A 144179-nucleotide genomic window follows, 5' to 3' on the forward strand; every position below is an offset into this window, starting at 1 on the left:
TAGTAATAAAACCATATTGCGGTTTCCAAGTAACTTCTTGGAGTAGATACAATAAATGAGTTGAGTCTCTAAGATGACTTTTTAATTCAAATACGTGCAGTAACATGATCCTATCGATGTAGTGGGCTAGATTAGAAGTTAAAGAGTTAATGCCCGCAATTATCTGTCTGCCAGGGGGATTGTAAAGACTTTTGTGCACTTTAGGTAAGTGATAAAAAAAAAGGAATGCTGGGGTTTTTGATACTTAAAAACTTTTTTTCTCTATTATTAAAAATATTCTGGGAGAGACCCTCGATGATTAAGGCATTACAGGCTGTGATAGATTTAGAATAGTCGCTACATGAGCTTTTAATGTAATAATCAGTATCAGATAAAATTCTATGAGCTTCATTAGTGTAATCACATCGATTTTGGATTACAATCCCACCACCTTTATCAGCCTGTCTGATCACAATCAAATTATTAAGAGAAAGGGATTTCAATGCTTGCTTCTCTTTGCAAGTTAAGATTAAGTTTATTTTTTTTCTAATGCTACTTTGTATTATTTTTTCAAATTCTTTTTGTACGATATCACTAAAGGCATTAATTTGATGACTTTTGTCCTCTAAGGGATAAAAACTAGATTTAGAAGGTACATCGAGATGAAAAAAATCATGAACATCTTCATCAGTTTCTGCAGGAGTATTTGTATTATTTTTAGCAAAATGTCTTTTTAAGGTTAATTTTCTGATAAAAATCTGTAGATCCAGAAAGAGGTCAAAATCCTTCGATTTATTATTAGGGCAAAAGGATAAACCTTTGGAGAGAAGGGCTGTCTCACTAGTAGTAAGGTCATAATCTGATAAATTAAAAATATTGGAACTATGACCCTCCTCATTACTTGTTATGGTAGTATTTTTCCTCTCTTTTTTCTCTCACCTCTTGTTCCTCTAGAGTATTTTTTCTTTTTCCGTTTTTTGGAAGAAAGAACTGATTTATTTGAGGTGTGCTCTTGAGGGCACAGGGTAAAAAAGGCATGGTACCATATTTGGAAACGTTAGAGTTGTCCAGTATAATGGTATTACTAGTTTGGGAGGAAGCAATAGCACTATTTAAGGGTATATTCACATTATCCAGCACATTGGTATTGGAAGGTTGAGAGGGTAAGAGCATACTTGGTGTAGTATCATGTATAGATAAATCTAGTAGTGAAATAGGGAAAGGGGGAGAAGAGACAGACAGGGAGACATTTCCTCCTTTCACGGGTGGACAAGAATTTTTGAATGTAGAGGACATTTTTACTTTTTCTGTTTCCTTATCAACATTATTTTTGTTAATCTGAATTTTAATTTTTTCAAGGTGCTCCCTGGCTTCAAGTAGGGTTTGCGAGTGATTAAGAAAACTCTTATTAAGAGTTTTATCGGAAGTTTTTGGAATACTCATGTTATCTGGAGGGATACTGGAAACCGAATTATTGTCAAGATTAGTGATATGAGTTTTGGCAGGGAGGGATCGTGGGCTGGATCCACCCACACCATTATTTGGTTTATTCATTTCTGTGTGAGATTCAGTCAAGAACTGTTTATTAATAGGCTGTAGTGAAGCAGAATCATTATTAGTAGAAGCAATTAAACAATTGTCCTTTAAATTTTTATTTTTGTTATTATTTTTTAGTTTATAATCTTCCCTATCCCGCTGTAATTTTTCCGATTTCTTCATTATAGTGTCATTTTCTAACTGCATAATAAATGTCGTAACGTTTGAGTTTATTTTCCTATATTCTGGGTGTGCTAAAAACGGTAACAAATCATTTTGAATTTGTTTAATCTTAATTGTTGCTATATCGCAAAGTTGAGACCTCTTTTTATAAAGGCAGGTTAACATCTCTGTCATGCAATTATTTAGAATATTATTCCAGTCATTTGTGAATTCACAGTCACCCGGAAAAATGTTAGTATAAAAGATTGTTGATTAAACTTACATTTCCTGAAAAGTCAGGTTTATGAACCTGTAAAAGAAGGGGATATTCCTGTTCATAGGTGGATGCCTTACAAATGGACCACCATGTGGAGTCAGCAGGTACATAAAAAAAATAATTTTATATTTATTAAAAATATAACAATCTTTTATACTACTCACATTTTTGTAATATATTTTATTTGAATTGTTAACTATGTGATGTCATTGAACTTTGACACTGCATCAACTGACTTGTTTGCGCTCATTTTTTTGAAATCCAGCGTCCTCTCAAAACTATTTATGATACCTGTATGTACTGTGTGGTATTTCCTGATGAAGGGGGCATGAGACCCCTGAAACGCATAGAATAAAACCACTGCAATCATACAGCATTCTCCTGGAAATTGTCTTTATAACTACGAATTCCCTTTGGATTTATCATCTTTGACAATCGCAATACCCAGAGTACCCCTATAACAATAATGCTTCTTAAGTGCCCACTGAAGATCTAATAATGTCCGCTTAGTACCCCATGTACAGCTCCCCTGTACACAGTATGAGGGACCCACAGCTCCACTATACACAGTAAATTGCTCCCACAGCTCCCCTATATACAATATGCAGGACCCACAGCTCTACTATACACAGTATATTTCCCCCACAGCTCCACTATATAGAGTATATTGCTTCCACAGCTCCACTATACACAGTGTATTGCCCCCACAGCTCCACTATATACAGTATATTGCTCCCACAGTTCCCCTAAACACAGTATGAAGGACGATCTGTAAACTGTAGGCTTAAAGTGACATGTGATCTATAAAATGGAGGTAAGTAGTGCAGGGAGATCATGTAGCCCTGTATTACTACAGAGCATAACTATATAGGCGTGTTGCGTAAGCATTACTGGTGCTCCTGTAAACAGTAATGCTTCTTAATAGTGATGAGCGAGTATACTTATTGCTCGAATTTTTCCGAGCATGCTCGGGTGTCCTCTGAGTATTTTGGCGTGCTCGGAGATTTAGTTTCTGTTGAAGCAGCAGCATGTTTTGCGGCTGCTGGACAGGCTGAATACATGTGAGGAATGCCTGTTTGTCAGGGAATACCCACTTGTATTCAGGCATCTATTAGCCATAAATCATGCAGATACTTCGACAAAAACTAATTCTCCGAGCACGCCAAAACACTCGGAGGTCACCCGAGCAACGAGTATACTCGCTCATCACTACTTCTTAAGTGTTCGCAGCCTGTATCAGACAGTGACTGTATGATCTCCACCGGGTATGTAAGTCTCCGTAAAGCTGCCATGTTTCAGAGAAAAACATACTTTTAATAGCTCCCGCGGATTGAGCCGCACTGTGCACTAGTCATATAGGCAGGTCCCCGGCAGCTTCTCCCCACCCACTGACCGTGACTGACAAGCAGGGCTGGCTCCAGGTTTTCGTGGTCCCAGGGTGAAAGAGTCTCAGTGGGCCCCTTTAACACATACCACAATTCATGATGCACAGATATGGCAGAGAAATATATTTGAAGTACAATGTCAAAGATTTCCCTTACTTCTTACATTGCGTGAGTGATATCAAAAAATCAGAAGCTGGACAGTATAGTCTTCCATACAGTATTATGGGCACCACATAGTGCTCCATATGGAATCATGAGCCCAATTTAATGCGGCATAGAGAATCATGAGCCCCCTGTATGTATTGTCACAAAGGCACTGGCAAAGTGCTGGAGGGTAGATATGTTTCACTGAGGCTATTAGCTTCAGTGATTTGAAATCCAGAAGTTCGCTCCAGCACACTGTGTTGAAAGGGGTTAATTGGCCATTTTATGGGCTGCATTTTTGTGGACAACCATAGGGGTGAGAGGTTTTCCACCTTATCTCCACTCCAGGGTGTGATCTGGGGTTTAAATAGACGGCCTTCTTAGGCATTCAGTGTTTCTGAGTGTTTGGAGAGGCTAACTCCAGAAAGTGCTTATGTTGGTGCTAAACTGAACGATGTGTTTATGCTAACCCTGAGCTGTAGGATCTCCTCAGATATATGGACTACGAGTTAACATTTTGTTTTCCTGTTTTGCCCAAAGGGCCATGTTTATTTTAACTTCACCAAGGTTTATGCTGCATGTACTTAATAAACCAGTGAAGGACTTACAGAGACTGTTTTCATGTCTACATCCATGTACTGCTGAGTGAGCTGATCTACCACAGGTGCTGTTTTGAATGCGGGCCACATTCCAGGAACATGGCTAGTGGCTGTGGACAAATTGCATATCCAGGGTTAAGGTAGCCGTAAGCCAGGAGATGACAGACAGCATAGTGGACCTCATGAAGCTTCTTGTGAAAGCACAGCAGCAGCAACAGCTGGCTGGAAAAGTAAGCTGCTTAAGCAACAGATGCAACAACAGCAGCAGCAACAAGACCAGTTGTGACAACAGCAGCAGCTGATTGGGTTGATCGCAGAGGGGGTTCATGGGAGGCCGGCAGCCCCTCCCCCCAAGTACAGGTGACAACACATACGTCCAGAAGGCGGTAAGATGAGCGATGCAAAAAATGACCCCAGGCGATGATGTAGATGCTTTTGTGACTGCGTTTGAAAGGGTGGCAGAGCGGGAGAAACTGCCACTGGGGAAGTTGGAGGAGGTGCTGGCCCCCTATGTAACTGATGAGCTTCGAAGGCTTACTATGACTTGGCCTTACAAGATGCTCGGGAATATGAAAATTTAAAAACTGAGATATTGACACACTCAGGGGTCACTATGTCTGTCCGAGCTCAAAGGGTCCACCACTTGGCCTATTGCAGTGATAAACCCCCTCGCTCCCAAATGTTCGATCTGCTGCATCTGATACAAAAGTGATTGTAGCCGGAGCCCTCCACCCAAGCCCAGATGGTAGAGCAGGTCGTAATGGACAGATTTATCCACTCCCTTCCTGGCCAGTGCAGACCTGGGTTGCCAGGGGGATTCCAGAAATGTAAATGATCTAGTTGGCCTGGTAGAATGGCACCAGGTGGTCGAGAGGTCCCTAAGGAAGCTGTGTGGTGTTGCATACCCATACTGAGGTATCTAAAGGGAGTCTGCGTCCCAAAAGAGAGGTAGCAGAGCCATCACTAGGGGAATTCAGAGGTCAAAAGAGGTGTTGTGAGCTCATCTGTTCATTCACCTTTTGTGTCCGAGGATCTCCCTCTTCTGGTGAAGGAAGGTAGTGAGGCTGATTTGGATGAAAGAAACCAAACACCTGATCAGGTGGATTGTGACTGGGTAACAGGAATTTCAGACTGGATATAATGCAGCCGACGCCCTTCTGAGTGGCTGGTGATTTCTCTGCTGGATTCTTGGAGACCAGTCTGATTCCTGCTTCCCAAAGATAGGTTTTTGCTCTGCTATTGAACTTATTAGTTTTGGTTTTGTTTACCTTGTTTTTTGAGGTCAGCCATCCCCGGCCGGGGGTGTGCTGGATTCTTATTCCTTGATCAGTGTTCTCTTTTGCTCTGCTTTCAGAATGTTCTGAGTGCTGATATAGGGTTTGAAGTCTAGTGGCTTCAGGGTCCTTTTTGCTTATCAGTTGTGTTGGTAATATTTTTGGCAGGGTTTTCTTGGATTGCAGACAGCAGCTTTTCTGTCCTGTCCTTTTTAGCTAGCTTGGGCCCCGTCGTTTGCTCAACCTATCTTTCTGTCTGTGTTGGTGTTTTCATCTTGTTTCACCGTCATTATATGTTGGGGGCTGCCTATTGCTTTGGGGTCTGCTCTGGGGCAGTCAGTTTTTCCCTTTTCTCTCTTTAGGCTTATTTAGATCTCCGGCTGTGACGAGGTGTCTAGGATCACCATAGGAACACTCCACGGCTACTGCTAGTTGTGTGATAGGATTAGGGGTCTGCAATCCGCTAGTTTCCAACCTCTCTGATTTTCTGGGCTGAGCTTGTGTTTTGTTTTTTCCTCCTCGGTGACTCAATCATAACAAGAGGTCACTGAAAGGTTACCAAAGGCTGCAGGTAAGGACTTCCTCTGCTGGATTTGTTATGGCCCTGGACACATAGCCACCCAGTGTCCTATTTCCTCTGAAGTGACAGACTGCAGCCTAGGGAGGCGCTGTTCATACTATGCCCATCTTGCCTGCAGAATGGACTTTCAGCTTGGTGAGGGGCAACAGGCATGCTCCATAATAATAAATGGGGTACTGGTGTCGGGACTATTGGACTCAGAGAGTTTGGTAACCCTCGTAAGAGCCACACTCCCCCACCAGTTGATACCCAGAAAACATGCACGTGTCCGCTGAAGTGACAGACTGCAGCCTAGGGAGGCGCTGTTCATACTATGCCCATCTTGCCTGCAGAATGGACTTTCAGCTTGGTGAGTGGAAAAAGGCATGCTCCATAATAATAAATGGGGTACTTGTGTCGGGACTATTGGACTCAGAGAGTTTGGTAACCCTCGTAAGAGCCACACTCCCCCACCAGTTGATACCCAGAAAACATGCAGGTGTCCGCTGTATTCATGGGGATGCGAAGGACTACCCTGTTGCCAGAGTGACTATAAACACGAACTGTAGGACCTGCTATATTGGGTGATAATAGGGAGGGATTTAGCTCATTTTGGGACTTATGGCAGAAGTGAGAATTACCAAGTGACTAAGACAGGAGTTGGTGAAAACATGGTGAACCGAGAAACATATATCAAGATTGAAACTTATAAGGTCAATAAATCAAGAATATTGTTATAAAAGAACCTTATATATCAGTGATAAAAATTAACTTTTATTATGCCTATTAAAAACACAAGATATTACTAAGCATCAAACAAGCAACCGTACTGGCTACTATAACCCTAAATAATCAACACCCAATGCTACAAGCCTGCCTACCAGCGGAGGTTGGCACCCTAAACACAAAGTGAGATTGATGCCCCGCTCCTCGGCGGCTGACCCTAATACTCCTAAATGTCCCTATATTGGTGCATCATGTGGTCACCCATTTAACCATAGAAAGGAGTATATAGGGGTTGCCAGGAAAAGATTGTTGTTAGGTAGGCAACAATAGAAAGTATGTGCAAAAAGAATGAAATGGCAACACAACAATGAAGTGACAAGTACAAACACGCTGTTCACTGTTACTGTATAGCCTTCCTGACAGAGGAGGTTAGCACCCTACTAGTCGGCGGAATGGCGCCCCCGCTCCACGACGACTGTCCCTTGGATTCCCTGATCTTACTCAAATATTGACATAACGGTAGCCATATAACAATTAATAAGGCATCTAGCATGCAAGAATGCCAGAGAGACAGATAAAAATCTAGTTTAGTGAACCCCTCACAGGCAGTCAGACTGTATATAATATAAAGCACCCCATAAAAAACAATAAATAAATCCAATAATCACCTTTCCTCCTCAGTCCTCTGCTGCTCTGAGTGCCCGCACATCTCCGGACAGCAGGCGCCGAGTAGTGACGTCATCGCAACCCCTGTCAGTGTCTGCATCAGTGACGTAACATTCCCACTTTCATCAATGCCGTCAGCTGTATTGGCATTTAGCCGATACAGTTGCACTCGCAATGACAGGTGGAGGGGTGGCCCACTGCTGGCACTGGGCCCCCTACTACTCGCGCCCCATAGCGGCCAGGTGGCAGTTCTGGTGAGATCATGTCTCCCTACTCTGCCACAGATTTTAACTGTATATGTGCGCTGTGCATGCCGATACAGTTACAGTAGCATAACTCTGGGTGGGCCCTCTCAGAGCACGGGGCCGGAAACGACTGCCCCCTCTGCCCCCCCGGTAGCTAAGGTACTGGTTCCGACTGATTTAGAAGGGTTAATGTTTTTCCTTCTTGTTCTAGAATTTGTTTTTATATTAGTGTTGTAGCCTTATAGCCTCATATTCAAGGATTTTATACTTCTTACCTTATATGCATTGTTTTTTAAGATTCTGCAAAAACATGTTTTGGGTACATGGTAAATAAAGTCATCATGACCTGGGTAACGGAAACAGGGGAGGCCACATGAGCTACATTGAGCTACATTGCTGTATATGGTATATGAGACATCATTCTTGTGTGAATAAGTGTTATCTGTATTATCTGTCAGTCTACTAACTGGTATTGTAGTGCAGAGCTGGGACACTCTCTGTGCAGTTTTATTGCTTTGGTCATCTTGGATTAGCAGTACATTGTATAAGGCTGTGTTTTATGTTTATGTAGTTGGCTTCGGCCATTCCCGGAGTGTCAGTGAGTACTGCAGTCCTCATAAGTTGTGCTAATTCCTAGGTACAGTAGGCAGGCTGTATGAAGCTTTGTATGTATGTTTATGAGAACCTCTGAATGACATGAGTGATGACTAAATAGTATAAGGAATAGATAAATAAGTTCCTTATTGATAAGCGGTTCCATTAGGTGTGGTGCTCGGTATGTGACAGAGGACATTAGTCATTATGCAACTTACTTTGTGTTGAATCAGGTGGAGTGAGTCAGATCGCTGGGAAATGATCTCCTGAATGAGCAGATATGAATGAATCGTCACAGACCATTCTGTGAAAAGTTCACAGGTATCCTGGGTGGAGTGTGCCAAGGGGTCCAGGGTTTCATGTGGAGTTTTTGGACTTTCTGTGACAAGCTGAATATAGAAACTGCCAAGAGCTGAGCATTCTTTCTATTCTATGTGAGAGATACCATAAGTTCTTCTTATCTCTGCTGGTGTGTCTTGGGAGGGGTGATGGAGCTGCATGCAAGTTCTCTGTACTCCTGTGTTGCTAGGTGTAGTGTGCACTGAGAGATGTGTGATTTTAAAGCATCAATACTATACTGAGGTGGAAAGTAATAATGTAAGTTGAAGTTGGAAGTTGAAAGTAAAATATTCTTCCTATTTTAGAGAAAAATGGGAAGTAATTGTTTAGTCATCAGTGTTGCTACATGCTTCTAGTTGTGTGGCTGATGTACAGCTAGTTGAGGATCAGCAGAAGGGGGTAGCCAATTGCACTTCCAGTTTAGTGGGTAAGAGGCCTATCACACCTGGGCCTCCTATTTTAGTCAGTGGTCTTTTATTGTGGGTGAGAGAGCCATGAGAGCCTTCCCGCTACACCTTGACAGCACATTCTGACTTGCTAGAGTGTGGCCTGTAGACAAGGTCCAGGCACACAGAGAGCATTTGCAGAAAGGTGAGCTGTCTGGAGAATAAGTTGAAGCCATGAGCAATTTGTTCTGTTTGCAGTCAGGGCACCCAATGGGATCCAAAATACTATACAGATCGTAAGAGAGAGAGAAGGAAAATAAGCAGTGAAGAATGTGGGACCAATACTGAAAATGGCAACCATGCCAGACTGTGGATGTCTGGATGTACAAAAATGGCACAGAAAGGGAAGAAAATAGCAAGTGAATAAATGGTGTTGTGTAGCTGAGAAAGTGCAGCAGTATGGGCGTAAGGTGTATTATGAATGTTTTGATGCACAAAAGTCTAAGACTATGACCGCCACATGACTGCTACCGCCATACCTCTGTACAACCAGAGACCCAGATAAGACAAATGAACTTGTAAACATTGTGGTCAGCCAAACCCAGACTGGAGAGATACTTGTGTGACCTGTGCTACCACCCAACCTAAGTTACACTGAATCCTGTCCAGACAAGATCACATGCAGTGACAGAAGAAGCTGACACAGAAGGAAGGAGTTTGACGTTTGGGGAGGAAGCTGACTAGCCCTGAGAGGGAGGAAGGTGTGGGACATCATGTCACCCTCACCGAACATGTGGTCACCTTCACTATCAAGCAACCATCCACATCCGGACCAAGGAGGGTGACTAGAGTAGGATTGACACAGGAGTATTATCCCTGGAGCCCCCCTGACCAGCTAGCTATGGTGAAACAGTTGCCTGAACCTGAGAACCAACCTTATCCCTTTTTAGAGGAAAAAAAAAGACAATATAACGGACGTATAAGTGCTTCGGTGTAGACCTAGAGAGTTTGGTGACTGCGAAGGCATGTGAAATACTAGGACACATAATTAAGACTCATACAGACCGGGCCCGAAAAGAGGCGATATGGAGGAGGATAGGTGTCCAGATGTTTCATGACTATGAGGACAGACCACGTGAGAGCCAGCAACAAATTACTAAGTTCTATCCTTTATTAACTAATATTAATGAGCAAACTAACACGCTTTACCATTAGACTATAAAATCATAATATGTGTTGGTATTTGAACATTCTGTGTAATATATCTGATGTTAAAATGATACCTTACCAGGCCACATGACACTGTAAAATATATGTGAAAGTGTTCGTAAATATTTGCAATGTCCTAAATAATTATTGTGTTACGTTGCAGTGAAATATGTCATGAGACCCTGGCGCAGCATCCGAGACCAATACCGGCGGGAACGTCAGCATCGGGCCAGAGTGAGGATGCAGCACCGACAAAGCGGAAATATATTTATTATGACCGCCTGTCTTTTCTGGCTCCCATTCTGGATCTCAGACCATAAGTACATACATCACACCACATTTCACATATGCTGTGAAGGGTCATATCCACATTTTTTTTGTCTCCCCAAAAAAACAGCACTCAGTCCAACCTCACTGAGAGCGAGACAGGCTCTGATTCCGAGGCCATTATTGACCCAGTCGGGGGAGGTGAAGAGGTGGCTAAGACCATCTTCTGAACCTTCCAACTGCATCCCACAACCACCACCACCAGAACCAGCATCAGCAGTGGCATCATGCATCCTGGAGGAACATCAACAGGAGGACCAGGGAAACAGCAGCAGCCCTACTGTGCCTTTTGAGACCTCACCCCAGCCTGCCGTCATACCCCGCCGTGGCTGACAAAGGAGAGACATCCCTGCCCCTAACACAAGGAGGCATGTAGATATAGGGGTGTTAATTTATTTGTCCAGGGCAGCCCACGATGATGGTGAGGAAGCCTATGCCCGCAGCCTGGCTCGGTACATCCGTCCACTACCCTGGGAGATCAGACTGTGTGTGTGAGGATCGATTCAAATACTGACTAATGCCTGCGCACCCCCCAATAACCCATATCAGGTTTTTGAGCATTTGGATCACTGGCAGCTGTCACCCAATAACCAGCTCAGAATGTCCACAGTACCAGAAGTGCAGGCACAGGATCTGAGCCACCTCCTCCACATCCCAATCCACCACCAACCCAACATTGGCCTACACAGGCACAATTGGCAGCCTACAATCCACCTGCCCAATATGGCCACCTGATCAGACCCATTGTTGGAGGTTGGTCCCACCCTGGGTTTGGTTGACATGGCCAAATTGGAGGTATGAAACACGTGGATACCCAAATCCAAAGGATCCTGGCAACATCACCCATCCTGGGCCAGAATATGTCCACACAGAGGATTAGGTACAAGTTGCACCTCAAACCCAGCAACCATCTCAAGCTTGACTCCCACCATCCCCAACACCAACCTACCAGAATTTATAATGTTTATTTTTTTGTATTTTGCTAACACAAAGATCTGTGTTTGTTATTAATTTTGTTTTGCAAAATGTGACACATATTTCTTGCCCAAATTTGTATGGGCACAAAAGCTATATGACAAAAATATGGTTTATTTTTTTCCAAATGTGATCGCGTTGTTCTGAGGGCCTCCTCCATGTGTAAAAATAATTTTAAAAAAATCCTAAATAAACAAAAAAAAATTCCCCAATAAGTTAATTTCTTTATGTAAATATTAAAAAAAAAAAAATACACACATTTAGTATCGCCGTGTCCATAATGACCCACCCTATAAAACTGTCCTACTAGTTAATCCCTTTAGTGAACCCCTTAAAAAAACCAAGGCAAAAAACAATGTTTTATCATACCGCCAAACAAAACGTGCAATAACATGCGATCAAAAAGACAGATGTAAATTAGCCTGGTACCGCTGAAAGCGTCATTTTTTCCCGCAAAAAATGAGCTGCTATACAGGGTCAAGAGCGAAATAATAAAAAAGTTATAGCTCGCAGAATAAAGCGATGCAAAAATAATTATTTTTTATATAAAATTGTTTTTCTTGTATAAAAGCGCCAAAGCATAAAAAAAGATATAAATAAGGTATCACTGTAATCGTACTAACCAGAAGAATAAAACCACTTTATCAATTTTACCACATGCGAAACAGAATAAACGCCCCCCAAAAGAAATTCATGAATTGCTGCTTTTTGTTCATTCTGCGCCCCAAAAATCGGAATAAAAAGCAATAAAAAAAGTAATTTGCCTGAAAATGGTACCAATAAAAGCGTCAACTCATCCCACAAAAAATAAGACCTCACATGACTGCGGCCCAAGATAGTGAAAAATTATAGCTCTCAAAATGTGGTGATGCAAAAAGTTTTTTTTGCAATAAAAAGAATTTGACAGCTGCCAAACATAAAAACCCGCTATAAATAGAAAATCAAGCCCCCCTTTTATCACCTGCTTAGTTAGGGAAAAATAATAAAATAAAAAATGTATTTGTTTCCATTTTCCCGTTAGGGTTGGGATTAGGGTTAGGTTTGTGGTTAGTGTTATGGTTAGGGTTGGGATTAGGGTTAGGGGGTGTGTTGGGGTTAGGGTTGGGTTTCCACTGTTTAGGTACATCAGGAGCTTTCCAAACGCGACATGGCTTCTGATCTCAATTCCAGGCAATTCTGCGTTGAAAAAGTCAAACGGTGCTCCTTCCCTTCCAAGCTCTGCCATGTGCCTAAACAGTGGTTTACCCCCACAAATGGGGTATCAGCCTACTGATGACAAATTACACAACAACTTTTGGGGTCCAATTTCTCCTGTTACCCTTGGGAAAATAAAAAATTGGGGGTGAAAATATCATTTTTGTGGAAAAAAATATGATTTTTTATTTTTATGGCTCCACGTTATAAACTTCTGTGAAGCACTTGGGGGTTCAAAGCACTCTCCACACATCTAGATAAGTTCCTTGGGGGTTTAGTTTCCAAAATGGGGTCATTTGTGGGGGTTTCCACTGTTTAGGCACATCAGGGGCTCTCCAAATGCGACATGGCATCCAATCTCAATTCCAGCCAATTTTGCATTGAAAAATTCAAACGGCGCTCTTTCCCTTCCGTGCTCTGCCATGCACCGAAACAGTGGTTCCCCCCACATATGGGGTATCAGCGTACTCAGGACAAATTGCACAATAACTTTTCGGGTCCAATTTCTCCTGTTACCATTGGTAAAATAAAAAAATTGGACCTGAAGTAATTTTTTTGTGAAAAAAAGTTAAATGTTCATTTTTTAAAACATTCCAAAAATTCTTGTGAAGCGCCTGAAGGATTAATAAACTTCTTGAATGTGGTTTTGAGAACCTTGAGGGGTGTGGTTTTTAGAATGGTGTCACTTTTGGGTATTTGCTATCACATAGACCCCTTAAAGTGACTTCAAATGTGATGTGGTCCCTAAAAAAAATGGTGTTGTAAGAATGAGAAACTGCTGGTCAAATTTTAACCCTTATAACTTCCTAACAAAAAATATTTAAAGTAAACATGTGGGAAATGTTACGTATTAAGTATTTTGTGTGCCATATCTCTGTGATTTAAGGGCATGCCAGCTCATAGAATCCCACGGTTTACAGTATCACCTCTATGCCGATGACACGCAGATCTATCTATCTGGACCCGACCTCGCCTCCTTACTGACTGAAATCCCACAATGTCTGTCTGCTATCTCAGCCTTCTTCTCTGCTCGCTTTCTCAAACTGAACATGGACAAAACAGAATTCATTATCTTTCCCCCATCTCACTCTACCCCTCCACCAGACCTATCCATCAATGTCAATGGCTGCTCTCTTTGCCCAGTCCCGCATGCCCGGTGCCTTGGGGTGATCCTCGACTCTGCGCTCTCTTTCAAACCACACATCCAAGCCCTCGCCTCCTCCTGCCGCCTCAAACTCAAAAATATTTCCCGGATCTGCTCATTCCTCAACCACAAAACCACAAAAACACTAGTGCACGCTCTTATCATCTCCCGCCTCGACTACTGCAACCTCCTACTCTCTGGCCTCCCCTCTAGCACTCTGGCACCGCTCCAGTCCATCCTACACTCTGCTGCCCGACTAATCCACCTGTCTCCCCGCTATTCCCCTGCCTCCCCCTTATGCCAGGCCCTTCACTGGCTTCCTATTGCCCAGAGGATCCAATTCAAAACCCTAACCATGACAAACGAAGCCATCCACAACCTGTCTCCTCCATACATCTGTGACATGGTCTCTAGGTACCTACCCGCATGCAACCTTCGATCATCCCAAGATCTTCTTCTCTACTCCCCCCTTATCTCTTCTTCCCACAACCGCATACAAGACTTCTCCTGTGCTTCCCCCATACTCTGGAACTCCCTGCCGCAAGACATCAGACTCTCACCATCAACGGAAACCTTCAAGAAGAACCTGAAGACCCACCTGTTCCGTCAAGCCTACAGCCTGCAATGATCCTTGGTCTACTGAACCACCACACGACCTGCTCTACCCTCTCCTACTGTATCCTCACCCATCCCTGTAGACTGTGAGCCTTCGCTGGCAGGGTCCCCTCTCCTTATGTACTATTCTTATATATATTACACTTGTCTATATTTCCCCTTTTCACATGTAAAGCGCCATGGAATAAATGGCGCTATATAAATGCATAATAATAATAATAATAATAATAATAATAATGAAAATTCAAAGTTGGAAAATTGTGAAATTTTCAAACTTTTCGCCAAATTTCCGTTTTTTTCACAAATAAACGCAAGTTATATCAAATAAATTTTACCACTAACCTGAAGTACAATATGTCACGAGAAAACAATGTCAGAATTACCAGGATCCATGGAAGCATTCCAGAGTTATTACCTCATAAAGGGACAGTGGTCAGAATTGTAAAAATTGGCCCGGCCATTAATGTGCAATCCACCATTGGGGGTTAAGGGGTTAATGTGTCATAGTTGAAAAAGGAACCAAGTATGAGTGTGGACTTATAGAGAAATACATGTTTCATAGAGTTTACGATATTAAATGAATGGGATAATGTCCAACTGGATTGGGAACCTGTAATGATGCAGAGGTATTAGTCTATTAGTAAGGTTATGTGCACACTCTGTGGAATTGCCGCGGAAATTTCCGCGGGAATTCCGGAATTCCATTTCGCGGGAAATATGCGAGAAAACCGCATTTTAAATTCCCGCCTATTTCCCGCAGAAAAACTAGCGATTTGCAGGCATAATTAGCTTGCAGAATGCTAGCGTTTTTCAAGCGATCTGTAGCATCGCTTAGAAAACTGATGACAGGTTGGTCACACTCGTCAAACATAGTGTTTGACAAGTGTGACCAACTTTTTCTTATTGAGGCTGCCTATGCAGCATCAGTAGTAAAAAGATCTAATGTTAAAAATAATAATAAAAAAAAAAAATCATGTTTTTCTCACCTTCCGGCATCCTACGCAGCATTCCCGTTCATCGCGATGCTGCCGGCAGGTCCCGTTCCCAGCGATGCCTTGCGACAATGTCCTTTGATGACATCGCGGTCTCGCGACCGCTACGGTATCGCGAGACTGCACGTCATCAAAGGTCATTGTCTCAAGGCATCACTGGGAACGGGAGTAGCTTGGAGCATCGCTGAGGCCTGGTGAAGCTGCGAGGGACATCAGAAGGTGAGAATATCACGATTATTTTTATTTTATTTCTATTTTTTACAGGGATATGGTACCCAGGGCCAGGAGGAGAATCTCCTCTCCTCTACCCCCTGGGTAACATCCGCAAATGTTCTGCTTACTTTTCGCATGGTGGACACAGCCATATGCGGAAAATAAGCAGAACAATGCATTCCTATGTATGCGGATTTTCCCGCGATTCCGCACAAAGAATGAACATGCTGCGTATTTTTCCATGATGCAATTCCGCCGTGGAAAAATCTGCAGTATTATCACAGCATGTGCGGAATGCCATAGGATTGTATGGGATGCTTTTTTTTGCATTTTCGCGGCAAAAACGCAAAAAAAAACCACTAAGTGTGAACAGAGCCTCAAAGAAAAGAGCACTATGTGCCTAAATCTAGTAGTATGTAATAGTAGAGTGGGGGAGAATCCCCATGGAGGCTGCTTGGGGCTGCATATATAGGAGCGACGCAGTAGAATAATCTCTTAGTAAACAGAGTGTGGTATTAGCACACAAAAACCATAAAGGGATGACCGACTTGCATAAGGCACTTCCAAAATACCATTAAACCTATAAATTACGAGAAGTATATGCCAAATAAATGTAAATTTCAGTCTTTATTAACATTATTAATAAACAATTGGTAAAAATTAATTCTTATAATACAGTGGGTGGACACACAAATGGACCTGAGAACACAGGATCAGTAATACCCAATTAATGAGCTAATGATCAAAGTAAATAAAAAAAGCAAAAAAAAATGAAAAAATAAATACTTATACTAAAGATGAGCGACTTTGCCCTTTTTAGGGTCAAGTCGGGTTTCATGAAACCCGACTTTCTCAAAAGTCGGAGGTCCGACTGAAACCCGAAACCTAATGCAAGTCAAAGGGGAAGCAAAGTCGGCAGGGAGTGGAGGACAGTAAACACACCTACAGTGCCCATTTCAATGCCAAAAACATCAATTCTGATTACTGAAGCTTGGCAACCTTAATTTACTTTATAAGAATAGTTACGCATTGAAAACTGGGGGTTATTTGGCTAAAGTTGTGGGGAGGTAGGGCTGGCTCCAGGTTTTCGTGTGCCCCGGGCCAAAGAGTGTCAGTGCGCCCCTTTAACACATACCACAACTCATGATGCTCCGATACGGCACAGAAATATAGGTATAGTACAATGAAAAATACTTCACCTCTTACATGACAAGACTGATATCTATTTTAAATTCTACAATAGCTCAAAAAACGGACAGTATATTACTCCATACAGAATTATAGCCACCACATGGTGCACCATACAGAACAATGAGCCCCATATATTGAATACTGTTTGACAAGCGGACAGCTCTATACGGTGTATGTATGGAAAAATGAAAATCTCTGTCTATCTTTTTACAGAGTCACACACAGATAGCATGTATTTGTCCATGATACCAGCCAGTACACGGTAGTGTGTGAGGAGCATACAACTGTATACGGTGTATGTATGGAAAATTTTAAATCTCTGTCTATTTGTTAACGGAGTCACACACACACACGCTGTCTCTGTATAGATTTGTCCGTAATCAAACAGCAGATGTAGGATACTGTTTGACATGTGGACAGCTCTATACGGTGTATGGAAAAATTGAAATTTCCGTATATGTATTTACGGAGTCTCACACACACTCTGTCTCTGTATAGACTTGACCGCAATAGAAACAGCAGTTATACAATACTGTTTGATAAGCGGACAGTTCTATACGGTGTATGTATGGAAAATTTAAAATCTCCGTCTATTTTTTACGGAGTCACACACAGATAGCATGTATATGTCCGTGATACCAGCCAGTACACGGTTGTGTGTGAGGAGCGAACACCTCTATACGGTGTGTGAAAAAATGAACGCTCTGTAACTGTGCAGAAAATCAGAATAAAAGTTTTTTTGCTTTGAAAAAGCAGTCTGCACAGCAGTGTGCACCCAGCAGTGCAACTATCAGGTAGCCTTATAAGGCAGCCTAATAACCACCAGCGCTGCTGCACACCCAAAAATCCTCCCCCGTCACTGCACACTAACTGTACAGTTGAAATCGCTATTAGAAGAGGCACAGATTTTTTTTTCCTTTGTTGCCTAACGCTCTCCCTATTGAGAATCAGCGGCAGCAACCTCTCCCTGTGCTAAGATCAGCAGAAGTAAGATGGCGGTCGGCGTTCAGGGCTTTTATAGCCACTGTGATGCCACACAAAGCCAGCCAATCACACGAATGCCCTTTTCTAAAATGGTGGTGGCCGCTGCCCATGTCATCGCGTTGCCCACAGTGTGCGTCCTTGATAATTGGCTGAGAAAAGGCGCTGGAAGCATTATGGGAAACGCGACTTTGGCGCACGGGTCAGTGACCTCATGGCCAACCTCACGCTATGGTCGGGTTTTGATCGGCAAAACTCGACTTTAGCGAAAGTCGGCGACTTATGAATTTGACCAACCCTTTTCGCTCAACCCTAACTTATGCAAAAAAGTACTTTCTGGTACAATTGGTGCTTATATGGTTCAATGTATATGAAAACAGTTATTTTCCAATCAATGTGTGGATAATAGATTAATCCTAACGTTCAAACTGAGCTAGAAAGCATCTATAAAATTTCAGGACATTACATCCATAATATATGAGCACTAATGCTAAATTACACTATAGATACTTAAATGAACCATAAGGATGATAAATTTATTTTCTCATAAAAAAGCTACAATTTTTGTTAAGCAGAGCTCATAGCAATGTAGAAAATAGAATAATGTATTTATGTATATCACTCCTCAAATAAATTACAGAAAAAATAACATAAACGGATTAATAAAATGCAATAGTGCTCAAAGTGTCTTAGTGTATTCCTGACACAAACAAAATATATATATATATATATATATATGCATCTGCTTGAAAGATACATATATATATATATATACTCTTTTCTTTTACTAACAGACTAATACATACCTCTGCCTCATTACAGGTCCCCAACCCAGTTGGACATTATCCCATTCATTTAATATTGTAAACTCTATGAAACTGGTATTTCCCTATAAGTCCACACTTATTCTGGGTTCCTTTTTCAAGTATGATACATTAATGCTTAATAATTTCTACAGCATTTTCATATCCCCTGGGGATCCCTCAATCTACATGCTATCTCTGTACTAAGAAAATCCCATACTTTCTCCTTCTCCTTACTGAATATTCTCCCTTAAAACTCCTTGACCTTCTCTTTTCATTACTACCTACCTTGACATGCGGTTGGTACTTTCTGTGTTCTATGCACTGGGTTTTATGCTTTGAGTGTTTTGCCAATCACTGGTGAATGGTTGGTGCTTTTTATGTTCTATGGTTGCTACTAACTACACCATAGTTAACATGCGGGTTCTTATGATTTATCATGCTTCTTATATTTACTGTAACCTGTATATAAAATGCACATATGTATATTTTGTAATGATGTTTATATTTATTTTTGTTTTGTCTTTTAGCGACTTTATGAGTAAGACTCGGGAGGGTCGAGACGTCATATTATTGGCTGACGCTTTCTACATATCTGTTTTTGCCAACACCAGAGGAAAAGGAGTACAAGGTGAAAGAAGGTTAAAAAATATTCATTTTATTCAAAGTACAAAATACATGATTTAAAGATATCAGAAAAAAGTAACCATAGTGCACCAAGGAACATACAGGCAAAAGGAGGGACAACTCCTCTGACATCCAAACCCGGTATTACAGATGGCCCTGGTAAAGTGACCCAAAGAAGTGAGGCATGCTGAACAACAAAATAGAAGATTATGCCAATATTAAGGCTATATGCACACGCTGCGGTTTTTGCTGCGGTTCCGCTGCGGTTTTGGCCCTGCGGAACCGCAGCAGTTCCGCAGACATGGCACTTTACCATGTTAGCCTATGGGTTTTCAAAACCGCAGTGCTCACGCTGCGTTTTTTTCCGCGTGGATTTGCTGCATTTTTTTTCCGCAGCATGTCAATTGTTTGTGCGGTTTCCACAGCAGTTTCACACCTTTAACATAGTAGAGGTGTGAAACCGCAGGGAAAAACCGCAGGCCAAAATACAGCAAAACTGCAGGTCACTTTACTTGTGGTTTTACCTGCGTTTCCGAGCGGAAAAAACCGCAGCGGAATCCGCAACGTGTGCACATAGCCTAATAGCTGGGCTTACCAGGGTGGTGAGGGTGCCAGAGAAAGTGCCCCACGACCAGACGTCCGCCCCCGACGCGCGTTTCGCAGGCACAGATGCCGCTTTCTCAAGGGGATGGTGAATAGTCAGGAATAGGACCTTAAAATAGCCCATGTGACATGTCACGTGGGGCTTGAGAACCAATAGGAGTGGATTTAGCGGCGCATGTGCGGTGTGTGCGCCAGGTCCTCCACACAGACCGGGTGTCATGTCATCACATGCACAGATGGGATAAAATTATCCTGGTGTGCACAGAGACATAGAGATGCCCTGCAGCCAGAGCACTCAGGCGCACACCCCTACGGACGTGCACATCCGCAATGATAAACCCAAAATGGCTTGCGAACCTTCGATATCCGCCAACGTATATCCTGTGGTAGTACCAATGTTGTTTATTATGCCACCTGTGGTTGTCCCAGGATATATGTTGGTTTGACTACTAGAGAACTTTACATACGGGTACGCGAGCATGTCCGTGACATTGGCGCTGCTAAGGCAGTTTTAGACCCCTTGGAGCTTAAAACAATCCCTCGTCATTTCAGAGCTTACCACAATTGTGATGCTGGATCACTCAAAATCCGTGGCAGTGACATCCTCCATCTTGACATTAGAGGGGGCAATAATAAGAAGATTTTGGCCCAGATGGAGACTCGTTGGATTGTTTTACTTGACACTATGGCCCCTAAAGGCCTAAACAAACACCTTAGTTTTACCCCTTTTTTGTGAGATGTAGTATGCAATATTTCATCGGCTTACTTATTGTTGATTCCATGACTACCAGATGTTCTTGTTTTTAAAAATTGTACCATTTTTTTCTTATTCTCTCACTTTTGCGTGGTTATAGGACCTTTTCCTTTGACGCAATAAGACCTCTATTTCTTTAAGTGGCCTTAGATTTATTGATAAATGTCTCCATCTTGGTTTTACTTTTATACATCATCCTTCTACATTATATTCTGATTAACAAGGTCTGAATTTATTTTTATACTTCTTCGCGTCATGTGCCCTTTGTAATAATTTGTGATCTGTATACCTTTTTCTGTATATTACAACATTGTCACTGTATAGGCTATTTTTATTGTGTTTGTCTATCATATATTTTGGGGCTATTTGCGCTTATTATAATTATGCCACTATATGTTTTTTGTGTGACATTTTGCAATTCATTATTATTGTGTCTTTTTCCCCTATTTACATATTTAAATATTGTTGCTGTGCGGGATATTTTAAGTCACATTGTGAATTTGCACTATGCAATATAGGGCCATTTGCGCTCATTATTATGCCCCTTTGTGTTATTTTGGGTTACCATTGCGGATGTGCGCGTCCGTAGTGGTGTGCGCCTGAGTGCTCTGGCTGCAGGGCATCTCTATGTCTCTGTGCACACCGGGATAATTTTATCCCATCTGTGCGTATGATCACATGACGCCCGGACTGTGTGGAGGACCTGGCACGCACACTGCGCATGCGCCGCTAAATCAGCTCCTATTGGTTCTCGAGCCCCACGTGACATGTCACATGGGCTATTTTAAGGTCCTATTCCTCACTATTCACCATCCCCTTGAGAAAGCGGCATCAGTGCCTGCGAAAAGCGCGTTGGGGGCGGACGTCTGGTCGTGGGGCACTTTCTCTGGCACCCTCATCACCCTGGTAAGCCCAGCTATTAATATTGGCATAATCTTCTATTTTGTTGTTCAGCATGCCTCACTTCTTTAGGTCACTTGACCAGGGCCACCTGTAATACCGGGTTTGGATGACAGAGGAGTTGTCCCTCCTTTGGCCTGTATGTTCCTTGGTGCACTATGGTTACTTTTTTCTGATACCTTTAAATCATGTATTTTGTACTTTGAATAAAATTAATATTTTTTAACCTTCTTTCCCCTTGTACTCCTTTTCCTCTGGTGTTGTCATTACGATTGGAGTTGGTGTAGTCTTTTTGCTGGGAGACTCACCATGTGGTGATGTTCTCCCGTGCATCATTATGCAACTGGTTTTGTTTCTAATATCTGTTTTTGCTCCTATTGATGTCTCGTAAATAAAAATTCAATTTTTGCATGTATATATAATCACTAGAGTGTGCGGTGTATTTAAAATTGCTGATTCTAGAAACATACATAGTCCATTACACCAGCACCTCGTTTTTTTCAGACTGAGTGGACAACAATTTGCCTCATACATAGATATTAAAAGTGGAACATGATTTGAGATTAACCTGCATAATATAAAAAAATAAATAAATATGCGATTTGAAACCAGAAAAGCTAGACTCTACAGACAGCAGTCAGCATACCTACCATTGTACCACAAAAGATACCTAGCATAGATTTTCTTTAGCTCAAATGGCAGAGAAGGATCCTGTAGCTCAGCTTTATTAGATGAAAGCCATTTAAAGAGGTTGCCCACTACTTTATAGTAACCCCCAATGTATCCCCCAGGGGCCCCTAATGAATATTATAATTACCTTGCGCTGCCAATACTGCCTGTGAGCGGCGCTATGCTGGTGGCTGAGTCCGGGTCACGTGACCCCAGTCTGCAGCCGCCGCTATCATCCGCTGATGTCAAGTCAATTTCCTGACTCTGGAAATTGACAAGACATCATCAGCAGGTGTGACCCAGCCTCCCCAGCCTGCTGTCACTCATCAAGAGTGACTGGGCTGTGGACGGTGCTGCACCACACAGCTCCATCGCTCTGCAGCGTGTCTCCTCTCCCATCAAGAGTGACGATGGGAGAGGAGACAGACGCTGCAGAATGACGGGGCTATGCCTGCTGTCTGTGGGTCTGTGTGCGGGGGACTGTTGGCTGTGTGGGCTGTCTGCGAGTCTGTCAGGGGGGCTGCTAGCTGTGTGGGCTGTCTGCGGGTCTGTGTGGGGGGGGTTGCCGACTGTGAGGGCTGTCTGCGGGGCCATGTGTGTGTGTTTGCATGTATCTGTATGCAGGTATCGTCTGATGGGACTACAAGTCCCATCGGGCTATGCCTGCTACAGTTAGTGAGTCACACATTAGCCAATGATGGGACAGTAGTAGTCCCATCATCCGGCTAATGCATTGAATGTAAAAAAAGCAAACATACAACATATAACATACGACATAGAGCATACAGAACATACGACATATAGCATACAGAACATATGACATATAACATACAGAACATACAACATATAACATACAGAACATATAACATACAGAGCATATGGGTCGCCCACCCAGGGCTGTGGGGTACTCGGTACCGGGCCGGTATCAGCGGGATGTGTCACAGCAGTGGGGGCCCGGTCTGTGGCCCAGGGCACCCAAGTAAAGGGGGAATGTAATGGTTTTAATGAATAGTTCGTGACGCCACCTGTGGTGTTCGGCAAGTGAGATGTTAGGCCGACGCTGCATGCAGATCCTCTGGGACTTATGGTGTGTTGCAGCCAAGATGGTGAAGCTCCCCACAGGTGGAGCTGTAGCCCCAGGGCAGTGTAGATGTAGGGGAAAAGGAGAGGCGCAGGCGGTGTAGTTGCCGGTACCCAGGTGTAGCGGTGCTGGGTGTGTTGGCGCAAGAATGAATGAAGGACACCAGGGCCTGTAGTTCCAAAGCTTTACTCACAGTCTGTAGTACACATAGGTGCCTGCCTCCGTGCCGTGTCCTCCAGGTCAGGGACTCAGTCAACCTCCAGGCAAGATGGAATGCTCCCTTCCAACACTCCGCCAACATGTACCTTTCTGAACGTCTCCTCTTATAGCGCCTTTAAGGGTGAAGATCTCCTAGTACTGAGTTACACTGGAGTTCCTCCTGACAGATGTTCCCAAGAACTCCACTTGTACAGCAGACAGCTGTAGCCTGCTTCGGGGACTCCTTACTCCTGAGTCTCGGCTCACTATCAATGTTGCTGTTGTGCCCCCAAGTCTTAGATGGGAGTAGTGCATTTACAGCCCACTACTCCACCGGTGTCTGCTGCAGGACCATTAGTGTCCATACATCCTCGGGGACTGGGCCCCGGCCTTGCGCTTAGAACTTCTAGGCAGGGTTCTTCCTCTAACCCACGTCCTCTCTGTTCCCTTTTATGCCTTCGTTCCGTACTAATCTCTCTTTCCTATAGAAGATCAGGTTTCAGTTCAATGTCTTTCTCCTTCTTTCCTTTCCCGTGCCAGCTGGCTCAGATCACTGAGGCAGCTGCAGCACACCTTCCTCCATTCCTCTTCCAGGGATCCCCACTCCTCTCCGAGTGGCTTCCTTCCTCAGACTCCCCATCTGACTGACTGACCTGTAATCCTAAACCTTCCCGCTCTTTTATGTATTCTAAACTCCACCCACCTCCCAGCACGTTTAGTGTTCCAAGCAGGGAGCCACCAAAGGTGCTCTGTTACACTCTAAGCAAGGAGCCGCAATGTGGCTTTGCTGAACTACTCTGTTGTGTGGGGTGCGAGTGTTGGAGCATGGTCAGGAGTTCCCACCTTACCTGGATGGTGGGGTACCACACCTCAGGAGGAGGTGTAGTACCTCTGTGGCAACTGAGCCTCGGGGGCGCCACACATACAACATACAGAGCTTACAACATACAGAGCATACAACATACAGAGCTGCTTTATCCAGGTACTCGTATATAGTGATAATGCTGCTATGCCTCTTTGGCTGCTGATCAGATGTTCTATGCAATATCCAGCCCCATGGAACACTCTTTTGAATTTTCTCTCATTATTTTCTCATTTAGTCACATTAATCCAACTTCAACCAGATAGACTCGTGCTCCAGCCTCTATATAATACCAGGTATCCATCTCAATAATTCACTACTCCACACACTTATGCCAATGATTCAACCTCTGGTTTTCGGTGTACCATTCATCTGCATAATTTTCTCTTATTTTCAGCAGCATAGACTTTGCTACCACCTTAGGATATCTATTACCCTATCTGTATCTTTTGCAGGTATATCTCTTTCAGATATTCATTTATGTCACTATAGGCATCTCTCTCGTACTGATGAACACTGCGGGAGCACATAGATATCCTTTTATATGTATAATTGTATTGATTTCAATTTTCACTGTAGTCTTGGGCTTTGCTCCAAGTTTTTTTCCCAGTATTGAGACCTGCTTTCCTTAACAATGTTTTCACCTTCAAATATGACACAGATCAACTCTGAGAGCTTCTTCTACACTGATGGAATGAATTTCTGCGGTCACCATCATTCACTATAGATTATTCTTTTGACATTTGACTTTTTTAATGCAATTGTATTAGAAGCATATGTCCGTTGCAGCTTCTGACAAAATTTTTTGTTTTGTTCCCGTTTGTTTACTCTTTCTGTAAATTATAGTTTTCTACCAAAAGAAGCAAAAAAAAAAACCTTTCTGCTGAAGGTCCGTTGTTGGACCGAAAATGTTCATACGATATGAGTCTATTTTTGTCTGAATGCTACATAAAGAATACACTGCTTCTTCATTTTTGAGTGCCAAGTATTTTTGTACATAATGCGGTTGTCCAACGCAAAAATATAAATGGAAAAAAATCAGGCAGCACTCCAGTTCAAGGAAAAATTGTGGACTTTAATCCAGCGCCAAGTGGTGCAACATTTCGACCTCACAACACGGTCTTTGTCAATTATCTATCTATCTATCTATCTATCTATCTATCTATCTATCTATCTATCTATCTATCCCATATCTATCTATCTATCTATCTATCTATCCCATATCTATCTATCTATCTATCTATCTATCCCATATCTATCTATCTATCTATCTATCTATCTATCTATCTATCTTCAAAAAGAACGAAGGCAGCACTCCGATAGAAAAAATAAGTGTGATTTATTGGCCCATGTGCAACGTTTTGGTCCAAGATGTGGACCTTTCTCAAGCAGCTATTTTTTCTATTGGAGTGCTGCCTTCGTTCTTTTGGACTATAGCATGAGGTTTGGTACAAAGCTGGAAGGATTAAAGACTAAACTTCAGACAGAAAGGCCCACAAACAAACAGCAACTGAAAACCACCGCAGTGAAGGCCTGGCAGAGCATCAAAAAGGAGGAAACACAGCGTCTGGTGATGTCCATGAGTTCAGGACTTCAGGCAGTCATTGCCAACAAAGGGTTTTCAACCAAGTACTAGAAATGAACATTTTATTTACAATTATTTAATCTGTCCAATTACTTTTGGTCCCTTTAAAAACAGGGTGGCACATGTTAAGGAGCTAAAACTCCTAAACCCTTCATCCAATTGTAATGTGGATACCCTCAAATGAAAGCTGAAAGTCTGAACTTCAACTGCATCTGAATTGTTTTGTTTAAAATTCATTGTGGTAATGTCTAGAACCAAAATTAGAAAAATGTTGTCTCTGTCCAAATATATATGGACCTAACTGTATCTATCTATCTATCTATCTATCTATCTATCTATCTATCTATCTATGTGTGTAGTGGAGTGTGGGTTGGACAAATATAAAAGAGGAGGTTGGACAGAAATGACATCACAAATCTTTCTTTTGGTTTGTTAAATAACATATCTTTATTTAGCTTACAAAAACGCATACAAATCCGCATGTAAAAAACGCATGAAAAACCGCATCAAAATCGCACCTGTGTTTTCTGCCAAGAGATGCAGATTCTGTGCAGAAAAATCCGCACTGGAATCCACAACGTGTGCACACACCCTTAAAGCTTTTGGCACTATAGGTATGTGCACACGTTGCGGATTCTGCTGCGGATCCTCAGCAGACCTGCAAGTGATGTACAGTACCATTTTAGCCATATAAGAAAAAGGACGCTGTGCACATGCTGTGGATTTTTCCGTGCAGATTTGCTTCGGATTCAAAACTGCAGCATGTCACTTCTTTTGTGCAGATCCGCAGCATTTTGACACCTCTTCCATTATAGAAATCCGCAGGTGACAAAACGCAGGGGAAATCAGCACAAAAACTGCAGAAATGTGAAGTAAATCTGCACTAAATCCGCAGGTAAAATGCAGGTCATTTTACCTGTGGATTTAGCAAAATCTGCGAGGAAAATTCCACATCAGAATCCGCAACGTGAGCACACACCCTAAAGGTATGTACATGGGTACATATTCATTATTTTTTAAAAAAGAATGTCTGTGTTTGTGCATGTGTGTGCTCTAGGTGCTTGCAATGTGTTAGGCCATGTGCAGACGGAGTTTTTGGCCCTGCGGATTTTTCCACGCAGAATGGAAGAAATCCGCAGGTCAAATGACCTGCATTTTTCCTGCGGATTCCTTCCATTTTTCCTGCGGTTTTCTTGCGGTTTTTTTGCGGTTTTCCATCGCGGTTTCCCCCCTGCGGATTTGGTGACAGGGGAGATAGAAAACCGCACAAAACAAGTGACATGCTGCGGATTTTGTACCGCAGGAAAACCATGCGGAAAAATCCGCAGCGTCTGCACAGCGTTTTTTTTTTTACATTGCTTTTAATGGTACTGTACATCACAATGCGGATATGCAACGTTTCTGCGCGGTAAAATCCGCTGCGGATCCGCTGCAAATCTGCATCATGTGCACAAGGCCTTACAATAAGATAGAGGAGGGAGGGGTTTGGGTGTGTTTGGAGTGGGTGTTCTGGCTTACAGGCCAGTGCAATGCATCATGGAACTTGTAGTATTAGAGCACAGTATGTCAGGAGAAAGGAAGTTATCGATTAACCCCATGAGAGCTGGAGCCAGCACTGAAAATGTGATGTTATAGAATGAAAAAAGGTAATATTGCTAAAATAAACACAGTAGATGTTTTGAGTGGCACATAATAGCAAGATTTATGAAAAAAAGTTATAGTACTGGACAACTTCTCTAAGCACTGTATTGAGGGTATCTGAAAAACATTCTGATTTTGATGTTTGACAGTCGTCAAGTATCAAGTATCAGACTCATTCATCCAAATCACAAGGCAAACGTTCAGCAACATCTTTACGTTGACAGTCACATAAGCAAATAGCAGAGAGTTAACCCTTGGCTGGAAGTATAGCACAGTGGTAACGTGTGTAACCTTGTAAACAGAGAGCTTTGAGTTTGAGAAATGGAATTCTTCTTTGTTATTATTATTTGAAACCAAAACTATGTGTGATGCAGATGCTTCACCCTTAGGCTATAGGTTATTTTATTAGAAGTCAGGAGGATAATAAGAATGTCAGATATTAAAAGTGGAATATAATTGGAGCTTAACCTGCATAATTAAAAAAAATAAAAATTCAAATATGGAATTTGAACCCAGAAAAATCTGGACTGCAGAGACAGCAGACTTACCATTGTACTACTAGCTCAAATGATACCAATAGTTGATTCTCTTTGTCTATGAAATCTGCTGTGCAAATTCTCAGTGAGTGGAAAAATCATTTTCATTCTGATATACGATATGTGACTTTCTTCACTCATCAAAGTGAAGCATCTCTGGTGTTTGTGTACCAGGCAAGCATAAGTTAAAAAACAAAACTTTCTTTCACTGGGCTTGAACATCAAGGTTTCTACTCCATAAGCCAGGAGCTCAACCACTCAGCCATTGGCTAAAATGCCAGCAATAGGATTCTTTATCTTTACTTATGAGATGAATTGTTGAAGAACTGTATTGAGGATATCTGAAAAACTTTCTTATTCTGATGGTTGAATGTATCAGGTATCAGAGAATTTCTGATGTTTGACTTTGACATATGATCATGTCCTAAAATGGACACTGTAGCTTTAGGCACAAAGAAAAAGTCCTAATACAGCTCCATGTCTCGTAAAATCTATATTATAATGCTAGGAGCATCACTCTGTCCAACGCCTTTATAGACTGGGAAAGTGCAATGCGCCTGTGCAGTCTGGATCCCAGAGAGTTACGCATCTGGGGATGAGGATTGTGGCCCAGGAGATCGTGGTATGCGTAAGCACTGAACACGTACCGTGATCTCTGACACAGCAACTTACCTATTTGGTATTGCTGCAGGGTCTCTTCAGGCCAGAGGCTGGGACATGAATCCTCCATCGAAAATGGTGCATGCGTACAGGCAGGATGGGGATGCAGGATGAGAGCACCACATGACAGAATGGGGACGTAGGATGGGAGCAGCACATGACAGAATGGGGGCGCAGAATGGGCGCAGCACATTACAGAATGGGGGTGCAGGATGGGAGCAGCACATGACAATGGGGCACAGGATGGGAGCAGCATATGACAGAATGGGGGTGCAGAATGGGTGCAGCACATTACAGAATGGGGGCACAGGATGGGAGCAGCACATGACAGGATGGGGACGCAGAATGAGAGCACCACATGACAGGATGGGGACGCAGGATGAGAGCACCACATGACAGGATGGGGACGCATGATGAGAGCACCACATGACAGGATGGGAACGCAGGATGAGAGCACCGCATGACAGGATGGGGACGCAGGATGAGAGCACCACATGACAGGATGGGGACGCAGGATGAGACCACCACATGACAGGATGGGGACGCAGGATGAGAGCACCACATGACAGGATGGGGACGCATGATGAGAGCACCACATGACAGGATGGGGACGCAGGATGAGAGCACCACATGACAGGATGGGGATGCAGGATGAGACCACCACATGACAGGATGGGAATGCAGGATGAGAGCACCACATGACAGGATGGGGATGCAGGATGGGACCACCACATGACAGGATGGGAATGCAGGATGAGAGCACCACATGATAGGATGGGGACGCAGGATGGGAGCACCATATGACAGGATGGGGATGCAGGATGGGAGCACCACATGACAGGTTTGGGGTGCAGGATAGGAGCACATGACAGGATGTGGGCACAGGAAGAGAGTAGCACATAACAAGATGGAGGCGCACAAAACAGGATGAGGGTGCAGGATGGGGGCTGCACATGACAGAAAGGGGGCACAGGATGGGAGCAGCATATGACAGGATGGGGGCGCAGGATGGAAGCAGCACAAACCAGGATGGAGACCATATACCAATATAAATACTCACCACCCGGGCGTAGAAGGGGTTCAATAGCTAGTGTAGATATAAGCCCCACAGCCACCTACACACAGTATGATACTGGTAGTGATACCCACACAGTTGATAGTGATCATCGCAGTCCCTCCATACAATATTATTATAGCCCCTAAATCTGCCCCTCACGCAATATGTTACCCACAGCATGAGGGTTGCCCCACACATTATGATGGTGTTCCCCACATCCCCACAACACAGTATGATGAACTCAATAGTCCCTTCACATTATGATGGGCACACACTGCTGCCATCCCCCCACAGACGCAAATTGTATGAGACTCCCACAATTTTTCTTTCAATAAATTCTGATTTGCATTATTTCTCATGAAGGCCCTGAAAGGTTAACAAACATTCTGACAGCTGTGCTGTATGCTTTGAGGGTATCCCTTTAGGAGAATCTCCAATATATAGACACATCAAATTCAATTCAAAACTGAATAGGTCCTCTACAATAGTAAGTTTTGTACATTGCACTAAAATAATGAAAAACTGCTGCTAAACTTTTAACAAAATAAAAGAAAGTTTGAAAATTTATGCTGACTGAAAAGACATAAGGTAAATATTATTTATTAACCTTTATATATAGTATAGGTACAGTATATAGTTTATAGGTTTAAACATTCAAAGTTCGAAGATTGCTAATTTTTATTTATTAAGCTCATTACTAGCAAAGTAAATATGTCCGAAAAAAGCATTCTCAGAATAACTGGAATATGTGACATTCCATCGTTATCACCACAAAGTGACACATGTCAGATTTAAAAATTGGGCTTGATCACTAAAGGGTTAAAATGTGAGTTCTCTGATGTCTAACAAGTCGCGTTTTAATTGAAAAATACTTCCCACATTCTGAACATGAAAATGGCTTCTCTCCTGTGTGAATTCTCTCATGTCTAACAAGAGATGATTTATTTGTAAAACATTTTCCACATTCTGAACATGAAAATGGCTTCTCTCCTGTGTGAATTGTCTCATGTCTAATAAGATGTGATTTCACTATAAAACATTTTCCACATTCTGAACATGAAAATGGCTTCTCCCCTGTGTGAATTCTCTCATGTATAACAAGATATGATTTATCTGTAAAACATTTCCCACATTCTGAACATGAAAATTGCTTCTCTCCTGTGTGAATTCTTTCATGTGTAACAAGAGATGATTTCCGTGTAAAACATTTCCCACATTCTGAACATGAAAATGGCTTCTCTCCTGTGTGAATTCCCTCATGGTTAACAAGAGATAATTTATTTGTAAAACATTTCCCACATTCTGAGCATGAAAATGGCTTCTCTCCTGTGTGAATTCCCTCATGGGTAACAAGAGATGATTTATTTGTAAAACATTTCCCACATTCTGAACATGAAAATGGCTTCTCTCCTGTGTGAATTCTCTCATGTATATCAAGAGATGATTTATTTGTAAAACATTTCTCACATTCTGAACATGAATATGGCTTCTTTCCTGTGTGAATTCTTTCATGTATAACAAGAGATGATTTACTTGTAAAACATTTCTCACATTCTGAACATGAAAATGGCTTCTCTCCTGTGTGAATTCTCTCATGTATAACAAGAGATGATTTATTTGTAAAACATTTCTCACATTCTGAGCATGAAAATTGCTTCTCTCCTGTGTGAATTCTTTCATGTATAACAAGAGATGACTTATTTGTAAAACATTTTCCACATTCTGAACATGAAAATTGCATTTCTCCTGTGTGACTTCTCTGATGTATAACAAGATGTGATTTATCTTTATAACATTTTCCACATTCTGAACATGAAAATGGCTTCTCTCCTGTGTGAATTCTCTCATGTATAACAAGATGACATTTCTCTGTAAAACATTTTCCACATTCTGAACATGAAAATGGCTTCTCTCCTGTGTGAATTCTCTCATGTGTAACAAGATGTGATTTCCGTGTAAAGCATTTCTCACATTCTGAACATGAAAATGGCTTCTCTCCTGTGTGAATTCTCTCATGTCTAACAAGAGATGATTTACTTGTAAAACATTTCTCACATTCTGAACATGAATATGGCTTCTTTCCTGTGTGAATTCTTTCATGTTTAACAAGAGATGATTTAGTTGTAAAACATTTCTCACATTCTGAGCATGAAAATTGCTTCTCTCCTGTGTGAATTCTCTCATGTATAACAAGAGTTGATTTATTTGTAAAACATTTCTCACATTCTGAGCATGAAAATTGCTTCTCTCCTGTGTGAATTCTTTCATGTATAACAAGAGATGACTTATTTGTAAAACATTTTCCACATTCTGAACATGAAAATTGCATCTCTCCTGTGTGACTTCTCTGATGTATAACAAGATGTGATTTATCTTTATAACATTTTCCACATTCTGAACATGAAAATGGCTTCTCTCCTGTGTGAATTCTCTCATGAATAACAAGATGACATTTCTCTGTAAAACATTTTCCACATTCTGAACATGAAAATGGCTTCTCTCCTGTGTGAATTCTCTCATGTGTAACAAGATGTGATTTCCGTGTAAAGCACTTCTCACATTCTGAACATGAAAATGGCTTCTTCCTTGTGGTAGTTTTTTTATTTTCCACACTTCTTCTGTGAATTCTATTTTGCTTAGCAGTCTGTGATGAAATAGGACATTGTACTTTAAAAAGATTCATGTCTGAGATGTTGGCATGCTCTTCATATGGGTCTTGTACAATGCTACAATCATCTGCTTTAAAATTTGAAGATATGAGATATCTTTCGGAGCTCCTGGTACAGCCATCTGCCAAGAATAAATTGGATTTGATTTGTATACAAAATAACCTAATTTTTTATATTTAGACAAATATAAGGAAAAATAGGGAAAATTAAAAACTACATACAGATTACAAAGTGTATTAAAACAAAAATTCCCACAGTACAAAAGGTAATAAGCTCAAAGATAATTAAAAAAGCAAGAAAAAGAGCATAAATACCAAAGTAGACAATAGATTTTATTTTTCAAATATCATAAATATATTATATAATAAAAACAATTTATAGCCAAAAAAAATTTAGGCAATGAAAAAAACAATATCGGGAGATCTTAAGGTATATGTTGGCTCTCAAAAAATGCACAAATTTAAAATTTTTACAATTAATGACATAGGCTCCATAAATAAATAAAAAACTGGAGTCTGAACTGAGAAAGTAAATTAACCCCTTCACTACCAAGGGTGGTTTGCACGTTAACTCCCGGGCCAATTTTTACAATTCTGACCTCTGTCCCTTTATGAGGTAATAACTCTGAAACGCTTCCATGGATCCCAGTGATTCTGACAATCTTTTCTCGTGACATATTGTACTTCATGTTAGTGGTAAAATTTCATTCAAATAACTTGTGTTTATTTGTGAAAAAAACATAAATTTGGCAAAAATTTCGCAATTTTCCAACTTTGAATTTTTATGCCCTTAAATCACAGAGATACGGCATACAAAAAACTTAATAAGTAACATTTCCCACATGTTTACTTTACATCAGCACAATTTTGGAACCCACATTTTTTTTGTTAGGAAGTTATAAGGGTTAAAAGTTGACCAGCGATTTCTCATTTTTGCAACATCATTAAATTTTTACGGACCACATCACATTTGAAGCCACTTTGAGGGGTCTATATGATAAGAAACACCCAAAAGTGACACCATTCTAAAAACTGCACCCCTTAAAGTGCTCAAAACCACATTCAAGAAGTTTATTAACCCTTCAGGTGCTTCACAGGAATTTTTTGAATATTTAAAAAAAAAATGAACATTTGACTTTTTTTCACAAAAAAAATACTTCAGGTTCAAATATTTTTATTTTACCAAGGGTAACAGGAGAAGTTGGACTGCAAAAGTTATTGTGCAGTTTGTCCTGAGTACGCTGATACTTGATATGTGGGGGATCACTGTTTCGGCGCATGGCAGAGCTCAGAAGGGAAGGAGCGCCGTTTGACTTTTTCAATGCAAAATTGACTAGAATTCAGATCGGATGCCATGTCACGTTTGGAGAGCCCCTGATGTACCTAAACAGTGGAAACCTCCCACAAGTAACCCCATTTTGGAAACTAGACCCCCCAAGGAACTTATCTAGATATGTGGTGAGAACTTTGAACCCACAAGGGCTTCACAGAAGTTTAGAACATACAGCTGTACAATTAAAAAATCATATTTTTTCCAAAAAAATGATCTTTTCACCCCCAATTTTTATTTTCCTAAGGGTAACAGGACCCTAAAAGTTATTGTGCAATTTGTCCTGAGTACGCTGATACCCCATATGTGGGTGTAAACGACTATTTTGGCGCATGGCAGAGCTCAGAAGGGAAGCAGCGCCATTTGACTTTTTTGGCTGGAATTGAGATCGGACACCATGTCGCGATTGGAAAACCCCTGATGTACCGAAACAGTGGAAACCCCCCACAAATGACACCATTTTGGAAACTAGACCCCCCAAGGAACTTATCTAGATGAGTGGTGAGAACTTTGAACCCCCCAGTGCTTCACAGAAGTTTATAACGACCGGCGTGAAAATAAAAAAATCGTATTTTTTCAACAAACATGATCTTTAAGTCCCCATTTTTTTATTTTCCCAAGGGTACCAGGAGAAATTGGACCCCAAAAGTTGTTGTCCAATTTGTCCTGAGTACGCTGATACCCCATATGTGGGAGAAAACTACTGTATGGGCACACGTCAGGGCTCGGAAGGGAAGTAGTGACGTTTTGGAATGCAGACTTTGATGGAATGGTCTGCAGATGTCATTTTGCTTTTGGAGAGCCCCTGATGTACCTAAACAGTGGAAACCCCCCCCACAAGTGATCCCATTTTGGAAACTAGACCCCTAAGGAACTTATCTAGATGTGTGGTGAGCACTTTGAACCCCCCAGTGCTTCACAGAAGTTTATAACGACCGGGCGTGAAAATAAAAAAATCGTATTTTTTCCACAAACATGATTTTTTAGTCCCCATTTTTTTATTTCCCCAAGGGTACCAGGAGAAATTGGACCCCAAAAGTTGTTGTCCAATTTGTCATAAGTACGCTGATACATCATATGTGGGAGAAAACTACAGTATGGGCACACGTCAGGGCTTGGAAGCGAAGTAGTGACGTTTTGGAATGCAGACTTTGATGGAATGGTCTGCGGGTGTCATGTGCGTTTGGAGAGCCCCTGATGTATCTAAACTATTGAAACTCCCCACAAGTGACCCCATTTTGGAAACTAGACCCCCCCACAGAACTTATCTAGCTGTGTGGTGAGCACTTTGAACCAAGTGCTTCACAGAAGTTTATAACGCCCGGGCGTGAAAATAAAAAAATCATTTTTTTTCCACAAAAATTATATTTTTGCCCCCAATTTTTTATTTTCCTAAGGGTAACAGGAGAAATCTGGATGATGGATCTGACAGGAGCATCTAAGAGTGAAGAAGGGATGGTGCGTACATGTATGTCCCCAATGTAAAGTACGGTGTGCGTGAAGCGGCCCTGGATATGGATGGCCGCGAAGGAGATATTGTGGTGTACTGTGAGGGCCATCAGTCGGACGGTGAGAGAATAAACTTGGACCTGTTGAACCCGAAACCTGCCTCATCTTGTGTCTATACGTTGCTGCGCGGTACCCAGAGAGACCACCCCCCAGCCCGGCCCAGTAACCCTACACTTGGCATAGTCGGCAGGATCGCCGCCGCTAATACGCCATCTTCTGCGGCAGGCCTGCCCCAAGGGATGGAAAAAGACTCAGACTGCTCTGTGCGGATTATAAGCGCCTGTGGAATACAAATCACTCACCTGGGGATTACAAATCGGGAACGCTGTGGAGGACCCGCGCTGCTGGCAGAGGATCCGGGGCGGTGTTGCTCCAATGCAGAAGCGAGGTCCAGGTGTTTACAGTTGTCCAGAATGGACTGGGACCCCCTCCAGCGTACCCCATGGGGAAGCGGTATGTACCCGGAGGCCGACGCTCCCATACACTGGATCCTGGCAGATGGATGGAGAGGCCTGCCAACGCCCCACCCAGCAGAGGGAGTGGCACTGAGGGAAAGCTTGGCTGCGGTTGCTTGGCGCCATTCGACTGCTGCCCAACAGACGGTATGAGACGCTGCGGGGGTCGAGGCATCGGGCGCCTGGTGTGGCGATGGCGGCAAGAGGTCGAGCTTCGCCAGAAAACGTCCCCCTTAGAGCCACGGGCAGGCAGCTGGATGTTGAGTGAAGAAGTGGAGCCAGTGTGGAATCAGCGGGAGAGGCCACTGAAGTTACCAGCAGAGAGCCTCCCTGCGGAGCTCCTGAGCCTGGAGGCTAGCCCAGCCCGATGGCAGGGTGAAGAGCGGAGACTGCGGGAAGAGCCGCATGATGACATGACAGAGGCCACGGCGCCGGGGAAGGTGAGAGTTCCCCGACCCCACAGTGACTCCGCAAGCGGCCCCTACCATTCAGCCACAGCACGCGGCATCCTGTGTTTCCAGGAGCCCGGCTAAGGAGGGCCCTACCATCTATGCAGAATTGAGCAGGGCCTCCGCTCCTGGTCCTGAACCGCCGCGCCCGGTGTCGCTAGTGTGGAGTCTGACCATAGAAGGCGCCGTTGTGTTGTGAGTTCATTTTCCCCTTCACTGTTGATGTCTGCTGAACTCCCTCTGCTGGTGAAGAGAGGTAGTGAAATTGATTGGGATGGGAAGAACCTGTCATCTGAACAGGCGGAGTGTGATTGGACACCCGGAATCTCTGAGTGGATATAAGGCAGCCGACGCCCAGCAGGGTTGCTGGTGATCCTTTCTGCTCTGAGCTCTGGCATCCAGTTTAGTTCTTGTCTACTAAAAGCTAACTTTTGGCTCTGCTATTTTTCCATGAGATTTTGTCTGTTGACTTAGTGTTTGTGTTCAGCCTGCCCTGGTTGGGACGGGTTGAACTCCATTTTTGTCTCTGATCAGTTGATCTCTTTGCTCTGTCTTCAGAATATACCTGAGTGCTGATAAAGTGATTTTGAAGTCTAGTGACTTCAGAGCCTTTTCTATCAGACATGTTGGACGTTATTTTTGGCAGGATTTTTGCGGATTGCAGCCAGCATCTTTTCTGTCCTTTCCTATTTAGTTAGTTGGGCCCCATCATTTTCTCAGCCTGTCTTTCCGTTTGTGTTTGTGTTTTCATCTGTTTTTCACCGACAATACATGTTGGGGGCTGTCTATTGCTTTGGGGTCTGCTCTGGGGCAGTTTAGATTTCCCCTTTCTTTCTTTAGGCTTATTTAGTTCTTCGGCTGTGAACGAGGGGTCTAGGGCACCGTAGGAACCCCCCACGGCTACTGTTAGTTGTGGTGGATAGGATCAGGGGTCTGCAATCCGATAGCTACCAACCTCTCCGGTATTCTGGACTTAGCTTGAATTTTTGTTTTTTCCTCCTTCGGTGACTCATTCATAACAGAATCACCAGCCATACCGCAGATTTTAGGGTACTCAATAGCAGGAAAGAATTGTAAAAAAAAAAAAAAGTCAGAATTTTTTTTTGTGTATATTTTTTCCTCTATGTCTCTGAGGCCGTAGGGGGAATTTTTTTTTTCAATGGAGATGAAACAATTGTCTGATCGTGTGGAGCAGCTCACTGCTGAAGTGCGGGGAATTTCCGCCTATCTTGCTCATTCACATGCTGCTGAACCAAAGATTCCTACTCCTGATGTGTTTTTTGGGGATCGGTCTAAATTTTTGAATTTTAAGAATAATTGTAAATTATTTTTTGCCTTGTAGTCTAACTCATCGGGGAGCTCCGCGCAGCAGGTTAAAATTGTCATCTCTTTGCTGTGCGGCGATCCCCAGGATTGGGCGTTTTCTTTGAAACCTGATGATCCTATTCTAACTAATGTGAACGCATTTTTTCAAGCCTTGGGGTTGTTGTATGATGAACCTAATGCTATTGATCAGGCTGAAAAGGCCCTGTTGGCATTGAGCCAGGGTCAGGATTCTGCAGAGCTGTACTGTCAAAAATTCTGAAAGTGGGTGGTCCTTACTACCTGGAATGATGGTGCCTTGGCAGCTCTCTTTCGGAAGGGTTTGTCAGAAACCGTAAAAGATACTATGGTGGGATTTCCTGTTCCCTCTGGTCTTGACGATTCTATGTCATTAGCCATTCAGGTTGATCGGCGTTTGCGTGAACGCAAAACTGCACGAGAGGTGTTGCCACCTGTTGAACAAATGTCTGAACCTATGCAATGTGATATAGTTTCGTCAGGAGTTCAGAAGGTGTAATAAGCTGTGTTTTTTCTGTGTAGATGCCTCGCATATTATTTCTGTCTGCCCTAAACGAGAGAAACGTTTTGCACACACATTTGCTGTGGGTGGTGTTCAACCTAAGTTTCTTCTGGCAATTACTCTGACCTGCTCCCTGTCCACATATTCCGCTAAGGCTTTTGTGGATTCGGGAGCAGCTCTGAACCTGATGGACTTGGATTTTGCTAAACGTTGTGGATTTCCTATGACACCTCTGTGGACGCCTATCCCTTTGAGGGGTATTGATGCTACTTCTTTGGCGAAGAATAAACCTCAGTTTTGGACCCAGGTGGTAATGCGGGTCGCCCCAGACCATCAAGAAAATTGCAGATTTTTGGTGTTGCATAATTTGCATGATACCATTGTTCTGGGGTTTCCCTGGTTGCAAATCCATAATCCAGTTTTAGAATGGAAATCTGTGTCGGTGGTGAGTTGGGGTTGTCGGTGTGCCCTTAGTGACGCTCCTGTTTTCTCCACCTCTCCCCAGTCGCATGATGTTCCTGACTATTTGGCTGATTTTTATGATGTATTTAGTGAGAATGAGTCTGCGTCTTTGCCTCCTCATAGGAGTTATGACTGTGCAATTGAGCTGAGCCCTGGGTGTAAATTTCCCAAGGGACAACTTTTCAATTTATCTGTACCCGAGCACGAGGCTATGCGATCCTATATTAAGGAGTCGTTGGAGAAGGGTCATATTAGACCGTCCTCTTCACCCTTAGGTGCTGGGTTTTTTTTCGTGGCCAAGAAAGATGGTTCATTAAGGCCTTGAATTGACTATCGTTCCCTCAACAAAATTACTGTTAAATATCAGTATCCGTTACCCCTGATTTCCGATCTATTCTCCAGAGTTAAAGGTGCTTGCTGGTTTACCAAGCTTGACCTCAGGGGGACGTATAATCTTATTTGCATTAAGCATGGGGATGAATGGAAGATGGCGTTTAATGCTCCGGAGGGACATTTTGAGTACCTGGTGATGCCTTTTGGGCTCACTAATGCCCCTTCTGTCTTCCAGTGCTTCATGAATGATATTTTCTGAGACTTTGTGGATAAATTTTTGATCATCTATCTGGATGATATTTTGATCCTTTCCAAGGATTGGGACTCTCATGTGGAACATGTTCGGACTGTGTTCCGGATTTTGAGGGAGAATTCCCTGTATGTCAAGGGATCAAAATGCCTTTTTGGTGTACAGAGGATTTCATTTTTGGGATTTATTTTGTCTCCGTCAACTATTGAAATGGACCCGGCCAAGGTACAGGTCATTTATGATTGGGTTCAGCCCACTTCTTTGAAGGCCCTCCAGAAGTTTTTGGGTTTTGCTAATTTTTATCGTAAATTTATAGCTAATTATTCTGGTATTGCCAAACCATTGACTGATTTGACTAAGAAGGGTGCTGATGTGCTGAATTGGTCTCCGGAGGCTGTTTCTTCCTTTCAGGAGCTGAAGCGAAGGTTCACTTCTGCTCCGGTTTTGCGGCAACCTGATGTCTCACTCCCGTTTCAGGTAGAGGTGGACGCTTCTGAGATTGGTGCAGGAGCTGTTTTGTCCCATAAATATCCTGTAACATCTAAAATGAATCCCTGTGCTTTCTTTTCCCGAAAGTTCTCCCCATCCGAACGTAACAATGATGTGGGGAATCGGGAACTGTTAGCCATAAAATGGGCATTTGAGGAGCGGAGACATTGGTTGGAGGGAGCTAAACATCAAGTCGTGGTCCTTACTGACCACAAGAATTTGATTTACCTGGAGTCGGCCAAACGCTTGAATCCTAGACAGGCTAGGTGGGCCTTGCTTTTCACACGTTTTGATTTTGTGGTCTCTTTTCTTCTGGGCACTAAGAATGTCAAGGCAGACGCCCTCTATAGGAGTTTCTTTGCTGATTCTCCTGTTGTGACCAAGCCTGCTACCATCTTAGGTGAGGGGGTAGTTCTTTCTGCCATCTTGCCCGATTTGAGACGTGCTCTGGAAGAGTTTCAGGAGGACAAACCTGAGCGTTGTCCCAATGGAAAATTGTATGTTCCTGACCAGTGGCGGAAGAGAGTGATGTCTGAAGTTCATTGCTCTACATTGGCTGGTCATCCAGGTATTTTTGGTACTAGAGATTTGGTGAGTCGGTCTTTTTGTTGGCCCGCCTTGTCTCGTGATGTCAGGAATTTGTGCAGTCATGTGGGACTTGCTCCCGGTCTAAACCTTGTTCTCGCTCTAGTGGGTTGTTGATGCCTTTGCTGGTGCCCAGGAGGCCATGGACCCATATTTCAATGGATTTTATCTCTGATATGCCTGTCTCTCAGAGAATGACTGTTATTTGGGTGATTTGTGATAGATTCTCTAAGATGGTCCATCTTGTACCACTCCCTAAGTTGCCATCTTCCTCAGAGTTGGTGCCCCTGTTTTTGCAACAGGTGGTTCGCTTGCCCGGGATTCCTGAGAACATTGTATCTGACAGAGGAGTTCAGTTTGTTTCTAGATTTTGGAGGACTTTCTGTTCCAAGCTGGGAATTCAGTTGTCCTTCTCCTCTGCTTTTCACCCTCAGACTAATGGGCAGATGGAGAGAACAAACCAGACTTTGGAGTCGTATTTGAGATGTTTTATTTCTGCTGATCAGGATGATTGGGTTTCATTTTTGCCCTTGGCCGAATTTGCCTTAAATAATAGTGCTAGTTCTGCCACTTTGATGTCACCTTTTTTTGTAACTTTGGGTTTCATCCTCGATTCTCTTCAGGGCAGGTGGAGTCTTCTGCCTGCCCAGGTGTTGACACTGTGGTGGAGAGAATGCACCAGATCTGGGACCAAGTGGTGGATAAATTGTCTCTCTCCCAGGAAAAGGCCCAGCGGTTTTCCAACCGGCATAGGACCATTGGTCCCCAGTTTAAGGTGGGTGATATGGTTTGGTTGTCATCAAAGAATATCTCTATGAAGGTGGCTTCTCCAAAGTTTAAACCTAGATTTATTGGACCTTACAAGATTTTGGAGATTCTTAATCCGGTCTCTTTTCGATTGGCTCTTCCTGCTACATTTAAGATCCATAACGTGTTTCATAAGTCTCTGTTAAAGAGGTTTGTTGAGCCAGTAGTTCCTGTGGTGGCACCTCCTGACCCTGTATTGGTTGAAGGTAATGTGGAATATGAGGTTGAGAAGATACTGGATTCTCGCCTGGCTAGACGGAGACTCCAGTATTTGGTTAAATGGAAGGGTTATGGCCAGGAGGATAATTCTTGGGTTCCTGCATCCGATATTCATGCCGAAAGATTGGTTCGTGCTTTTCATCGGGCCCATCCTGATCGCCCTGGTGGCGTGGATGAGGGTTCGGTGACCCCTCCTCAATGGGGAGGTACTGTTGTGAGTTCATTTTCCCCTTCACCGCTGATGTCTGATGAACTCCCTCTGCTGGTGAAGAGAGGTAGTGAAATTGATTGGGATGGGAAGAACCTGTCATCTGAACAGGCGGAGTGTGATTGGACACCCAGAATCTCTGAGTGGATATAAGGCAGCCGACGCCCTGCAGGGTTGCTGGTGATCATTTCTGCTCTGAGCTCTGGCATCCAGTTTAGTTCCTGTCTACTAAAAGCTAAGTTTTTGCTGTGCTATTTTTCCATGAGTCTTTTTTCTGTTGAATATACCTGAGTGCTGATATAGTGATTTTGAAGTCTAGTGACTTCAGGGCCTTTTCTATCAGATGTGTTGGACCTTATTTTTGGCAGGATTTTTGCGGATTGCAGCCAGCATCTTTTCTGTCCTTTCCTATTTAGTTAGTTGGGCCCCATCATTTGCTCAGCCTGTCTTTCTGTCTGTGTTTGTGTTTTCATCTGTTTTTGACCGACAATACATGTTGGGGGCTGTCTATTGCTTTGGGGTCTGCTCTGGGGCAGTTTAGATTTCCCCTTTCTTTCTTTAGGCTTATTTAGTTCTCCGGCTGTGAACGAGGGGTCTAGGGCACCGTAGGAACCCCCCACGGCTACTGTTAGTTGTGGTGAATAGGATCAGGGGTCTGCAATCCGATAGCTACTTACCTCTCCGGTTTTCTGGACTTAGCTTGTATTTTTGTTTTTTCCTCCTTCGGTGACTCAATCATAACACCGTTGTGTCCCCTCTGTCACTAGTGACCTCATCTTCAAAGTCGGCCGCTACCCCGGTTCTGGCTGAAGTTTTAGGTGCGGCCTACCCTGCGGCCGCGGTTATGCCGGCACTGGATTCGATTGCGGCCTGTTTGACAGGCCCCATGGCCCAATCCTCTCAGAACACGGCTGCTCCTACCTGCCACCCGGCCTCAGCGGCTGCTGGGCCGCTGACATCATCGGCCGCCTCTGTCCCGCTCCCTTCTTCGGCGGAGCCCCGCCCACAGACTCCAGAGCCTGCATTGTACCCTCCGTTTGGGTTGCGGAGGTTTTTAAGAAGAAGAAGGCCCGGGAGCAGGAGATATGGATCCTGCTCCATGCAAAGGATACGGGATCTTGCGACTGGCCAGAAGATTTATATAAATGTAACCTGTATTCGTCATGGCCGGGCTTTGCAAGAGGGGGATCTGGTGTCTTATTATAAAGAATACTGCCCCCGCGGTTACTATGCGGTAGTCGTGCTCGCAGAGCCTGAAGAACACGAGCCCCCGTAAAGAGAACTGTTGCGGACACTCTCGGTATCCCGGGAAATCCACGGCTGTGGATCCCCTTACTACTGACCACCAGATGGTGGATTGAACTGTCAGGAGTTCGTTGCACCGTTGTGCAGGTTATAAGGACAGTTGCGTTTTGAATGAAGATTTTTCTTATCACAGAATCATAGAATTGTAGGGTTGGAAGGGACCTCCTAGGCCATCTGGTCCAACCCCCTACTCAAAGCAGGATTCGCTAAATCATCCCAGTCAGATGTCTGTCCAGCCTCTGTTTGAAGATTTCCATTGAAGGAGAACTCACCACTTCTCGTGGCAGCCTGTTCCACTCATTGATCACTCTAACTGTCAAAAAGTTTTTTCTAATATCTAATCTGTGTCTCCTCCCATTCAGTTTCATCCCATTACTTCTAGTCTTTCCTTGTGCAAATGAGAATAAAGTTGATCCTTCTACAATGTGACAGCCCTTGAGATATTTGTAGACAGCTATTAAGTCTCCTCTCAGTCTTCTCTTTTGCAAACTAAACATTCCCAAATCCTGCAACCTTTCCTCATAAGACAGGGTTTGCAGACCGGTCACCATTCTGGTCGCTCTTCTCTGAACTTGCTCCAGTTTGATGATGTCTTTTTTAAAATGTGGTGCCCAAAACAGGACACAATATTCCAGAAGAGGTCTGACCAAAGAGGAGTAGAGGGAAATAATGACTTCACGTGATCTAGACTGTATGCTTCTGTTAATACATCCTAGAATTGCATTTGCCTTTTTTTGCTGCTGCATCACACTGTTGACTCATATTCAGTCTGTGATCTATTAGTATACCCAAGTCTTTTTCACATGTGCTGTTGCTTAGCCCTACTCCTCCCATTCTGTATATGCTTTTTTCATTTTTATTGCCCAGCTGTAGTACTTTGCATTTTTCCCTGTTAAAAACCATTCTGTTAGTTGCTGCCCACTTCTCCAGTTTATTTATATCTTTTTGAATCCTCTCTCTCCTCTAGTATTAGCTATCCCTCCTAGCTTTGTGTCATCAGCAAATTTAATCAGTTTACCCTCAATTCCTTCATCTAAATAATTGATAAAGATGTTGAACAATACAGGGCCCAGGACAGAGCCCTGTGGTACCCCACTTGAGACCTTCTTCCAAGTGGATGTGCAGCCATTTACGACCACTCTTTGGGTCCGATCACTAAGCCAGTTATGAATCCACCTAACAGTTGCCTTGTCCATTCCATACTTAGTCATTTTTTCAACAAGGATTGTTTGAGATACTTTGTCAAATGCTTTGCTGAAGTCAAGATATACTATATCTACAGCATTTCCTTGATCCACCCAATCAGTGATTCCATCATAGAAGGAAATTAAGTTAGTCTGACATGACTTATTAGTTACAAACCCATGCTGACTCTGTTTAATCACTTCATTCTTATCCAGGTACTGACATACATGTTGTTTAATAATTTGTTCAAAGATCTTTCCTGGTATAGAAGTCAGACTCACCGGCCTATAGTTGCCTGGGTCCACCTTCTTCCCCTTTTTGAAGATAGGAACAACATTTGCTCTTCTCCAGTCTTCTGGGACTTCTCCTGTTCTCCAAGAATTTTCAAAGATTATGGAGAGGGGTTCAAAAATTTCTTCTGCTATCTCCTTCAGTACTCTGGGGTGTAATTCATCTGGACCTGGAGACTTGAATTCATTTAGGTTAGCTAAGTGTTTCCTCACTATCTTTCTGTTAGTGAGGTCTCAAGTGGGGTACCACAGGGCTCTGTCCTGGGCCCTGTATTGTTCAACATCTTTATCAACGATTTAGATGAAGGAATTGAGGGTAAACTGATTAAATTTGCTGATGACACAAAGCTAGGAGGGATAGCTAATACTAGAGAAGAGAGAGAGGATTCAAAAAGATATAAATAAGCTGGAGAAGTGGGCAGCAACTAACAGAATGGTTTTTAACAGGGAAAAATGCAAAGTACTACATCTCAGCAATAAAAATGAAAAAAGCATATACAGAATGGGAGGAGTAGGGCTAAGCAACAGCACATGTGAAAAAGACTTGGGTATACTAATAGATCACAGACTGAATATGAGTCAACAGTGTGATGCAGCAGCAAAAAAAGGCAAATGCAATTCTAGGATGTATTAACAGAAGCATACAGTCTACAGTAGATCACGTGAAGTCATTATTTCCCTCTACTCCTCTTTGGTCAGACCTCTTCTGGAATATTGTGTCCAGTTTTGGGCACCACATTTTAAAAAAGACATCATCAAACTGGAGCAAGTTCAGAGAAGAGCGACCAGAATGGTGACCGGTCTGCAAACCCTGTCTTATGAGGAAAGGTTGCAGGATTTGGGAATGTTTAGTTTGCAAAAGAGAAGACTGAGAGGAGACTTAATAGCTGTCTACAAATATCTCAAGGGCTGTCACATTGTAGAAGGATCAACTTTATTCTCATTTGCACAAGGAAAGACTAGAAGTAATGGGATGAAACTGAATGGGAGGAGACACAGATTAGATATTAGAAAAATCTTTTTGACAGTTAGAGTGATCAATGAGTGGAACAGGCTGCCACGAGTAGTGGTGAGTTCTCCTTCAATGGAAATCTTCAAACAGAGGCTGGACAGACATCTGACTGGGATGATTTAGCGAATCCTGCTTTGAGCAGGGGGTTGGACCAGATGGCCCAGAAGGTCCCTTCCAACTCTACAATTCTATGATTCTAAGTCTAGTGCCACATTGCTTCCAAGTCACAGCACCTTTCTAAGCGCCATATTATGCCATTCAGCACAATGCACCTGAGTGACTGCATCTGCCTGTGTGTCGCCGTGCGCAGTCTAACGCTTTCCTTACCCTAGTCAGGTTGGTTAGTCAGGCAAGAAAGTGAAAGAACTGGGAGCGCAGGTGGTCTTCTCTTCCATCCTCCCAGTGGATGGCCATGGAACAAGGAGGTGGAATAAGATTCTGCAGGTGAACAACTGGCTACGTCAATGGTGCCGTCAGCAGCGATTTGGATTTCTGGATCACGGAGTGAATTACCTATACGATGGACTACTTGCTAGAGATGGCGTGCACCTTACGAAGACTGGAAAACATGTATTTGGAAGTCGCCTTGCTACACTTGTAAGGAGAGCTTTAAACTAGAACAACATGGGAAGGGAAGCAAAAGACCAGAAAAAGCCATACACCTGACAAATGCTATTGAGAACTCTGCTATTAGAAGTGGAAAGGAAGAACAAAGACAAAAGAATCTAATTAATAAAAATATTGGAGAAAGAGAAACCAATCACAAACTAAAATGTTTCTATACTAATGCACAAAGCATGGGCAACAAACAAGGAGAATTGGAACTACTAACACAGGAAAAGAAATATGATGTCAATGGAATCACTGAAACTTGGTGGGACAATACACATGATTGGAATACAAGACTAGAAGGATACAACTTATTTGCAAGAAACAGACTTGATAAACGAGGAGGAGGTGTCGCATTGTATGCTAGAAACGTTGTATTTTTGCATTCTGTGCAAACTGGGGTGTGGCCTCCCTCTCCTGAGCTGGGAATTTGGGAATTGTATTTAAAGGCTTCCCCTAACTGGTGTCCACTGGTAGGGACCTGGTCCTTGTCTGCCTTTATTCACACAGACGTCAACTTTGACACATGATACGGTTATTAATACTAGACAGTGTAGGACCGCCCTGACCACAGAGTCACCTTGTCGATGGTGGGACGGCTTTTATGCTATGTTTGATCAAATACAGCATTACTAAGAACTCTGCATGATTTAAATGCACTTTTGCTTTTTACTTATTTAATTATAGCAGGGTTTTTTTCATTTTGTCTTTTGTAGGTTTTGTCTTTTTTAAGGTGGGATTTATTATTTCCCTCTTGTCAGGCAGGGCATTGGAGTGGGTCACACCACTGTGGGAGCGTGGTGATCATGTGGTGCAGAGTGCCTCGCAGTTCTTGGGCACTTTGAAGCAGGTCTTCATGGGACCACAAGTCACCCACGACACCGCGCTCCAGCTGCTGGCATTGGCACAGGGCTCATCCATGGTCAGCCACTTTGCCATCCAGTTCCGGACGCTGGCCTCGAAGTTAGCTTGGCCAGAGAAGGTCCTCATTCTGGCATTCTGGAGAGGTTTGGCTGACCATGTGAAGGATGCTCTGGCCACCAGGGAGATTCCTGCTACACTGGAGGAGCTTATCACCGTCTCCACAGCTATAGACCTTCGCTTTGCCGAGCGAAGGTTTTAGCAGTCCCAGTGTAGGCAGAGGTTTAGGTTGGCACCCAGTTTTGCTAAACCTCTGGAACCTCCCGATCGGGCATCCGAGCGTCAGGGGGCTTCCCGTGAGACATCCTGGCCACGGTCCGATCGAGCCCCATTGATCTGTCATGGTTGACGGCAGTCCGGTCACCTTGCCAACCGGTGCCCACAGCAGCTGGGAAAAACGCTCACGCCTAGTGGCCGTAGGAGGCGGCTCACTGGAATCCGCGGCGTTTTCCTCCAAGTTCTCCTTTAAGGGTGTGTGCACACGCTGCGGATTCTGCTGCAGATCCGCAGCAGTTTCTGTTGCATTGTACAGTACCTTTATAGCCTATGGAAAATGAAAACCGCAGTGCAGACGCTGCGGAATTTTCCACGCGGATTTGCTGCGGTTTGCAATCCGCAGAAAGAAATGACATGTCAATTCTTTCTGCGGATTCCACTGCAGTTTGCCATCTGCTCCATTGGAGAGATGATAAACCGCAGGGCAAACCCGCATGCTAATCCGCAGATAAACTGCAGGTCTTCTGACCTGCGGATTTTACAAAATCCTCGCCAACAAATCTGCAGAGCATTCCGCAGTGTGTGCACATACCCTAAGGGGACACTTGAGTTTGGTTATTCCACTTTGGCGGTAGAGGTTTGCGTGGATTCCGGAGCGGAGGGCAATTTTATGTCTTCTGCCTTCGCTCAATGGCACGTAATACCACTGGTTATGATATCGAAGCCATTCACCGTCAGAGTAGTGAACTGCGCGACTCTGCCCTCACAGATTACCCACCAAACTGCTCCACTGTTACTCTCGGTGTCTCCATCTCATCAGGGGACGATATCCCTCCTTGTCATGCCCGAGGGTATCGACCAGGTCCATCTAGGGGTCCCCTGGTTGCGGTATCACTCTCTCCATATAGAGTGGTCCTCGGGGAGAATTCTTGGTTGGAGTAAGTCATGTGAGGGTAGATGTCTGAGGGAGTGTGTGGCGCCCCTGAGGCTCAGTCGCCACAGAGGTACTGCACCTTCTCCTAAGGTGTGGTGCCCCACCATCTAGGTAAGTTGGAGACTCCTGACAACGCTCCAACACTCGCACCCCACACAATAGAGTAGTTCAGCATAACCACATTGCAGCTCCTTGCTTAGAGAGAAGCAGAGCACCTTTGGTGGTTCCCTGCTTGGAACACTAGACGTGCTGGGAGGTGGGTGGAGTTTAGGATACATAAAAGAGCGGGATGGTTTAGGATTAGAGGTTCAGTCTGACAGGAGGTCAGTAGGAGAGAGGAGGCCACTCGGAGAGGAGTGGGGATCCCTGGAAGAAGGGATAGAGGAAGGAGTGCTGCAGCTGCCTCAGTGACCTGAGCCAGCTGGCACAGGAAAGGAAAGGAAAGAAGGAGAAAGACATAGAACTGAAGCCTGAGCTTCCATACAAGGGAAAGACAATTATGGAACGTATGAGCAAAAGGTAACACAGAGGACGTGGGTTAGACGAAGAACCCTGCCTAGAAGTTCTAAGCGCAAGGCCAGGTCCTGGTCCCCGAGGTTGTATGGACACTAATGGTTCTGCAGCAGATACCGGTGGAGTAGTGGGCTGTGAATGCACTACTCCCATCTAAGACTTGAGGGCACAACAGCAATACGGATAGAGAGCCGGGACTCAGGAGTAGAGAGTCCCCGAATCAGGCTACAGCTGTCTGCCGTGCACGTAGAGTTCTTGGGAACATCTGTCAGGAGGAACTCCAGTGTAACTCAGTACTAGGAGATCTTCACACTTAAAGGCTCTATAGAGGAGACGTTCAGAAAAAGCACATAAGTTGGCGGAGTGTGGAAAGGAGCTTTCCATCTTGCCTGGAGGTTGACTGAGTCCCTGACCCGGAGGACACGGCACAGAAGCGGGCACTACAGACTGTGAGTAAAGCTTTGGAACTACATGCCCTGGTGTCCTCCATTCCTTCCTGTGTCCGTCCACCTGGCACTGCTACATTCACTACACCATCTAAGTGTCCCCACATCTACACTGCCCTGGGACAACAGCCCTGCCTGTGGAGGGCTATACCATCCCTGCTGCACCGCACCATCTGTCCCAGAGCATCTGTCTGCAGCGTCGGCTTAAAACCTCCCTTGCCGAACACCACAGGTGGCGTCACGAACTATTCACCATTCACACATATCGCCATTACTTGGGCGCCCAGGGCCACAGTCCGGGTCACCGCTGCTGTGACACATCCCGCTGACACCGGCCCGGTACCGAGTACCCCCGCAGCCCTGGGAGGGCGATCCAACTTGGCGTCACGAACAGGATGACGAGACCCGATGCCATTGGGTTCTGTGTGCCTAAGATTTGTTGGACTTAAAACTTTGAGAATGTGTAGAAGACCCAATTTATTAGACTGTGAAATGAACATTAAAAATGGCCGTTGGCGTGGAGAAGAAGGGCGTGAAGAGATGGGAGGTCCTTGGAAAAGACCGCGAAGAGTCTTGGGCCTCCCCTGCCTGAATTACTATGTGTCAGCAACATGGCCCACCCCCCGAGGGGTTTGTATACTGGCTTGGTATGGAGGCGCTGGAAGAAGACGCCACCCCCGGAAGGAGGGGCAGAAGCCAGTGGCGAGAAAGGGGCTGAGAGAGGAGGGAGAAGAACGCCAGAATGCCATCTTGGAGAGAGAGGGAAGGAGGCCTGCGGAACGCGGGGAAGCGGATCTCCCCAGCGCCATGGCTGAAGGCACCAACCATGTAGCAGAAATGAACCGTCAGTAGCTGGAGGACGAAATTGCCCAGCTGACGCGCCGCCTGCAACTGAAGCAGGAAGCGCTATGGACATTGAACCTGCAGCGCGCCCAGGAGCGGCCTACACCTGCGGTACCCGCGACACCGGTACCCACCACTGCTGCACCGGACCTCTTTCAGGCAGACCCGGTGGAGCCTGGAGCCGCTGCCATACCACCGGCAGCGTACTTTGTTCCCTCCCTGCCGCTACTACCGGAGGAGTTGTACACAGCACAGGGAGCTGAAGCAGTGGAAGAGAAGCCCCGTCCGGACCTGACGCGGCGGCGCAGGTCCCTACAGAAACCCCCGTGGACCCAAATCCGCCGTTAGCTCCACTGCCATCCCCGGTGTCCCACCGAGCAGCGTCCACTGCCTCTATGCCTGCACCGGAGCAGAGACCGCACCGCCGGGAGGCACCAGGTACATACCCCAGCACTTCTATTGGGTTGACCCCCGAATTCACGTTGTCAGAGGCAGGCTTGCGGGAACTAGAAATGGGGCAGTTGGAAGAGTCAGCTGGGGGCACTAGACTGTCAGAAATGGGGAGGTGGAGGAGATCCCTGCTGAGAAGAGTACGGCTGGAACAGGCGCGCACGATTCGGCATCTTTGGGGATTGGATGAGTCTCAGTCGCTTTGGGATAGTGACCTCAGGATCCCTTGGCTGCCGAGTCCCCATGTAGTCGCCTATCAGTGCCGAAAAGCTGCGGCATCCCTCAGTGCTAGGCCACGCACCAGCACCAGCGCACTGGGACTAGCAAGTAACCAGCAAGATGAAGACACCCAAAGTATTTCATCTGGTAGCAGTACCCCATCAGCAACTTCCAGAACCCCAGGAGGGGATCAGCACTAAAAATTTGCACTAACTCTCGTTGCCCAGGAGGGTTTATTTGCACCGTTGTGCTTTTTTCTTCCATTTTTGACCATCATGGTTAGTTTTTGTTTTCCCACTGTTGCCCTGTGTTGTTGGCAGCCTCCCTAGTGATCTAGCGATCATGAACTCGGAGTGATCCAAAAACTTTTACTTGTAAATAGTTGCACCTCTTTAGGTGCCCTCTCTTGGTTTTACATATGCACACTTTGCGAAGATTACATCTACCTCAAAGGACACCGCAAGAGATCCCGGCTGGGATCGGTGTCCAACCCTTACAAGAATTATTGTTGAAAGTTTTAATGTGAAGTATTTGATAATGTGTCTTATGATAGCTTTTATATAGAATGAGAAATGTTTTGATACAGAGATGAGAGATTTGAATAAAGAGTTGAAAATGTATATGGTGAACCAGGTATCACGGTTGTCACTTGAAAGAAAGTAGAAAATGTGCACTAGAGAGAGAAAAGAAATGTGTACTAGAGATGGAAAGATGAAGAATACTGAAGTGATAGTGAGTAACAGATAATAGCACTTGGAATTGAAAAATTGCACTTTTTGACTTAGAATTTTAGATAGTTAATTATTAACTGTTTGCAACGTTCAAGAATGAGTGCCTCTCATATTGGGAAGTATAGTATAAGAAATGTTTATTCAGCATTATAAAAATTTTGTATGTTCCTGTACTGTCAACTTTGTTTGCCTTGCAGCCCGCGGACGTGCTGTGTTTAACGGGGGAGTATGTGGCGCCCCTGAGGCTCAGTCGCCACAGAGGTACTGCACCTTCTCCTAAGGAGTGGTGCCCCACCATCCAGGCAAGTTGGAGGCTCCTGACCACGCTCCAACACTCGCACCATAAACATGCCGGCGTATTTTATATACCATTTTGGCTAGAATCTTCTGAGTGCACTTGGTGATATGTACTATCTCCCTATGCCTGTCATTTCCTGATATTGATGTCTCTTTGCCATTCACAATTTTGCTATTTATATTTACTGTTTGTGCTCGCATTTAATAAAGATTGTATTAACTTTTATATACAGTACCCGGATTCCATTGCTTTTTTTTCTCCTTTCTTTTTATATTTATGTATTTATCTATCATCTATTTATCTATCATCTATCGATTTATCTATTATCTATTTATCTATTTATCTATCATCTATCTAGATATCTATGTATTTATCTAAGTATCTATCTATCGATCGGGAGGCAGTTAGCATCCAGCAACTAAATAGAGGGAAAAAAACGACCAGAACCTCCTAGTGTGAACACGTGCAAGCTGCAAAAACTGCACAATATAGAGAAACAGAATACAGCAGCACATGTACATATAGGCCATGTGAAAACACAGAAAACATTAAACCCATTCAATTTAGATAATAATCCTCAAAAATATATTTTTTTTTCAAAAACTTTTTTTACTTACAGTAAGATGAAAAATGAAGTCTTCATTTAAACTCTCACAGTGATCAAAATAGAATGAAAAGTAAATACCCCCCCCCTTTATCACCCCCATAGGCAGGAACAAGTAATAAAATAAAGAAATTATTTTTATTTTTATTTTTCCATAAGGGTTAGGGTTGGAAAGTGAGTTAGGGTTGGAAAGAGGGTTAGGGTTGGAAAGAGGGTTAGGGTTGGAAAGAGGGTTAGAATTAGGGTTAGGGTTAGAATTAGGGTTAGGGTTGGAATTATGGTTAAGATTAGGGTTAGGGATGTGTTGGGTTTAGGGTTGAGATTAGGGTTAGGCTTGTGGTTAGGGTTATGGTTAGGGTTGGGATTAGGGATGTGTTGGGGTTAGGGCTGTGGTTAGGGGTGTATTGAGGGTAGGGTTGGAGTTAGAATTGAGGGGTTTCCACTGTTGAGGCACACCAGGGGGTCTCCAAACACGACATGGTGCAACCATTGATTCCAGCCAATTTTGCGTTCAAAAAGTCAAACGGTGCTCCCTCCTTTCCAAGCCCCGACGTGTGCCCAAACAGTGGTTTACCCCAACATATGGGGTATCAGCGTACTCAGGAAAAATTGCACAACAACATTGGGGGCCTAATTTCTCCTGTTATCCTTGGGAAAATAAAAAATTGGGGGCTAAAAAATTATTTTTGTGGAAAAAAAATTATTTTTTTATTTTCACGTCTCTGCGTTATAAACTTCTGTGAAGCACTTGGGGGTTAAAAGTGCTCACCAGACATCTAGATAAGTTCCTTGGGGGGCTTAGTTTCCAAAATGGGCTCACTTGTGGGGGGTTTCTATTGTTTAGGCACATCAGGGGCTCTGCAAACGTAACGACGACCGCAGACCATTCCATCAAAGTCTGCATTTCAAAACGTCACTACTTCCATTCTGAGCCCTTACGTGTGCCCAAACAATGGTTCCCCCCAAATATGGGGTACCAGCATACTCAGGACAAACTGGACAACAACTTTTGAGGTCCAATTTCTCCTGTTATATTTGTGAAAATAAAAATTTGTGCGCTAAAAAAAATCATTTTTTGAGGAAAGAAATGATTTTTTATTTTCACGGCTCTGCGTTATAAACTTCTGTGAAGAGCTTGGGGGTTCAAGGTGCTCACCACACATCTAGATAAGTTCCTTGGGGGGGTCTAGTTTCCAAAATGGGGTCAATTGTGGGGGGTTCCACAGTTTAGGTAAATCAGGGGCTCTGCAAATGTAACATGATGCCCGCAGACCATTCCATCAAAGTCAGCATTTCATAATGTCACTACTTCCCTTCCGAGGCCCGACATGTACCCAAACAGTGGTCCTGACCCACATATGGGGTACCAACATACTCAGGACAAACTGGACAACAACTTTAGGGGTCCAATTTATCCTGTTACCCTTGTGAAAAAAAAATGGTTGCTAAAAATCTCTTTTTTTGAGAAAAAAAAATTATTTTTTATTTTCATGGCTCTGCGGTATAAACTTCTGTGAAGCGCTTGGGGGGTTCAAGGTGCACAGCACACATCTAGATAAGTTCCTTGGGGGGTCTAGTTTCCAAAATGGGGTCACTTGTTGGGGGATTCCACAGTTTAGGTACATCAGGGGCTCTGCAAATAATGTAACATGATGCCCGCAGACCATTCCATCAAAGTCAGCATTTCAAAATGTCACTACTTCCCTTCCGAGCCCCGAAGTGTGCCCAAACAGTGGTTCCCCCCACATATAGGGTACCAGCGTACTCAGGACAAACTGGGCAACAACTTTTGGGGTCCAATTTATCCTGGTAGCCTTGTGAAAATAAAAAATTGTGCACTAAAAAATAATTTTTGAGGAAAAATTTTTTTTTTAATTTTCATGGCTCTGCGTTATAAACTTTTGTGAAGCACTTGGGGGTTCAAAGTGCTTACTATGCATCTAGATAAGTTCCTTAGGGTGTCTAGTTTCCAAAATGGGGTCATTTGTGGGGGAGCTCCAATGTCTAGGCACACAGGGGCTCTCCAAACATGACATGGTGTCCGCTAACGATTAGAAGTAATTTTAATTTCAAAAAGTCAAATGGCACTCCTTCCCTTCTGAGCCCTTCTGAGCCCTGCCGTGCGCCCAAACAGTGGTTCCCCCCCACATATGGGGTACCAGCGTACTCAGGACAAACTGGACAACAACTTTTGTGGTCCAATTCCTCCTGTTAGTCATGTGAAAATAAAAAATAGCGTGCTAAAAAATCATTTTTGAGGAAAAAAAATTATTTTCACTGCTCTGTGTTTTAAACTTTTGTGAAGCGGGGGTTCAAAGTGCTCACTACACATCTAGATAAGTTCCATAAGGGGTCTAGTTTCCAAAATGGGGTCACTTGTGGGGGAGCTCCAGTGTTTAGGTGCACAGGGGCTCTCCAAACGCGACATGTAGAGTTGAGCGAAACGGGTCGAAAAAATTCAAAAGTCGCCAACTTTTGGCAAAGTTGGGTTTCATGAAACGAAACCCGACCCTAGGATGAGGTCGGCCACGAGGTCGGCGACTTACGCGCCAAAGTCGCGTTTCAAAAGTTTGTTTTGCGCTCTTTTTCAGCCAGTCAGGATCCACGGACACTATGGGCAACGTGATGACATAGGCACGGGTCACCACCATCTTTCAGAAGGGCATGCAAGTGATTGCAGGGGAGTATAAAAGGGCGTGCACGCCGACCGCCATATTACTTCTGCCGATCTTAGCATAGGGAGAGGTTGCTGCTGATTCTGTAGGGAGAGCGTTAGGCAGGGAAGAAGACAAAAAAACTGCTTCTGCTGCTAGCGATTTGGCCTGCACAACACACCAGTCACTGTGTGTGCAGTGCAAGGGGAGGCTATATAGTGGTGTATCAGTGGTGTTGGTTGTTGGGCTGCCTTCTAAGGCTTCCTGACAGGCTGGCATTGCTGTTTACCCACTGCTCCGCAAGCTGCTTTTTTAAAAGCAATCCAATCTCCCTTATCCTCTAGTCACTTTGGTCACAGCTGCGCCATCGAGCCTGTCACATAGCGCTCAGATATTCATTGGGCCTCAAACTGCTTTTTTAAAAGCAATCCCAATTTTTTCTTTTTGTCCTGCTGAGAAGAAAAAAAAACTGCTTCTGCTGCTGATAGCAATTTGGCCTGCACAACACACCAGTCACTGTGTGTGCAGTGCAAGGGGAGGCTATATTGTGGTGTATCAGTGGTGTTGGTTGTTGGGCTGCCTTTTAAGGCTTCCTGACAGGCTGGCATTGCTGTTTACCCACTGCTCCGCAAACTGCTTTTTTAAAAGCAATCCAATCTCCCTTATCCTCTAGTCACTTTGGTCACAGCTGTGCCATCGAGCCTGTCACATAGCGCTCAGATATTCATTGGGCCTCACACAATCCAAAAGTGTCCAGTGTCCAAAAGTGTGTGCAGACATTCAAAATATCACTTATCCTCTAGTCACTTAGGTCACAGCTGTGCCATCGAGCCTGTCACATAGCGCTCAGATATTCATTGGGCCTCACACAATCCAAAAGTGTCCAGTGTCCAAAAGTGTGTGCAGACATTCAAAATCTCACTTATCCTCTAGTCACTTAGGTCACAGCTGTGCCATCGAGCCTGTCACATAGTGCTCAGATATTCATTGGGCCTCCCACAATCCATAAGTGTCCAGTGTCCAAAAGTGTGTGCAGAGATTCAAAATCTCACTTATCCTCTAGTCACTTAGGTCACAGCTGTGCCATCGAGCCTGTCACATAGCGCTCAGATATTCATTGGGCCTCACACAATCCAAAAGTGTCCAGTGTCCAAAAGTGTGTGCAGAGATTCAAAATCTCACTTATCCTCTAGTCACTTAGGTCACAGCTGTGCCATCGAGCCTGTCACATAGCGCTCAGATATTCATTGGGCCTCCCACAATCCATAAGTGTCCAGTGTCCAAAAGTGTGTGCAGAGATTCAAAATCTCACTTATCCTCTAGTCACTTAGGTCACAGCTGTGCCATCAAGCCTGTCACATAGCGCTCAGATATTCATTGGGCCTCACACAATCCAAAAGTGTCCAGTGTCCAAAAGTGTGTGCAGAAATTCAAAATCTCCCCTGTCCTATAGACACCTTGTACCTTGTTTTACATACTATATAGTTTGTTGAATTTTGTCTACATTTCTACCAAAAATGAGGAAGGCTGGTGGAAGAGGCCGTGGAATTGGGCGGGGGTTGGCAGCTGGTAATGATGGTGTTGGTGGTGGATCTGATGGTAGTGGCAAGAGCAAAATAGGACCGAATGCAGGAGGTGTTGAGCCTGCGTCATCGTCTGGCTACATAAGGCCTCGAACGCTTAGTTTTCTAGGAGTTGGCAAACCGCTTTTAAAGCCAGAGCATCAGGAAAAAGTTTTGTCTTACATTGCTGACTCAGCCTCCAGCTCTATCGCCTCCTCTTCTTCAGTTGTAAAAAGTAAAAGCACTGAGTCGTCATTGGAGGCTCATGTTCATGAACCACACCTTTCCTTGTGTCCTTCACCCCAACCAAGATTGAAGGATGACGCAGGCCATACTACTGATTACTCCATGGAGCTGTTTTCACATACCATGCCTGGATTATCAAGTCAAATGGTGAATTACCCAGGCCAAGATGAATCTGACATGGAGTGCACTGATGCACAGCCGCTGATGGATGATTCTGCTGGTACATTCACTCAGAGCACTACATTGTCCTCGCAGTGTACAGAGCCAGATTCTCACCCTGATGAGACTCAGGTGCCCCTTCCCGCACACTATACCACCATACACGGTGACACAGAGGAAGGTGCACATGACATAGAGGAGGAGGTGATGGATGACCCAGTTGTTGACCCAGATTGGCATCCATTGGGGGAAGAGGGTGCTGCTTCCAATAGCTCAGATGAGGATCATCCACAGCAGACATCGACATCGCAACAGCTGTTATCTGGCAGGCCCGGAGCACTCCAAAGACAGGTTCCAAACATCAAAAGAGTTGCTGGACAGCTTGTCCAGAGGGTCAAAAGATCACAGCGTGCTAGGCCGCAAAATGTCTGCCAAAGTAGGAAGAGTGCAGTGTGGCACTTTTTTTAACAAAATCCTCATGATCAGGCCAAGGTTATCTGTAAGAAGTGCGCAAAGACCTTTAGCCGAGGGAAAAATCTGAAAAATTTGAATACCAGTTGCATGCTTAGACATTTAACCAGCATGCACTTGCAAGCGTGGACACAACACCAAACCTCAAGTGCCACATGTGCAACTGAACACAACGAAGGTAGTCATCAACGCTACATTGTTTCCCCCACTGTAAGCCCACCGGTTAGCACAGCAGCAAATGTTGAGGTGTCGTTGCAAGGCCACAGCAGTCAGGGAATCCCACTGTTATATCAACGAAAGACTGATTCTAGGCCATCAGAAAGAACACCAACTCCATCACCATCATCAACCCTCTCTCAGTCCGCCCTGTCCACCGCTACTTCCACCATATGCAGCTCTCAAGTCCAGCTCACCCTCCCAGACACTATGAGTAGGTCAAGAAAGTACTCAGTCTCTCATCCGCGTACACTGGGTTTGAACGCCCACATTGCCAAACTAATCTCGTTTGAGATGATGCCCTTTCGGTTGGTGGAAAGCACAGCTTTCCGCGAACTCATGGCCTATGCAGTACCACGCTATGACCTACCCAGTCGCCACTTCTTCTCTCGCAAAGCCATCCCAGCCCTCCACCATCATGTGAAAGACCGCATTGTCCATGCACTCAAGCAGTCAGTGAGCGGAAAGGTGCACCTCACAACTGATGCATGGTCCAGTCGGCATGGCCAGGGCCGTTACGTGTCCATCACTGCGCACTGGGTTAATGTGGTGGATGCAGGGTCCACAGGGGACAGCGGTGGTGGGACAGTGCTGCCTAGCCCACGGTATAGGAAACAGTTGGCTGTAGGCGTTCCACCCTCCTCCTCCTCCTCCTCCAGAAGCGAAAGCTCGTCCACAGAGCGCAGTCGTATGAGCACTCCATCTGCAGCTGCCACTGTTGCACACGATGTGTCCCCCTATCGAGCAGCTAGTGGAAAGCGTCAGCAGGCTGTGTTGCAGATGTGTTTGGGCGACAGACATACCGCCGAGGTGCTGGCCGAGTACTTGAAGCGACAAACTGAGTCATGGCTGGGCAGTGTACATCTTGAGGCAGGCAAGGTAGTTAGTGATAACGGCCGTAATTTTGTGGCAGCCATAGCCCTTTCAAAACTCAGCCCCATACCTTGCTTGGCTCACACCTTGAACCTGGTGGTGCAGTGCTTCCTCAAAAATTATCCGGAGTTAACAGCCCTGCTCCAGAAGGTGCGAAGACTGTGCGCGCACATCCGCCAGTCGCCTGTACACTCTGTTCGTATGCAGAATCTGCAGCGATTGCTCCACCTTCCCAACCACCGCCTCATTATCGACATTGCAACAAGGTGGAACTCCACCCTGCACATGGTGGAGCGGCTGTGCGAGCAGAGGCAGGCCATAATGCATTTGTGGGAGGATACACGGCCAGGCACTTTGAGAGCAGACATGGAGTTGACAGGTGTGCAGTGGTCGAAGCTGAAAGACCTCTGTAAAGTCCTTCAGTGTTTTGAGGAATGCACACGGCTGGTAAGCGCAGACGACACCATCCTAAGCATGAGCATCCCACTTATGCGTCTGCTCATGCAAACTTTGACGCACCTTAAGGAGCAGGCGTCTGCAGCCAATGTTGATGAGGAGGAGGGAATCCTTGATGACATTCAGCCATTGTCTGCTCAGGGACCTCTCCTGGACGAGGTGGAGGAAGAAGAGGAGGAGGAGGATGATGATGGGGATGATTACTTAGGGGAGGAGGATGCATCTCGTGGGGCAAGTGAAAATGTTGGCGTGGCAAGGTCTGGTACAGGGTTTGTACGTGACTAGAGGGATGTGGATTTGCCAGAAAGTGCTCCTCCAACCAGCACTCGCAGTGCATCATTGACACCGGGAACATTGGCCCACATGTCAGATTATGCCTTGCGGATCCTAAAAAGGGACCCCCGCATTGCCAAAATGATGAACGATGACGACTACTGGTTGGCCAGCATCCTGGATCCACGCTATAAAGGCAAATTACAAAACATCATGCCACAGGAGAACCTTGACCTAATATTGGCTAATAAACAAGCAACTCTGGTAAATCGGTTGCTTGAGGCATTCCCAGCACACAGCAGCGGTGATGGTTCTCACACGAGCCGTACGGGCCGGGGGCAGCTTGGCAGAGGTGTTCGTGGTGCACACAGCAGAAGTGGCGTTGGAGACAGGGGTTTCATGACAATGTTGTGGACTGATTTTTCAAATACCGCTCACACAACTGGTAATACTGCATCGATGGAAAGTGACAGGAGACAGCAGTTGTCAACCATGGTTACAAACTACTTGTCCTCCCATATCGATGTTCTCCCACACAGGTCATTCCCCTTTGACTATTGGGCCGCTAAACTGGACACCTGGCCTGAATTGGCCCAATATGCCTTACAGGAGCTCGCTTGCCCAGCTGCAAGTGTGCTATCGGAAAGAGTCTTCAGTGCAGCTGGATCAATCCTGACAGAAAAAAGGACCCGTCTGTCAACCCAAAATGTGGATGATCTAACCTTCATTAAAATGAACCATGCATGGGTTTCCAAGGATTTTGTCCCACCTTCCCCTGGTGACACATAGGGTGACAGAAAAATGGCTTGCTTTGGTCCACCTCTTCCTGGGACTTGACCTATTTCGCCTTTTGCATCAGCTGAATGTCCAACATCAACATATGCCACTTTCTAAAACTCCCTAACTGTGCTGCCTCCCCCCCTATGGCCGGGGTCACCACCTAGCGCACGACACAGTGCGAGTGCCGTTGCCCTGGACAGGTGGGTAGGCCGACTCTTGGGCGCGGGCACTGGCACAGGGTCCCTCATAGTGCAATCAAGTGTCTCTGACGGTGGTGGTGCACACCCGCCGTCAAACACACCGCTGTACTATGAGGGGCCCAGTGCCAGTACCGACGCCCACGAGTGGGCCCCCCTTGCTTGGGCAGGGCCCCAGCATTTGCAATCTTTACCTCTCCCTGCTCCTTCCGCTGTGTAATCTGGGCCGTCAAATCCATACTGTGCTTGACACCGTCTGAGCCTGCCTCCTGAGACATATATTTTGAATGTGTACGCTATCCATACATGTTATCTGGGGATACGGTACCCTTTCTAACCTTTGTGCAATCACGTGCAATCCATACTGGGCCTAACACCGTCTGAGCCTGCCTCCTGAGACACATATTTTGAATGTGTACGCTATCCATACATGTTATCCGGGGATACGGTACCCTTTCTAACTTTTGTGCAATCACGTGCAATCCATACTGGGCCTAACACCGTCTGAGCCTGCCTCCTGAGACATATATTTTGAATGTGTACGCTATCCATACATGTTATCCGGGGATAAGGTACCCTTTCTAACCTTTGTGCAATCACGTGCAATCCATACTGGGCCTAACACCGTCTGAGCCTGCCTCCTGAGACATATATTTTGAATGTGTACGCTATCCATACATATTATCCGGGGATACGGTACCCTTTCTAACCTTTGTGCAATCACGTGCAATCCATACTGGGCCTAACACCGTCTGAGCCTGCCTCCTGAGACACATATTTTGAATGTGTACGCTATCCATACATGTTATCCGGGGATACGGTACCCTTTCTAACCTTTGTGCAATCACGTGCAATCCATACTGGGCCTAACACCGTCTGAGCCTGCCTCCTGAGACATATATTTTGAATGTGTACGCTATCCATACATATTATCCGGGGATACGGTGCCCTTTCTAACCTTTGTGCAATCACGTGCAATCCATACTGGGCCTAACACCGTCTGAGCCTGCCTCCTGAGACACATATTTTGAATGTGTACGCTATCCATACATGTTATCCGGGGATACGGTACCCTTTCTAACCTTTGTGCAATCACGTGCAATCCATACTGGGCCTAACACCGTCTGAGCCTGCCTCCTGAGACACATATTTTGAATGTGTACGCTATCCATACATGTTATCCGGGGATACGGTACCCTTTCTAACCTTTGTGCAATCACGTGCAATCCTTACTGGGCCTAACACCGTCTGAGCCTGCCTCCTGAGACACATATTTTGAATGTGTACGCTATCCATACATGTTATCCGGGGATACGGTACCCTTTCTAACCTTTGTGCAATCACGTGCAATCCATACTGGTCCTAACACCGTCTGAGCCTGCCTCCTGAGACACATATTTTGAATGTGTACGCTATCCATACATGTTATCCGGGGATACGGTACCCTTTCTAACCTTTGTGCAATCACGTGCAATCCATACTGGGCCTAACACCGTCTGAGCCTGCCTCCTGAGACACATATTTTGAATGTGTACGCTATCCATACATGTTATCCGGGGATACGGTACCCTTTCTAACCTTTGTGCAATCACGTGCAATCCATACTGGGCCTAACACTGTCTGAGCCTGCCTCCTGAGACACATATTTTGAATGTGTACGCTATCCATACATGTTATCCGGGGATACGGTACCCTTTCTAACCTTTGTGCAATCACGTGCAATCCATACTGGGCCTAACACCGTCTGAGCCTGCCTCCTGAGACATATATTTTGAATGTGTACGCTATCCATACATGTTATCCGGGGATACGGTACCCTTTCTAACCTTTGTGCAATCACGTGCAATCCATACTGGGCCTAACACCGTCTGAGCCTGCCTCCTGAGACATATATTTTGAATGTGTACGCTATCCATACATGTTATCTGGGGATACGGTACCCTTTCTAACCTTTGTGCAATCACGTGTAATCCATACTGGGCCTAACACCGTCTGAGCCTGCCTCCTGAGACATATATTTTGAATGTGTACGCTATCCATACATGTTATCCGGGGATACGGTACCCTTTCTAACCTTTGTGCAATCACGTGAAATCCATACTGGGCCTAACACCGTCTGAGCCTGCCTCCTGAGACACATATTTTGAATGTGTACGCTATCCATACATGTTATCCGGGGATACGGTACCCTTTCTAACCTTTGTGCAATCACGTGCAATCCATACTGGGCCTAACACCGTCTGAGCCTGCCTCCTGAGACATATATTTTGAATGTGTACGCTATCCATACATGTTATCCGGGGATACGGTACCCTTTCTAACCTTTGTGCAATCACGTGCAATCCATACTGGGCCTAACACTGTCTGAGCCTGCCTCCTGAGACATATATTTTGAATGTGTACGCTATCCATACATGTTATCTGGGGATACGGTACCCTTTCTAACCTTTGTGCAATCACGTGTAATCCATACTGGGCGTGAGAACGGCTGGCGAGCTGTTAAGCAAGCTACAGCACCTGTGGTTTGCACACGTAAGTTTTTCATTTTTTCAGGAATGACGGTTAGGCCTAATTCCGGAACTGCAGTTGACCTGCACTTACTGGGAAATCATTGTTCGCGGGTAATAATTGTAATCAGTGATCCCCATCACTAACGTTGTTCAGCGGGTTATCTGCACCTGTAAGCGACAAACGCTGGCCTTTTCAGTGTAGCGCACATGCAGCCACGGACATGTAAGGGCATGACACACCAGTTATTGGCCAATCTCATGTTCCAGAGCCTCACGTGTCCCTCTAGTAAGCCGGACTCAGACCGCAGGGCATGACGGAGTCTCGTTCGTTAACGGAATTAAGCTTGCAATGTGTGCATCTGTTCTGTAGCTGGCATGGTTGAGGTTTCCCAGGTGGAGTCGAATTTAACCGTAGGCTCCACTCCTGGTGGTGCCCTTCTGGACATTCCTTTAAGGTTCAGCTTTGCAACCATACTGCCCACGTAAAACAAACACTTTGCCTTCATGAACGCTGTTTGGAGGGTCATGACTCGTGGGAATAACGCCGCCCAATCAGTTAACCTGCTAGAGAGATCCTTCGTTGCTCCCAAGCATGACATCACACTCCCTAGGAGGAAGGTAATGCCACTGTGGCGATAGTACTCCTGGGGGTGACACAAGTGCACTGATGCCCAGCCACTGCTCGATGAATCTGCTGGTACATTGACCCAGACCACTACATTCCCCTCGCACGCTACACGGCCTGAATCTGACCCTGATGAAACTCAGGTTACCCTTCCCATATACAGTTTCATCTTACACGGTGACAAAGAGGAAGCTGCAGATGAAAGTGCAGGTTCGGCCCACCCGCCATCAGACACACCACCGTACTATCAGGGGCCCTGTGCCAGTGCCGTCGCCAACGAGTGGGCCCCCCCCTGCTTGCTCAGGATCACAGCACTTGCAAGGTTGAAATACTGTGCAGCGAGATGGAAGATGGGGACGACGAGGAGTCCAGACAAGTACAGGGATTCCCTAGCGAGGAGACTTATTTGTTTGTTTTCAATGTTGGGACAGCAATTTTTGGGGAGCACTATACTCTGGATATTGATAGATGGGGCCCACCATACACTGGAACATTCCAAAGGTGGACATCAGACACTGGAGCAGCATTTACAGGGCCCATTATACACTAGAGCATTAGAAATGGGGGCCCATTATGTTTGGAGCATTATTTGGGCCCATAAGACAGTGGAGCTTCATCCATGGGGACCAACATATACTGTAACATTATGTGGAGCTCATCATATACTGTTTCAAACATTATATGGGACCAATGATTCTGTATGGAGAAATAGATGGGCCTCGTCATGAGATGTAAAAAGTGAGGTATTTTTCATTGTACTATACCGCTATTTCTCTGCCGTATCGGAGCATGATCATTGATGAGTTGTGGTATGTGTTAAAGGGGCGCTCTTTCGCCCAGGGCACATGAAAACCTGCAGCCAGCCCTCCCCCCCCCACAACTTTAGCCAAATAACCCCCATTTTTCAGTGCGTAACTTGTATTATGAAGTTAATTAAGGTTGACAAGCTTAAGTAAGAAGAATTGATGCTTTTGGCATTCAAATGGGCACTGTAGGTGTGTTTCCTGTCCTCCTCTCACTGCCGACTTTTATTCCCCATTGACTTACATTGGGTTTCGTGTTTCGGGACGACCCCGACTTTTCCCTATAATCGGACGATCTTGCTCGACCCGACTTTTGGAAAAGTCGGGTTTCACGAAACGAAACGCGACCCTAAAAAACCAAAAGTCGCTCAACTCTAGCGACATGGTGTCCGATATCGATTGGAGCTAATTTTCCATTCAAAAAGTCAAATGATGCTCTTTCCCTTCCGGACACTGCCGTGCGCCCAAACAGTGGTTTATGAGCACATATGAGGTATCGGTGTACTCAGGAGAAATTACCCAACAAATTTTAGGATCGATTTTATCCTGTTGACCATGTGAAAATGAAAAAACTGAGGCTAAAAGAAAATTTTTGTGAAAAAAAAGGACTTTTTTTTACGGATCAATTTATGAAGCACCTGGGGGTTCAAAGTGATCATTATGCATCTAGATAAGTTCCTTGGGGGGTCTAGTTTCCAAAATGGGGTCACTTGTGGAGGAGGTCCAATGTTTATGCACACAGGGGCTCTCCAAATGTGACATGGCAACCGCTAAATATTCCAGCATATTTTCCATTCAAAAAAGTCAAATGGCGCTCCTTCCCTTCTGAGCCCTGCCGTGCGCCCAAACAGTGGCTTATGACCACATATGAGGTATCGGTGTACTCAGGAGAAATTGCCCAACAAATTTTAGGATCGATTTTATCCTGTTGCCCATGTGAAAATGAAAAAATTGATGCTAAAAGAAAATTTTTGTTGGAAAAATTAAAATGTCCATTTTTTCTTTCCATGCTTTAGTTCCTGTGAAACACCTGAAGGGTTAATGATCTTCTTGAATGTAGTTTTGAGTAGATTGAGGGGTGCAGTTTTTAGAATGGTGTCACTTTTGGGTATTTTATGCCATATAAACCCCTCAAAGTGACTTCAAATGTGAGGTGGTCCCTAAAAAAATTGGTTTTGTAAATTTTGTTGTAAAAATGAGAAATTGCTGTTCAACTTTTAACCCTTATAACTTCCTAACAAAAAAAAAATTTGTTTCCAAAATTGTGCTGATGTAAAGTAGACATGTGGGAAATGTTATTAATTAGCTATTTTTTGTCACAAAACTCTCTGGTTTAACAGAATAAAAATTCAAAATTTGAAAATTGCAAAATTTTCAAAATTTTCTCCAAATTTCTTTTTTTCACAAATAAGCACAAAAATTATCGACCTAAATTTACCACTAACATGAAGCCCAATATGTCACGAAAAAAACAAACTCAGAATCGCTAGGATGCATTGAAGCGTTCCTGAGTTATTACCTCATAAAGGGACACTGGTCAGGATTGCAAAAAATGGCCAGGTCATGAAGGGGTTAAATAATAAGGAAGTGCATGGAATTAAATACTTTGAATAAATGAATAAATATATAAGACATTTATAATAAGATAATAATGATAATTAAATAAAAATGATAAATTTAATATATATTCGATAAAACTATATTCCAAAAAATTCATCATAAAATAAAATGTTGTAAATATATATATTCAATGAAAAAAACATATATATATATACAGTGATAATTACAGAATAGAGTGTATATTTAATTATAAGTAATGCTGCAGCTGTGTTCTTCAAAATTTATCATGAAGTAGGAAAATGCGTCTCAATTCATCGTACATAGGGTCCACAGGATTAGCAATAGATACAAGACTAAAATAATAAAAATGAAAATTAATGAATGAATAAAAAGACTAATAACTAAGAATGAATAAAAAAAAAAACCCATCCCCACTCAAATTGTTTGCCAATAATGTATATCCAAAATACACCAGGAATATATTATATACAAATATAAATAAAAAGCTATAAATATTATAAAAAAGCTCCAAAACCAAACCCCTCGTTGAGAGCAGATGGAGCCACAGTATGCAATCTATAGATCCATCTGCTCTCTAGTTTTGATAATTTTTTAAATAAACCACCTCCCCTCTGTCCTAATGAAAATTGGTCAATGGCTCTAAAGATAAGTTTGATAGCGTCAAAACAATGGTATTGCTGAAAATGTCTAGGCAAAGATTATAATCGTTCATCTTCTTTAGCAAATTGAGCCTTTGCAATATTTCTTATGTGTTCTCTGACTCGAACTCTTAACTCTCTAGTGGTCATACCCACATATAATTTTCTGCAAGGGCATTCTGCCACATAAACCACGCCCTCTGATGAACAGGTAAGATGATGTAAAATTTTATAGGTACGACTACCATCAAAATTCTGAAAATTCTTGGTTTTTATCATATTTTTGCAGTCCTTACAGGACGTGCAGGGAAAAAATCCCTGAACATCGGATCGGCCACCAACAGAAGAATAACCACCAGGTGAGTAATGACTATGGACTAACCTGTCACCCAAGTTTTGTGATCTTTTCGCAGTAATTGATGGATGATTAGGGAGAATTCTTTTAAAAATAGGATCAGTATGTAACACGTCCCAGTGCTTCTTTATGATAGTAGTAAATTGATCCCATTGTTTATGAAAGGTTGTTATTAGTCTAATCGGTTGAGTTGGAAGATCTTCAAATTCTTTCAATTTTTTTATAAACTAATTGATCACAATTAGACAGTAATGCCCTATTATAGCCTCTTCTGATTTGGCGATGACTATATCCTCTTTCACGGAAGCGTTGGTATAAGAGACGAGATTGTTTATTGAATAATGTTTTGAGTTGAGCAGATTCTCTTTAAACGAGACTTTTAAAGGTGGCCAGCAATAAGTCCAGACCTGAATCCCATAGAACACCTGTGGAGAGATCTAAAAATGGCAGTTTGGAGAAGGCACCCTTCTAATATCAGGGACCTGGAGCAGTTTGCCAAAGAAGAGTGGTCTAAAATTCCAGCAGAGCCTTGTAAGAAACTCATTGATGGTTACCGGAAGCGGTTGGTCGCAGTTATTTTGGCTAAAGGTTGTGCAACCAAGTATTAGGCTGAGGGTGCAAATACTTTTGTCTGGCCCATTTTTGGAGTTTTGTGTGAAATGATCAATGTTTTGTTTTTTGCTTCATTCTCTCTTGTGTTTTTTCATTTAAGACAAATTAAACGGAGATAATACCAAAGAATTTGTGTTTGCAATCATTTTCAGGAAGAAACTGAGTATTATCTGACAGAATTGCAGGGGTGTCAATACTTTTGGCCACAACTGTATGGGAGCAGAACAGAGCTTACTACAAACATATGGGAGCAGAACTCAGTTTAATCCAGAGATATGGATCAGAACGGAGAATAATCCAGAGATACGGGAGCAGAACAGAGCCTACTACAGAGATATGGGCACAAAATCGAGATTACTACAGAGATATGGGAGCAGAACCGAGCTTACTACAAAGATTTGGAGCAGAACTGAGATTAATCCAGAGATATTGGAGCAGAACCAATCTTACTATAGAGATATGGGATATATATAGTGCGATGGCCCCAGTTCCCACCATAAATATAGTGCGATGGCCCCAGTTGCATATATCTAATATATAAAGCTCAAAGTGTGTATGTATGTATGTGTGTGTATGTGTGTATGTCCGGGATAGGCATCCGCACCGTTGCAGCTACAGCCACAAAATTTGGCACAGTCACACGTCTGGACCCCGAGAGCGTCCTAAGCTATGTTGTGAGGCGAAATTTTAACCCCGCACGTTCCAATTCACCAAACAATTTTGCCCCTATCTACATACTGGGGGGAAAAGTGTGTGCGCGTCAAACCCCACCCCTCATTATGATGTCACAATGCCCCTATTTGCATACTGGGGAAGCAGTGTGTGTGTGTCAAGCCCCGCCCTTCATTATGATGTCACAATGGTTGCCATGGCGACGCTGATGTCATCAAAGGTTGAAAGCCCCGCCGCCGCTCATTATGATGTCATAATGGTTGACTATGGATTGGAGGATGTGTGATGAGTATATGGGCACCGGACTATGGGATGGAGGATATGTATGACAGGTATATGGGCACGGGACTATGGGATGGAGGATATGTATATGGGCACGGGACTATGGGATGGAGGATATGTATGATGGGTATATGGGAACGGGACTATGGGATGGCGGATATGTATATGGGCACGGGACTATGGGATGGAGGATGTGTGATGGGTATATGGGCACTGGACTATGGGATGGAGGATATGTATGATGGGTATATGGGCACGGGACTATGGGATGGCGGATATGTATATGGGCACGGGACTATGGGATGGAGGATGTGTGATGGGTATATGGGCACTGGACTATGAGATGGAGGATAGGTATGATGGGTATATGGGCACGGGACTATGAGATGGCGGATATGTATGATGGGCATATGGGCATGGGACTATGGGATGGAGAATATGTATGATTGGTATATGGGCATGGGACTATGGGATGGAGGATGTGTGATGGATGGGTATATGGGCACGGGCCTATGGGATCGTGGATATGTATGATGGGTATATGGGCATGGGACGGAGGATAATTATAATTTTCTATAACTAACCACAGTTAGTTACTATGCCCGGGCAGCGCCGGGCTCTTCAGCTAGTCTAATATATAAAGCTCAAACTGTGTATGTATGTGTGTATGTATGTATGTATGTATGTATGTATGTATGTATGTATGTGTGTGTATGTGTGTATGTCCGGGATAAGCATCCGCACCGTCGCAGCTACAGCCACAAAATTTGGCACAGTCACACGTCTGGACCCCGAGAGCGTCCTAAGCTATGTTGTGAGGCAAAATTTTAACCCCGCACGTTCCAATTCACCAAACAATTTTGCCCCTATCTACATACTGGGGGAAAAAGTGTGTGCGCGTCAAGCCCCGCCCCTCATTATGATGTCACAATGCCCCTATTTGCATACTGGGGAAGCAGTGTGTGCGTATCAAGCCCTGCCCCTAATTATAATGTCACAATGGTTGCCATGGCGACGCTGATGTCATCAAAGGTTGCAAGCCCTGCCGCCGCTCATTATGATGTCATAATGGTTGACTATGGAATGGAGGATGTGTGATGGGTATATGGGCACCAGACTATGGGATGGAGGATATGTATGACGGGTATATGGGCATGGGACTATGGGATGGCGGATATGTATATGGGCACGGGACTATGGGATGGAGGATGTGTGACGGGTATATGGGCACTGGACTATGAGATGGCGGATATGTATGATGGGTATATGGGCACTGGACTATGGGATGGAGGATATGTATGATGGGTATATGGGAACGGGACTATGGGATGGCGGATATGTATATGGGCACGGGACTATGGGATGGAGGATGTGTGATGGGTATATGGGCACTGGACTATGGGATGGAGGATATGTATGATGGGTATATGGGCACGGGACTATGGGATGGCGGATATGTATATGGGCACGGGACTATGGGATGGAGGATGTGTGATGGGTATATGGGCACTGGACTATGAGATGGAGGATAGGTATGATGGGTATATGGGCACGGGACTATGAGATGGCGGATATGTATGATGGGCATATGGGCATGGGACTATGGGATGGAGAATATGTATGATTGGTATATGGGCATGGGACTATGGGATGGAGGATGTGTGATGGATGGGTATATGGGCACGGGCCTATGGGATCGTGGATATGTATGATGGGTATATGGGCATGGGACGGAGGATAATTATAATTTTCTATAACTAACCACAGTTAGTTACTATGCCCGGGGAGCGCCGGGCTCTTCAGCTAGTCTAATATATAAAGCTCAAACTGTGTATGTATGTGTGTATGTATGTATGTATGTATGTATGTATGTGTGTGTATGTGTGTATGTCCGGGATAGGCATCCGCACCGTCGCAGCTACAGCCACAAAATTTGGCACAGTCACACGTCTGGACCCCGAGAGCGTCCTAAGCTATGTTGTGAGGCAAAATTTTAACCCCGCACGTTCCAATTCACCAAACAATTTTGCCCCTATCTACATACTGGGGGAAAAAGTGTGTGCGCGTCAAGCCCCGCCCCTCATTATGATGTCACAATGCCCCTATTTGCATACTGGGGAAGCAGTGTGTGCGTATCAAGCCCTGCCCCTAATTATAATGTCACAATGGTTGCCATGGCGACGCTGATGTCATCAAAGGTTGCAAGCCCTGCCGCCGCTCATTATGATGTCATAATGGTTGACTATGGAATGGAGGATGTGTGATGGGTATATGGGCACCAGACTATGGGATGGAGGATATGTATGACGGGTATATGGGCATGGGACTATGGGATGGCGGATATGTATATGGGCACGGGACTATGGGATGGAGGATGTGTGACGGGTATATGGGCACTGGACTATGAGATGGCGGATATGTATGATGGGTATATGGGCACTGGACTATGGGATGGAGGATATGTATGATGGGTATATGGGCACGGGACTATGAGATGGCGGATATGTATGATGGGTATATGGGCACGGGACTATGGGACGGAGGATATGTATGATGGGTATATGGGCACTGGACTATGGGATGGAGGATATGTATGATGGGTATATGGGCACGGGACTATGGGATGGCGGATATGTATGATGGGTATATGGGCATGGGACTATGGGATGAAGGATGTGTGATGGGTATATGGGCACTCGACTATGGGATGGCGAATATGTATGTTGGGTATATGGGCATGGGACTATGAGATGGAGAATATGTATGATGGGTATATGGGCATGGGACTATGGGATGGAGGATGTGTGATGGGTATATGGGCACGGGCATAGTAACTAACTGTGGTTAGTTATAGCAAATTATAATTATAATCCCTTCATTACCAGAAACTATAGGTCATCCGGGAGGGTCATTATCATTCTTGTGAACCTTTGTTAACAAATAAAAGGTAGCCAGCCGTGGCTTTTGATTCACAAATGTATCATAAAGTTTCTTTGGAATTATGCCATTTTCAAAAGCTCAACCCAAAATATCAAACAGTTCTTGTTGAAATGCTTGTAAAGCAGTAATCATTAATTTTGTATAACAGGTTTTTTCATTAAGCAATTTCATTGCTTGTTTCTCATAAAGAGAATTAGGCCATATAACTAGATTACCGCCTTTATCAGCCGGTTTAAAAGTGACATCATTCCAAGAACGCATATCCTCAATTGCCTGCATCTCCAATGGATCATTACTAGAGTTGAGTGAAACAGGTCGGTCAGATTCAAAAATCGCCGACTTTCGCCAAAGTCTGGTTTCCCCGAGTAAAACCCGACCATAGCGTGAATTCGGCCATGCAGTCGTCGACCCGAGCGCCAAAGTCGGGTTTCCCATAATGCTTGCAGGCGCCTTTTCTCAGCCAATGAGCAAGGACGCACACTATGGGCAACGAGATGACATGGGCAGCGGCCACCACCATCTTAGAGAAAGACATTGGCTTGCTTTGTGTGGCGACACAGTGGCTGTAAAAACCCTGACCGCCGACCGCCATTTTACTTCTGCCGATATTAGCATAGGGAGAGGTTGCTGCCGCTGTTTCTCAGTAGGGAGAGAGTTAGGCAGGAAAGAAAAGTGATTCTGTGCTTGTGCTGATAGCAGTTGTGCTGTACAGTTAGTGTGTAGTGACAGGAGAGGATTTTCTTGTGTGCAACAGCGTTGGTTATTAGGCTGCTTGACAGCTACATTGCTGTGTGTACACTGCTGTGCAGACTGCTTTTTACACAGCACTAATACTTTTATTCTTTTTTTTGCACAGTTACCGACCGTTCATTTTTTCCCACACCGTACAGAACTGTACGCGCCTCACACACTACCATGTACCGGCTGGTATCACGGACAAATACATGATGACTATCTGTGTGTGACTCCGGATATAAATACGGAGATTTAAATTTTCCCCTACACTGTATACAGCTGTACGCTTCTGATACAGTACTATATATCTGCTATTTGTATTACGGTGAAATCCATACTGGGAGAGCGTCTGTGTGTGATTCAGGAAATAAATAGAGATTTAAATTTTCCCCTACACCGTATACAGCTGTACGCTTCTGATACAGTACCGTATATCTGCTGTTTGTATTACGGTGAAATTCATACTGGGAGAGCGTCTGTGTGTGACTCAGGAAATAAATATGGAGATTTAAATTTTCCCCTACACCGTATACAGCTGTACGCTCCTCATACAGTACCAAATATCTGCTGGTATTTTTGGTACATTTTCCCAGTATGGTGGAAGACGCCGGGGACATGGGCGGGGGGGGCAGCTGGTACTGATGGTGGTGGTGGTGGTGCATCTGCTGGTTATACCAAAGGCAGAATAACACCTAAGGCAGGAGGTGTTGAGCCTGCATCATCGTCTGGCTCAAGAAGGCCTGGAAGGTTCCCTTTTTTGGGAGTAGGTAAACCTCTTTTAAAGCCGGAGCATCAGGAACAAGTTTTAGCTTACATTGCCGAAACAGCCTCCAGCTCTATTGCCTCCTCTTCTGAAGTTTCAAAAACTGCAAGCACTGAGTTTTCAGTGCAGGCTCTTGGTCAAGAACAACACCTTTCCTTGTGTCTTTCACGACGACCAAAAGTGAAGGATGCGGCAGACCACACTTCCGATTACTCTATGGAGCTCTTTTCACATACCATACCTGAGTTATTAAGTGAAATCCTGAATTCCCCAGTCCAAGATGAATATGACATGGAGTGCACTGGTGCACAGCCACTGCTAGATGATTCTGCTGGTACATTCACCCAGAGCACTGCATTGCCCTCGCAGTCTACTGAGCCCGATTATGACCCTGATGAAACTCAGGTGCCCCTTCCCATATACTATACCACCTTACACGGTGACACAGAGGAAGGTGCAGATGAAATTGAAGAGGAGGTGATGGATAACCCAGTTGTTGACCCGGATTGGCATCCATTGGGGGAAGAGGGTGCCGCTGGCAATATCTCAGAAGAGGAGGAGGATCCTCAGCAGGCATCAACATCACAGCTGCGGTTATCTGGCAGGCCCGTAGCAGTCCAAAAACGTGTTAAATAAACAAGAGTTGCAGGACAGCTTGGCCAGAAGGTCAAATTAGCACAGTGTGCAAGGCCTCAAAATTTTTCCCATAGTAGGAAGAGTGCAGTGTGGCACTTTTTTGACCAAAATCCTATTGATGAGGCAAAGGTTATCTGTAAGAAGTGCGGAAGGACCTTTAGCCGAGTGAAAAATCTCCGAAATATGAATACCAGTCGCATGCTTAGACATGTAAACACAATGCACTTGCAAGCGTGGACGGACTACAAAACCTCAGGTAGCACACGTGCACCTGCTCCGACTGAAGGTAGCCAACAACGCTCCATCGCTTCCCCCACTGTAAGACCACCGGTAAGCACACCAGCAAGGAATGTTGAGGTGTCGTCGCAAGGCCAAAGCAGTCAGGGAATCACAATGTTTTTGCAATGAAAGACTGAATCTAGGCCATCACCACCACCACCACCAACCCCCTCTCAGTTCGTCATGTCCACCGCTAGTTCCCCCATATGCAGCTCTCAAGTCCAGCTCACCCTAGCAGACACTCTGAGTAGGACAAGAATGTACTCATCCTCTCATCCGCGTACACTGGTTTTGAACGCCTACACTTCCAAACTGATCTCATTAGAGGTGATGCCCTTCCGTTTGGTTGAAAGCAAAGTGTTCAGAGAGCTCATGGCCTATGCTGTCCCATGTTATGACCTACCAAGTCGGCACTTCTTTTCTAGAAAAGCCATCCCTGCCCTCCACCTGCATGTGAAAGACCGCATTGTCCATGCATTCAAACAATCAGTGAGTGGAAAGGTGCACCTCACAACAGATGCATGGTCCAGTAGGCATGGCCAGGGCCGTTACGGGTCCATCACTGTGCACTGGGTTAATATGGTGGATGCAGGCTCCACAGGGGACAGCGGCGGTGGAACAGTGCTGCTTAGCCTATAGTAGAGGAAACAGTTGGCTGTAGGCGTTCGACCCTCCTCCTCCTCCAGAAGCGAAAGCTCGTCGACAGAGCAGAGCAGTCGCACGAGCACTCCTTCTGCAGCTGCCAGTGTTGTACACGAGGTTTCCCACTATCGAACAGCTAGTGGTAAGCGTCAGCAGGCTGTTTTAAAGATAATGTCTTTGGGTGACAACAGACACACAGCGGAGGTACTGGCCGAGTACTTGCAGCAAGAAACTGAGTCATGGCTGGGCAGTCTACATCGAGCCAGGCAAGGTAGTCAGTAATAACGGCCGTAATTTTATGGCGGCCATAGCCCTTGCAAAACTCAAGACACATACCTTGCCTGGCTCACACCTTGAACCTGGTGGTTTAGTGCTTCCTAAATAATTATCCGGAATTAACAGCCCTGCTCCATAAGGTGCGAAGACTGTGCTCGCACATCCGTCGCTCGCCCGTAGACTCCTGTTATGATTGAGTCACCGTAGGAGGCAAAAACAGAAATGCTAGCTAAGTCCAGAAAACCAGAGAAGTTGGCAACTATCAGATTGCAGACCCCTGAACCTATCAACACAACTAGCAGTAGCCGTGGGGGGTTCCTACGATGACCTAGACCCCTCGATCACAGCCGGAGAGATACATAGGCCTAAAGAAGGAAAAGGGAAATCTAACTGCCCCAGAGAAGACCCCAAAGCAATAGGCAGCCCCCCACATATAATGACGGTGAAGCAAGATGAAAACACTTACACAGACAGAAAGACAGGCTGAGAAAAGACGGGGCCCAAAAACTACCTAGATAGGAACGGATAGGAAGGCTGCTGTCTGCAATCTGCCAAAACCCTATCAGAGACAAAAGCCAACAAGCTGATATAAAAATGGCCCTGAAGCAACTAAGCTTCAAAAACTAAATCAGCACTCAGATACTTTCAGAAGACAGAGCTCACGGAACACTGCACACTCCAGCAGGGAGTGGCAGAATCCAAAAAGCAAGAAAAACAAAAACAAATCTTAGATGCAAAAAGGCAAAACAGAAAACTTAACTTTAGGAGAGCAGGAATCAGACTGGTGTCCAAGAGTCCACAGAGAAATCACCCGCAGGGCAGAAAGGGCGTAGGCTGCCTTAAATCCAGTCAGTGACTCCACTCAGCCAATCGTCTTCATTAGTCCCAGGTGCCTGATAATCAGGCTCACTACCTTCCTTCACTAGAATAGGGAGTTCACCAGGCCTCAGTGACGGAGGGGAAAATGAACTCACAACAGACTCCAGTCGTATGCAGAGGCTGCAGCGATCGCTCCACCTTCCCAAGCACCACCTAATCATAGACGTTGCAACAAGGTGGAATTCCACCATGGACATGGTTGAGAGGCTGTGCGAACAGAGGCAGGCTGTAATGCATTTGTAGGAGGATACACGGGCAGGCAGTTTGAGGGCAGACATGAAGTTTTCGGGTGTGCAGTGGTCAAAGCTGAAAGACCTCTGTAAAATCCTTCAGTGTTTTGAGGAATGCACACGGCTGGTAAGCGCAGACGACGCCATCATAAGCATGAGCATCCCACTTATGCATCTGCTCATGCAAACTTTGATGCACATTTAGGATCAGGCGTCTGCAGCGGAGGAGGAAGAGGAGGAGGGAAGCCTTGATGACAGTCAGCCATTGTCTGCTCAGGGAAACTGTCCTGGATGAGGTGGAGGAAGAAGAGGAAGAGGAGGAGGATGAGGGGGATGATTATTTTGGGGAGGAGGATGCTTCTTGGGGGGCAAGAGAAAATGTTGGCTTGCCAAGGTCAGGTACAGGGCTTGTGCGTGACTGGAGGGATGTGGATTTGGCAGAAAGTGCTCCTCCACCCACCACTATCAGTGCATCATTGACACCTGGAACATTGGCCCACATGTGTGATTATGTATTGCGGATCCTAAAAAGGGACCCCGCATTGCCAAAATTATAAGGATGACGACTACTGGTTGGCAGCATCCTCAATCCACGCTACAAAGGCAAATTACAGAACATCATGCCACAGGAGAACCTAGAGATAATATTGGCGAACAAACAAGCAACTCTGGTAAACCGTTTGTTAGAGGCATTCCCAGCACACATGAGCGACGCAGGTTCTACCACCAGCCGTACTGGGCCAAATGGAAGAGGTGTTCGTGGTGCGCAAAGCCGAACTGGCGTTGGAGACAGGGGTTTCATGACCATGTTGTGGACTGATTTCTCGAGGACCGCTCACACGACTGTTAATACTGAATCGATTGCAACAGACAGGAGACAGCAGTTGTCAACTATGATTCAAAATTACCTCTCCTCCCCTATCGATGTTCTCCCTCACAGTTCATTCCCCTTTGACTACTGGGCCTGTAAACTGGACACCTGGCCTGAATTGGCACAATATGCCTTACAGGAGCTCGCTTGCCCTGCTGGTAGTGTGCTATCAGAAAGAGTCTTCAGTGCTGCTGGATCAATCCTGACAGAAAGGAGGACCCGGCTGTCGACCCAAACTGTTGGTGATCTCACCTTCATTAAAATGAACCATGCATGGGTTTCAAAGGATTTTGTCCCACCTTCCCCTGATGACACATAGGTTGCCAGTAAAATGACTCGCTTTGTCCTCCTCTTCCTCCGACTTCTCCAATTCCTCCATTTGCAGCTGCTGAACGTCCAGCCTACACCTCAACATGTGCCAGTTTTTCCACCTCCCTAACTGGGCTGTACCCCCCCAGGGCCGGCGTCAGCACCTGGCGCACCCTGGCAAGTGGCGGTGTCCTGAGCAGGTGGGGGGCCCATTCATGGGCGACGGCACTGGCACAGGGCCCCTCACAGTACGCCGGTGTCTCTGACGGCGTGGGGGCCCACTTGCCATCACAGACACTGACGTGCTATGAGGAGCCCTGTGCCAGTGCCATCGCCCATGAGTGGGCCCCCCCTGCTTGCTCAGGGCACCAGCATTTGCAATACTTACCTCTCCCTGCTCCACCGCTGTGACCTCTTCCGCGTTTCCTGACAGTGTCATTCAGGTCAGAGAGCAAGATGACATCACGTCTGTATGCCCTCTGTCTGAACGGTCTAAGTGCAGAGAACTGGAAGATAGCGACGCTGAGGAGTCAAGAGTAGAGCAGTGCCCAGCGAGGAGAGGAATTTCATTTTTTTAATGTTTGGAGCAATATATGTGGAGCATTATACACTGGAGAATTATATATGGGGCCCATCATACACATGAGCATCATAGGTAGGGCCCATTATACACTGGAGCATCATATTGGGCCCAGTATATATGGAGCATTATATGGGCCCATCATACACTGGAGCATCATCCATGGGGCCCATCATACACCTGTGCATTATAAATGGGGCCCATCATACACTGGAGCATTATAAATGGGGCCCATCATACACTGGAGCATCATATACGGAGCTCATTATACACTGGAGCATTATACACTGTTTGCATAATTATTATTAGGCAAGTTGTATTTGAGAGGATTCTTTTTATTATTGAACAACAACTGTTCTCAATCAACTGAAAAGACTCAAATATAAAAGCTTAATATTTTTGGAAGTTGGAGTGGGTTTTTTTTTTAGATTTGGCTATCTTAGGAGGATATCTGTTTGTGCAGCTAACTATTACTGTGCAGAATTATTAGGCAACTTAATAAAAACCAAATATATACCCATCTCACTTGTTTATTTTCACCAGGTAAACCAATATAACACAAAATTTAGAAATAAACATTTCTGACATTCAAAACCCTCTCAAAAAAGGGACCAACATAGCCACCTTTCTTTACGATGACACTCAAAAGCCTTCCATCCATAGATTCTGTCAGTTGCTTGATCTGTTTACGATCAACATTGCGTGCAGCAGCCACCACAGCCTCCCTGACACTGTTCCGAGAGGTGTAATGTTGTCACTCCCTGTAGATCTCACATTTTATGAGGGACCACAGGTTCTCTATGGGGTTCAGATCAGGTGAACAAGTGGGCCATGTCATTATTTTTTCTTCTTTTAGACCTTTACTGGGCAGCCACTCTGTGGAGTATTTGGATGCATGTGATGGAGCATTGTCCTGCATGAAAATCATGTTTTTCTTGAACGATACCGACTTCTTCCTGTACCACTGCCTGAAGAAGGTATCTTCCAGAAACTGGCAGTAGGTCTGGGAGTTGAGCTTCACTCAATCCTCAACCTGAAAAGGTCCCACAAGTTCATCTTTGATGATACCAGTCCATACCAGTACCCCACCTCCACCTTGCTGGCATTTGAGTCAGAGTGGAGCTCTCTGGCCTTTACTGATCCAGCCTCGGGCCCTTCCATCTGGCCCATCAAGAGTCACTCTCATTTCATCAGTCCATAAAAACTTACAAAAATCTGTCTTAACATATTTCTTGGCCCAGTCTTGATGTTTTATCTTATGTTTCTTGTTCAAAGGTGGTTGTTTTCCAGCCTTCGTTATCTTGGCCATGTCCCTGAGTATGGCACACCTTGTGTTTTTTGATACTGCAGTAACATTGCAGCTCTGAAATATGGCAAAACTGGTGTCAAATGGCATCTTGGCAGCTTCACGCTTGATTTTCCTCAATTCATGGGCAGTAATTTTGAGCCTTTTTTATCAACACGCTTCTTGCGACCCTGTTGGCTATTTGCCATGAAACCCTTGATTGTTCAGTGATCACGCTTCAAAAGTTTGGCAATTTCAAGACTGCTGCATCCCTCTGCAATTTTTGACTTTTCAGAGTCCGTCATATCTCTCTTCTGACCCATTTTGCCAAAGGAAAGGAAGTTACCTAATAATTAAGCACACCTTATATAGGGTGTTGATGTCATTAGACCACAGCCCTCCTCATTATAGAGATACAAATCACCTGATTTACATAATTGGCAGTTGGCTTTCAAGCCTATACAGCTTTGAGTAGGACAACATGTATAAAAAGGATGATGTGATCAAAATGCTCATTTGCCTTATAATTCTGCACGCAGTATATAGGCCCATCATACACTGGAGCATCATCCATGGAGCCAATCATATACTGCAGCATTATATGGGGCCCATTATATATGGAGCATTATATAGGCCCATCATACAATGGAGCATAATCCTTGGGGCCCATAATATACTGGAGCATCATATGGGGCCCATCATATACTAGAGCATCATATGGGGCTCATTATATATGGAGCATTATATAGTTCCATCATATAATGGAGCATCATCCATGGGGCCCATCATATACTGGAGCATCATATGGGGTTCATTATTTATGGGGCATCATATAGGGTAAGGAGCATTATATGGAGCACATATGGGACCTATTCTGTATGGAGCATTATATGGAGCCTATTCTGTATGGAGCAATATATGGGGCCCATCATATACTGTATGGAGCTTTATATGCGACTCATTATACTGTATGGAGCAATATGTGGGGCTCATTCTACTCTATGGGGACCATCCTATACTGTATGGCACATTATATGGGGACCATCATATACTGTATGGAACATTATATGGGACCAATTATTCTGTATGGAGCAATATACGGGGCTCATTATTCTGTATGGTGCACTATGTGGTGGCCATAATACTGTATGGAGGAATATACTGTCCGTTTTTTTATATTTCTCTGCCGTATTGGAGCATCATGAATTGTGGTATGTGTTAAAGGGGCCCACTGACACTCTTTCGCCCGGGGCACAAGAAAACCTGGAGCCAGCCCTACCCCCCCACAACTTTAGCCAAATAAGTCCCAGTTTTCAATGCGTAACTATTCTTATAAACTAAATTAAAGTTGACAAGCTTAAGTAATAAGAATTGATGTTGTTGGCATTGAAATGTGCACTGTAGGTGTGTTTACTGTCCTTCATTCCCTGCCGACTTTGCTTCTCCATTGACTTGCATTGGGTTTCGTGTTTCAGTCGGACCTTCGACTTTTCCCGATAGTCGGCCGATTTCGTTCGACTCGACTTTTGAGAAAGTTGGGTTTCATGAAACCCGACTCGACCCTAAAAAAGGCAAAGTCACTCATCTCTAATCATTACCAGTAGTGTCCAAAGATAATCGTTCAATATAATCAGTAACTAATTTAACAAAAATTTCCACGGCTGCGCAAGAATTCAAACTGGGAAATTTTTTTGATTTATTGAACAGATGTGTAGGTAGATTACTTACCATATCAGTATTGTTTTCTTCAGCCAGAGATTCTAAAATCTGTAATGCCTGACATTTCTCCTTGCTCATAGGACCAAGTTTTCATGAAAACGTTTCAACATCATCATACGGGCAAAAACATGGACATCCTTTATCGCTGTAAATTTATCAATAGGTTTTTTGAAAGAAAAAGTTAACCCCTTTTCAAGAACAGACAAATGTGCTGTAGTTAATACATGGTTAGATAAATTTAATACCTTAGGTTTATCATTCCTATTCTCCCGTCCATGATTGCCATTAGATTTGTTTCCATGATTACCAAAACAAGTTCTTCTGGTAAAAAAATTATTTTTAAATTTATTTGAATTCTGAGAGTGAGTACTTGAAATTGACGAAAAAGATGTTTCAGAAGTCGTCCTAAACATTATTCTCTCTGTTTTCTTAATCTTCTATTGCCATTCATATACTCTTTTGGATTCGTAATCACACACATCCCTTTGATACTTTTTGGATTTTCCATCACTGATATCATTTTCCCATTTCTCCATATCATTTTTTTTTATTAACCAAATTACAGTATTTTCTGGTTATATCCTTAAATTCATTGTTAACATTACTGGAAGAATTTGTAGCACTCTGTTTAAATAAATTAGTAGCTTTATGAAGCCAGTTAGTCTCCCTGGCTTTAAAATCCATAGTGGATATTCAAGAGAAAAAGATCTGTTCAATAAACAGAAGAGGCGGCTAATAAATGCTCACTCTCCTTTATGGAGATTATAAATGAGAAAAACTCATGTTCCTTGGGGTCTGGGAGAAGGTTATTTTTCAGGACAATCCGATTCCCCAAATTTAAAAAGTTCATCATTGGGTTCGTTACATAGACAATGTTCTATTCATTTGGGAAGGAACAGATGAATGTCTTCAAGATTTTAATGATCAAAACATTAAACTAACTTTTTCTTATGGTCGTCAACAGAATTTTTTAGATATTGACATTCAAGTTTCCTCTGAAGGCTTCATAACGACTGATGTCTATCGCAAAACAACCACTACTAATACGCTTCTTCATGAGGAATCTTCACATCCCAAATCAACAATTAACTCAATCCCTATTGGTCAGCATTTACGTTTAAAGAGAATCTGCTCAACTCAAAACACTATTCAATAAACAATCACATCTCTTATACCAACGCTTCCGTGAAAGAGGATATAGTCATCGCCAAATCAGAAGAGGCTATAATAGGGCATTACTGTCTAATTGTGATCAGTTAGTTTATAAAAAAATTGAAAGAATTTGAAGATCTTTCAACTCAACCGATTAGACTAATAACAACCTCTCATAAACAATGGGATCAATTTACTACTATCATAAAGTAGCACTGGGACGTGTTACATACTGATCCTATTTTAAAAAGAATTCTCCCTAATCATCCAGCAAATACTGTGAGAAGATCACAAAACTTGGGTGACAGGTTAGTCCATAGTCATTACTCACCTTGTGGTTGTTCTTCTGTTGGTGGCCAATCCAATGTTCAGGGATTTTTTCCCTGCACGTCCTGTAAGGACTGCAAAAATATGATAAAAACCAAGAATTTTCAGAATTTTGATGGTAGTCGTACCTAGAAAATTTTACATCATCTTACCTGTTCATCAGAGGGAGTGGTTTATGTGGCAGAATGCCCTTGTCGAAAATTATATGTGGGTATGACCACTAGAGAGTTTAGAGTTCGAGTCAGAGAACACATAAGAAATATTGCAAAGGCTCAATTTGCTAAAGAAGATGAACCAGTAAAAACATTGCCGAGACATTTTCAGCAATACCATTGTTTTGACGCTAGCAAACTTATCTTTAGAGCCATTGACCAATTTTCATTAGGACAGAGGGGAGGTGTTTTATTTAAAAATGTATCAAAACTAGAGAGCAGATGGATCAATATGTTGCATACTGTGGCTCCATCTGGTCTCAACGAGACCAACAGAGCTTTTTTATAATATTTATAGCTTTTTAGTAACATTTGTATATAATATATTCCTGGTGTATTTTGGTATACATTATTGGCAAACAATTTGAGTGGGGATGTTTTTTTTTTTTATTCATTCTTATTTATTAGTCTTTTTATTCATTCATTAATTTTCATTTGTATTATTTTAGTCTTGTATCTATTGCTAATCCTGTGGACCCTATGTACGATGATTTGAGAGGCATTTTCCTACTTCATGAAAATTTTTGAAGAACACAGTTGCAGCATTACTTATAACTAAATATACACTCTATTCTTTAATTATCACTGTATGTATGTTTTTTCATTGAATATACTGTATATATTTACATTTTATGATGAATTTTTTAGAATATAGTTGTATCAAATATATATTAAATTTATAATTTTTATTTAATTATCATTATTATCTTATATATAAATTTCTTATATATTTATTCATTTATTCACAGTATTTCATTCCATGCACTTCCTTATTATTTAATATAACATATTGATTAATTGATGAGCACTTCTGCACTTTTATGATCCAAGTACGCCTGTGCTGTATTCCTCATGTGGACGCTTCTGTGAGCAGACCATTCGAATGTCTGCACATGCGCTGTCACTCAGTGACTCGCCTGTGTTTGCATTCCACTTGGACCGCAAGCGGAAGATATCATTTTAGACACATGGGGTCATGCTGTGTATGAGTCGACTAACTGGGTTGTTTTGTTCACTTTTTTATTAAACAGCGTCCTCGTAATTATTTGCACTTGCAATTGTCTGATTCAATTGGTCCATTGGCATTATAAAACTGGCGTCCCCCCTCCCCAACGTGCGGACCGCAGAGGACATGGCTTGAGATTCCCCCCTGTGCAGTGGGGGAAATTTGGCGCCTATCAACTGGCATTTTAAAACTGGTGTCCCCCTCAATCTGCGCCTCCAGATGAAGTGAAGCCACGAAACGTACGATGGGGCGAAGGGAAAATCACTATAAGAGCTCTAGCCAGTAAGTTGTTTTTCATATGTTTGACATTGCTCCATGTTAATTAATGTGTACTACTATTTCATATAACTTTATCTGGCTCCGTGTGGGGGCATTCTGCTATTAAATTTTAATACAGGGGTTGCACTTTTTTGCAGGATTTTGCACAACTTATATTTATTTTTCAGCCTCATTGTTTTTTGTGTTTATATTAATTGCATCTGTTTGGCATTTTTAGCACTGTAGCTACATTTTTGTGCAATCTTTTGCATAGTCTATGATCATATCCACCTTGATATTTTTCAGCTTCAGTCTCTTTAATGTTTAATTAAATCAATTACACCTGTTTTGATATTTTAACACTGCGGTTGTATTCTCTTGCAAGACTTTGCACAGTCCATGATTATATATTCACTTTTAGATTTTTTCAGTTTTTGCATTTTTTATTGATTTTTTATTACATCAAATACACCTTTTAGGCATTTTTCGATTATTTTGGATACATGACACCTTTTTGCACTTTATTGAACGGCCAATGTAGATTAACCCCTTCCTGACATGAGACGTACTATCCCGTCCATGGGACCCGGGCCCCTATGCCCATGGACGGGATAGTACGTCTACCGCGATCAGCGGCGCCCACGTGGTGAGCGCCGCTGATCGCGGCCGGGTGTCAGCTGATTATCACAGCTGACACCCGCCACAATGTGTCAGGGGCGGTCACGGAACGCCCCCGACACGTTAACCCCTTGCACACCGCGATCAAACATGATCGCGGTGTACCGGGAGTTAAAGGGAAGCATCGGCAGGGAGGGGGCTCCCTCCGTGCTTCCCTGAGCCCCCCACGGCAGCGCAATGTGCAGCGCTGCTGCGGGGGACTCCTTTCCTCCAGGCCCCCCGAATCCAAGATGGCGACGGGGGCCTTCAGGGGCCTGCAGGAAGCTGGCTTCCTCAGTGCCTGCAAAGCGCAGGCAAGAGGAAGTCTTCTTCAATGCCTGTGACAGATTGCTGATCTGTCACAGTGATCTGTGATGTGACAGATCAGCGATCTGTCACAGGACAGTGATGTCCCACCTGGGACTATGTAATAAAGTTAAAAAAAAAATTAAAAAAAAGTGTACAAATAATTTTAAAAAAATCGCCAAATAAATTAGTAAAAAAAAAAAAAAAAAAAATATTCCCCAATAAATTCATTTTTTGAAAATAAAAAAACCCCAAAACAATAAAAGTACACATATTAGGTATCGCCGCGTCCGTAACGACCCGCCCTATAAAACTGTCCCATTAGTTAACCCCTTTAGCGAACCCCTTAAAAAATAAAAATAAAAAACCAAGCAAAAAATAATGATTTATTATCATACCGCCAAACAAAAAGTGTAATAACGCGCGATCAAAAAGACGCATATAAATATCCATGGTACCGCTGAAAACGTCATCTTGTCCCGCAAAAAACGAGCCACCACACAGCAACATCAGCGAAAAAATAAAAAAGTTACAGCTCGCAGAATAAAGCGATGCAAAAATAATTATTTTTTATATAAAATAGTTTTCATTGCATAAAACCGACAAAACATAAAAAAACGACCTAAATGAGGTATCGCTGTAACCGTACTGACCCGAAGAATAAAACCGCTTTATCAATTTTACCGCACGTGGAACGGTGTAAACGCACCCCCCCAAAAGAAATTCATGAAACGCTAGTTTTTGTTCATTCTGCGTCCCAAAAATCGGAATAAAAAGCGATCAAAAAATGTCACGTGCCCGAAAATGGTACCGATAAAAACATCAACTTGTCCTGCAAAAAATAAGACCTCACATGACTCGGTGGGTCAAAATACGGAAAAATTATAGCTCTCAATATGTGGTGATGCAAAAACTATTTTTACAATAGAAAGCGTCTTTCAGCGTGCGACAGCTGCCAAAAATAAAAACCGCCATAAATAGTAAATCAACCCCCCCGTTATCACCCCCTTAGTTAGGGAAAAATAATAAAATTAAAAAAATGTATTTATTTCCATTTTTCCATTAGGGTTAGGGTTAGGGCTAGGGTTAGGGCTGAGATTAGGGTTAGGGGTGTGTTGGGGTTCGGGTTGGAGTTAGAATTGGGGGTTTCCACTGTTTGGGCACATCAGGGGCTCTCCAAATGCAACATTGCGTCTGATCTCAATTCCAGCCAATTCTGAGTTGAAAAAGTCATATGGTGCTCCTTCCCTTCCAAGCTCTGCCATGCGCCCAAACAGTGTTTTACCCCCACATGTAGGGTATCAGCCTACTCAGGACAAATTGCAAAACAATTTTTGGGGTCCAATTTCTCCTGTTACCCTTGGGAAAATAAAAAATTGGGGGCAAAAATATCATTTTTGTGGAAAAAAATGATTTTTTTATTTTCACGTCCGAGCGTTATAAACTTCTGTGAAGCACTTGGGGGTTCAAAGTGCTCACCACACATCTAGATAAGTTCCGTGGAGGGTCTAGTGTCCAAAATGGGGTCACTTGTGGGGAGTTTCAATAGTTTAGGTACATCAGGGGCTCTCCAAACGCACATGACACCCGCAGACCATTCCATCAAAGTCTGCATTCCAAAATGGCACTGCTTTACTTCCAAGCCCCGACGTGTGTCCATACAGTAGTTTTCTCCCACATATGGGGTGTCAGCATACTCAGGACAAATTGGACAACAACTTTTGGGGTTCAATTTCTCCTGTTACCCTTGGGAAAATGAAAAAATTGGGGACTAATTGATCATGTTTGTGGAAAAAATAAGATTTTTTTATTTTCATGCCCGGGCATTATAAACTTCTGTGAAGCCCTTGGGGGTTTAAAGTGTTCACCTCACATCTAAATAAGTTCCTTAGCGGGTCTAGTTTTCAAAATGGGGTCATTTGTGGGGGGTTTCCACTGTTTAGGTACATTAGGGGCTCTCCAAAGGCAACATGATACTCGCAGACCATTCCATCAATGTCTGCATTCCAAAACGTCACTACTTCCCTTCCGAGCCCTGACGTGTGTCCATACAGTAGTTTTCTCCCACATATGGGGTATCAGCATACTCAGGACAAATTGGACAACAACTTTTGGGGTCTAATTTCTCCTGTTACCCTTGGGAAAAAAAAAAATGGTGACTAAAAGATCATGTTTGTGGAAAAAATACAAATTTTTTGTTTTTACGGCTCTGCGTTATAAACTTCTGTGAAGCACTTGGGGGTTCAAAGTTCTCACCACACATCTAGATAAGTTCCTTAGGGGGTCTAGTTTCCAAAATGGTGTCATTTGTGGGGGGTTTCCACTGTTTTGGTACATCAGGGGTTTTCCAATCGCGACATGATGTCCGATCTCAATTCCAGCCAAAAACGTCAAATGGCGCTGCTTCCCTTCCGAGCTCTGCCATGCGCCCAAATAGTGGTTTACCCCCACATGTGGGGTATCAGCATACTCAGGACAAATTGCACAATAACTTTTAGGGTCCTGTTACCCCTGGGAAAATAAAAATTGGGGTGAAAAGATCATTTTTGTGGAAAAAATATGATTTTTTAATTGTACCGCTGTACGTTATAAACTTCTGTAAAGCCCTTGTGGGTTGAAATTTCTCACCACATATCTAGATAAGTTCCTTGGGGGGTCTAGTTTCCAAAATGGGGTCACTTGTAGGTGGTTTAAACTGTTTAGGTACATCAGGGACTCGCCAAACGTGACATGGCATCCGATCTGAATTCCAGCCAATTTTGCATTGAAAAAGTCAAATAGCGCTCCTTCCATTCTGAGCTCTGCCATGCGCCGAAACAGTCGTTCCCCCCCACAAATCAGGTATCAGCGTACTCAGGACAAATTGCACAATAACTTTTGCAGTCCAATTTCTCCTGTTACCCTTGGTAAAATAAAAAAAATTGAACCTGAAGTACTTTTTTTGTGAAAAAAAGTTAGATGTTCATTTTTTTTTAAATATTCAAAAAAATTCCTGTGACGCACCTAAAGGGTTAATAAACTTCTTGTATGTGGTTTTGAGCACCTTAAGGGGTGCAGTTTTTAGAATGGTGTCACTTTTGGGTATTTTCTATCCTATAGACCCCTCAAAGTGGCTTCAAATGTGATGTGGTCCTAAAAATAAAATGGTGTTGTAAAAATGAGAAATCGCTGGTCAACTTTTAACCCTTATAACTTCCTAACAAAAAAAAATGTTGGTTCCAAAATTGTGCTGATGTAAAGTAAACATGTGGGAAATGTTAGTTATCAAGTTTTTTGTGTGCCGTATCTCTGTGATTTAAGGGCATAAAAATTCAAAGTTGGAAAATTGCGAAATTTTCAAAATTTTTGCCAAATTTCCATTTTTTTCACAAATAAACGCAAGTTATTTGAATGAAATTTTACCATTAACATGAAGTACAATATGTCACGAGAAAACAATGTCAGAATCACCGGGATCCATGGAAGCGTTCCAGAGTTATGACCTCATAAAGGGACAGTGGTCAGAATTGTAAAAATTGGCCCGGTCATGAACGTGCAAACCACCCTTGGGGGTGAAGGGGTTAAGTTTCATGTGACTATGTTCGTTCATTAAATTTTTGATATAGCCTTTGCACTTTTTTGCATTCTTTTGCACAGTCCTACTGATTGTGTCTTTGCATATTTTTTGTCACTTGGCACTTTAAATGTTTATTTTGTGAGTGAATGTATCATGTACTTTGAAGAGAGCAAGTCAGATATGACCTTGGTCAGATGTGACATCATTTGAAGTGACATATTTAAAGTGATAGATGATAAATATTACCAGACTGATACACCATGGTAAATTCTCCTTCATGCTGCCATGTCCTGATCCATCTGCTTTCATCCACAGGTATGTCTGCTGAACCCGCTTCAGAATACTCACTGCACCCCTAACCCTCATGCATTGTACACCCTCTGTTTTTATTTGGTATGTCTGCTGAACCCGCTTCAAAATACTCACTGCACCCTGAACCTTCATGCATTGTTCACCCTCTGTTTTTATTTGGTATGTCTGCTGAACCCGCTTCAGAATACTCACTGCACCCCTGAACCTTCATGCATTGTTCACCCTCTGTTTTTATTTGGTATGTCTGCTGAACCCGCTTCAGAATACTCACTGCACCGCTGAACCCTCATGCATTGTTCACCCTCTGTTTTTATTTGGTATATCTGCTTAACCCGCTTCAGAATACTCACTGCACCCCTGAACCCTCATGCATTGTTTACCCTCTGTTTTTATTTAGTATGTCTGCTGAACCCGCTTCAGAATATTCACTGCACCCCTGAACCCTCATGCATTGTTCACCCTCTGTTTTTATTTGGTATGTCTGCTGAACCCGCTTCAGAATACTCACTGCACCCCTGAACCCTCATGCATTGTTCACCCTCTGTTTTTATTTGGTATGTCTGCTGAACCCCCTTCAGAATACTCAAGGCACCCCTGAACCCTCAAGCATTGTTCACCCTCTGTTTTTATTTGGTATGTCTGCTGAACCCGCTTCAGAATACTCACTGCACTCCTGAACCCTCATGCATTGTTCACCCTCTGTTTTTATTTGCTTTATCTGCAGACATACTCCTTAACCTCACACCTCTCCTACTAACATACAATACAAGACGAACACTCTCCTTCACCCACCTGCTTTCCCTTTCTCTGCTTCTTCTCACTGCTGGTGACATATCTCCCAATCCTGCCCCCCCTGCCTCATACATCCCACTAATCCTCACCCCTATCTTTCTCACACTAAGAGAAACTACCACAATCCCTCACACTTAAAACCTGTGCCACTGACCCCCTCCCTCCCGCACCCTCTTTCAGGAGAACTTTGGAATGCTCGCTCCATCTGCAACAAGCTCCACGTGATCCATGACCTCTTTACCTCCCACAACCTTTCCTTCCTGGCCCTCACTGAAACCTGGCTGACACCCCCTGACACGGCCTCCCCGGCCACACTGAGTTCTGGCGGCCTCCACTTTACCCACACTCCTCGCCGTGGCAACAGACATGGTGGAGGAGTGGGTTTCCTCCTCTCTAAAAACTGCTCCTTCAACCCTATCCAACCCCCACCCTCCCTTCTCCTCCCTTGCTTCGAGGTTTACTCCGTCCGTATCTACTCTCCCTCTAATCTCCAAATGGCTGTCATATGCCGACCACCGGGCTCAGCCACTACCTTCATTGACCAATTTTCCACCTGGCTCCTCCACTTTCTCTTTGCTGACATCCCCACCATCATCATGGGGGACTTCAACATCCCCATTGACACCTACCAGCCAGCAGCCTCCAAACTCCTGTCACTTACCTCATCCTTTGGACTTAATCAGTGGTCCTCCACAGCCACCCACACAGATGGACATACATTAGACCTCATCTTCACCCACCTCTGTTCCCTATCTAATCTCACAATCTCTCCCTTCCCCCTATCTGACCACCATCTACTCACCTTCTCATCCTTGTCCTTTTCACCTGCCCCCCCATGTCCAGCCACTAGCACATCCTCGCAGAAACCTTGCACACCTAGACATTCACAGACTCTCAGACTCTTTTCTACCTCTGTCCTCCATATCTTCACTCCACAACACAGACAGTGCCACTGCTTTCTACAACGTCACCCTCACATCAGCCATAGACTCAGTCGCCCCTCTCATGCATGGCAAAGTGCGACAAACCAATAGGCAACCCTGGCACAACAACCTCACCAAAAAACTTCCACAAGCATCCAGGGTCGCAGAGCGGCGTTGGAAGAAAACACATCTGCCAGATGACTTCACTGCTTTCAAACAAGCTACACTTGCCTTTAAATCAGCCCTCACCTCTGCTAAACAGACCTATTTCACAAACCTTGTCTCTTCACTATCCCACAACCCAAAACAACTGTTCAGCACATTCAACTCTCTCCTCCCCCCACCACTGCCACCTCCAACTCCCCTCATCTCTGCTGAGGACTTTGTCACCTACTTCAAAAACAAGATTGACCAAACAAGGCAAACCTTTACAGTTCCTCCACCCCTACCGCTCCACATACCAGACCTCTGCCCTTCCCTAATAACCTTCCTCTCCAACATCACTGAAGGAGAGCTTACTCATCTCCTTTCCAAATCACGCCTCACCACCTGTGCACTTGACCCCATCCCTTCCCACCTGCTCTCCAACCTCACTAACATGATCATTCCAGCCCTAACCCACCTCTTCAACCTGTCCCTAACTTCTGGTACCTTCCCCTTCAAACATGCCACCATAACACCCATCCTCAAAAAATCAATCCTTGACCCAACTGCTCTGCCCAGCTATCGCACCATATCACCGCTCCCGTTTGCTTCCAAACTCCTTGAACAGCATGTCCATGCTCAACTTTCCTCCCACCTCTCATCTAACTCCTTCCTTCATAAGTTGAGGATCCAAGAAAAGCACTTCTGAGCATCCGCGCTGCTTTAGTGATAAGAATTCTTCAGAAATCCATATAAATCTTTCAAGTTCTTTATTATATGTACTACAGAAACTACGCGTTTCGAGGTGACAAACCGCACCTCTTCTTCAGGTTACAGTACAGAGTTGTGATCGGTCTATACAAATGACAGCTTTATATGCTGTGTGGGCGTAACCCCCCGTTGTGAGAAAAGGGCGTCAACCTGCACATGCTGCACATAAAGATATTTGAAAAAGACAAGCAAAATGACATATATATATAGAAAAACATATATTCCGGATAGTGATAGTATTGTGTATCCTATTCAGACAATCAATACAATAACATGGACTTTTATAATTAAATAAAAAGAAATATATGAAATATGTAGAACACAAAAAAAAGGGAACAAGAGAGGATAAGAACCAGTTTCATTGTGGTGAGTTTGAGACAAATGTCTGGCGGTTTCACCACTGAGCTATCATGAGTGATGAGCTACCAGTGCGGTTTGTCACCTCGAAACGCGTAGTTTCTGTAGTACATATAATAAAGAACTTGAAAGATTTATATGGATTTCTGAAGAATTCTTATCACTAAAGCAGCGCGGATGCTCAGAAGTGCTTTTCTTGGATCCTCAACTTATGATACCTAGTGGACGCTGTCCACCTGCACAAGCTCTACTGCAGCTATATGACTGCAACAAACGTTGAGAGTGGATGTGTCTGAACACGACCCATAAAGGGTGAGTACTCCAGAGTACTTTTATATTTTAATTGATTTATACCAGGTGAAGCCCTATGTCTGCGCCCCCGCCCTTGTTTTCTCTAACTCCTTCCTTGACATCCTGCAATCTGGCTTCCGCCCCCACCACTCCACTGAAACTGCCCTGACCAAAATTACTAATGACTTACTCACAGCCAAAGTTAACAGACAGTTTTCCATCCTCCTCATTCTTGACCTGTCCTCTAACTTTGACACAGTTGACCACTGCCTACTGCTACAGATTCTTTCTTCCCTTGGCATCAAAGACCTTGCCCTGTCCTGGATTTCCTCATACCTTTTTGACCGCACATTCAGCGTTTCCCACTCTCATACAACCTTCTCATCCCGCCCCCTCCTTGTTGGAGTCCCCCAAGGCTCTGTCCTGGGGCCCCTACTTTTTTCCATCTATACTCTTGGCCTAGGAAAACTCATAAAGTCCAATGGCTTCCAGTACCACCTGTATGCAGATGACACTCAGATCTACCTCTCTGGTCCAGATGTCACCTCTCTGCTGTCCAGAATCCCGGAGTGTCAGCCATATCCTCCTTTTTCACCTCTCGCTTCCTAAAACTCAATGTAGACAAAACTGAACTCATTATCTTTCCTCCATCTCACATATCTTCCCTACCCGATCTATCTATTATGGTAAATGGCATCATGCTCTCTCCTGCACCTGAAATCCGCTGCCTTGGAGTAACTCTCGACTCTGCCCTGTCCTCAAACCACACGTCCAATCTCTTGCCACTTCCTGTCGCCTCCAACTCAAAAATATTTCCAGAATCCGTCCCTTCCTCAGTCCTTAATCTACTAAAACTCTTGTACATGCCCTCATCATCTCCCGCCTTGACTACTGCAACACCCTCCTCTGTGGCCTCCCTGCTAACTCTCTTGCACCACTCCAGCCTGTCCTCAATTCTGCTGCCCGACTAATCCCCCTCTCTCCTCGCTACTCCCCTGTCTCTCCCCTCTGCAAATCCCTCCATTGGCTCCCAATTCCCCAACGAATCCAGTTCAAACTACTAACACTGACCTACAAAGCCATCCACAACCTTTCCCTTCCCTATATCTCTGAACTAATCTCCCAATATCTTCCCTCACGTACTCTTCAATCCTCCCAAGACCTCCTACTCTCCTCCACACTTATTCGTTCCTCACACAACCGCCTCCAAGATTTCTCCCAAATATCCCCTATCCTCTGGAATGCCCTGCCCCAACACGTCCGATTATCCACCACCCTCGGATCCTTCAAATGGAACCTGAAAACCCATCTTTTCAGGAAAGCTTACAGCCTGCAATGACCATTCTGCTGCCTGACCACCGCCTGAGCTGCCCCTCATCACCACCAGAGCTGCTGCACCCCCGACCTTCTGTCTCTTCCCCACTATGCCGTAGAATGTAAGTCCGCAAGGACAGGGTCCTCTCCCCTCTGTACCAGTCTGTCATTGTAAATTTGTTTACTGTTAACGATATCTAGAACTTTGTATGTAACCCCCCTTCCATTGTACAGCACCATGGAATTAATGTCGCTATATAAATAAATAATAATAATAAATAAAAATGTACTTATGTATTACAATTTTTTGGACAGCCGTGATTGATTAAGGATTATGATGTTCTAGTACTATATTTATTTATGGAGCCTACGTCATTAATTGTAAAAATTTTAAATTTGTGCATTTTTTGAGAGCCAACATATACCTTAAGATCTCCCGATATTGTTTCTTTCATTGCCTCTGTGTTTTTGGCTATAAATTGTTTTTAATATATAATATATTTATGATTTTTGAAAAGTAAAATCTATTGTCTATTTTGGTATTTATGCCCTTTTTCTTGCTTTTTTAGATTACAAATTGTGTAGCAAAGTTCTATTATTAACTGACTAAAGTGTAATTTATATGATGTGATGATTTCACAAAGAATCAATTGTACTAATTAATGCTCATTCTGATCATTGGCCAATGCAAGCATCAAATGACAGAGTATAAAACATTTGTCATTGGTTGCATATTTTATATGAGCAAAAAGTGATCGTTCTTGACAGCGCATCACATGTGTAAATTGTTCTGCAATAATAAAACAGGCACGAGACAAGGAAACAAATCATCATTGCTACATCTCAGTATAAGCTAATAAATCCCAATCACCTTCCTATACCATCAATCACTGCTCATTGATGAAATTATATTCTCTTTGTAGATGCTCGATTTCATTCTTCAGGGAAACTAGAGGGCTGTAGCAGTCACCTCTCTGTGTTAGTGCTCCATGCACCACCTCAATGACTGGAAGCGAGCGGCTGAAGGGAAAATATAACTTTAATTTTTCCCAGTAGCCGCTCTCCCAGTAAAACAGTCTAACATGCTTTAAATATTATTTACCTACAGATTACCACTATATTTGCAGTCAAAAGGTTATCTTTAGGGGTTCATTTACACAGGCCTGTAACAAGCACAGATTCGTGATATGGGAGCAGCTTTCTTCTCTCTCCCCATAGAGAACAGATGAATGCTTGGCCGAATCTTCATCTCTGTGTCGGATTTCGAAGAGACAGCGGTCAGCAGACTCAGGTATAACAACATCCCCACAAATGAATGTGAATATAGAGGCATAAACACAGTATAGATTAAAACATGTGATTGTGGATTTATGGCTATATATGTGTCTGGCCATTTGTAAGATGTTTTTTGTTCTTGTAATCTTTAAGATTAAATTTAGGGGAATGCTATACATTTTATTAATGTTTTTGCTTGTAGTAGGGATATATCATGATGGGAATAAAGCTAGTCATTATGTGCCTTTTGTGGTTTTCACTAATGTGTAGTTTAATAGAGAATTATTGTTGCACATTATTAGGTCCATATATATATATATATATATATATGTATAATTATTATCATTATGTATTGAAATGTCACTTATTGTATATTATAAGTATTATATTTACTTTATTGTATTATATGTATTGTAATGTCATTTATTGTATATTGTTAGTATCATATGCATTTTTGCACCTATGTATTATTATAATTTGGTACTTGTGTTATTAATTTATAAGTAACAATTATGTAATTTTTGTTAGGTCATTATATTCACATGCCACTTTTCCATTAGTGATTTAGTGGATTCCGTTGCTTAGGAAAATCCACACTTTTCGGACTCGGTTTTCTGGCAGCGCATGCGTGGTCTGAAACAATCCTCTGACTTACAGCGGTGCCTAGATGGGTCTGCAGTGCTTTACACGCCTGTGTCTCAGGTGCGCTGAGCTGTAAGTCTTACTTTCAACAGCGGGGAGAGTTGGTGAGACTGCGCATGCGCAAAACACGGCGGATTAAACCGACGTCGAACTCAGCCGTGGTGATTATATTTAAGAGGCACCTTTTGTGCACACTTGCATATGCCCCTATTTGAGGAAGCCGGTCAGGCGAAACAGTGCTGTCGGGGTACGCCCGGGTGATTTGGAGCCAGGAACACTTCATTGTAAGTAGTAGCCATGAGACGCTATTGTTTTCCTTTTGGATTAGATTACTTTGAATAGGATCAGTTTGCTACACGTTCTGATTTACAGCCACTATCAGAAGTGCATGTTGCACTATCTTGTTAGCCAGTTTGTTATGCTATATACAGGATAATCATCATCTTGATATGCACATATAACTTAAGGTGCACGGTGCATTGGTTACTTTTCGGTACATGTGTGTTTATCAGGATTGTTAAACTTCAGATATATTTTGGATAAACTATCTTTGTATAGGATTATTCTGCTGCACCTTCTGGCTTATAGCTTTTAGGAGCACTGCATGTTGCATTATATTCTACAGCTGGTCAGTCTTATTTTTCATGATTTTTCATGCATATTTTTGGCCTACATTTTTTATAATGGGGCACGGTGTACTTCATTACATTAGTTGGCCATTTACTGTGTATCTGCCATTCATTTGTGGGGATGTTGTTGTTCAAATTGCCTGTTTGGAGGTGGTTGAATTATTGTAAGTGGACTGTGTTTGAAGACTCAGATATAAGTAATGTCTATAATAGCATCTGTAATGTCTGTGGTCTGCACTGTTTTCGAATAATAAAATAATAAATGTATTCTATATTGAACTCTCAGTGTGTGCTGTGAAAATTATGTATTTTCTTCAGTGAACACTATAAATCAACCACTGGCGCCCCATTTTACATGTGACAGAGTGCAGGACTTGCTCATATTCTGTCACTCATGTCTGGAGAAACGCTCAGGTATCAGTACTACTAGGTGGTGTTCGTCGTTGAGGTGTGTGTCAGCTCACCAGGGTGGTATAAATGTGTATACCTGTGTCCGCATCAGTATAATACTGTACCTGTTGTAAAGAAATTTGATCATCTGTAGTAATGTTCCTATTTGGTCACAAAATGCATTGCTGAAAGACTGTGAGATGTCTGAGTGATATGAAACACTGGAAGAGGAAGCGCGACCATCTTTAGGGCAGTCTGCAGTTATTCAGAACATAAAAAGGATGTGCCGGAGGGGAGTCCAATGACATCCTCTCATAGAAGCATTCCACCAAGGCAAGAGCAGCGGAAGATTGAAGCTGATAGTGTCCGTGACCAGAACCTGTACTGAGGTCATTAGAGAAATGCTGCTGAGAGCATTTCAATTGCATTTACATGCGCTGAGTTCAGGCCGCTAAATGAGTGTGATCGACAATATTGAAATCGTTCAACACTTGATTCCCGGCCTCTTTCCATGGTCTGAGAAAGAATGATGGGGACAGAACAATCACTGTTAGATCAATCTGACCCCATACCGTATCATGTTATCTGCAGCACATCTACAGTTTACACCCCATAGTCCTCCATATAATATAATGTGCCCCATAGTCCTCCATATAGTATAATATACTCCCTATAGTCCTCCATATAATATAATGTGCCCCATAGTCCTCCATATAGTATAATACACTCCCTATAGTCTTCCACATAACATAATGTGCCCCATAGTCCTCCATATAGTATAATACACTCCTCAGTCCTCCATATAGTATAATACACTCCTCATAGTCCTCCATATAGTATAATGCACTCCTCATAGCCCTCCATATAGTAAAATACACTCAGTCCTCCATATAGTATAATACACTACTCAGTCCTCCATATAATACACTCCTCATAGTGCTCCATATATTATAATACACCGCCAGTCATCCATATAGTACAATTCACTTCCCATAGTATAATGCACCCCATAGTTCTTCATACAGTATAATGTATTCCCCATAGTCCTCGATACAGTATAATGCAGCCCACATTTAGTATAATGCAGCTACCCCATAAAGCATAATGCAGCCATCCCACAGAGTATAATGCAGCCTCGCCATACAATATAATGTAACCCCTATAGAATATAATGCAGCCCCCTTTTTACAGTATAATGCAGCCACCCCTTAGAGCATAATGCAGCCACCCCACAGAATATAATGTAACCCCCCATAGAATATAATGCAGCCCCTTTCATATAGTATAATGCAGCCACTCCATAGAATATATGGCAGCCCCCTCAGAGTATAATGCAGCCCCCTTAGAATATAATGCAGCCCCTTATAATAGTATAATGTAGCCCCTCCATAGAATACAATGTATCCCTCCTCATATAGTATAATGCAGCACCAATTGAATATAATGTAGCCTCCTCATAAAGTATGACGCCCCCATACAATATAATCTAGCCCCCCCATAGAATACAATGCAGCCTCCTCATATAGTATAATGTAGCCCCCTCATAGAGTATGATTCAATCACCCCCCATAGAATATAATAAATATAATACAGCCCCCATAGAATATAATGTAGCCCCGAATAGAATATAATACAGCCCACCTCCCCATAGAATATAATGTAACCCCCCATATTACATAACACAGCCTCCCCCATAGAATATAAAGTATAATGTACCCCCCATGGTATATAACACATCCACATAGTATATAGCACAGCCCACATGGTATATAGCACAGCACCACATGGTATACAGCACATCACCACATGGTATATAGCACAGCACCACATGGTATACAGCACAGCACCATGGCAAGCCTCCCAACCATCCCAGATCTAGCGGACAGTCCCGATTTTGACTGCCTGCCCCGCTGTCCTGGGTGGGAGCTTACTTTTCCTACACTGCACTGAGCCGCCACGCCCAACCATGCACCAACCCCATCCATTCCTCACCCTCCCAGAGACCCACCACAGCCCCTCACTGCTAAATCCCAGCAATGACGTCGCTGGGCTGCTCTGTGTGCATAGGACCTGTGATGAGGTTACAGAAGGGGAGAAGTCAGGGGTGACATAATCTGGGGCCTCAGTGTATGCAGGACCCTGTAGTGCTGGTTGTCATGGTCTTGGATGAGGGTAAGTTTATGTGTGGGGTCAGGAGAGGTGTACAGGGTTGATGTAGCAGAGCTGTGTGTGTACGAGGTGTATGGAGCGAAGCCATGTGTGTATGGGGTGTGCGCAGCGGAGCTGCGTGTGTACAAGGTGTATAGAACAGAGTAGGGTGTGTACAAGGTGTATGGAGCAAAGCCAAGTGTGTATGAGGCATACAAAGCGGAACCATGTGTGTATGAGGTGTGCGGAGCTATGCGTGTAGAAAGTGTATGGTGGGGAGCATTCATACCTCCCAACCGTCCCAGATCCAGCGGGACAGTCCCAATTTTGAGAGTCTGCCCAGCTGTCCCTGACGGGAGCTTACTTTTCCCGTGGACATAGGAATACATGGCGGAGCCCCGAGGAGCACTTTAAAACTTGCACGTGATGCTCCACCGGAAGTGATGTGCTGGAAGCTGACTGGAAATGAGGTAATTTCAGGAGGAGATTGTGACGGAGCCATGGAGGCACTTCAGGGAATGCTTCAGATCCATCACCGTGTCCTCCTGCAACAGCGCAGACATTGAGATTGCCTTGAAATCGGGGATGCCGGCCATGTGAGTGGATCATGATATATCCTGCATCGGTAGGCTCAGGTGGTCATTACAATGGGAGTCGGGCTGCTATAGTAACTTTATAGAATCTTTCTTTCTCTGTTCTTTCTTTCTCTCAGTTTCTGTTAGGAATCTGTGTTCTGCCATACCTATGCAGAAATCCAGATTCTCACATTTATCTCCAGAGGCTAAGTCCTTTGTACCAGCTTCTGAGCATGCTCACAGGACGAGCTCCTATTGGAGTTGAGGTGTCAGGTGCTCAGGTCCTGCTCTGAATCCTATTGGCTCCTCTGGGAGTTCTGGAGATTTCCGGCAGGTACCGTACGCTATAAAAAGCGCGCATGGCTGTTCCGCCATGCGCTAGTATAGTCATACTTGCTGCTGTATGTTTGTTGATGGATGCATGGACTGGTGAATGACTCATTTGAAACCCCCATTCCTTGGTTATTACGAATGTGAGAGTGTTTGAGTCAGAGCCAGTATTAGCGCCAGCGCGCCATTGCTCCAGCGCTCAGCAGCTAGCGTCATCTTGCGCCTGCATTTCAGCGGTGTCTCTCTGCGGCACTACCTACTCCGCGCTGCACTCGAAGGCCAGAGTGCGTTTGCAGTAGCAACGTCTCTGTTATAGACTCACGGTAGGTCTAGACGGAGTGTGTCCTGTTACCTAAGGCCACTCCTGTGACCGAATACCGCGTCTGTCTTGCTGAGCTTCTGTGGGTTTACAACAGATTCAGCGTTTTGTACATATGTGTATGCTTGCAGCTTTGGGAGTGAAACAGAGCTTGCTCCAGTGTTACTATTACATATGTGTATGCTTGCAGCTTTGTGAGTGAAACAGAGCTTGCTCCAGTGTTACTATTGCATACGTTTATGCTTGCAGCTCTGTGAGTGAAACAGAGCTTGCTCCAGTGTTACCATTACATGTGCTTAAGCTTGCAGCTCTGTGTGTTCAACAGAGCCTGCTCAGTGCACCTGAGTGACGCCTTTAACCCTGTGCACACTACCGCCACATAGCTCTGCCACCCCTTAGCAGCGGTCTTACCATCTACCGCACGGTGGACCTCGAGCGGTGAACGCACTTTATTTATAATTTTATTTAGTGCGTTCCACCGCTCCTAACATTATACTAGCGCCAGGGTCTGGCTAAGCGATGGCAGAACAGCAACAACTACTGCAGTGCATTAAGCAGCTCGGCGACCGGGTCGCCGCCCTTGACAAGTCTCTCTCAGCTGCACAAGTTACTGATGCTGCTGTACATGCTTTAACTGACGCGGTAGCGCGTTTGTCCGTGTCCACCCTTGCGCCGACAGTTACCCACCTCCCGTTGCCTGATAAGTTTTCCGGGGATGGTGCCTCCTGTAGGGGTTTTATCAGCCAGTGCTCAATCCATCTGGAGCTGCTGGCAGCGCAATTTCCTACGGAATGGGCCAAGGTGGCATTTATCATATCCCTACTGTCGGGCAAGGCTCTGGAATGGGCTACGCCTTTATGGGAGTGTGGTGATCCAGATATTCGGTCCGCAGGCCACCTGCTAACTGCTATTAGGCAGGTGTTTCTCGGTCCACGGGTCACACACGACACCTCTCTACAGCTTTTCGCTCTGTCCCAGGGATCCCTCTCGGTCAGCCAGTACGCCGTCCATTTTCGGACACTGGCGTCCGAGTTGGAGTGGTCCGATAAGGCCCTTATCCCAGTTTTTTGGAGAAACTGGGATAACGTGGAGCACGTCAAGGATGCTCTCTCTACGAGAGAGATCCCCACCAGCCTGGAGGAATTAATTTCTGTCTCCTCGCGCATTGACCTCCGTTTCTCTGAGCGTGGTTTGGAACATGCTCACTCCAAACGAAGAGGTACTCCAGCTCCCGAATCTTTTTTGCCTCTGGAGCTGCCTGAACCAGAGGTTCTACCCCCAGAGCCCATGGGGTGTCTCGTGCCAGTTTTGATACACCTCCAGCTCAGGAGTCCATGTGCGATTGCTATCGCATGCACGCTGCTTCTCCGGAAGCTAGCGCCCCGCAAAGGTCAGATTCCGACCCGGTCGACGAGACCTTTGTCCCTCCTCATCTGAGGCCTAAAATCCTCACATGGGCACACGTGTCCAATACGCACAACCATCGTGGCTATATGCAAACCACGAGGCTGTTGGCTGGTGCGTATTGGTGGCCGCACAGGGCTCGGGACGTTAAGAAGTTCATTCAGGCATGCACCTCATGTGCTCAGCATAGCGTTCCTAGGCAGAGTGTGGCGACGACCGCCGACACACGGCTGCGGTCCACTGTCACTCCCGCTCCTGCCATCTCCCAGGTGTCCCTTCTGAAACCTGGTGACCTTGCCTCCACCGATGCCTTCCACGTGTCCCGGGTTATCCTGTCACCTATCAGGACACCAGCCTCGCCTTCGGACGAGTCTAAGGCCTACGCCACGGTTGGGCACAGGCTTGTGGGTTGGAAGGCTCTGAGAGGGGGTGCCTTATGAGGGGGGGTAATATTAGGAATCTGTGTTCTGCCATACCTATGCAGAAATCCAGATTCTCACATTTATCTCCAGAGGCTAAGTCCTTTGTACCAGCTTCTGAGCATGCTCACAGGACGAGCTCCTATTGGAGTTCAGGTGTCAGGTGCTCAGGTCCTGCTCTGAATCCTATTGGCTCCTCTGGGAGTTCTGGAGATTTCCGGCAGGTCCCGTACGCTATAAAAAGCGTGCATGGCTGTTCCACCATGCGCTAGTATAGTCATACTTGCTGCTGTATGTTTGTTGATGGATGCATGGACTGGTGAATGACTCATTTGAAACCCCCATTCCTTGGTTATTACGAATGTGAGAGTGTATGAGTCAGAGCCAGTATTAGCGCCAGCGTGCCATTGCTCCAGCGCTCAGCAGCTAGCGTCATCTTGCGCCTACATTTCAGCGGTGTCTCTCTGCGGCACTACCTACGCCGCGCTGCACTCGCAGGCCAGAGTGCATTCGCAGTAGCAACGTCTCTGTTACATACTCACGGTAGGTCTTGTTACCTATGGCCACTCCTGTGACCGAATACCGCATCTGTCTCGCTGAGCTTCTGTGAGTTTACAACAGACTCAGCGTTTTGTACATATGTGTATGCTTGCAGCTTTGTGAGTGAAACAGAGTTTGCTCCAGTGTTACTATTGCATACGTTTATGCTTGCAGCTCTGTGAGTGAAACAGAGCTTGCTCCAGTGTTACCATTACATGTGCTTAAGCTTGCTGCTCTGTGTGTTCAACAGAGCCTGCTCAGTGCACTTGGGTGACGCCTTTAACCCTGTGCACACTACCACCACATAGCTCTGCCACCCCTTAGCAGCGGTCTTACCATCTACCGCATGGTGGACCCCGAGCGGTGAACGCACTTTATTTATAATTTTATTTAGTGTGTTCCACTGCTCCTAACAGTTTCTTTCTCTCTCTCTCTGTTCTTTCTTTCTCTCTCTGTTCTCTTTTCCTTCTTTCTTTCTCTCTCTGTTCTCTCGTTTCCCTCTTTCTTTCTGTCTCTCTCAGCTGTTTCTTTCTCTTTTCTTTCTTCTTTCTTTCCCTCTGTTTTTTCTTTCCCCTCTTTCTTTCTCTCTGTTCTTTTTTTTCTTTCTCCTCTTTCTTACGCTCTCTCTGTTCTTTCTTTCTCTCTCTCTCTGTTCTTTCTATCTTTCTCTCTCTCTCTGTTCTTTCTTTCCCCTCTTTCTTTCTCTCTCTTTGTTCTTTCTTTCCCCTCTTTCTTTCTCTCTCTTTGTTCTTTCTTTCACTTCCCCTCTTTCTTTCTCTCTCTCTGTTCTTTCTTTCTTTCTCTCTGGTCTTTCTTTCTCTCTCTCTGTTCTTTCTTTTTTTTCTCTCTCTCCTTTCTTTCTCTCTCTGTTTTTTTCTCTCTCTGTACTTTTTTTTTCCTCAGTACCAGTCAGTGTGCCCACAGTGCCAGCCACTGTGCCCTCAGTACCAGTCAGTGTGATCAGCAGTGCTAAATGGGTGGAATTGGGGCATGGACATGGGTGTGACTAGTTGTGAAATGGGTGTGGTGGGGGCATGGCTTAAAATTTACAGTGACGCGCAACCTTTGTCCCGCTTTCCCTTCTTCAAAACTTGGGAGATATGCCATGGTATACAGCACAGCATCACATGGTATACAGCACAGCACCACACGGTATACAGCACAGCACCACATGGTATACAGCACAGCACCATGGTATATAGCACAGCTCGCATTTTTCTACCCCTCGAGAATGGCCACACAGTTACATTAAAAAAATACACTCCTCACCTCTCCTTGTTCCTACGCTGCTCCCGGCACCTGTCTCAGCCTGCACTGCCCTATACACAGTGAGTGCGTGATAACGTCATCGTGCACCCGCAGTGTCAGAGGCAGTGTGGGGGGGATGATGGGAGAGGGAGCATTGGCTGACGCTCTCTCCTCCATCATTGCTTTGAACTGTAACGGTGTCTATGATGCGGCGGGGGAGTCAGCGCTTGCGGCAGGCGGGCCTCCCTGCCTCACGGGTCCCATAGCGGCTGTGTGATGTGCCGCTAGCTGGGGGCCCTTAGGGAAGTGGGGGCCCTAGGTAGCTGCCTGGGCTGCCCGCGCCAATGCCAGCCCTTGCCGCAGTCATCAACGGTAACGTTCACCTCCTGGAGAGGCTCTGCATCCATCCATATGTACTGATTGTTTGTCCGGAGCAAACCTTGGTCAGTAAGAAAACTAATGCCCACTGGGCCATTTCAGTGGGCAACCATGCACCCATCTCACTGCATTCTGGTGCCAAAATACTCAAGGTTAAGACAGAGCCTGTAGTTAGATAGATAGGCATATTGATTGCTTCAGGCCACTTTTTTTTGCCAAAATAATCTTCTGGTAGTTTCGGATTTGCTGCCACGTTTCCTGCTTGTTCTGTAATTAAGAATCCTAATACATGTCTAGGTGCCGGCATGGCATGCAATGGACTTCGGATGAAACTTGAAGTTCTTTTTGTTTCAGGGGAGTGTTCATGAAGAACGTTGCTGTATAGAACAATTGTTAAATCTCGATAGTCTTTGATTACAGCTAAACAGCCGTCACAGCTGGTTAACTGTTAGGGTATTTTTTATATAGTTGAGGACGGACTATTCCTCTTAGTTCATTAAAATCACATTGGGACAGGAGAGGGATATTTGGTTTGGGGATAGAGGTAATTAATTGGAAACTATTGGGTCAGTCCATACGTTACACTCATATGATTTTCCCACTTTCCAGGGTGTACACAGGTATCAGATGGGCGGTTCAGACAGGCACGCCAGTTGGTAAATTTGTAGAAAGTATAGGAGGTACAGATTATTTGGGCGCCACGCTGCACAGCACAGAGGTCTCAGCCTCGTGTCTGAATGTCTGCATAATGTTTTGAATGTTTCCTATTTTCTGGTTGAGTCATCTACATAACTAAGTAAAATGATTACAGTGAATGAACTGTGTAAGAGCCGGTTCTCTCGCCCATGACTTCGCTGTATTCTGAGGAAGACACCACGGTACATGACTTACACATCTCATACACTCCCTGACAGCTACATGCAGAACAGAGGCATAGGTCATGTATTAGGCTGGGTTCACACTTGCGTTTGGGTGCTCTGCGTAGTGCTGCAGACCTCTTTCCTTAAGCTCCACTTATGTCCGCATGCGTCCTGCGTACCTATCATTAACATTGGGTATGCAGTGACATGCATTGTATGCGGATGCGTCTGCATGCATTGTTTTGACATGTCCGCCGAAGCACAAAAATGCAACATGTTGCGGGCACGTCAAAATGACACACGCGGACGCATCCGCATACAACGCATGTATTTGCATACCCAATGTTAAAGATACGTACACAGGACGCATGCGGAAGTAGCTTAATGGAAGAAGTCCACAGCACCACGCTGCAGACTCAAACATTAATGTGAACTTAGCCTTAGGAAGGCATGGCACTGGAGCAAATATAAAGCTGGATAAGCCCAGGCAATTCTCTGCTTTCTCTTATAATCTACTACTGGCTGTGACTTTGAGACAATTGTGTAAAAGAAGTTTTTGAACCCCTTAGTGATCACCAATATGTCCTTTTACTAACCTGAGATATAAGAGAATAGCATCCCCAACAGGTGACAATCCAGCAGCTGTCAGCTGTCCACTATAGCTGACAACTTGCTGTATCAGCCATGATCAGTGTTAGCACCGTCCATTTCTGTTTAACCCCCTTAGATGCTGCTGTCAATAGTGACTACATCATATAAATGGTTAACAGATTGTGGGCACTTCTGCTTTATCCCTATCGGCACCCTGAGATCATGATCGTATGGTCCTGATGTTTGCCATGGCAGTTCACGGCCAAATAATGGTCTTAGAGTCTGCTGGCTATAGTGGTCTGTTAATAAGTAGCGACATTTAGGTGGTAAAAATACACTTTTTTCATTCCTGTCATATCATTTTGCATTAATTCCTGAAAATCTTCTGAAGGGTTAATAAACTACCTGACAGCAGTATTCAAAATGTTGGGGGATGATGTTTTCAAATTGGTATTTCTGATATTTTTTTGAAATAAACACAAAACATATCAACCTAACTTTACCATTATCATAAATTATAATGTGGTGCAAAAAATCATTATCAAAATTATTCCAGAGTTATTACCACATAAAGTGACATTGGTCAGATTTCAAAAATTTAGCCTGGTCACTAAGGGGTTAAGCTCCAGCTGACTCAGTATAGGAAATAGGTTACATATATATAAAAATGAGTGAATGTCTGTGTGTGTATCAAGCCCCGCCCACTCCACATACCAATCAGGAAAACTGTTGCCCATAGCAACCAATCACAGCTCAGATTTCATCTTTTAAACAGCTCTGGTGAAATGAAATATGCATAGTGATTGGTTGCTATGGGCAACAGTTTTCCTGATTGGTATGTGGAGTGGGCGGGGCTTGATACACACACAGACATACACTCATTTTTATATATATGTAACCTATGTATGTGTGTGTATCAAGCCCTGCCCACTCCACATACCAATCAGGAAAACTGTTGCCCATAGCAACCAATCACTATGCATATTTCATTTCACCAGAGCTGTTTAAAAGATGAAATCTGAGCTGTGATTGGTTGCTATGAGCAACAGTTTTCTTTGTAGACAGTTGTGGTAACTGAGGTCTAATCTTATCATTTCTATGGTGTAATCGTCCTTCTGTAAAGCTGGAAATAGCACAATTTATTACCGTGCTGACATAGTCCAACCTGTTGGCTCTGACGCAATGATGTGGGATATTAGGGGTAGTTGTCCGGTGGCTCTGGCTGACGGGATGATGTGGGATATTAGGGGTAGTAGTCCGATGGCTCAGATGGGATGATGTAGGATATTAGGGGTAGTAGTCTGTTAGCTCTGGATGATGGGTTGAAGTGGTATATTAGGGTTAGTAGTCTGGTGACTCTGACGGGATGATGTGGGATATTAGTGGTAGTAGTCCAGTGGCTCTGTCTGATGGGATGATGTGGGATATTAGGGATAGTAGTCCGGTGGCTCTGACGGGATGATGTGGGATATTAGTGGTAGTAGTCCAGTGGCTCTGGCTGATGGGATAATGTGGAATTTTAGGGGTAGTAGTCCGGTGGCTCTGGCTGACGGGATGATGTGGGATATTGGGGGTAGTAGTCCGGTGGCTTTGGCTGATGGGATGATGTGGGATATTAGAGGTAGTAGTCCGGTGGCTCTGGCTGACGGGATGATGTGGGATATTAGGGGTAGTAGTCTGGTGGCTCTGGCTGATGAGATGATGTGGTATATTGGGGGTTGCAGCCCAGTGGCTCTGGATGATGGGATGATGTGGGATATTAGGGGTAGTAGTCCGGTGGCTCTGACGGGATGATGTGGAATACAAGTGGTAGTAGTCCGGTGGCTCTGGCTGATGGGATGATGTGGGATAGTAGTGGAAGTAGTCTGGTGGCCTGGCTGACAGGATGATGTGGGATATTAGTGGTAGCAGTCTGGTGGCTCTGGCTGACGGGATAATGTGGGATATTAGTGGTAGCAGTCCGGTGGCTCTGACGGGATGATGTGGAATACAAGTGGTAGTAGTCCGCTGACTCTGGCTGACAGGATGATGTGGGATATTAGGGGTAGTAGTCTGGTGGTTCTGGCTGATGGGATGATGTGGGATATTAGTGGTAGTAGTCCAGTGGCTCTGGCTGACGGGATAATGTGGGATATTAGTGGTAGCAGTCCGGTGGCTCTGACGGGATGATGTGGAATACAAGTGGTAGTAGTCCGCTGACTCTGGCTGACAGGATGATGTGGGATATTAGGGGTAGTAGTCTGGTGGCTCTGGCTGACAGGATGATGTGGAATATTAGAGTGAGTGGTGAGTGTGGCTATGTGGAGTGGGCGGAGCTATGCACTCAGCTATATATATATATATATATATATATATATATATATATATATATAATTTGTTATGACTGACCACCATTAGTTACTATGCCCGGGCAGTGCCGGGCTCTTCACCTAGTATTATATATTAATCAAGGAACCAGAACCATGATGGATATGATATAAAACACTAAACTAGATACTTTTCCCATGAGGCGTTACGTGTCTTTGATGATCTATCATCCCAGTCTATTCTTTAAACCATATTATAGATACATAATCTGTATATGATATAATCTGTATTTTATCTGAACTGGGGAATTTATGGCCAGAAAAGCTAAGAAAACACATAACATAAAACTTCAAGATGAAATAGTCCAGTCCGGTGAACAAGGAGAATGTGACTCCTCACTGGGGCAGTTACCTGTAGGAACGTCCTCTTTGCACCACTCCTCATCCCGCACATCACTTTCTCCTTTCTCCATTATGGCTTCAGTATTGATGTTCTTCAGATATTTTCCTGGATGTCAAAGCTGTGAACGAAATAATGTAAAAGTCACAGACAGAAGGAAAACTCACATGGCATGTTCTAGATGGAGGCTTTTACTACAAGCTCATGTGGCACCTGAGCTGCCAAAAGATGCTGACATCTCCGCCTCCTATATCGCTGGCGCTGCCCTCAGTCAGGACGGCGGGGTTTAGTGATAGAAGCCGGTGTCACTGTAAGTAACTGCATGACGGAAAAGAGATTTGTCTTCACACTTTGGATACACTAGCATTTGTAGCATTTTCCATCATTTTATGGCATGTTTTGTCTGGAAATGTATTTTTCGGATACATGATATTTTTCTAGTGAGGTTGGAAGCAATTCAGCAGTTTTTTCATTTTAATGGCATCCACTTCTGATATAAATATCATGTTCACCCCTTTTTTATATTTACATGAAACCCAGTATTGTTTAAAGAAATAAAACATGCTCATCTACCGATCTCCCAGTTTTCCTCTCTAATATGCAAGCTATTGTCACACCCACAGGACACCCCAACACCGGCGAGTATGGTCATGACTGGGGAAAACGATTACAACCCTACCAATGTACATCTCAAACTTATAAATAATCACTCAAAGTTTGGGTCAAGGGCTGGCAATCTTCAGGAAGCCTTGTAGGGGTTTTCCCACGAGCAAAAGTTAATTTTAACCCCTTTACAACCTTTATATATATGTTATAGGCCTCTTTAACGTGGGCTCTGGCGCTTAGCCCGCATCGTTTCAGGCACGTGACAGCTGATTTAATCAATAGTCATGTGACCCTAAGAGCCACAGGTGGAATCACGATAAACCCCCGGCTGTTAACATGTTAAATGCTGCTGTCAATCTGTGCCGGAAGTGCACCATAAGGCCTGTCTATCGGCACGCCCATCACATGATCGCGGGGCGCCGATGGGTTGGCATTCCAACCTGGCATCTGCAGGAGACTGCTGTGGTTATCATAACTGATTTGCTATGAGCGCTGCCCAGTGGCTGGCATTCATAGCAGATGAGCATTTCTGCTACACACATACAAGCGATCAGAAGATCACAGCTTCAGGTCTCACATGGAGATTATTGAAGCAAGTGAAAAGTAAAAGAAAAATATTTTTAAAAATATAAAAAAATAAAATGATATAAAAGTCCATATCACCGCCTTTTGCCCCATTCAAAGTAAAATACAAAAAATAAAAAATACACATATTTGGTATCGCCGCGTTCAGAAACGCCAAAAAAAACTAAAAAAAAATCAAAACTCCAGAATTATGTTTTTTGGTCGCTGTAACATAGCAATAAAATGCAATAATAGGCAATCAAAACATTGTATCTATCTCAAAGTGATAGCAATAAAATTGTCAAAAAATAGGACCTCACCCAGCACCAGATGCCAAAAGATGGAGACATTACAGGTTTTGGAAAATGGCGCCAATATTTTTTTTTTTTTTTTTTTACAAACTGGATTTTTTTTCACCACGTAAATAAAAAAGAACCTATACATGTTTGGTATCTATGAACTCCTAATGCCCTGGAGAATCATAGTGGCAGGTCAGTTTTAGCATTTAGTGAACATATTTAAAAAAAAAAAAAAAAACAATTGTGGAATTGCACTTTTTAGCAATATCACAGCACTTGGATTTAAAAATGGAAAATCCCAAGGTCATGAAGGGGTTAATCAATAGATCTTATAATAATACGTTCTACAATTGGATGTGTTTACATAAAATGTTCCTTTGCTGAGATAATCTTATAAATGTTCCCCAGACATGTGCTGTGCAATGGCTGTGTCTGATCGTGCAGGAACATGGTCTGATTATACAATATTTCCTGGGCAGGGGTGGAAACACGAGAGTGTACAGCCATTACAGCAGGGGATCACAACTGGTTCTTTTTGTGAGGTAAAACACTTCCCTTCCTGTTTTTTAAACAATATTTTACTTCAAAGAAAGAATTATTTGGGTTCCATGTAGTAATGTTTGTATACTCACCACCCAGGAGATATCTTATGATCAGACCATGTTCCTGTACAGTCAGACACGGCCATTACACAGTACACAGCAGCTGCAAATTTATAACTATATCTCAGGACAGGAACATTTAATTTATACACATACAATTGTGGAAATTATTATTATTCCAAGATCTATTGATTAGTATGAACTTTTGTTCATGGGAAAAACCCCTTTAAGTTACTCCCTCTCTTTACCGCATAATCAAGCTTACCACTAGGATTCATTTAAGAGCTCAAGACAGAACTTTGTGCATGTAATTTAATATGACGAAAACAGACACAATGTGTCACAACACTGTTGTCGGGCATCCCAAGACCAAAGCTCCTTCCCTGTCCCTAATGCTAGGGGTGCCCCAGCTTGCCCTGTTCCCTGGATTACATCTGACGGTGAAGATGTCAAGGCCATGTACCTTGCCTTAGCTCTTCTCTCATTCTGTACTCTTCCCCGAGCCAGGGAAGAGAGGAGTAGTACTGTACCGTAATACACAAGACTAACTAGGTAAAATGAACAGGGATAATGAAAAACACCAAACATATAAATATACTCACACATACAACAGATGAATGCACCGGGGGGGTGGAGGATGGGGTTAAACCAAAGTAGGAGAAGAAAGGGAATTATCACACACTCAAAACCTAGCAACAGTCACAGATAAATCCACCAAACACTTTCTCCAATAACAACCACAAGCCAACACCATCCTGACCACTACAAATGCAGAGTAAGAAGATCTATGGTGGTTTCATTACTGGGATGTCCGGCCAAGACCGAATCATGATGTTCAATATGAACACTATGAACGAGATAAGGTATCCACCTTAATGTTCTTGTTCCCTATCCTGTATGTGACAAAAAAGTTAAACCTAAACTTGGTGAAGAACAATGCTCATCTTGCCTGTTGAGGCGTTAGACATTTTGCAGACTCTAGATATACGAGATTCTTTTGATCCGTGATTACATTAACCAGATGATCTGCCCCCTCCTGACAATGATGCCGCTGTTCAAAGGCCCACTTGATTGCCAAGAGTTCCGTGTTACCAATGTCATCATCTCTCCGTAGATTTTATTTTTATTTATTTTTTGATGACAGTTTTTACAATAATCACATGGACTGTATTTACCAGGAGACGCATCCTGCGACAATACAGCCCCTACACCCAATTCAGACACGTCAACTTATACAATAAAAGGCTAAGTGATGGCAAGCTGTATGAGAATCGGTGGTGCAGATGCAAAACACTCCTTCAAGGTATCTGTTAAATATTAATTATTGGTTATGGATTGATTACACTAAATTCTGTACCAAGCACATTGCCTTTAGCTGACACTATATATGTTATTTCTGTATTTAGCTCATGGTAAAATGTCAACACCATATAGAGAGGACATGTGCTTTGTGGGATGTATACACCACAGGAAGAGGGGAGGGTCTCTTCTTCACTCTCTTCGGACACACTCCAGGAACACTTTACTCTGACACTACGTTGAATGGACAGCTGATATGTAAGTTAACCACGTGTTTCTTGAGGAACTTCTACCATGCTTTTAACAGAGACAAATGTAATTTACCATTCAGGATCCCAGGAAAGAAGCGTACAAACTTTGATATGGACAATGTAACTATTTTATCTATTTCATATTTTACTGCAATGTTCTTTTTTGGTGGACAATCTAATAAACCATTACATTTTTCTTATAAGAAACATTGTGATTTTTTTAGAGTATCACATCTGGTAACGTCTTGAATTTAATAAATATACAAAATAAGTATATTTAACATTGGCAAAGCCAGCCATATCTGATTTTTCTGTGCTATTTTTGTGTGGATTTCCCTTTACTTGCACAAGGGGAAATTTTTAAGAGCTTTGCTAACGTCAGATGTGCAAGTTATCAGCAATTCCACTACTATGTTCCAAGTCATAAGGATCAGACAGAACCTAGGAGTGAGTACTAAGAGTTGCCAGATGGATTGAGAAGTACTAGAAGTGCCAGACGTGCTAAAGATGGACCTGCTGATGACCAGAGCCCTGCATTGTCCAACAAATGAATTACAAGCTGAAATATTTAAAGATAAGAAACATGGATGTCAATACTTCCTTTTCTAAGAAAAGTAAACTGAAATTTATGTCCGTAGACAAGTCTAACGTAGAAGTTTTAAGGCTCAGCTTATATGCAGAATGTGAAATAGAAAATCTAAAGTTAGATTCTAAGCTGGTGTCCTTTAATAGACAAAGAGAGAAATTGAAAAATCTTTTACAGTTGGTTGATATATTTCACAGAGAAATCCAAAAATGACTGTGCAAAGGAAAGTAGTGATTTTCCCAAGACTGACCGTAATGTGGAGAAACAGTTACAAGATGAGAGGCATACAGTATGAACAGCCACTCAAGGTGACCTTATGTCTGAAGACATGGAAAAAGATGGAGGAAATGTGGGAGGAGATTTAGAAACGGACGTAGATGACGTACAAGAAACAGACACACTAAAAATAGATCACTCAGAGGCCCAACTCCAAATTAAAGTTAGGAAAAATTTGCAAAAATGCAAAATCATTCCTGCATATGATAATAAAATCCATGTGTGCAGAAATTCAGAGATATTTGAGAGCTTTGCTGATAAGTTTGATTTAACTAATGAGGAGAAAAATCAGTTGGTTAAAATGTGGCTTCCTGTAACCTTTTCCAGACGAGTAACATTAAAAATGTCTTGTGAGTCACATGAAAATTTAAATGATAAAGACAGATTAAAAATTCTGATTTTTTTGTGCAGCGAATGAAAATTGTCCAGATATTGATATTCTTCAAAGATTAAGGATTGGTCGGAAATAATGTACTTTTACATTCATGTCTATATTTGAACGGTTGTACAAAACTCTCATTAACAATGTCAAAACACAATCAATGATAAAAATTTTGTAAACAAATAAATCATGCTTAATTTTGTAAAATCAGGCAGAGTAAAATCTTTTCAAAAGCTAGTATCTTATCTTCTAAACTGAGTTATCCCTGTAATCAAATCTATGAAGTAAGAAGAAAATTACATATTTTTTATAATCCCTACCAAATGATCCAAGAGTCCGCAGAACGAACTTCACAGAAAGAGTTAAAAATTCAAAGTTCTGACCTTCACTCTGTAAAGAGACAAATAGCGGAAATTGAGAGACAGAAACAGGTGACTTTCCAGAGTGAGATCATGGGGGGTAAACTGAAGACTCTGCTCAAATAATCCATTAGCTTAAAAATGGCAAGAGTTTTTCAGGACATTTTTGACAGAGAAATAAGATTTGGTTTAGGAATTGGCTAAAAATGTAATTATATGTTGTGTAAAAGTGTTATACAATGTATTATTTAGTTATTTGTAATTATTTTATAAAATATTATAATATTATATTATTCTGTAGTTCTATAGTTCTTGTAAATAAACAATATATATATATATATATATATATATATATGCTCCTGGCGCATCTAGTTTTTGTAAATATATATATATATAGTCATAAAGTATATATAGTATGCCCCCCGCCACATTAACTCCTGGCACACTGCGATCAAACATGATCGCAGTGTACTAGGGCACAGAGAAGAATCGCGCAGGGAAGGGCTCCCTGCATGCTTCCCTGAGACCCTCGGAGCAGCGCGATGTGCTCGCACTGCTCCGAGGGTCTCCTCCCTGCAGGCCCCTGGATCCAATATGGCCATGGGGGCCTTCGGGATTCTGCAGGGAGACGACTTTCTCAGTGCCTGCAGCGATCTGACACTATACAGTGATGTCCCCCTGGGACAATATAATAAAGTGAAAAAAAAATCATGTCTAAAAGCAATTTATAAAAAATTCCTAAATAAATGGCAAAAAATATACCCTAATAAATTCATTTTTTTTGTAAATAAAAAATCAATAAAAGTACACATATTTAGCATAGCCACGTCAGTAACGACCCGCCCTATAAAACTGTCCCATTAATTAATCCCTTTAGTGAACCCCTTCAAAAAAACAAGGCACAAAACAATGCATTATCATCATACCGCTGAACAAATAGTGCAATAACGCGCGATCAAAAAGACATATAAATAAACATGGTACCACTGAAAATGTCATCTTGTCCCGCAAAAAACAAGCCACCATACAGCGTCATCAGCAAAAACATATAAAAAGTTATAGCTCGCAGATTAAAGCGATGCAAAAATAATTATTTTTTATATAAAATTGTTTTTATTGTATAAAAGCGCCAAAACATAAAAAAATTATAAATGAGCTATCGTTGTAATTGTACTGACCCAAAGAATAAAACCGCTTAACAATTTTACCACACGTGGAACGGTGTAAACGCCCCCCCCAAAGAAATTCATGAAATACTGTTTTTTGTTCATTCTGCTTCCCAAAAATCGGAATAAAAAGCGATCAAAAAATGTCACGTGCCCGAAAATTATGCCAATAAAAACATCAACTCGTCCCGCAAAAAATAAGACCAGACATGACTCTGTGCGCCAAAATATGTAAAAATTATAGCTCTCAAAATGTGGTGATGCAAAAACTATTTTTACAATAAAAAGCGTCTTTTAGCGTGTGATAGCTACCAAACATAAAAACCCGCCATAAATAGTAAATCAAACCCACCTTTATCACCCCCTAGTTAGGGAAAAAAACATACAATTAAAAAAAGTGTTAATTTCCATTTTCCCATTAGTGTTAAGTTTAGGCTAGGGTTAGGGCTGGGTTTAGGGCTGGGGTTAGTGCTAGGGTTAGGGCTGAGACTAGGTTTAGGGGTGTGTTGGGGTTAGGGTTGGAGTTAGAATTGGGGGTTTTCACTGTTTAGGCACATCAGGGCCTCTCCAAATGCAACGTGGCATCTGATCTCAATTCCAGTCAATTTTGTGTTGAAAAAGTCAAACAGTGCTCCTTGCCTTCCAAGCTCTGCCATGCACCAAAACAGTGGTTTACCCCCACATATGGGGTATCAGCCTACTCAGGACAAATTGGACAACTTTTGAGGTCCAATTTCTCCAGTTACCCTCAGGTAAATTAAAAATTGGGGGCAAAAATAACATTTTTGTGGAAAAAAATATGATTTTTTTTATTTTTATAGCTCTATGTTTTAAACTTCTGTGAAGCACTTGGGGGTTAAAAATGCTAACCACACATCTAGATAAGTTCCTTGGAGGTCTACTTTCCAAAATGGGGTCACTTGTGGGGGGTTTCATTAGTTTAGGCACATTAGGAGCTCTCCAAAAGTGACATGGCGCCCAATCTCAATTTCAGCAAATTTTGCATCAAACAGCGCTTCTTCCCTTCCGAGCTCTGCCATGCGCCCAAACAGTTGTTTACCCCACATATAAGGTATTAGTGTACTCAGGAAAAATTGCACAATAACTTTTGGGGTCCTGTTTCCCTTGGGAAAATAAAAATTGGGGGTGAAAAGATTTTTGTGGAAAAAATATGATTTTTTAATTTTACGCCTGTACGTTATAAACTTCTGTGAAGCCCTTGGGGGTTCAAAGTTCACACCACACATCTAGATAAGTTCCTTGGGGGGTCTAGTTTCCAAAATGGTGTCATTTGTGGGGGGTTTCCATTGTTTAGGTACATTAGGGGCTCTCCAAATGCGATATGGCATCAAGCCAATTCTGCGTTAAAAAGTCAAATAGCGCTCATTGCCTTCCGAGCTCTGCCATGTGCCCTAACAGTGGTTTACCCCCACATATGGGGTATCAGCGTGCTCAGGACAAATTGCACAATAACTTTTTAGGTCCTGTTTCCCTTGGGAAAATAAAAATTGGGGGTAAAAAGATAATTTTTATGGAAAAAATATGATTTTTTAATTTTACGGCTGTACGTTATAAACTTCTGTGAAGCCCATGGGGGTTCAATGTTCTCACCACACATCTAGATAAGTTTCTTGGGGAGGTCTAGTTTCCAAAATGGTGTCATTTGTGGGGGTTTCCACTGTTTAGGCACATCAGGGGCTCGCTAAAAGCGACAAGGCGTCCAATCTCAATTCCAGCCAATTTTGCTTTGAAAAAGTCAAATGGCGCTCGTTCCCTTCCGAGCTCTGCCATGCACGAAAACAGTGGTTCCCGCCACATATTAGGTATCAGCGTACTCAGGACAAATTGCACAATAACTTTTGCAGTACAATTTCTCCTGTTACCCTTGGTAAAATAAAAAAAATTGGACCTGAAGTAATTTTTGTGTGCCAAATCTCTGTGATTTAAGGGAATAAAAATTCAAAGTTGGAAAATTGCGAAATTTTCAAAATTTTCGCCAAATTTCCATTTTTTTCACAAATATAACTTACAGCCGTACAATTAAAAAATGATATTTTTTCCACAAAAATGATCTGTTCACCCCCAATTTTTATTTTCCCAATGGTAACAGGACCCCAAAAGTTATTGTGCAATTTGTACTGAGTACACTAATATGCCATATGTGGGTAAATAGCACTATTTGGGCACATGGCAGAGCTCGGAAGGGAAGCAGCGCCATTTGATTTTTTTGCTGGAATTAAGATTGGAAAGCATGTCGCGTTTGGAGAGCCATTGATGTGATTAAACAGTGGAAACCCCCCACAAATGACACCATTTTGGAAACTAGACCCCCCCAAGGAACTTATCTAGATGTGTAGTGAGAACTTTGAACCCCATGGGCTTCACATAAGTTTATAATATACAGCTGTAAAATTAAAAAATCATATTTTTTTCACAAAAATTATCTTTTCACCCCCAATTTTTATTTTCCCAAGGGTAACAGGACCACAAAAGTTATTGTGCAATTTGTCCTGAGTATGCTGAAACCCCATATGTGGGGGTAAACCACTATTTGGGTGCATGGCAGAGCTCAGAAGGGAAGCAGCACCATTTGACTTTTTTGGCTGGAATTGAGATCGGACGCCATGTTGCGTTTGGAGAGCCCCTGATGTGCCAAAATTGTGGAAACTCCCCATATGTTACCCCAATTTGGAAACTAGACCCCCCAAGGAACTCACCTAGATGTGTGGTAAGCACTTTGAACCCCCAAGTGCTTCACAGAAGTTTATAACGCCCGGGCGTGAAAATAAAAAAATCATTTTTTTTCCACAAACATGATCTTTTAGCCCCCAATTTTTTATTTTCCCAAGGGTAACAGGAGAAATTGGACCCCAGAAGTTGTTGTACAATTTGTTCTGAGTACGCTGATACCCCATATATTGGAGAAAACTACTGCATTGGCACACATCGGGGCTCGGAAGCGAAGTAGTGACGTTTTGGAATGCAGACTTTGATGGAATGGTCTGCGGGTGTCATGTTGCCTTTGTAGAGCTCCTGATGTGCCTAAACTGTGGAAACCCCGCACATGTGACCCCATTTTGGAAACTAGACCCCCCATGGAACATATCTAGATGTGTGGTGAGCATTTTAAATCCCCAAGTGCTTCACAGAAGTTTATATCGTAGAGCTATAAAAATAGAAAAATCATATTTTTTCCACAAAAATTATATTTTTGCCCCCGATTTTTTATTTTCGAAATGAAAACAGGAGAAATTGGACCCCAAAAGTTGTTGTGCAGTTTTTCCTGAGTAGGCTAATACACTAATATCCCACGTTATCCCGTGAGCCTAGTGTCAGAACCAGAGCGTTGAGTGGATTTGCCCATTTGCCCTGACTTCCATACCAATGATCCTTTTAATAGAAGCCTGGGGTGAGAATTAGAGCACTGAGGGATTTACCCTAACTTCCATACCGGAGATCCCTTTAAGAGAGGCCTGGGGTCAGTACCAAAGTGGTTTGGATTTGCCCTCACTTCCATACCAGGGATCCATTTAAGAGAGGTCTGGGGTCAGAATCAGAGCGCAGAGTGGATTTGCCCTAACTTCCATACAGGAGATCTCTTTAAGATAGCCTGGGGTCAGAACAGAACCAGAAAAAGAAAAATCCCTAAAAATTAACTTTTAATTCAATCACTAAAAAGAATAATACAGTAAAATTACCTCAATACATAGGGAGGTAGATAAATAGATAGAGGGTCAGGTAACCAAGTGGTTCAATAATTCACAGACATTAAGGGCCAAAAACTAATTCGCCCTAGTATGCCCTACCAAGACCCTTCCTGACCGTGGAGGTTGGCACCCTAATTGTTGACGATGTGGCACCCCCGCTCAACGTCGGCGTCCCTAGTAACGCCCTAGACCTCCCTACATATACAAAAATAGGGGACACAAAAAACACCCACACTCACACCCACAATGCCGAAAATAGTGAAGAGACATTTATTGTCTCGTGCTAAAAAAAAAAAAAAAAAGTGCTAGGTGCTGTAAACTTATCTCGCAATAGAGGACTGTAAACTTATCTCGTAGTCTAAAAATTCTTAATAATTCACAGAATGGGTATCAGCAGAAAAAATAGAACTTATCTCGTAGTCGAAAAAAATTATAATACCCTGCTGAAATAAATCAAACCCATAATAGAAAATCTTAGAAAAAACGTATACAGAGAGATCAATATCGCTAGTCTACAATAAAAGTACACAGATTTGTTCAAAATTGAAAACCAGCAAAAAACACTGTAAACACTGCACACTTAAATAATGGAAAAATAGTATCTGTTATACAGCTGTTACACATGCGCATAAATTTAATCAGCCCAATATGTCCTGAGGCTCAGTCAACCTCAAAGGTGCACACAATGTCAAAATGAGCAACAGTATTGATATAAGGCGGTACTTCATGAGGTTTAAAGTTGAATCACCTCCATACGCCTAAATTCCTCATAGGGTACAATAAAATATAACATCGTGCAGTAACCCTTCATATATGCAAGCAAAATAGATGAACTATATCAGACATCCTCCCCATGGGACTGTGGGGGACAGTGAGAATTCATATAAAACATTGCATTGCACTCTTCGGCTTTTTACATTTCATATATAGTGCAAGGAAATCTGTGTACTTTTATTGTAGACTAGCGACATTGATTTCTCTGTATACGTTTTTTCTAAGATTTTCTATTATGGGTTTGATTTATTTCAGCAGGGTAGTATAATTTTTTTTGACTACGAGATAAGTTCTATTTTTTCTGCTGATACCCATTCTGTGAATTATTAAGAATTTTTAGACTACGAGATAAGTTTACAGTCCTCTATTGCGAGATAAGTTTACAGCACCTAGCACTTTTTTTTTTTTTTTTTTTAGCACGAGACAATAATTGTCTCTTCACTATTTTCGGCATTGTGGGTGTGAGTGTGGGTATTTTTTGTGTCCCCTATTTTTGTATATGTAGGGAGGTCTAGGGCGTTACTAGGGACGCCTACCTTGAGCGGGGGCACCACATCATCAACAATTAGGTCTTGGTAGGGCATACTAGGGCGAATTAGTTTTTGGCCCTTAATGTCTGTGAATTATTGAACCACTTGGTTACCTGACCCTCTATCTATTTATCTACCTCCCTATGTATTGAGGTAATTTTATTGTATTATGCTTTTTAGTGATTGAATTAAAAGTTAATTTTTAGGGATTATTCTTATTCTGGTTCTGTTTTGAGTACATAATCCTGAATATATAATCTACTGAAGGTTTGCAAGAGCCTGGGGTCAGAACCAGAACGCTGAGTGGAATTGCCCTAACTTCCATACCGGGGATCCCTTTAAGAGAGGTCTGGGATTAGAACCAAAGCACTCGATGGATTTGCCCTGACTTCCATACCAATGTTCCCTTTAATCGAAGCCTGGGGTCAGAAGCAGAGGGATGAGAGATTAGCCCTAACTTCCATACCAGAGATCCCTTTAATAGAAGCCTGGGGTGAGAATCAAAGCGCTGAGGGATTTGCACTAACTTTCATACCGGAGATCCCTTTGAGAGAGGCCTGGGGTCAGTACCAAAACGCAGTGGATTTCCTCACTTCCATACCGAGGATCCCTTTAAGAGGGGCCTGGGGTCAGAAGCCGAGCGCTGAGTGTAATTGCCCTAACTTCCATACCAATGATCCCTTTAAGAGACCCTGGGGTCAGAACCACAGTGCTGAGTGGAATGTCCTAACTTCCATACCGGGGATCCCTTTAAGAGAGGCCTGGGGTCAAAACCAAAACACTGGATGGATTTGCCCTAACTTCCATACCAATGATCCCTTTAAGAGGGAGGATGTGCCTATGGGATGGAGGACGAGTGATGGGGATATGGACAGGGAGGGGGAATTCATTTCTGTCATGTGCTCTCTGCTCCATTCTGGGGGCAGACAATGGCTGGGAGCTTATGTTCCCAGGGATGCTAGATTTCTCCAACCATGGCAGTGTTTTCTGAGGTGTTGTCGAGTGGTAAAACAGTTGCTCATAGCATCCAATCACAGCTCAGCTTCTTTTAAACAGCTCTGGTGAAATAAAAGATGCTTAGTGATTAGTTGCAAGGAAAACTGTTGTTCATAGCAACCAATCACAGCTCAGCTTGTTTTAATTTCAATACATTTTTATTTAGAAAATTTTTAAACCAAGTCCAAGTTATGAACTCCCATGAAAGTGAGTGAAAACTAACAATCTAACATACATTCAATAAACTAACTTCAAATAATATACCGGAAGACAGGACATAGACAGGGGTAGGGGAAGGCACATAGGATTTAATTATATCCAATAATCTATAGTGGTATCATCAATAACCAATCCAGGGCGCTTAAAGTGGTAATGCAACCCACTATTGTAGGATCATATATAAATCCCGTCCCAGGCCATGACCAGTACTCAATTGGCTACAGAGAGAGCCTCAGTGCCTGATCCAGTCGAGTATCTGAGTGAAGCTCCATCCAGGGATGCAAAACCCTGCAGAAAGAATCCCACGTATCAGTTCTAGTTGCTTCTATTCTTTCATATAACATAATGTCGTTCATCTTCTCTTTCACCATAGATATTGACAGTGAGGGCGACTTCCACTTTGCCGCAATGTGGATTTTAGAGGCCATACATACCGTATATACTCGTGTATAAGCCGACCCGCGTATATAATTTTGCCACAAAAAACAGGGAAAACTTATTGACTCATGTATAAGCCGAGGGTTAATGGTGGTCCAAGAAGATGCTCCATAGATAAAAAAAACCCCATATGCTGCTGCACAAGGGTTAATGCTGGCCCAAGAAGATGCTCCATAAATACCCCCCATATGCTGCTGCACAAGGGTTAATGCTGTCCCATAAGATGCTCCATAAATACCCCCATAACATGCTGCTGGACAAGGGTTAGTGCTCCCCCATAAGATGTTCCATAAATACCTCCCATATGCTGCTGCACAAGGGTTAATGCTGCCCCATAAGATGCTCCATAAATACCCCCATAATATGCTGCTGCACAAGGGTTAATGCTGTCCCATAAGATGCTCCATAAATCCCCCCATATGCTACTGCACAAGGGTTAATGCTGCCCCATAAGATGCTCCATAAATACCCCCATATGTTACTGCACAAGGGTTAATCCTGCCCCATAAGATGTTCCATAAATACCCCTTATTCGCTGCTGCTGCTGCTGCTGCAATTAAACAAAAAAAAATGACATACTCACCTCTCCGTCGCTGGGGGCCAGGTGCCGGTGTCCTGAGCCCCCGGCACCGGCGATATTTACCAGTCTCTGATCCATCGCCGTCCACCACTGTGTCTACGTGGTCTCTGCAGTGACGTTCATCATAGGGCGTGCAATGACTACATCATCGCACCCTCTGCTAAAATCACATCAGGAGGACCCGGAGACACAGCTGTGCATGGCGATGGAACGGGGACAGGTGAATATTGCTCTGCCTCGTCATACTCACCCCCCTCCTTGCGCATGGTCTTCTCTACAGCCCCTGCTTCTCCAGCGGTCGTCTTCTTCCTGCTTTCAGCGGTCACGTGGTACCGCTCATTACACTCATGAATATGCGCATATTCATGAGTTTAATGAGCGGTACCATGTGACTGCTGAAAGCAGAAAGAGGACCTCTGGAGAAGCAGGGGCTGCAGAGACGTGCCAGGAGGGGTGAGTATGGTCTCTGACACCCCCGCTCTCCCTCCCCTGCCCAACCCCCGGTATATGACTCGCATATAAGCCGAGAGGGGGACTTTCAGCCCAAAAAAATGGGCTGTAAATCTCGGCTTTTACATGAGTATATATGGTAAGTAGTTTACTAGCTTCTGACAGCTTTTTGGAAGCTGGGAAGGCCTGGTTCCCAGTAAAAGGGTAGAAGGTTCCAGAACAACCGGTCCACCATACATCTGTGCTATCAGACGCTTCACCTTCTCCCAAAACTCAGAAACCACCATACAAGACCACCAAATTTGTTTCATGCCACCAGATAATCCCCAGCCCCTAAAACAGTCTCCCGAGACATTAGGGAAAATGCTATGAATTTTTTCCGGTACATAACAGACTCTGTGCAATAGTTTTAAGGAAGTCTCCACAAGAGAAGTCTGGTGACTTCCTTTCGATAGGGTGTCACAGCTACGATACAATTCCTCAACTGACTGTTCAAACCCCAGATCCTCCTCTCATTTTAACATATACTTCAATTTTTTTTCATCTTATGGAGAATTAATAGCATAGTAGATTAATGAGATTGTTCCCCTGCCCAAAGGGTCATTTAGACATTTATTTTCAAAACTCGTTGCCCTAAGAGTAGTACCGCTTGATAGGATCTGCTTTGCAAAGTGGAAGATCTGGTATAATCATGTTATCTCCCTAACTGGAGGTTCAAATTTTTGAACAACTTCCTGTCTGTCAAGTAAGATATTAAATGGGGAACTCAAAGTATATGAATACCTTTCAGCTTTCACCAATAAAAAATTAGTGACTCAAGGCCTGGCGGGAACATGGGGTTTTGTAATATAGCTGACAGGGGAGAAGGGCTTGATTGTAAATTATATTTAAACTGGACTTTCTTCCAAAGAAACAACGAGTGGACTGTAAAATGAGCCACATTGATTAACCCCCGTGGAAGTCGGTCTGTGGTCCACATTAAGCATGATAAAGAGAATGGTTATAGAGAAATGATTCCAGAATAACCCATCTCGGACTATTGGGATATGAACATGCACTTATTAATTGAGAAATCTGTGCCGACTTGTAATAAAGTATAAAATTGGGGAGGGATAAACCCCCTTCTTTTCTGTGACGGAACATAAGTTTTTGTGCATTTCTGGGTTGTTTTCCTAGCCAAAGAAACTTAGACATCATAGAGTGTAAATGAGTTAACGTTCTGGCTGGTACCCTAATTGGGAGGGACCTAAATAGATATAAAAAGCGAGGCAGTGATACCATTTTTAATGCATGTATTCTCTGCCGAGCCAGGATAACTTTGAGGAAGCCCATCTATCCAGGTCCGTCTGGAAGTCTTGGATCAGTGGAGTGTAATTCCACCTAAACAGAGTTAACTTGTTGATACCCAGATATGTTAGATAATGTGCTTTGTGTTTAAGCCCAAAATGGGATGCTATAGTAATTTGCTCTGTCTTAGGAAAATGTAAAAATAATGCTTCGGATTTATCAATGTAAATTTTTAACCCTGAGATCTTCTGAAATCCGTGGAGGGAAAACAAGTGAGGGAGTGTAGTGTGGGGACTTATTAATGTTAGCAGCAGATCATCCGCAAAGAGGCTGACTTTATATTGGTCTCCCATATTCTCAGGGCCCAGGATATTCTGATCTCTCCTTATTGCTTCCGCAATGGATTCCACTGCAAGTGGAAAAAGAGCAGGAGATAGAGGACAGCCCTGCCTGGTACCCCTCTGAATATTAATTGGAGTGGAATGTGTTGACGGGAGTTTTAAATAAGCCATAGGGCTATCATATAACAATTGGAGGCACTTTATAAGTTTAGGGGAGAATCTGAATTCCAATAGAACCGTAAAAAGATATGTCCAGGATACCGAATCGAAACCTTTCTCAACATCTAATGCAAGCAGTAGAAGTCGCTTTCATTGTAGGTTAGTTGTATGAATAATATTTAACGCTCTCCTAATATTATCTGGGGCCTGTTGCATTGGTATAAAACCAACCTGATCCCGATGGATGAGGTGAGGGAGGATTTTATTGATCCTGTTAGTCACAATGGATGTAAAGATTTTTAAGCCAATGGTTATGAGGGATATAGGTTTATAATTTTTTGTGAGGAGATGATCTTTCTTAGGTTTAGGGATTATGGTTACATGCGCCACATAGAACTCAGGAGGCAACTCTGAGCCATTTAGTGGCAAATTACAGAAGTTTTTTATATGTGGTATCAGCACATCGCTAAATCTTTTATAATATACTAGCTGAAGAGCCTGGCGCTGCCGGGCATAGTAACTAACTATGGTTAGTTATAACAAATTATAATGATTATATCTATATACAGGGGTGGATTAAGGGTAGGTAGGGCCCCGGGCTGTTCAGACTCTGTGGGCCTCCCGGTCATGGGATGGGGTTATGCGACGGGGTCATCATATACCTGAAACAGATTATTCCAGAAAAATAGTTGCTGAGTGAAACTATAACCTGTCAAACATCTATTGATCTAGTCAATTTATCCTTCAGTTAGGAAGAAAAAAAAAATTGCACCAGGTGCCACCCACCCAATCGGATTAACCTGTTCCAATGTGCAAGGCTCCACCCCTCCCCCAATCAGCTGCGCCCCTTCCAGTACATGAGGGTCCAGTAGCCCAATAAATCAATAATGGTAAATCAGGGTCCTCTAAATCAGGGTTCCCCAACTCCAGTCCTCAAGGCCCACCAACAGATCATGTTTTCAGGATTTCCTTTGTATTGCACAAGTGAAGCAATTATCACCTGAGCAGTACTAAGGAAATCTTGAAAACATGATCTGTTGGTGGGCCTTGAGGACTGGAGTTGGAGAAACCTGCTCTAAATCACAATCAGGGCCGGTTTTAGGCAAAGTGGGGACCTAGGCAAAGTTTAAAATGGGGCCCCAAATGCTATCATATCACACATCACACAGAAGCATTTCGGTTGTATTTACATGCGCTGAGTTCAGGCCGCTAAACGAGTGTGATCGACAATATTGAAATCGTTCAACACTTGCTTCCCGGCCTCTTTCCATCATCTGAGAAAGAATGATGGGGACAGAGCGATCACTAATGGATCAATCTGTCCCCATACAGTATCATGTTATCAGCAGCACATCTACAGTTTACACCCCATAGTCCTCCATATAATATAATGTGCTCCATAGTCCTCCATATAGTATAATACACTCCCTATAGTCCTCCATATAATACAATATGCTCCATAGTCCTCCATATAGTATAATCCACTCCCTATAGTCTTCCATATAATATAACATGCTCCATAGTCCTCCATATAGTATAATACACTCCTCATAGTCCTCCATATATTAAAATACACTGCTCAGTCCTCCATATAGTATAATACACTCCTCATAGTGCTCCATATAGTATAATACACCACCAGTCATCCATGTAGTACAATTCACTTCCTATAGTTCTTCACACATAGTATAATGTATTTCCCATAGTCCTCGATACAGTATAATGCAGCCCACATATCGTATAATGCAGCCTCCCCATAGAGCATAATGCAGCCACTCCACAGAGTATAATGCAGCCCCACCATACAATATAGTGTAACCCCCCATAGAATATAATGCAGACTCCCTCTTATAGTATAATGCAGCCACCCCACAGAATATAATGTAACCCCCCCATAGAATATAATGCTGCCTCCTCAGAGTATAACACAGCCCCCCATAGAATATAATGCAGCCCCTTGTATAGTATAATGTAGCCCCTCCATAGAATACAATGTAGCCCTCCTCATATAGCATAATGCAGCCCCAATAGAATATAATGTAGCCCCCTCATAAAGTATAATGAAGCCCCCATACAATATAATCTATCCCCCCTAGAATATAATGTAGCCTCCTCAGAGTATAACACAGCCCCCCATAGAATATAATGCAGCCCCTTGTATAGTATAATGTAGCCCCTCCATAGAATACAATGTAGCCCTCCTCATATAGCATAATGCAGCCCCAATAGAATATAATGTAGCCCCCTCATAAAGTATAATGAAGCCCCCATACAATATAATCTATCCCCCCTAGAATATAATGTAGCCTCCTCATATAATGTAGCCCCCTCACAGAGTATGATCCAACCCCCCCTATAGAATATAATAAATATAAAACAGCCACCATTAGAATATAATGTAGCCCCGAACAGAATATAATACAGGCCACCTCCCCATACAATATAATGTAGCACCCCATATTATATAACACAGCCTCCCCATAGAACATAATGTACCCCCCATGGTATATAACACAGCCCCATGGTATACAGCACCAAATGGTATACAGGCAGCGGCACATGGTATACAGGCAGCGGCACATGGTATACAGCACCACATGGTATACAGGCAGCGGCACAGGGTATACAGCACCACATGGTATACAGGCAGCGGCACATGGTATACAGGCAGCGGCACATGGTATACAGGCAGCGGCACATGGTATACAGCACCACATGGTGTACAGGCAGCGACACATGGTATACAGCACCACATGGCACAGGCAGCGGCACAGGGTATACAGCACCACATGGTATACAGGCAGCGGCACATGGTATACAGGCAGCGACACAAGGTATACAGCACCACATGGTATACAGCACCACATGGTATACAGGCAGCGACACATGGTATACAGGCAGCGGCACATGGTATTCAGCACCACATGGTATACAGCACCACATGGTATACAGGCAGTGGCACATGGTATACAGGCAGCAGCACATGGTATACAGGCAGCAGCACATGGAATACAGCACCACATGTAATCGCAATAAATGGAAGCCATAGCCGCAATGTGTGCATTACACCACAGTGACTGTATACACTATACCAGGCTTATGACACACACCAGAGCGCTAGTAAGCGGCCATGTACTGCGATCACACAGGATGACTGCCATGCAGCCCCAGTCCCAGCAATGGACACAGTGAGATACGTACACTTCCGCTGGGCGCCGGTGCCGGGTGCGGAGCAGCTACTGCGTATCACACATCTCCCTCCCTGATTACTACAATCCTTCCTGCCGCCGCATTCAAGTTTAGAATCTACTACATCAACGGTCCACCCACCTGAGACGCAAAGCACCACGGGAACTGTAGTGTCCCAGAGCGTCCCAAGCAGTAAGGTTCCAAGGCGGAGGGGACTACAATTCCCACAATGCAATTGGGTGGCGTGGGACAACGCATGCGTAAAGTGTGCAGCTTGATTAAATGAGTTTTTTTTTAATTTAAAGAGACAGCATCCCAGGTAACCAGTATAGGTGAGCGGTAAAGTTGTACATCCTGAAACCAGTGGCGGATTATTATGGGGCAATTGACCCTGGGCTGGTGGGCCCCCCCACACCACAGGGCCCTGGGCTACTGCCCAGATTGACCTCATTATAATTCGCCACTGTCTATATATATATAAAGCTGAGTGTAATGTACAGCCCCACCCACTCCACATAGCCACATTCACTATAATATCCCACATCATCCCGTAATCCAGAGCCACCAAACTACTACCCCTAATATCCCACATCATCCCATCACAACCGCTGGACTACTACCCCTAATATCCCACATCATCCCGTCAGCCAGAGCCACCAGACTACTATCTCTAATTTCCCACATCATCCCATCAGCCAGAGCCACCGTATCCCACATCATCCCATCAGCCTGGGGTCAGAACCAGAGCGCTGAGTGGAATTGCCCTAGCTTCCATACCGGAGATCCCTTTAAGTGGGAAGATATGCCTATGGGATGGAGGATTTGTGATGGGGATATGGGCAGGGAAGGGGTGATTCATTTCTGTCATGTGCTCTCTGCTCCTTTCTGGGTGTCAGACAATGGCTGGGAGCTTATGTTTGCTGAGGTTTTGTCGTGTGGTAAAACTGTTGCTCATAGCAACCAATCACAGCTCCGCTTATTTTAACCGGCTCTGGTGAAATGAAAGATGCTTAGTGATTGGTTGCAATGAAAACTGTTGCTCATAGCAACCAATCACAGCTCAGCTTCTTTTAAACAGCTCTGGTGAAATGAAAGATGCTTTGTGATTGGTTGGTGATACACACATACATTAAGTTTTATATATATTTATAATATACTGCTGTAAGACCATCCGGTCCCGGGGCATTTCCTTTTTTTAGCTTTTTGATTGCTGAAACTATTTCCTCCTCAGAGATGTCTAAATGGAGTTGTTGTGCCACGGACTCAGTCAACTTAGGTAGATGTAGTTTGTGAAGGAATGACTCCAGTAGTTATGGGGGGTGAATATGGGGCCGAATACAAACTCTGGTAGGATTCATTTAAAGTGTTATAAATGACAATAGGGTGGGCTGAGATCTGACCCTTATGGTCTTTTATAGAGGACTAGCTGAAGAGCCCGGCGCTGCCCGGGCATAGTAACTAACTACGGCTAGATATAACAAATTATAATGATTATATCTATACTAGCTGAAGAGCCCGGTGCTGCCCGGGCATAGTAACTAACTGTGGTTAGTTATAGCAAATTATAATTATCCTCCATCCCATTGTCCCATGCCCATATACCCATCATTCATATCCACGATCCCATAGGCCCGTGCCCATATACCCATCATACATATCCTCCATCCCATAGTCGAGTGCCCATATACCCATCACACATCTTCCATCCCATAGTCCCATGCCCATATGCCCATCACACATCCTCCATCCCATAGTCCCATGCCCATATACCCATCATACATATTCGCCATCCCATAGTCGAGTGCCCATATACCCATCACACATCCTTCATCTCATAGTCCCATGCCCATATACCCATCATACATATCCTCCATCCCATAGTCCCATGCCCATATACCCATCATACATATCCTCCATCCTATAGTCCCTTGCCCATATACCCATCATACATATCCGCCATCCCATAGTCCCATCCTCAAATACCCGTCATACATATCCTCCATCCCATAGTCCAGTGCGCATATACCCATCACACATCCTCCATCCCATAGTCCCGTGCCCATATACCCATCATACATATCCTCCATCCCATAGTCCAGTGCCCATATACCCATCACACATCCTCCATCCCATAGTCCCGTGCCCATATACCCATCATACATATCCTCCATCCCATAGTCCAGTGCCCATATACCCATCACACATCCTCCATCCCATAGTCAACCATTATGACATCATAATGAGCGGCGGGGCTTGATACACACACACACACACACTTTTTCCCCATTATGTAGATAGGGGCAAAATTGTTTGGTGAATTGGAACGCGCAGGGTTCTCTCTCTCTCTCTTTTTTTTCCGGGCTACGGTTTCTTTAAAATTCTTCATTCATCAGATCCGTTAAAAAAACCGGTCCGGTGCCATCCGTTCACATCAGTTTACCAACAGATCCGCTTTCCGCCATTTTGGCAGATTTTAACTGACACAAAAAACTGAAGTGTGAAACAGGCCTTAGATATATAAAGCTGAGTGTAGAGCCCCGCTCACTCCGCATAGCTACATTCACTATAATATCTCACATCATCCCATCAGCCAGAGCTACCAGACTACTACCCTTAATATCCCACATCATCCCGTCAGCCAGAGCCACCGGACTACTACCACTAATATCCCACATCATCCCATAACAGCCGCCGGACTACTACCCCTAATATCCCACATCATCCCATCAGTCAGAGCCACCGGACAACTACCACTAATATCCCACATCATCCCATCACAGCCACCGGACTACTACCCCCAATATCCCACATTATCCCGTCAGAGCCACCGGACTACTACCCCTAATATCCCACATCATCCCGTCAGCCTGGGGTCAGAACCAGAGCGCTGAGTGGAACGGTCCTAACTTCCATACCGGGGATCCCTTTATGAGAGGCCTGGCATCAGAACCAGAGCGCTGAGTGGATTTGCCCTGACTTCCATACCAATGATCCCTTTTATAGAAGCCTGGGGTGATAATCAGAGCGCTGCGGGATTTACCCTAACTTCCATGCCGGAGATCCTTTTAAGAGAGCCTGGGGTCAGTACCAAAGTGCAGAGTGGATCTGCCCTCACTTCCATACCGGGGATCCCTTTAAGAGGGGCATGGGGTCAGTACCAAAGTGCAGAGTGGATTTGCCCTCAGTTTCATACCGGGGATCCCTTTAAGAGGGGCATGGGGTCAGAAACAGAGCGTTGAGTGAATTTGCCCTAACTTTTATACCGGGGATCCCTTTAAGAAAGCCTGGGAACAGACCTAGAGGATTTGAAGGCAATTGCCCTGACTTCCATACCGGGGATCCCTTTAAAAGAGGCATGGGGTCAGAACCAAAGCACTGGATGGATTTGCCCTGCCTTCCATACTGAAGATCCCATTAAGAAAGGCCTGCGGTCAGTACCAAAATGCTGGATGGATTTGCCCTAACTTCCATACCGGGGATCCCTTTAATAGAACCCTGGAGTCAGAATCAGAGCGCTGAGGGATTTGCCCTCACTTCCATACCGGGATTCCCTTTAAGAAAGCCTGGGACCAGAACCAGAGTGCTGGATGGATTTGCCCTGACTTGCATACCAATGATCCCTTTAAGATAGTTTGGGGTCAGTACCAAAACGCTGAGTGGATTTGCCCTAACTTGCATACCAATGATCCCTTTAAGAGACCCTGGGGTCAGAACCACCAAGCTGAGTGGAGCGGTCCTAACTTTCATACCGGGGATCCCTTTAAGAGAGGCCTGGGGTCAAAACCAGAGTGCTGATTGGATTTGCCCTGACTTCCATACTGGAGATCCCTTTAAGAGGGAAGATGTGCCTATGGATGGAGGATGTGTGATGGTGATATGGGCAGGAAGGGGGTGATTCAGTTCTGTCATGTGCTCTCTGCTCCTTTCTGGGGGGCAGACAATGTCTGGGAGCTTATGTTCCCGGGGATGCAAGATTTCTCCCACCATGTCAGTGTCTGAGGAGGTGTTGTCAAGTGGGAAAACTTGCTCATAGCAACCAATCACAGGTCAGCTACTTTTAACCAGCTCTGGTGAAATGAGAGATGCTTAGTGATTGGTTGCAAGGAAAGCTGTTGCTTATAGCAACCAATCACAGCTCAGCTTCTTTTGAACAGCTCTGGTGAAATGAAAGATGCTTCATGACTGGTTGGTGATACACACACACACGCATACATACATACACTTACTTTTATATATTGAGATATTATATTAAGGGACTCTTTCATTCTAAGCTTACGAGCTAGCATCTTATTAGGCTTATTGGCATGTTTATAAAACATTGCTTAAGGGGTACTTCACACTAAGCGAGATCGCTAGCGAGATCACTGATGCATCACCGATTTGTGACGCGACAGCGACCTCGCCATCAATCTCGTTACGTGTGACACTTAGCAGCGACCAGGCCCCCGCTGCGATGTCGCTGATCGTGCTCAAATGTCCTGGGCCATTTTTTGATCACTGGTGTCCCGTTGGCCATCATGCATCGCTGTGTTTGACACCGACGAGCGAACTCGCTAGCGACTCAGAAATCATGGACACAGGCGGGAGTCGTCAGAATCGCTGCTGTGTGACAAGGTCCCAACATACGCCGAGATGGTTGCTGCATTGTTGAGTAGATCTCAGTTTGACAGTTTACTAGCGATCATTTTAGTGACGCACCAGCGATCCTTACCAGGTCGTATCGTTGCCGGAATCGCTGGTGCGTCACTTAGTGTAACGGTACCCTTAGTCCAAATTGCTGCCCTCTCTGTTTTGGTAGTAAGAATTGGCCAATCAACTCTCTTCATCCCTATACTTATCTAAACAAATTCAAGATGCAAAATTAAAATTAGATGTGTGCTGGAGAGTAGTAAGTGTAACCTCTTGAAGTCCTATTATGTTTCCTCTAAAGATCTGCTAAGTGAGTCTCCTTCATGAGACTAAGGATTTTCTTCCTCTCTATTTTAGCAATATCAGAGCGTTTTGCAGCACTACTATCTAGGGAAGGATTAATAGTAATATTAAAATCGCCACACCATATCAGATGGTTAAATGAGAACGTATTGAGTTTAGCTAGGTTTAATTTGAAGACTGAGAATTGGGAAGAGGCTGGGAGATAACTATTGACAATACAGATATTTTGTCCCTGTAACATTCCTTGAAGAATAAAAAATCTACCCTCATGATCTGCGTAGCTGTTTACCGGCTGTAAGGGAAAGCTATTTTTAAGGAAGACAGCTACACCTCTTGTCTTAGGATCCCTGGCCGACACAAAAAAATGAGAATAAGCAGAGTCAAAGTATTTTGGGCATGAAGACCTGGAGAAATGAGTCTCCTGGAGACAAACAATATCTGGGCTATGCTTTTGGTAATCCAGGAAGGCCTTTTTGTGTTTTAAAGGGGAATTAAAGCCCCTTACATTATGTTATAGGACCCTACACATGCTTGGCTAGATGTTGGGATTCCAAAAAATGAGATTCCCCGACCACTCACCCCGTATGCATGGGAGCAGAAATACGAATCAGTAACCCTGTAGAGATCTCGGAACCAAATAGAACAGCAAATATAAGCAATCCTATGTGGAGACAAAAGGAAAAAAACAGGAGGAAAGGGAGACATTGACACCAATCAAACAGTAAACAGATAACACCAAATGGACTGCAAGTCCAATTCGCATAGTGATCTGGTGTCCCTGGGTGTTTGGGTCTGGACTGGGTGTTTACGTCAAGCCAGGGTCTGGGACTCTGGGTAGAGTGGTCAGAGCCTAATAAAGCCCCTGTGAGCAGTACAGGAGGGGTACACAGATACCACTTGCTTCCTCCCCTGTCCCCTGCAGCAGCCACGTTCTTCTTAAACTTGGGTAGAGACTCCCATTGGAAGAATTAGGCAAGGTTAGCTGTTATAGCCCTTAAATATGTCGGCTAAAAAAAGAAAGATTGATGCAAAATGCAGAGTTTTTAACAAGGAATGGACTTCTAAATATTTATTTGCTGAAGCCAAAGGTAATGCTGTGTGCTTAGTTTATGGAGAGCACATAGCTGTATTTAAAGATTACAATTTGAGTCACCATTACGAGACTAAACATGCGGAGACATACAAGAACTTGACAGAGTCAGAGAGGGCAAGGGCATCTGAAGACTTGCTATCAAAACTGCAAAGGCAGCAAGGATTTTTCACAAAGCTCCCCACAGGCAGGGATGCAGCCGTCAGGACAAGCTTTGTAACAGTCCGGCCCTCTGACATCATCCCAATTTCTAATGCGGCCCCATGTCAAAATTAAATGCCTACCCCTGCTCTAGAGCCTGCGGCTGATATGTCACGGTGGTCGCAGTGATAATTGTAGTGGTTAGCCGCTAGGTCCCAGCTTGATTTGTAACCGGCCTGCAGCAGTCACTGTATTGCGGCCAGCAGAGGGATATATCTGGGCGCAACAAGGTAAGTGAGCGGGTAGTGGGTATTCATTGGAGGCCGGTGTAACAGGCCAGATTAACCCCCCCACCCAGAAGGCCAGAATATACCCGGGGTACAATCTGGCATAGGTCACTTTAACCCTGGGTATATTCTGGGCAGGGGAGTAAGCTTGTGAGCAGGGCCCTCATTCCTCTTGGTATCTGTTGTGATTATTGTTATGCTGTAATGTCTATTGTCTGCACAAGTCCCCTCCTGTTAGGGACGGCGGAACGCACTAAATATAAAATAACGTAAAGTGCATTCACCGCCCGGGGTCCACGGTGCAGAAGGTGTTAACATTGCTGCTAGATAATGGCGGATGTACACTATGGCGGTATAACGCACGTGGGTTGAAAGTCACCCGGGTGCGCTGAGCGATCTCTGTTTTGTTAACAGAGATGCCTAAATGATAAACACAAAAGGCTGAGTCTGTTAACGTCACAAGTCAGAGAGGTGCACGCACAGTATATGGTCACAGGAGCTGGGCCCTAGGCAGAGGGTCAGCGTCCATCTAGACCTACCGCACATGCGGCGTCGCTACTGCGGACGCCAAGAGGAGCTGCAGACTGCAGCGCGGCGAGAGACATTGCCGCTAATCGACAATGCCCGGTAGCAGGCGCACTGTCGGACGCTAGCACTGTGGAGGATGCTAATGTGGCTTGTAGCTTGTCACTGGCTGGCGCTGACTCTAAAGCTAAGTCCCTATACACACTCATAATATCAGAGGGAGGGGATCTTAATGAGTCATTTGCAGGTACATGTATCAATCATCATTCACACAGTTAGCAACTAGAGAATATACTAGCGCATGGCCGAGCGGCCATGCAAACCTTTTATTTCCAGGACCTTCCGGAAGCTTCCAGATCCCTGAGATGGACCAATCAGATCTGGAGAAGGACCTGGACATGTGACTCCCGATCTCCAATGGGAGATCGACTCGTGAGCATGCTCAGTAGAGCGACGGAGGGACTTAGCCTCTGGAGCGATTTGCTGCTGAGCAGCCTGCATTGCCATTGCTGACCCAAAGGTGGCAGCAATAGCCAGACCCACAGAGCAGGTCTGGGCTGAGCGTCTGGGACGCTGGGATTGCTGAGCAATCTCTTCTGGGGTTGAAAGATAATGGGAGACTGCAGAATGTGAGGCTCTGGATACCTGTTGAACCGCTGCAGGAACCTGATGCTTAACACCTCTGAAATGTAAAGTGCTGTGGAATATTTTGGCGCTATAGAAATAAAATTTATTATAATCTGGCCTGTTCCACCTGGATTTACTTGCATATTGCCGGAGCAGGTCTGGGCAGAGTGTCTGGGATGCCGGGATTGCTGAGCAATCTCCTCTGCGGTTGAAAGATGATGAGAGACCGCAGAATGTGAGACTCTGGATTCCTGTTGAATGGCTGCAGGAACCCGACGCCTAACATTACCCCCCCTCCTGAGTCTTCCAATCCACCAAATAAAGTTTTTTTTGCCACGTACCACCTTGTGTCCCACAGACGCATAGGCCTCAGGCTCGTCCAAAGACAAGTCTGATGTCCCGGCAGATGACTCGGAAAACCGGGACATGTGAACATGTTTGAGAAGGGACACGTGGAAGGTGTTAGGGATGTCTAAGTCGCCAGGAGCAGAAGTTGGAGCGGGACGCCGATTTGTGTCGGCACGCCGATTTGTGTCGGCGGGGGTCTTCATTCTCACTTTAGAGGCTTGAGTGACATGCGGGGTGCGACCCAGACTGTCGCAAACCTCCATTGCCTGGTATGCCACCGGCAAGGGATACACTAACCCTGCCGGCCTTTGTTTAGAGGAGCTGCTCCGAGCACAAGAGGCGCATGCCTGAATGTATTTTTTAGTGTCCTGGGCACTGTGCGGCCACCAATAAGACCTTGCCAGGAGTTTTGTGGTCTGCTTGTAGCCAAAGTGACCACCCACCCTGGATGCGTATGCCCACGCGAGAACCTTGGACCGCAGGTGAGGCAGGACAAAGGTCTTGCCCGGCGGCACTCACTCGAGGGCGACCGGAGCCACGGTCTTTAGATACCCAGTAGGGGGCGCAGAAAGATCCACAGGCGCCTCCGCAGAGGCTACTTGGGCGCCTCCACCCATGCACCTTCCATACAGTCTTGGCTCCATCCCATTATTTTCCCCGAGGACCACTCTATATGAGGGGAATGGCAATGGAGCCAAGGGACCCCGAGGAGCACCTGATCGATGCCCTCTGGCATAATGAGCAGGGACAGCGTCTCCTGGTAAGATGGTGGAATTAAGAGCCTAAGGGGTGCTGTTTGGTGGGTAATCTGGGATGATAAGGTCGACCCGTTGACTACCCTGATGGGCACTGGGTGAGGAAGTGGTACCAACGGAATAGCGTGCTGTTGGGCGAAGGACGAGGACATAAAGTTCCCTTTCTGCCCCGGAATCCACCGTGAGCTGTACCTCCCAGGAGGAATCACCGCTATCTAATGTCCCTTGGAGCGCCGGTTTGGGGGAGAAGGTCTCCATAGCGAATAGACCCCCACCAATTACCAGTGGACGCGATTGTTTTTTCGGCTGCTGTGAACACCTGTTAGCCAGGTGACCAGACTGCTGACACTGGTAACAGCGTGTGGAACTTTGTGCCAGACGCGTCTTGAGACCGGCGCGGGACACCTCCATGGGCTCTGGAGGTAAATTCTCAGGCTCGGGTGGATTTAGAGGTTCAAATAGGTTGGGAGCCAAGCTAACCTTCCGTCTGGATTGAGCACGCTCCAGCCCACGCTCTGAAAAACGGTGATCGATGCTGGTGGAAATGGCTATCGGCTCTTCCAGACTTATGGGAACCTCCCTGGTAGAGTATCCTTAACATGCTTCGCCAAACCTCTCCAAAACACAGGGATGAGGGTTTTATCAGGCCATTCCAGCTCGGAAGCCAGTGTCTGGAACCGGACGGCGTACTGACTGACCAAGAGGGATCCCTGTGGTAACGCTAGTAGCTGGAGAGAGGTGTCGTGAGTGACCCGTGGCGCCAAAAAGACCTGCTTTAGGGATGTTAAAAACTGAGCAGCGGTCCGAACCTCTGGGTCACCAAGCTCCCACAGCGGCGTGACCCACTCCAACGCCCTGCCCGACAGAAGGGAAACGATAAACCCCACCTTAGCCCGTTCTGTAGGGAATCGCGCAGCCAGTAACTCAAGCTGGATAGAGCACAGGCTCAACAAACCCCTGCAGGAGGCGGTGTCGCCAGAAAATTTATTGGGCGACGGGAAACTGTCGGTGCAGGCGTGGACACACGTGAGACAGACTCTGTGACTGTCTGAGCAGCAGCCTCAGTAAACTTCGCAGCTGAGGTGGCACTCTCGAGAGTTGCCAACCTGCCCTCCAGCTGCCGAATGTACTGCAGAAGCTGCTGCTGGTCCACCATTACTAGCCAGACCCTGGTGCTAGCATAATATTAAGGATGGCGGAACGCACCAAATAAAATAACGTAAAGTGCGTTCGCCGCCCAGGGTCCACCGTGCATAAGGTGTTAACACTGCTGCTAGATAATGGCAGAAGTACAATATGGCGGTATAACGCACGCGGGTTGAACGAGCTGAGCGATCTCTGTTCTGTTCACAGAGACTCCTAAATGATAAACACAATAGGCTGAGCCTGTTAACGTCACAAGTCAGAGAGGTGCACGCACAGTATATGGTCACAGGAGCTGGGCCCTAGGCAAAGGGTCAGCGTCCATCTAGACCTACCGTACATGCGGCATCGCTACTGCGGACGCCAAGAAGAGCTGCAGACTGCAGCGCGGCGAGAGACATTGCCGCTAATCGACAATGCCCAGTAGCAGGCGCACTGTCGGACGCTAGCACTGTGGAGGATGCTAATGTGGCTTGTAGCTTGCCACTGGCTGGCGCTGACTCTAAAGCTAAGTCCATATACACACTCGTAATATCAGAGGGAGGGGATCTTGATGAGCTATTCGCATGTACAGGCATCCATCATCATTCACACAGTTAGGAACTAGAGACTATACTAGCACATGGCCGAGCGGCCATGCGAACCTTTTATAGCCGGGACCTTCCGGAAGCTTCCAGATGCCTGAGATGGACCAATCAGATCAGGAGAAGGACCTGGACATGAGACTCCTGATCTCCAATGGGAGATCGACTCGTGAGCATGCTCAGTAGAGCGATGGAGGGACTTAGCCTCTGGAGCGATTTGCTGCTGAGCAGCCTGCATTGCCATTGCTGACCCAAAGGGGGCAGCAATTGCCAGACCCACAGAGCAGGTCTGGGCAGAGCGCCTGGGATGCTGGCATTGCTGAGCAATCTCCCCTGCGGTTGAAAGATAATGGGAGACCGCAGAATGTGAGGCTCTGGATTCCTGTTGAACCTCTGCAGGAACCCAATGCTTAACACCTCTGAAATGTAAAGTGCTGTGGAATATGTCAGCGCAATAGAAATAAAATTTATTATTATAATCTGGCCTGTTCCACCCGGAATTACTTGCAGTTCTTACAAGAAAAGCTATTGCCGGATTTTTGAGCTGGTGTCAGCCACTTTGCAGCCAGTTAAGCCTGCTTCTCCCAGTGATGAGTAGCAATGATCTGACAGGCCATTTTGGGATTTGTTAAGCTGAACAGGTGCGTAGGCAATTTATGAGCCGGTGGAGAGTTATTAAAGGCTGTGTCAGTCACATAGATTCTCCAGCGGGGGGAGGGTACCCGTATTAATAAAGGGATTCACCTCCCGTTCTTTGTAGATTACATTAGAGGTACCTTATCAGTGGTTGGTTCCAGGTTCCAGGTCACCCAGGTCCCTTATCCTTGGTGAGGGGTCAGTCTCACAAGCGGAGTGCTATTGCTGCGTGGTTATCTGTTATCAGCCGTTTATAGCAGTTACAGATTCCTGTGGTTTTGATAGCTCCGATATAAGAGAGGGGCTTGATTTGGCTCCAGAAAGGTAAATCTTCTTGAATAATCATTATGGTGCTGTGTGGAGCTTATGGGAGCCTGTGGTCCAGCTAGGCCCCAGGTAAGGCCTGTAGTAATGTGGGAGGCCTAAGCCTCAGCTTAGGGTACCGTTACACCTAGCGACTCACCAGCGATCCCGACCAGCGATATGACGCGGTCAGGATCGCTGGTGAATCGCTAGGTGGTCGCTAGTGAGCTGCCACACAGGGAGATCTCACCAGCGACATCGCAGGGGACGGGGATCGCTACTTACCTGTCACACCAGGCGATCCTGCATCCTCCCGCCCGGCTCCACGCGTCGCTCATCGCCACAGCAGGAAGCGCCGCAGGAAGTGGACGACGAGGAATGGTCCAGCAGCTTCTCGCGCGATCAGCGATAACCAGCGGGGGAGCCGGTCGGAGGTAAGTATCAGACACAGCGATGTCGCTAGCAATATCGCTGCAACGTCACAAAATCGGTGACTTTACAGCGATATTGCTAGCGATATTGCAGTGTGTAACAGGGGCTTTAGATTCCTCTTCCGCTTCTAGGTGGTATATCTTCACTCAGGAGCTTCCGAAACAGTCCAAACCTGATTCAAAATGTGCACAATTGTAATCCTTATATGATCACTTTGGAATCTAGGATAAAAGATAATTTTTGGCTGAGATGAAAGTAGATTATGAGGTTGCACCTCGGGAGCTCAGTCTTCCTGTGTCTCACATGTGTTGTGTCCAAGGCCACTAGCTCAGCTTCTTTTAAACAGCTGTGAAATGAAAGATGCTTCTTGATTGGTTGGTGATACACACATACTTTCAATTTTATATTTATATAAACTAGCTGAAGAGCATGGCGCTGCCCGGGCATAGCAACTAACTACGGTTAGTTATAACAAATTATAATGATTATATCTATATATATAAAGCTGAGTGTAGAGCCCCGCAAATTCCGCATAGCCACATTCACTATAATATCCCACATCATCCCATCAGCCAGAGCTACCGGACTACTATCCATAATATCCCACATCATCCCATCAGCCAGAGCCACCGGACTACTACCACTAATATCCCACATCATCCCGTCAGCCATAGCCACCGGACTACTACCACTAATATCCTACATCATCCCATCAAAGCCACCGGACTACTAACCGTAATATCCCACATCATCCCGCCAGCAAGAGCCACCGGAATACAACCCCTAATATCCCACATTGTCCCATCAGCCAGAGCCACCGGACTACTACCCCTAATATCCCACATCATTCCGTCAGCCAGAGTCACCGGACTACTACCCCTAATATCCCACATCATCCCGACAAAGCCACCGGATTACTACCCCTAATATCCCCCATCAGCCAGAGCCACAGGACTACTACCCCCAATATCCCACAACATCCCGTCAGCCAGAGCCACCGGACTACTCCTCTAATATCCCACATCATCCCATAAGCCAGAGCCACCAGACTACTACCCCTAATATCCCACATCATCCTGTCAAAGCCACCAAATTACTACCCCTAATATCCCACATCATCCCATCTGCCAGAGCCACCGGACTACTACCCCCCAAATATTACACATCATCCCATCAGCCAGAGCCACTAGACTACTATCACTAAAATCTCACATCATCCCGTCAAAGCCACCGGATTACTACTCCTAATATCCCACATCATACCATCAAAGCCACCGGACTACTACCCCTAATATCCCACATCATCCCGTCAGAGCCACGGATCTACTACCACTAATATCCCATATCATCCCGTCAGCCAGAGCCACAGGACTACTACCCCTAATATCCCACATCATCCCGTCAGCCAGAGCCACCGGACTACTACCACTAATATCCCACATCATCCCGTCAGCCAGAGCCACCGGACTACTTCCCCCCAAATATTACACATCATCCCATCAGCCAGAGCCACTAGACTACTATCACTAAAATCTCACATCATCCCGTCAAAGCCACCGGATTACTACTCCTAATATCCCACATCATACCATCAAAGCCACCGGACTACTACCCCTAATATCCCACATCATCCCATCAGAGCCACGGAACTACTACCACTAATATTCCATATCATCCCGTCAGCCAGAGCCACAGGACTACTACCCCTAATATCCCACATCATCCCGTCAGAGCCACCGGATTACTACCCCTAATATCCCACATCATCCCATCAGCCAGAGCCACCAGACTACTACCACAATATCCCACATCATCCTGTCAAAGCCACCGGATTACTACTCCTAATATCCCACATCATCCCGTTAGCCAGAGCCACCGGACTACTACCCCTAATATCCCACATCATCCCGTCAGCCAGAGCTACCGGACTACTGCTCCTAATTTCCCACATCGTCCGTCAGCCAGAGCCACCGGACTACAACCCCTAATATCCCACATCATCTCGTCAAAGCCGCCAGACTACTACCCCTAATATCCCACTTCATCCCATCAGCCAGAGCCACCGGACAACTACCACTAATATCCAACATCATCCCGTCACAACCGCTGGACTACTCCCCCTAATATCCCACATCATCCCGTCAGCCAGAGCCACCGGACAACTACCTCTAATATCCCACATCATTCCATCAGCCAGTGCCATCTGACTACTACCCCTTGTATCCCACATCATCCCGTCAGCCTGGGGTCAGAATCAGAGCGCTGAGTGGAATTGCCCTAGCTTCCATACCAGAGATCCCTTTAAGAGGGAAGATGTGCCTATGGGATGGAGGATGTGTGATGGGTATATGGGCAGGGAGGGGGTGATTCATTTCTGTCATGTGCTCTTGCTCCTTTCTGGGGGGCAGACAATGGCTGGGAGCTTATGTTCCCAGGGATGCTAGATTTCTCCCAGTGTCTGCTGAGGTGTTGTGGAGTGAGAAAACTGTTGCTCATAGCAACCAATCACAGCTCAGCTTCATTTAAACAGCTCTGGTGAAAAGAGGTTTCTTGATTGGTTGGTGATACACACATACGTTCAATTTTATATATATAGATAAAGTTGAATAATAAAGATGGAAACACTTGTTACATAAAAAACACACTGACATCTATGGTTTCAAAAGTTAATTACACCTATAGCATAAAAATGCTCTATCACATGCAGAATATGGTTAATAATGTAATATCATTTATTATTGTTTTATTATTCCAAACATGAATGGCATATTAATATTCTGATGATAATTATATGGATATTACTGATTGCTATAGTAAGCTGTGATATTATAGGTTAGGAAAATTACCAGATTTGGTATAGAAATACCGAATGAAGACATCAAGCAAGATATTGGAATTACATTAATAAATACTTATCTCATTTCTAAATTCAAAGTAATTAAAAGTTGCAAGAAGAAAAACGGTATCCAGAAGTCCCAGAAGGTAACACTGATATGATTTCTGAGCAATAATAGACTGTGTCAATTACAAATGCGGTATCCATCACTGACAACCATGATTGCACTATCTAGCCTGACAACCTCGACTGCAGAGGACGATGATCCTATGATGCTGAGATGAACTGTGTTATCACGCTTTTATCAAGTTCCAGTGGTTTCCTATCACCTGCAAAGTTTCCATGAAAGCTGGTGAACAATAAGGTAATTGTCAGGGAGCTACAACCCTGATATGTGTCCTGTGTATTAGGACTGAGGACTGAGGACTTGTAATGGTGCTGTATTTAGCAAGAAAGAGTTATTTTAACCCTTGCTGTGCTGACCAAAGACGTCACACCTGTTCAAAGACAAGTGCGGATGACATGGCGGATTCTAGAAATATCTAAGGTGAGCCAATGTAAGTCCAGGTTTTTAAAGGTGACACTGCACAGATACTAAAGCTACATTTCATCTATAGACTTTGTTTTCTTATCAACATTTGAATTTATGGACTTTGATTGACACATGACACACTGTCTCTACATTATCTACATGCACTTTCAAAGAAATTATAATATAAAGACTGTGTTTTAAAAGAACCAGGAAGAAAGCAGAAGACATCAAAATGAAGACCAGATGGCATCAGATGATGACTGGACCTGTGTTGCTTCGATTTAGATTTAGGGAAGTATATATATATTTTATATGAATATTGTTCACTGCTTACCATAACATGAATTCACATCATTATGTTATTGAGTTCGTATAACAATAATCTGATATTATTTTTAAGGATATTAAATTATTTTGTCAAAGAAGAAGAAAAGAAGAAAAAAGACTTGATTATCCTAAAGATGAACTTATCTATTTTGAGGGTTCGAATTAATGTCTGTCACCCTCAAAAGGGGGAATTGTTAAATATTAATTATTGGTTATGGATTTATTCTTGTTCTAAATTCTGTACTGAGCTCATTGCCTTTCACTGACATTACATGTATATATTTAGCTCAGGATAGTTAACACCATATAGAGAGAACATGTGCTCTGTGGGACGTATATAACACATGGCCTACAGCAGAGGTCCCCAGCCTTTTTGACCTTGAGAGTCACATTCATCTATGAGTGTCACGAGCCACATTCAGCTCTGAGAGAGGGTCTCGAGCTGCATCCAACATCTGCTCTACTCACAGTAGTGACAACCAGAGCCCCTATTACCGGTATAATTACAGTCAAAGCTTTTCCACTGAAATCACACCAAGGCAGTATGCCAAGCTTTATGGTTTCCTTTCTTACCCCCATTCAGATCTGCTCTTCTGTGCAGGGCTACACACAAAAGTCACCATCTGGAGATCTGCTCTTAACAGCTGTTTGCTACACCTGGTGATAGTGCACCAAACTGGCAGACAGTCGTGAGCCACACATCACGGACCTGCGAGCCACATGTGGCACCCGAGCTACAGGTTGGTGACCCCTGGCCTACAGGAAGGGGGGTTACATTATTCCAGTGTTCACCTGTGTATAAATATGTGACTCCTTAGATTTTGTGTTATTCTATGCCTGATGAAGATGGCTTAACTCAGATGGCTTCTTTTTGGGTCCTGGGAGGCTTCTTATAGCTTCATGGTGGGGCCATTCTTTGTCGTTTATACTCTGAGCCTTAGCTTAAGCCCCCATCACACACAGCGATCTCGCTAGCGAGATCGCTGCTGAGTCACAAGTTTTGTGACACAACAGCGATCTCACCAGTGAGAACACTGTGTGTGACACCTACCAGCGACCAGCCCTCCTGCTGGGTATCGCTGATCATCCTGGAATGGCCAGGACAATTTTTTGATCGCTGGTCTCCCGCTGGCCAGCACGCATCGCTGCGTGTGGCAGGCGGGAGACCAGCGATCAGCGAGCTGGAGCTGGTAACCAAGGTAAACATCGGGTTTCTAAGCACTGCGCAGCGCTTAGAAACCCGATGTGTACCTTAGTTACCAGCGCGCTGGTGCAGGGAGCTGGTAACCAAGGTACACATCGGGTTTCTAAGTGCCGCGTGCTGCTTAGAAACCCGATGTGTACCTTGGTTACCAGCTCCCTGCACCAGCGCGCTGGTAACTAAGGTATACAGGGGGTAACTAAGCGATGTGCTGTCCTGATCGCTGGTGAAGCTGCCTGTTTGACAGCTCACCAGCGATCATGTAGCAACACACCAGCGATCCTGACAAGGTCATATCGTTGTCGGGATTGCTGGTGCATCGCTATGTGTGACGGGGCCCTTAGTGTGTCTGACCCTGTTATGCTTGTGCTTTGTGCCTGAATTATTGTGTGTCTGTATGGTTTTGATCTGGTTCTGTCCCTGTTGAGGTTTTCTGTCTGCTGTCCTTGTACTGTTGTTTGTCCGGCTCGGTTTTCTGACCTATTGGCTACGTCCTGAATATTCCTTGATTATTCCCTCTGTACTGCGCCATTCTCTCTGTGTATAACCCTTTGGCTAGTATGACCTGGTATTTCTCTCTCATCCCTGTGCTGCTGTCAGCTCCCAGTGGTGCCTTGCAGTAGCTCCGACCCCTAGCTGACGCGCGGTCACGTGCCGCAGGTCCTGCCGGCATTCTACACTCCACAGCATCTCTCTGCTCCATGGGTCCGGCTGACTGCGCTCATCCCAGGCGACCTACCCACGGCCCATCGTGCCTCTGGGTGAGTTTACATTACCTCTCCATTCCCTAAACCTCTGTCTGTACCTCTACACTATCACAGCAGGCGTTACTGCTGCTACGTCCCTGACAGAAGAGACCTGAGGAGTCTCTCACACTTGCTACTTGTTGCCATCTTTTCAGTTAGATTAAAAGTTATCAACCACTGAGGACTCTCAAATCTTAATATTTTTCTATGCACTGGCTAATACGGTAAAAATATACTGTATATAGTTTTCCTGCACCTTTTCTGCAGGGCAATGTTACTTTAGGAGTTTAGAAAAGCACAACGTACCTTGCTTTACTACACCTCTATAAACATATATTCTGCTTAAAAATATTAATACGTAATCATATATGTACTACACCTCACCCGTACAAACGCTCATCAGAACTAGTCTGAGTGCTGCCATTGTATTTTCACGGGCAGCACTCCGACACACAGTACAGTTATGTGAGCACAGCCTATGAAGCAGCGGGAAGAAAACATGTTAAGGATAAGCCTCTACTCATGGGCCACCACTGTGTGCTTGCCCCACAGGCTAAAATTTGACAGCTATCCCATGGCCTCACCTATCTCTTGTGAGAACAGGCACAGTGCTTCCTTACCTACCAGTTTCCAGAGCACAGCCAAGCAAAGGGAGAAGGAAGTCTGCAGGAGCCAAGGTCTGGAAAGACAAGAGTTGAGGCAGATGTGTGGATTCTCCAAGCAGAGCGAGCAGGAGCCCTTTAGTGAGTGCTGGTCAGCACCTTCAGTACAGCAGCCAGGAGATGTCAGACGAGACAGTTAGGAGACAAGTAATGCCGGACACGGCTATTCGAGCTGCTGCAGCTGTTGGATTGAAAAATTT

The 144179-nt window shown here is 44.2% G+C and overlaps 1 protein-coding gene across 1 annotated transcript; it reads right to left on the minus strand.

The window, feature by feature from the left end:
- Positions 1–30312: 30312 nt before the first annotated feature.
- On the minus strand, positions 30313–112069 carry LOC141047837 (uncharacterized). The gene is made up of 3 exons (XM_073543159.1): positions 111998–112069; positions 106825–106933; positions 30313–32478 (listed from the first exon to the last, which is right to left on the minus strand). Exons 2-3 carry the CDS (start codon positions 106883–106885, stop codon positions 30500–30502), a joined length of 2040 nt encoding a protein of 679 aa, XP_073399260.1. The 5' UTR covers positions 106886–106933; positions 111998–112069; the 3' UTR covers positions 30313–30499.
- Between the last annotated feature and the right edge of the window lie 32110 nt (positions 112070–144179).

The sequence above is a fragment of the Dendrobates tinctorius genome, unplaced genomic scaffold (genome assembly GCF_039654945.1).
Source record: "Dendrobates tinctorius isolate UK_male_01 unplaced genomic scaffold, ASM3965494v1 ptg000129l, whole genome shotgun sequence".
NCBI classification, from domain to species: Eukaryota; Metazoa; Chordata; class Amphibia; order Anura; family Dendrobatidae; genus Dendrobates; species Dendrobates tinctorius.

Coding starts and splice junctions, on each gene's coding strand:
- LOC141047837 (XM_073543159.1), bottom strand. CDS start 106,885: ATGGAGAAAGGAGAAAGTGATGTGCGGGATGAGGAGTGGTGCAAAGAG. Junction 32,479..106,824: donor CAAAGAGGACGTTCCTACAG/GTAACTGCCCCA, acceptor TATTCTTGGCAG/ATGGCTGTACCAGGAGCTCC.